General features: G+C 34.9%; 3 protein-coding genes and 1 long non-coding RNA gene across 5 annotated transcripts; 1 reads left to right on the top strand and 3 right to left on the bottom strand.

Annotated features, from left to right (window-relative positions):
* Window positions 1–2,510: 2,510 nt before the first annotated feature.
* On the bottom strand, window positions 2,511–15,156 carry GNRHR (gonadotropin releasing hormone receptor). 2 transcript variants are annotated; one of them, XM_006217847.3, is made up of 3 exons: window positions 14,635–15,156; window positions 4,355–4,574; window positions 2,511–3,024 (listed from the first exon to the last, which is right to left on the bottom strand). In XM_006217847.3, exons 1-3 carry the CDS (start codon window positions 15,154–15,156, stop codon window positions 2,780–2,782), a joined length of 987 nt encoding a protein of 328 aa, XP_006217909.2. In that variant the 3' UTR covers window positions 2,511–2,779. The 2 variants fall into 2 exon arrangements, with proteins under 2 accessions (XP_006217909.2, XP_006217910.2); XM_006217848.3 differs by having other exon boundaries at window positions 2,889–3,024; window positions 4,355–4,446.
* Window positions 15,157–19,229: 4,073 nt separating this feature from the next.
* On the bottom strand, window positions 19,230–78,089 carry LOC102536958 (transmembrane protease serine 11C-like). The gene is made up of 10 exons (XM_072940873.1): window positions 78,012–78,089; window positions 67,880–67,995; window positions 60,186–60,304; window positions 42,416–42,483; window positions 40,216–40,379; window positions 30,925–30,963; window positions 27,427–27,598; window positions 25,945–26,204; window positions 24,775–24,917; window positions 19,230–19,427 (listed from the first exon to the last, which is right to left on the bottom strand). Exons 2-10 carry the CDS (start codon window positions 67,974–67,976, stop codon window positions 19,266–19,268), a joined length of 1,224 nt encoding a protein of 407 aa, XP_072796974.1. The 5' UTR covers window positions 67,977–67,995; window positions 78,012–78,089; the 3' UTR covers window positions 19,230–19,265.
* Window positions 39,910–51,556, top strand: LOC140686673 (uncharacterized). Its single transcript, XR_012060476.1, has 3 exons — window positions 39,910–40,006; window positions 42,765–42,935; window positions 51,358–51,556. It is a non-coding gene; the product is annotated as an uncharacterized lncRNA (long non-coding RNA).
* Window positions 78,090–86,502: 8,413 nt separating the features above from the next.
* LOC102537700 (transmembrane serine protease 11D) lies at window positions 86,503–134,044 on the bottom strand. The gene is made up of 10 exons (XM_031689761.2): window positions 133,955–134,044; window positions 114,758–114,879; window positions 112,748–112,866; window positions 106,356–106,423; window positions 102,278–102,435; window positions 98,886–98,924; window positions 96,081–96,258; window positions 91,811–92,070; window positions 90,571–90,713; window positions 86,503–87,415 (listed from the first exon to the last, which is right to left on the bottom strand). Exons 1-10 carry the CDS (start codon window positions 133,960–133,962, stop codon window positions 87,254–87,256), a joined length of 1,257 nt encoding a protein of 418 aa, XP_031545621.1. The 5' UTR covers window positions 133,963–134,044; the 3' UTR covers window positions 86,503–87,253.
* Between the last annotated feature and the right edge of the window lie 238 nt (window positions 134,045–134,282).

Raw genomic sequence — 134,282 nt, forward strand, 5'->3', positions numbered from 1 at the left:
TTTATGACTACCAAGTAAGTTCTGAGACCAGGACAGTTAAAAAAATTCCTAATATATTTACAGATTTCAGCTCCTTGGAAAATAATGTTTGTGGTACCCCAGTAGTTTGTTTGTTTATTTGTTTTAAGCTAACGATATCTGTGTTTTGTAGGCTGAAGTTGAATTTGTGCAATCTTTGTTTAATTCATTGTTGCTTGTCTATTTCATTTATTACTAAGTTGAATTGTAAGAGGAAATCCATTTTTTGACCACTTTTATATGCTAAATAGAGGAGGCAGCCACAATAGAATATTAATTATCTGATATATCCTTTTTTACAAGGAATCCTCATCTTTTATTATGATGGGAAATAGAGCAAATGACTATAATATCAAATATTAAGTACCCTCTTTTGAGTTGCATTCACACATACGTTTTGGATTATGAATTTTGGTTTAAATTCATTTCCATGTTATAATTTATGGATCACAATATTTATATAATATTATACTTATTTCTGCAAAGATTTTTATTACATGTTGAACCTTGAGAGAGTTTCTAAGTTTGAAAATGGTGAGTAATCCAGTTTCAATATTAATATTTTAATGTATATATAAATAAATGAATACACTGATACTTTTTAATTTTCAAAAACTTCTTTGTAAATATAAAAATCAATTGGGAATTCTTAACCTGTTTTGTGACATGGGCTCCTTTGGCAGTCTGTTTTGGCCTAAAAACCTCTCTCAGGTTAATGTTTTTAAGCATATAAATAATATAAATAGGAATAAAAGAAAAGCACTTGCATTGAAATACTGTTTTCTGTATGGATCATGGGTGAAAATCCCCTGCATCAAGATTTTGAATAGCCCTTTAGTTAATGTATTTAAAAATGCCTGAGAACATGTCTAAGTAAAACGTATCTTGAACATATAAAATCCAAGCTGACATGTATTCATTAAACATATATTTACTAAAGCCCTTGGATTGTATCTTGTATATTTTTGCCTCTAAATCCATATATAAGAATTGTTACTAGTTAGGAGTAAGTATATGTATGATAAAGATATGTGGAGAAGGTTGGTTTTCTTATTTATATTCCTGTGTCATCCAGCAGAACTAGCATACACACATTTAAATTTAACTTTAAGCATTTTAGCATGTTACAGATTTTGAGTCTTGCTCAACTCAACTGTAGATTGGGGCATAGATTGGTTAATTAAATGTATGAGTTTAGTGAAAAAGAAGATATGAATGAAAGAGTAGAAGGAAGGAGTTCAATGGTGATAGAAACAGGACCAATGGAGACAGAATTGGAAACTAATCTAGGATGTGGAAAAAAAACCAAACACAACACTAGAAAACTGGAAGTATGAGAAAAGAAAAGCAAAGAAAGGAAAGACCTACTATTAGTCTAATTAGTAACTTACTTTCCACAGTTCCACATGGCCTGGAATATGTGGAAATTACATTTCATATTTTGTGTGGTACTTGATATCTCATGTGAATATAATAATATTTTACCTATTTTTTTAAAAAAGAAGTTAAACAGTGGTTGAATTTCTTGTAAGTCCCTTGTGAGACTTTCTCATTTAATGGATATTTTAGAACTCTTTCACCCTAACCCCCTTTCCATGCGATGGCTTGAAACAGAAGCCTGAATTAAGAGATACTGTGTCGATGTTTTGTGGAAACCATGTCACTAAATGTAAATATCAACAGGTGTTAGTTACACACTTATAGAGAACTTGTCTTTTCCTCTTTCTAATATTCTTCTGTTTCTTTTGACTCCTATATATTAAAACTGTGGTTTTCAGAGTTCATTTTACATATCAAATACATTTTTGCTTGTGCATTTGCTTGATTTCTTATTTACCTTTTTAGACATTTGTAGATTATGGATTTAGGAAGATCAGAAGATAGAAGAAAAATCCCTCATATTAAAAAAAAGAGTATATTATGTATAAAACATAATCAGTATAGGTCTTTTCTTGATTGTATTTTAAAACAATGTCTTTATTACTACACTTAATTACCACAGATTCCATAGACTCCACAGCCAAGAGGTGTGTTCTGACCCCCTGTCCAAATGCAGATCCCTCTAAGGCTTCCTTTTACATGGCAGCCCTTCACAGCCTGTACCATGTAAACAAGGGGATGAAGGAGAACTATTTGTGAGTCTTGCCAGGTTGGAGTAGTGGATGGTGGGTTGGTTGCTGAATACTCCAAACATCAGAATGCTTTTGAAGCCAAAGGAAAAATTAGATTCATTGCATTTTTTTTTTTAATCACAGGACGGAAAACTGATCATATGGGCAGGGGAAATACTATCCCTGTGGTCTACATATTATCTCAGCGTAAGATTGTAATTGCTGCTAAACCCCTTTGGAGAAAAACTCCCCTGTCGTGCTGAGGTTAGGACTGTGTTGTGTTTTCTCAGCCTTACTTTTTGGTCTCTCTTTGAAAACAGCTATGGCTGTTTTAAACACTGATACATTATTATAAAAGAAGAAAGTGATAAAAAAAAAAACCCCACATAATGGGTTATGGGAGCTCAGAAAGCAGAGGTTAATTCAGAATCTTATGATTAAGGGGAAATATTTCATTATTTTTCCTGAAAATTTTTCCCTTGTTAAATCTCTAACAATGTGATTTCTAAAAGAATGTGGATAGTAATATAACCTGAAACTCTGCTTCTTTTATATGTAAATGTACCGCAATATGCTTTGTGTTGATCATTCCCCAAAGGTGAAATTCATTATCTTGCTCTCTTTACATGATTTCCTATGTAGTCTGACAGTTACAGAGAGAAATAGCCATATATAAGTGGGTCAAAGCATGGATTTAAAAAAGCCAGGAGAAAGAAGAAGTGATTTACTGGGTCTGACACCCTGTTTACCATTTCAGGATCAAACCAATACCAGATTCCTAGGACATAGTAGGGAGTCCAGCAAACGGTAAATGAAGTGGCAAATGCAACCGTCATCTTTAGGGTCTTCAGCCGAGCTCGTGGTACATTGTTCTTGGATTGATTCAGTTGTAGTCCTTTTAGATAGAGAAAAGAGGAGGTGTTAAGTGACTGGTTTTATTACAAAGCCAAAATAGACAAAATAGGAAGACAAAATCACTAATTCAACCTAATGAATACAATGGAAGCAAATTTCTAGTATTTTTAATAATGATAATTTGAAAAGCATGTTTGTTTATATTTCAAGATTTCTACTATGTTACATAATAAGTGGAAACTACTAAAGGTAGTAATGCTCTTAAAATTAAATTTCCACTAAACTAATACAGATTTGAAATATGAGGTTACTCAAATTCTTAAATAAATTATATAAATTTGAGAGAGCAGACTGAGGTTGAGCTGGGTTGAATTCCCTATCTTTTGGTTGTCAAGCCAACAGAACCATGTACACTTTATAAATTTTCCTTTTTGAGAATGTACCAGATTCTTGAAACAAAGAAGGCACAATCACGTCTGTGAAGTTAAAAATGAAATAGTCAATGACATTCAATAATATTTCCCACACCCAACACACATACACACACAGCACACACAAGTGTGCAGTGTGTGGATACTATGTGCATCAAGTGCTCTAAGGCCTGTATTCACAAATGTATGTGGGCAAAAATTGACTTCCTCAAGGTGCTGAACTGTGCACGCCCAGATGCCAAGAAAAAAAAAAACAATCAAGGGGAAGACATTTATATCCTGCTAACTCTTGGGAACAGGAAGAAGCAGCAGCTGGCAGCTGAAGGCTGGAACACTTGCTACTGTATAATCGTAGCTTCTAATGTTGCACCCCTTCAGATTCTTAAGGGATTCTCAGTTTTGGTTCCATTTTGTACATGTTTGGAAAATAATCTGCAAAAACAGGCTGTGCTTGTGAGGACTTCATGGTTCTCAAGAATTTTTTAAAAGAGGAAAAAAGAAGAATTAAAAATAATCCACATTGTGTAGATACAGGGGATTTGAATGTGAAACAGAACAGCTTAACTTTAACAAGTCTGTTGACTACCATTTAACGAGTTGTACTTTGCTATATTCTAGATATCAGGTGTTTGCTGTAGTGTTGCAATGGCCCAGTGGGAACAATTTGCCAATGCTTACACTGCCTAAATGGAATAAATGTCGTTTCATCTTTAATTCCATGATATAAATTTTAGAATATTAGAAGATACTAAATTTTCTCCTCTGTAAATTGGGGATAATAAAAGTATTGCCTTATGGGGGTGACTGTGAATATTAAATGGGTTAATATAGGTAAACTGCTTAGAACAATGTCTAGCACATAGTTAAGTACTACTCTGCTTTGGGTTGCTTTAGAAAGCTGTTTTCCCACAGTTAACAGCTAGTCCAAGGAATACATACTGTGGGGATCCTGATGAAGGACGCTTGTCAGGGTGAAGATGATTTTTGCATTGCAGACCAACATGATGAGAAGAGGGATGATGAAGAGGCAGCTGAAGGTGAAAAAGTTATAAAAGGCTTCATGCCACCATTGTGGAAAACTGCAGTGTGTTACACATTGAGAGAAACCGTCTGTCTGTCCAGAGCTGTCTGCTAAATGGATCATCCTGAAGATATATAACTGTATGAGAAAATTAAAAAAAAAAAATTTAAAAGGGAGATTGCTTATTTTCAAACAGCATTTGAAAGTTTTCTTGAAAGTTTTCTCCTCTGTGTTCTGCTAGCCTTCTAACATTACCCAAAGCAACTTCTAAGCTTCTTGAAAATATCCTTTTGGCATCTCTACAAAAAGTTTTAAGTGGATCTTTACTTAAAATGTGTTTGGGTAATGTGAATGGATCTGTAGGATTTTGAATTTCTTTGGAAATTATTTCAACCTTGCAGAACAGTCATCAAAGATTTAAACCTTGTTTGTATTTCCATATCTTGATGGAATTATGCTGAGGAAACTTTTCGCAAATGATTTTGTGATTTCATTGTTTTATCTATGGCACATAAATCTGTGTCTGGCATTTAGGATGTGCCCTCAAAGTACATATTTTTTTAAACTTTATTTTTGAGACATAAAACCCCATTAAAAAGGTCAAAAGACATGAACAGACAGTTCACAAAGAAAAGATGTAACAGTGGCCCTTAAGCATATGAAAAGATGTTCAACCTCACTCATTATAAGAGTGATGCCAAGCAATTAAGGCTACACTGATATGCTATTTTTTACTATCAAAATTAGCAAATTAAAAAACAAAATAGCACACTCTCATGGCAAGGTTGTGGGGAAACATGGACTCTCATACACTGCTAATGGGAATGCAAATTGGTAAACCATTAAGAGGGGTAATTTAGCAATAACTTGACAATAACAAACTAACGAATGCATTTATCTTTGACCTAGCAATCTGACAGTCAGGGATTTACCCTGAAGATACACCCCTGCCTCTATTATATGAAAACAGGTATGCACAGGATTATTCATTGATGCATTATTTGTAATTGAAAAACATTGAAAATAATCTACATATAAATTAATGAGACAGTAGCTGAAAAAACTGGTAGACCATACCATAAACTGCTATACAGCTGTAAAAAAAGAGTAAGGAAAATCTCTATGTGTGAGTGTGAGAGTGTGTGTGTGTGTGTACATGTACATATATTTATTTTCCAGCTCTGTCTGCAGAGACAGCCTAGGAACAATGACAACCCAGTAGCAATGAGCACACCCAGCACTCTAGTACACAGGTTTTGTTTTCCAAACGTCATTCTCTACCAAAAGGAACTCATTGGAATAGTAGGTGGTCCTACAGCAAGGGCAAGCAAAGTACAACACGTGCCTGGAACAGTTTGTTATGCCAAAGAGTCAGGAAATGCCCAAAGAGTAATGGAGCATGTGAAAAGAGTTCAGGAGCCAGTTTGAAAGAGCTCCCATTGGCCAAATCTGGGACAGTTTAAGCATGAAAAACAAAACCAAACTCTGATAGAAGAGAGTGATAAGCTACTGAATAAAGAAAGAATTCGTGACTCCATGCTGATATAAATTACAAAACATCAAGAAATGGGGAGAGGAAAAAGCTCTTTGTTGCTATTGAAAGTCAACTAACCAATCTAAAAGGTATAATGGAAGTAGTGATTACCATTTCTTAATCACGATAAAAATAATTGATTCAGGCAAGAGCCATCAATAGATAGTAAAAATATGGGTATAAATTTGAGAATAGTTTATTTACATCACCTCAAAGTATCTACCTGCAGGATATTTATGACTCCAAAGAATAAAATAATAACTTTACAGTAGAGAAATAACCTAATAATTAAATTAACATTGCCAGTAATGGAACCAATCGGCAGTTTTTGCTTCTTTATATAAGGCATTGAGAATTCAGCATCACCTCTTTAGTGTTTCTGCCGAAACTAGCCATGAAAAAACATCAGACAAACTCAAATTTAGAGGCATTCTACAGAATAACTGACCTGAACTCTTCAAAAATGTCAATGTCATGAAATACAAAGATGGACCAAGGAACAATTGCAGTTTAAAGCAGACTGAATCGACAGCATAATGCTGGATTTTCTTTTGTTAAAAGGGACATTATTGATATGACTGGTGAGATATGAATAAGGTACATAGATTAAATAATAGTACTGCATTAGCGCTAATTTCCTGATTTTGGTACTTAACTGTGGTTATGTGCTAGAAAGAACACACTGAGGTATTGAAAGGGGAATCATGTCTGAACTTATTTTTCAACAATCCAGAAAAAATACACATAAAACATAATAAAGTGAATAAGCAAATGTGATAAAATGTTAATATTCAGGGAAACTGAGAGAAAGGTATCCTAGAAATCTTTGTCAGATTCTTGTAGACTTTCTCTAAGGGTGAAATCATGTTAAAAAAAAGAGAACAAATTGGGTCAACTGCTATGGAAACATTGCAAGTAGTTTTCAAAAACAAGGTCTAGTTGACATTTATTTATTCCTTCCCCATTGGTCAAGCATTCTTCTTTCCTTGTCCTTTCCAAGATTTTCTACTGAAAAACCTCATTTACCATGAAATATTATTAAAATGAAAAGATAAGAGTGCCCAAGCACCAATTAACCCATAGCAAGTTAATTCAAAGACAAGTGTTACAGGATTTTAAAATTTTTAAGCAAATGCAGGAAGTAGTTTTTTAAGTTTTCGATTGTATTAGTAAATTTAAATGGCATTTAATTAATTTAATAAGCCCAGAATTTCTTTCCTTTTTGGGGTGATGGAGTAAGACTAGACTGTGCCTTTAAAAAAGTAGTTTTTCCTTTCTTTGCTTGTAGAGTAGAAAAAATTTAATGAAGTATAATATATAACTATAATAAAGTAAACACAAATGTAATAGAATATAAGTAAATATAGTATAAAGTGTAATTATATTTCTTTTTGGGGAGTGTTTGGGGAGGGAGGGAGGTAGATTTATTTATTTTTAAAATTTATTTATTTATTTCTAGTGGAGGTACTGGGGATTGAACCCAGGACCTTGTGCATACTAAGCATGCACTCTACCAGTGAGCTATACCCTCCCCCTTATTTCTTTTATTTGTAATTAAAATGTTGATTTTCAGTTTCAGATCTTTTTTCAGCTTCAAGGGCAAAAAAAAGAATTTGTAAATCATTCCACTAGAGGGCGCCCAATGATCATATTATCAATCTTAAAATCAAGAAACTCAGACATGCGTTCAGCAAATTCTATTTTATGATCCAGACCAACTTTTTTCACATTACAAAGTGACCTTTTCAGTTTTCCATCCTTCTCTGAAACGTGACTTTATTTAAAGTTCAGTTGTGAATTTCACCCAACAGATGATGTGATTTGAAGTCTCTGGAAGGGTTCCTTCACATAGAACCTGAGAATCTTACATTTCTAAATATCTTTCCTTTTCTCCCCACCACCTGACACAGGCTTGGAACCAGATGACCTGAGTTTGACTTTATGCTTTGCACTGGGTCACATTTTCACTTCAATATTTCATGTTTTTAAGTTATAAATGATGAAACTTTTAATAAAAGTGACTGAAATATAGTACTATGATTCGATTTTGGTTATCATCTTTATTTAACAAATGCTTATTTTTAAAGCAACTACTTGGTTAAAAAATATACTAGGTGCTTTTTGTTATAAAAGATGAACCAGATATACCTTCTATCAGGGAATTAAATATTTGGTAGGGGAGATGTAGAATATATGTAACACCTATATTAGATTGGTAACTTCTAAAAGAGAGGTATAGAATAGTGTTAGGAAATTCAGAATCTTACTTGCCCATAAACTAATTTATTTTAGCCTTAATTCAGTTTATTTTTCACCTCCAAGGCCATGTTTGTCTGAATGATTACTACAGGGATCCACTTTACTTCCAGTGGCTTTTTTGTCCTTGGATTATATTTCTTTAATTTCTTTATGTTTCTCTTCTCTCGTGCCTGACCCCAGTTCTCATCACCATTTGCTTTATTTTGCCATAAACAATAGCAATTCATTTTCCATCTTTACAGTCAATTGCAGATGCTATTCCTTCTTCTCATATTATTTTTAACCCCCGCAGTAATGACACCATGACCTAATATTTTCCAACGGTGATTATCTTTAGATGATGTGCTTCAGGTTTCTCTCATCTGTGAAATGGAGATATTAATAGTATCTTCCTGTAGGGGCTGTCGTGACAATTAAACACAAGTAAATACTTGCAAAGCACTGAGAGTGGTACCTGACACACAGTTAGCACTATATAAATCATAACCATTATTATAATAAAAATTTTGAGGCACATAACTTATAAATATGTATCATATATACTTATTTCTATATTCATACATGTATACCATATATTTTTCCTGATATCCCTTAACTACCTATTTTCACCTTAAGATATTCTTGCCTCTTCCTTCTCCAGCTTCCTACAGGAAAAAAGGAAATAGACACTCTTGCATAGTGGGATGCGGTGTAGTGGTTACAAGCTTTTGCATAACTGGATGTACTGACACCTTCACTTACTAGATGGTAATCTTGAGCGTTATATAGTATTCTTAACCTTAGTTTCTTCATGAATAAAATAAAGACAATAATTGTATCTAAATTATTGTTGGGAGCCTTGCATGAAATAATGAACACAAAAGCATTTAGCACAGTTCCTGGCACGTATTTATGTACTCAATAGCTATTATTTATCATCATCTTATTATTATTGCTGTATCTGCTACTGGTATGCCATTATTATGTTCCAGTCCCATTCTTGGCATATTGTACACTTGTGATTTTACTGAACTTAGGCTACTTATCAAGTTCAGAAGTACATTCTAGCTCTGTAAGTTCTGTAACAGGCAAGCCTCCTCATTTCTTCAAACCACACATCTTTACATCAAAGACTAACGGATTTGCTCAGATACAACAAGCCCTCCATATCGGCAGCTTCCACACCTGCAGATTCAATCAAATGCGGATGGGAAAATACTCAGACAAAAAATTTTTGGAAGTTCCAAAAAGCAAAACATGAATTTGCCAAGATCCAGTAACTATTTATATAACATCTACATTGTATTTACAATTATTTACATACCATTTACATTGTATTAGGTATTAAAAGTAATCTAGAGATGATTTAAAGTATACAGGAGGATGTGCATGGATTATATGCAAATACACCAGCATTTTATGTAAGGAACTTGAGCATCTGGGAATTTTGTTACGTGCGGCAGGGGTAGGGGTGGGGGCTGGGATCTTGTTGGGTGTGCTCTGGAACCAATCCCCCAGGATATTGAGAGATAACTCTATTTCCCTGCAGGCCTGGGTTACATATAGAATTTAAAAGCTGTCAACTTGTAAGTCTCCATAGTAACACAGATGAACTAGTGATATGAACTCTATCTGCAAATAATCTGCTACACTGGAATTCTTGTGGTCTTAGATGACTATCATTAGAAACCTTGTAACTTCTTAATTAGCTATGGACACACTTAATTCAGAAAATGTTTTCTCCTTAACATGCACTAACTAGCCTAACCATAGCTGGCCTTAAACCAGATTTCCTTGGTTGTTACCTTGCCTTGCCTTTCTTTTCTCTTTTCTTTGCCCCCCTCTGTATCTCCCTTCCATCCTTTTTTTTTATCCTTCTTTTAGAAACAATACTTTCAAGATTTGAATTATTATGCTCTGGCATATATAGCTTTCAGAGTGAGTGGATGGTATTGTGACTAGGGAGCACATTGGCCAGATTTGCTTACCAGTCAGAATGAATGTTATAATTTTGAGAACTTTGAAGTAATCTTTATTTAAGAAATTTTCTTTGCTGTTTCTTAAAGAATCATTTTATTTTCATACTCATATTTCCCTATTAGTTTTTCTCCTGACTTCAAAAACTCTATAATGAAGGAAGGAATGAATAGCAGTGAGTGTTTAAATCTAATGCCCACACCATTTCTACCATCCCTTTGCCTTTCAGACTTGCAGGGAGATCTGAGGTCTTCAGAGACTGACTGGGGTGAGTGAAAAACCAAGCGAAGGACTGGGGCTCCCTTTTCCCTATTTAGCCGGAGCTCTTATATCAGTTTCTCCTCTTATATCAGTTTCATTTTTTGAAGCTCCACATATACTTTTGTATACTTTTGTTTTAAAAGAAAATTCCATTATTGGCAAAAAGTAGGACATTTTGGCCATACTACGCAGAAACTTCTGAAAATGTATCTCCAAACCATCACAGAACTCTGACATTATCAGGAAGGTGGAAAACCAAGGTGGGCAATTTGAAATCTGGTTATTCTGACCTCTAGCAAAATGTCAGAAATTCCCAGATTCCCAGGAATGTGACAACTAGCTTGTCAGTTTTTTTCTTTTTTTCAACCTAGGCATGACTTACTCGAGTGACAGACTATCAACATATGCACCAAAGGATGAGGATTAACGTCATCCTTTCAATGTAATTAGCCACAGCAGGATGGGCCTTTGTCAGTGGGCTTTCCAGTAGAATGGGTGAAGTACGCAGTACACTCCCTGTGTGTCACACCGTCTGGAAGTAAAAAGCCCTCTCTTCCAAATATTCTCCATCAAATACATTAGTCATGGGTTGAAACCTCTTCCATTCAGAGAGAGAGCAGACAGCTATAATGAAAAGATAAACTGGACTTAATAAAAAGACATGAGTCCAACAGGTCAAGTGGCACTGGACAAACAATAAATCCTTTAAATTGGTGGTTTTCAAACTGAAGGTTGTGCCCTTCAGTTGTTGGTTGCAACAACATTAAAAAATGAAATGGAACAGAGTAGAATATTTATTTTATGAAAACTTTTCTCAGTTACAGGTGTGTGAGAAAAAGGGACACAAGGTCTTCACGTAGTATGTAGTTCTTTCTCTGGGTCACTGTCAGAAAGTTCTGAGTGCCGTGGTTTTCAAAGGTTCCCTTTGTAGGTTCTCTTACATGTGAAGTGGGGATAGTAACACAGCTTTTATGGACCTCACAGAGTCAGCGTGAATAAGATGATGAATGTGGGGTTTGTCAGGAAATTTCAGCAAAGTGCTTTATAAATTTAAAGTGCTGCTAAAAGTAAGGAGGAGTCCTTTGCTTTATAAAATGAAACAGTACTACCGTTTGCTGTAGCCCATACTCACACAAATCTCTCAGGTAAAGTAATGCACTTGAGTTTAGGCTATTATAGTAAATTCCTAAGCAATTCAAATTTAATTTTCTTTTTATCATTAAGATAGGTATTTGGTGTTTTCTTGCTATTAGTGCTGTGATATACTCAGGTGAAAATAATTAAATAAGTAAGTCTATTTTATTTATAGTCTCTGGGAGAGTCCTTTAAAAGAAAGTGAAATTGTTGGTTTGTATTTCAGTTATGATCAGAAATTGACTTATCTGTACCTTTGTTTAGACTTTCATCTACATCAGTACCCCAAATTACCAACTACTTTCCAAATAGCTGTATTATATAAAGACCTTATGTTGTCAAGATCATGTCCTAAAGCAAATATTTTTTTTAGTTCTATTAACAGCCTGCCTTCCCTCCCCTTCAAATAACTTGGCAGGCAGACAAACACATGCTTTTCTTCCCAACCTACCTGTCCATTTCAAGACAGGTTTTAAAACTCCTTGGTTAAAAATACTGGAGCTTTATTTTACTTCGTTCTGTTATTAACCCCCTAAATCCAGGGTGTTGCCAATCTTCGTTTTTTGTTTGAAATGTCCCTTATAAATACTATCCACCTCTTCTGACACCATCCTAGCCCCCAGCCTGATCACCTCATCGCCAGGTGATCTGAAAAGGCTTGTTTCTCTCTCCACGCCATTAGACTCTGTGTAAATTTTCTTAAAAATATTTTGTTAAAAAATCATTTTAATAATGTACAACACAGTTAACTCTGCTGTGTGCTGTATAGAAAAGTTGCTGAGTGTAAATCCTAAGTGTTCTCATCACAAGGAGAAAAGGATTTTTTCTTTTTTCTTTTCTTTTTATTGTATCTGGATGAGATGATGAATATTAGCTAAATCTACTGTGACAATAATTTTGCAATATATGCAGATCAAGCCATCATGCTGTACATTTTAAACTTATACAGTGATGTGTGTCAATTATTTCTCAATAAAACCGGAAAAAAAAATTTACTCCTTGCACAGGACTCACCTAGGTTATATGGCTTCCATATTACTTTTAGAATTTCCCCTGGCTAGCAATGTCTTCTGTTACATCCATCCATCCCACCAGCATTTACTGATTCATTTCTTCAAAAAAAAATTTTTTTTTTTTAGTAAGCAGTGACAGACTTATTTCATCTGAAGAGAAACCAAAGTATCCAAACATTTTAAATTTCTATTTTTGTTAGGTATCTTATTAAGTACTGTGAATATTAATTAAGTTGAACACAACACTCTTCACTATTGTAAGAACATATACCATAATAGCAGAGACAAGCAAATACATAATCCCAATGTTTTCTGACAAAGAAATAGTGTGCTCCGAGGTCAAAGGAACGGCAGCAGCCACTGAATCTAATTTCCTGCTACTCTCGACTCTCGGTCTTTTACTACAGCCAAACAAGACTCCTATGAAAATTATTCCCTTAACTTTTGCTGAAAACTACATGTTATCCTTGGATTATTTTTTCCATTCAAATACGACTCATCCTTAAAAACACAGTTTATCCTATCTTTACTGTAAAACTTTCACCATTTCAACTCTTATTCATTTCTCTCTCTTCTGACACTTGTAATAGGTTTAAAGACTTTTTAGTACGTAGTTGTATTTGTTTTGCATAATTTTTACCTCTACAACTGAATGACATTTTCTTTCTTTGACAGTGTTTCATTGCTTCATGATTACCAGGCTCAGTGTTAGTCACTTAACTTGTGTTTATCTTCTCTAAGAAAACTAGACAATAAGCAGCACTCATACTTTAAAGAGATAAAATGGAAAATTTCAGAGCATAAGCCTTTGCTAAGTAAACTCATTTTAAGTGACATATTTGCTAAACTAATTCTTGTATATGCAATCCTTGTAAGAATAATTGTAATATACTTTTATCCACAGAAATAAAAACATTTTGGTTTTTCCCATTTCTCCTGCCATAAAACACATACTGCTGTTCAAAAAATGTTAAGGGAGGAGTTGGTAGGAGAATTTAGTTGTCTAGCTTTCTAGTACATTGCACTATTTTGTGAGTCCTATGTGGCAATTTTTGTTTGTTTGTTTCTAAGTCACCTGGCCAGTTTAGAACATCTAGATACATTTCCATTTGTAGTGGCAAGTTTTTGAGGATCTTGGGAAATTCTGTCTTTAATTCTTGACACATTCTTGTACCCTGGATTCATCATACAGTACATTTACAAGCATAGAGACAACCTGTTCATCTGTTATTAAACGATCTTTGCCATTTTCAAGAATGTGTCCTTTTCTTTGGAGATCTGACTATTGCTAAGGCAGATTCTGCAGGTCAATTAACCAGGTTACCTGTAATGAAAACAGTCCGGAGAGAAGTCTGCCTCCTCTAGGAGAGGGCCTGTGCCTGCACGGACAGTCTCATACTTTTGTTAACAGTCTAACCCACCTCCAGAAAAGCTCAAGTCAACCTCAGAGAAATATTCAAATTTCCAAAAGTCTAAGATTTCCTACATTTTCTCTCTATTCAGTCCCACACAGCTGCAAACTGCAGAACAAAGTACTAATCAGGACTATTTCTCTCTGATCTGCAATGACAGAAGACTCAAGAAGACCCAAATAAAACAAGTAATGCGTACATTCTACCTATGCAAATTTCATCATTCCTAAAGATTCTCTCAATTTACCATGTCAATCAGAATAAAAGGAAAAATAGGTGGAAGAATAGAATGGGGATGCGGTCAAACTGGAGAATAGCTACACTTTAGAGGAGCATTTACTATGTGCCAGAGATTATGATAGACACTTTAACACACAGCTCGTTGAATCATCACAAAAGGTGCATAAAGTAGGCATTACCTCCATTTTATAAAGGAAGAAATTGAAACTCAGAGAGATTAAGATATCTGCTCAAGGTAAAAGAGCAAAGCCAGGATTAAATTCTACTCTGACTTCCAGAGCCCAAGCTCTTAAGAGATAATACAAAACTGCCTTTGACAAGGCCTTCATTCAAGTTTAGATAGGAACTCTGGATCTCCATACCCTAACAAGTTGATGATACTGATTTACCTGTGGTCCAGCAAAGATGCTACTGAGGAGCCAGGGCAAGCCAGTCATGAACTGTCCGAGCTTGCTGTTGCTTTTCATAGTGAGAGGCCTTGTGATGGCCAGGGAGCGGTCCAGGCTGATCACTACCATCATGAAGGCTGGGGCATACATGGAGAAAAGCTTCAGGTAGCTGAGGACTTTGCAGAGGAGCTCTCCAGCATACCACTGCACGGTAATGTTCCACATTCCATCCAGTGGCATGACAATCAGGGTCTCCAACAGGTTGGCTAAGGTCAAATGTTTTAAAAGCACTTTCATCCTTGAGAGTTTTTTCCCTTTTTCTTTTCGCTGAGTCCACTTCTGAAGTTTCCACAAGAAAGAAGCATTGAAAGTTGTGGAGAGCAGAAAAAGGAAGAAAGTAACTGTCACACGGATTTTTCCCGATAAGGTCAGGGTGGGGAGGTTGTCCTGTGTCAGTGGGATGCTGCTGTTGATGGCTGAGCAGTGGTTTTGATTCTGTTCGGGAGAGGCACTGTTTGCCATCCTTCCTGACGGAGAGCGTCAAGACTTGTTTCTGGTGCTTCTGTTGTTTTATTGTAGTTGAACCAAAAGGTTCTGTTTTATTTCAGCTTTCTTTAGATGGAAACATCACAGGTTTACGTATTTATGTCAAAGTTTGTCCCTGAGATGTTTTATATTTTAAGTGAAAGATCAAGGTGAACTTGTTTTGTGGGCTTGTAATCCAATAGAGCGCTAATGCAGAGCTGGCCAAGCACTTTCTGAGGGCCGAATGTAACTGTAGTACCTCAGCAGATGGTCTGGTTTTCACAACATTTTTCTAAGTGAAGAAGGATGTCTGAAGCTTAGTTTTTGAATTTAAAATTCACTTGATAAGATTCAAGTAACTTTAATGAAGAGGTTTTCTCAAAACTATTAAATGTTCATCTTGTGTTCAGCAGATGCAAAATAAAAAATAAAAATACTAAAAAAAGAACTTGATCCAGTTAAAATTTGTTGTTTGAAGAATTTGTACATTTCTCAAAAACATTTCTTTTTTTTTTAATCACACACTGCAGAGCATTCAAACACTAGATAAATATGTTTATTTCAAACCATCCTTCGTGAAACATCAATTCAATACCTTAACAGAATCAATTGGATCTAATACAAATTGGGCTGCATTCAAATTTCTCAATCAATTTTAAAGGTCAGATCATCCATGCTTAAATTAGAGTAAAATCATTAACTGTTTTTTCTGTAATCGCCTTGATTTTATAAATGTCTAAATACCGTGCTGCCATTGTTGCATATTATTGCATAGGGTAACTGGATATTGGAGAGAATATTGTATAAATGCTGTAACCACAACCATGTATGTTTATATATAAATGAATATTTGTTTATATTCCTTTATATGCAATATGATCGTTTTACACTAGGGCCACTTAGAAACTTTCTCTGCGTTGTTGCTTTAACCTTCATGGTGATTGCTTGATGATGTTGTTTACTAATACTAGTATGGCTTAGATTGGAATTTATTAAATCACCAGCTTGACTTGTCTTACGTCAACTAGCTTGCTTCTGTTATAGCCAAACAAGGGAATAAATTTGAAAGTAAAAGTGGCTATTTTGATTTAGATGGCCCATTCTTATTGGTTCATTTATTTATTTATTCTGTCTTATACTCATTTATTTAATAAATAGTTACTAAATACCTGCTATGTAAACTCGCGTGGCCTTGGCAGGTATTAAAATGTGCATATGGCATCATCCAGGCCCAAAGGAGCTTACTGGGTACTACAGAAGATTAGATAAGCATACTGGATGTACCCTCAGTGCCTCCTTAGCTCCTTCTGTGCTGGCTCCTAGGTCTTGAGCCACTTAGGTCAGTAGCTTACCTGGGTTCCCCTTTGGTTGTCACCACATGATCAGAAATATTGGCTTTTCTCACTACTTTCAGATTTGGATTCAATATTATACTGCAGGACATGGACTCTGGCTTTGTAAGTGGCTTTCTGAAGGGTTTGGAAATATTTTTTAATGGACTATTCCGGTCCTGAAATGGACTGTTTTAGAAAAATTAGTGGGAGGAATAGATGAGGCAGAAATCAAGAGGACTATGTTTTTTAGAAAAATGTAGCACATGGATTTTAAAGCAAAGATATAGCATCAATATACAATGCAGTCAACTCTCATTATTTGTGGAAGTCATGTTCTGTAAAGTTGCCATGAGTGCTGAATTAGTGAATACAGATTGTTGTTCCTAATGAAAATACAGGGTTTGTGTTTCTGCAAGCCAGTAACACCATTTGCATCATTTAGTTTTATATGCCAGCATTCTTGTCAAACAAGCCAAAACTCATCGGTGCTGAACACCTGCTCTTCCACATAACCCCATAACACATAGGAGATACTTAAAAAATTCTTTAATATAATATTGTAAATTGACTATATTTCATTAAAAAAATTCTAAGATCCCTGATATACAGAAACTGCCTCACCTGCAATTTGACATTTTCACACTATGTCGCCTTTTGAAATGTGCAAGCCAGTTACCATAAATTTCTTTGGCTTTCAGCCTCAAACAATGCTGTCTACAACATTAAAAAAAAAATCAGCCCTCATCTCATGAATCCATAAGTTTCATAACTTTGCCGGCTTTTCCATGGCTTCTTCACATATTATACATTTCACTTTGGCACACTCTGGAGAAGCCTTAGTTACAGATCAGCAAAGTTCCTCCTCCTTTTTATGGATGCTTGCTTGTAATATAATTGCTGAAACTAGAAGGCAGAACATTGCCTTGTTGACACTTAGCTGGGAAATTCCCTGGGCAAAGTGAAAACTCTGTGAATGCACATGTCTGGGAATAATTATAAAATCTCTGCAAATATGATTTTGGGGTAACAAATAAATTTTAGCAAATAGATAAATTTGCACATAATAAGGGTCACTGTAAGTAAGAATCAATAAGCAAAATCAGATCGTTAAAGAAAAATCAAAATTCCCACTAGAACACCCAAATAAGTTAAACTATATTACACACTAAAATATTTATAACATTAGAAACTAGCACTTTAATCCACAAGTTCACAATAGATTGAAAGAAATGTATTTGTTGAGCCCTCAGCTATTTAGATGTTAGGGGAGTGAAGTTATATTTATGTGGAATATTAAACAAAGGCATTTTTTCACATCTGATTCTGTGACAATAAATTTTATACCTACTGTACTAGCTATAATTGGTTCCTTAGAATCACACAGTCCTGATTATAACAGATAATTATTCTGAAGAACTCAAAAAGTTTTGCATATACATCATGTCAGTTAATCTGATCGGGGCCATATGCTTGAGACAAAACAAGGTACCACTGGATAGTCCTTATAAACCTGAAAAGCTATTATATGTGGGCCAGCAACCAAAAGAAGAAAGGAAAAAATGTTCATGGTAAGATCTGATTATACCGAAGTATATTTTGTCTTTTGCCTTCTACATTTAGGGAAAGGAAAAAAAAAAAAACACTGGCGTGTAAATGCTTCATTATTTGTTTCTTTTTTCTCACAATAATTTTTAAATTTTGTATTATTTATTTTTTCATTGATGTTCAGTTGATTTACAATGTTGTATTAGTCAGATATGTATAACTGAGTCACTCTGCTATAAGGAAGTAAGGGAGTCATAAACCTAGGAGGATGTAGATAAAAACTTGAATTTAAGATTCCAGATGTGTGAAGCTGTTCTGAGTAAGATGAAAGTACAGGATATGGCTGTGGAAGTGGGTAGGTGAAGCAGAAGGTGAGTGACATTTGAAGTATTTAAGAAGTTCAAAGAACCATGAATCTAGTTCTGCTCATTGATTTTGGCAATAATGACACTATTAATAATATTTAACATTTACTGGGTACTTACTGTGTCAGGCACTTTTCTAAGCATGTTACACATATGAGTACATTTATCCTTACAACAGCCCTAGAGGTCAGGACCATTGTTGTCTTCACCTTACCGGTGATGACAGTGAATGGCCTCATTTTTATATGAAAGAGAAATAGGGACAAATCAACAAGCATCGGGATCTGTCAAAGCACTCCATGGGATTATCACCCTGTTTTGCCTCACTTAAGGTGAGGAAGACATAAAAAGAGAAGGGATAGCATTGGTACAAAGACTAGAAAGAAAACAGGTAAAGTTTCCTGAAAAAATTTTATAGGCAGTATTATTGCAACTTCCTAGGCTACAACCTACAGATATGTGGATCTTGTGGAGTCCATGTGATTCAGCAGGGGATTATTTATACACTCGGAGGGAAGTTTATTGCTAACATCTAGTCTATGATTTCCCAAGGGACCTGGATCTGCAAAGAATTAGAGAAGACTTCCTTGGTAACCCATAATCCGTATTTACTCATAATTCCCATCAGTCTGGAAAAGGGTAAAAGGGGAAATGATGTGTCGTGGCCCATTACTGTCATTAAACCCTTGTCAAAGTCTAATATACAAAAAAATTTTCACAGTTCTAAAATTATATATGTTTAAATTTGCAACATTAAATGTGCATAAAGAGAGGTGATTCTAATAAATATGGTTTGGGAATTACAGCTATATTTACAACAAGGGTATAAAATTTGAATTTTAATCTATAAAGCACTTCTGCACTAGAGACCAGTTTTGGACATGATCCAGTCTCGATAGTATGTCACTCGAGTGTAGACACCAGGCTTGTTTGGAAGAGCACATTCATCTCCCCAGCTTACAATACCAGCAAGGAACCAAGTCCCTTTATAATCTGCACCAACCAGAGGTCCACCAGAGTCACCCTAGAAAGAGAAAAAGTATATGCAATTACTGTAATTTAAAGGTGAACACTGCTTATTTTTCTCTTCTACAGTAAAGACAAGGAGATACAGAAGAAGGAAAAAAATGTATTTCAATATTAAAAATTTTCAATACTAAAAATTTTAATATTTCAATGTTAAGATGTTATTTTAATTATTTTAAAAATATTTCCATTTTGATTTTCAATTTTAAAATTTTAATAATTCAACATTTCAATGTTAAAATTTCAATATTAAAATGATTCTAGTCAAGAATATTTTTGAATTCTATAATCATTTATTTAAATCAAACATAAAAGTTTATATCTTGGATATAACAGTACAAAAATTTTAAAAAAGTATGAAAAACTTAAACTGAATAATTACCCAAAAGAGATATTTAAGATATTGTTGCTAATGCCATAACAGTATGCTGAGGAACTCTCTCTGATAACCTCCCCAAACTCTCCTATTTTCAGGCATATATTGAGGAAAAAAGTTTATATATATCCACCACCAGCACTGGACTACTGCTCTTTCAATCTTGTGGAAACATCCCTCCAGTTTTCAGAACTGTATAATTTGACTAAATTACCCTCTACACTCCATATGGTTTTCACTTACTGATGTTTAGGCCATTTTTCCAGAATGATGGAACACCATGGCATCTGGATTTTCCTGTGCTCTAATCTTTCCCATCATCCTGGATAATTTCAACACACATTTGATGAAACCATAGTCTTTTGGTTTCTTCGATTTTGATTATTTACATATTTATTAAACATTTCCATGTCACTCCTTGTCATCACCTGGAATAGCTCTACCTCTGAAACACTATTATTAGCATTATGACTGCAGTATTTTTACTCTACTTCTTTTCACTCTACATGTGGCTTCAGCTTCATTAAGAATGCCAACTTTTTGACTCCTCTCTTTTCTCTTACTTCCTATTTTCCATCTTTCTTTATGTGACTATATTGCATAATTTATCCACTAGTCTTTCAGCAAGATTCTTAGCTCCTTACCTTCTTCTTCACTATAATCTGGGCCAACTATATACTGAAAGAAAACCATGTTATAAATTTACATCCTCAAACCAACACCTCTCCCCAACAGTTGTGTGTCCTTAGCCATATTCCTTTCTCATTTTTAAGAGCAGCCAATCCAAATTTTTCTCATTTCATAATTTAAAAAATCATTATTTTTAATTGTCTAAAATACACATAACATAAAAATTACCATTTTAAGTATATAATTCAATGACATTAAGTACATTCATATTGTGTGATCATCACCACTATTCACTTCCAGAACTTTTTTCATCTTGCAAAACTAAAATTCTATACCCATTAAACAATTACTTCCCATCATCTCTTTCCTTCAGCTCACCTCCACCACTTCACATCTGTTTCTACTCTCCTTTTCAGACAAATGGCTGTATTTGGTTCTTTCCAAGGTTAATCCTCCCATCTGTTCTTTGGATCAAGGACCTTATTCTATGAATAATTGTTTTGTTTATTTTTTTTCCCTAATATGTCTTCATTTCCTCCACTGTCTTTTCCCTCCAGACATACATTTTTTTTTTTTGGTCTTGCCTACCTGAAAAATGACAACTTTTCTGGATTTTAAGACTTCCTCTATTGCCCTAATTATCTTCTTTTCATAGCTCTGCGACTTGAAGTAGTAATCTATATTGATGTTTCTAATTTCTCATTCCATTCTCAACTTACTTCTTTTTTAATTTGAGTCATAATTAACATAATATTATGTTAGTTTCAGGTGTATAACATAGTAATTTGATATTTTTATACATTATGAAATGATCACCACACGAAGTCCAGTTACCATCTGTCACCAAAGTTATTACAATGTTATTGACTATATTCCCTATGTGTATATTATGTCCTTATTTATTTTATAGCTGGAAGTGTGTACCTCTTAATCCCCTTCATCTATTTCATCTGTCCCCTGCCCTCCCCCACCTCGGTTACCATCATATTGTTGTCTGTACCTATGAGTCCGTTTCTGTTTTGTTTTGTTTTTTAGTTCCACATATGAGTGAAATCATATGGTATTTGTTTTTCTGTCTGACATATTTCAGTTAGTATAATACCATCCAGGTCCATCCATGTTGCTGCATTTGATTTCATTTCATCCTTTTTTATAGCTGAGTAGTATTCCATTGTATACATATCTTTTTAATCCATTCACCTATTGATGGACATTTAGGTTTCTTCCACATCTTGACTGTTATAAATAATGCTGCAATGAACATAGGGGTAACTTATCTTTTCAAATTAGTGGGGTTTTTTTGTTTCCTTCAGATAAATCCCTAGGAGTGGAATTGCTGGATCATATGGTAGTTCTATTTTTAAATGTTTTCCAGTAGTGGAATGTAGTGGTTTCACCAATTTACAGTCCCACCAACAGTGCACAAAGGTTCCTTTTTCTCAACATTCTTGCCAAAATTTGCTTCTTGTCTTTTTGATAATAGCCATTCTGACAGGTGTGAGGTAATATTTCATTGTGGTTTTGATTTGCATTTCTCTGATGATTAGCAATGTTGAGCACCTTTTCATGTGGCAAGGACAGTATACAATGCGGGAAAGACAGTCACTTCAAATAAATGGTATTGGGAAAGCTGGACAGCTACATGCAAAAGAATAAAATAACCATTTTCTTACACCATATATAAAAGTAAACTCAAAATGGGTTAAAGACTTAAAGGTAAGACCTGAAACCATAAAAATCCTAGAAGATAACATAGACAGTAACCTCTTTGACATTGATCTTAGGAATATTTTTTGGATACGTCTCCTCAGGCAAGGGCAACAAAAGCAAAATTAAACGAGATCTCATCAAACTAAAAATCTTTTACTCAGCTTCCTTCTAAATGGTTTTTCCACCAATGTACCATTCCAAACTTTATCAATAAATAATTGTTGAATTTAATAGACTTCTTGATGGCATGTGTCACTATTAACTACCCTCTTTTTTTCTGATCCGTGGACTCCTATGAGACCAATTTCTTATGCTTTTTGTTTTCTCATCTTTTGTATCTTGTAATGTTGGCCCCTTAAAAGTGTGTGTACCTGAGTTCTGTATGTCGTGCCTTCTTATTGTGCACACTTTATCTAAGCTGTTGTATCCATGCTCAAGAATTTAACTACCACCCAGGTGACAATGACTTTCAGGTATATATCTCTAGCCAGAACTTTATCCTGAGCTAAAGGTTTTCATTTACAATGCCATTTTGGACAGATGTACCTGGATATTCCACAGGCACCTAAAATTTAGCACACTTCAAATTGAACTTTTATTCTCTTTAAATCTACTCTTTCTCCTGTACACCTTCTCTCCAGTTGCTCAGGGAAAACTGTGGAGCTAGCGTGTATTCCTCCTTTTCTTCTTCCTCACATTTGATTAGTCCCATAGTCTTGTTAACTCAGCTGTCTTATTCTCTTTATTCTTACTTAGTTGAAGCCCTTATATCCTTTCTCAGGCAAAATATTTTAGTAGATCCCTCTATCTCTAGCTCACTTGCTTCCAGTCCATTTACTATTCTGCATGTATTGAATTTGACAATTAGAAAATCATTAGTAATCCTAGCTAGAGTACTTTCAGTGGACTAGTAAGGCAAAAGTCTGCAAGTAGTGGGTCAGAGAGTAATAAGTTTGAGAATGTGGAACAATGGTGGTAAACTATCCTTAAAGATTTGACCAAGAAGGGAAAAAGAAACACAGAACAGGGTATTTTCAAGGGAGAGAACTAATAATGTTTGCAGACTATGTTGAAGAGTCCATTACAGTGGAAGTTTGGAAAATATGGAAGAAAGTTCAAAATTAATGAAAAGTTCAAATACCTGTGTAGATGAAAACAGTGGATAAGGAATATGCAAAAGATTAGCTTTGAATTGTTGAAGAAACTTGTTCATCCTGAGCTAATATGGTTAAGGATAAGCAAAATACAAATCTCTCAGGATGAAAAGAAATTAAAGGAGCAGTTGCTTTCATTTTTTTTCTAGTTAGTAGGAGGAAATGTCATTTGTTAGGGTATATAAGGGCATGGTGGGTTATATTCAATGAATATACTAAAAGTTTGATATGGCACCATAAAAAGATGCATTAAAGAATTCTATAGTGTGTTAAGGACCCAGCTGTAACTATGTGAGATAAAGCTTTATATTTATAAGGTTGCAAGATTGCTTCTAGTTGTGCTCAGGAAATTGCATATAAAAGCAAATAAAGTAGATAGTTGCCCTGTGTTTGGAGATTAGAATGGGTGTAGGGAAAGCAGAAGATGGTGAAATCACTGAGGGTGCTGTCAGTAATGGCTGAAATAATAAAGCATGGGTTCTAGGCTGCACAAGGCTACAAGAGAGTCATAGGATTGTGGATGACAGAGAAAATTGAGAGGGACAAAAATTGAAATTTGTCATGACTTTGAACAATAGGTTTAGTGGGACAGTTGGGAAGATGGGAATCTGTAATGAGAGATGATGATTATGTATTGTAAGTACTTGTTTGCACATCTTCTAGCTCCCAGAGTGCAAGAATAACGAATAAATTAAATTGAATGAATAACATAAGCCTCCTCCTGGATTTATCACTAATTCTGTGTGCCTAGATAAGCACAGTAGTATTTTTGTTAGTTCTAAGACTATTGCTTATGAATGGGATCAGAGGTATTTGAAGCATATTAGCATATGGAGAGGCAACTCAGTGTAGCATTGAGAATACAGGCTGTGGAGTCTAGTTTCCTGAATTTAAATCTCAGTTCTGCCACTTAACGTCTGTGTTAGTTTAGACAAACCACTTGATCTCTTTGTCTCGATCTCTTCACATGAGAAATAGGGTTTATAATAGTATAAACATACATCACAAGGTTATCATAACTTGAATAAATTATTATTCATAAGGAGCTTAAAACTGCCTGGCACATGAAGATATAAGTGTTTTCAAATAAGTAAAATACTTGGGATATTGGAATCAGTCTAAATTAAGAAAGCTCCACGATCATTAGGTTTGGTGTTAGACTCAGTTGAGAGTTTTCCTGTGAAAGAGGGTGAATCAAATTAAATTCACCAATATTTTATTTCATCTCTTTATTGCTTATTCCAAATTGAGTCTTATTCTCACCCTCACTCACAGCTTCTTGTAACAGTAAGGGTGGTTTAGCCCTTTCATACTACAATGAGACCTATCAGATAGCAATATAATTGTAGCCAGCTACTCTGGCTATAAAACATAATTAAGCCTTTAAAAATTGTCAGTGAAACAACTGAACAGGTTAATTGGAAATTAAAAACCACATAAAAAGCTCTGTCTGAAAATGGAATAGGCAGATTTACCTGGCAGGCATCCACACTCCCCTCCAGGAACCCAGCACACAACATTCCAGGTGTGATTGCACCACCATATACTGCTTTACTGTTGCAGGTCTTATTATCTATAATCTTCACTAGTCCTTTCTGGAGTATATTAGGACTTGCTCCTAAAAGAAGAAAATTATGTAATTTTTCTAATATCAATAGTAATCTCTCTAACTAGGTTATTAGTATCCGATACTATGTACAATTTCCAAACCAATATAAAAAATACGTTTTAATTAAGCTTGCTTTTGTCTCCTTTCTGAGTAATAAAGGTGTTATGAACACATCCAGCTATTGTTAAAAATGACCTTATTTAGAAACAGTATGTTCATCCAGATAAGATGGGATTTTTTTTCTTTTGAATTGTTTTGGAAGTTTATATTTATTACATGTATGCCTTAGGAAAAAAAGAAAAATTCATATTCCAGAAATATACATTTTATGATCATTTTTAGATTTTCTGCTGTTTGTTACTGTTCTGAATTGTGGAATTAATTTTAGGTTTTTTTTTCTGCTTTCAAATGTACTGATGAACCTAAATAGCCACTAAATCTTACATTATTAGGGTCATGGGGATGTATATGTTTAAATGGTCTTTGCTCAAGCATTGCTCTGTCACAGAGGGCTACTTATTTCACCCCATCCAAAATGTCCAATTCCCTGCAGTCCTTATTATTCTTATGGTATTGATCTGAATAAAATATGTGGTGTAATCTTCTTAGTTATTATATTTCATGAATATTGTCTGTCTTTCTTTGCTAAGAATGTCAGCTTTACAAGGGGAGGAAAATTTGCCTATTTTATTCATTAATATATTTAAATGACCTAGGACAGTACATGGAACAAAGGTGGTAATCAAAATAAATGTTTATTGAATGAGTAAATGAATGAATGAAATGGAGGAAAAGGAATTACTTATTCAAATAATGCATTTATGTAAAAATTGCCATTGTTAAGGGAAATTAAGGTAAATAGCTCAATCAAATTATAGTTTCTGTATGAATGCTGTTGAAGATGCTTTTCAATCCACTGCACATTATTTCTTTTAAAATGACCCAGAAAGAGTATTTCTCAAACTTAGCTGTGATTCTTTTTTTTTTTTAACTCCTAAAACTCAAACTATATAATAGAGGAAGTTTAGGAACTCACCATCAGATTGTAATGTTCCCCATCCAGTGACGACCACATCTGAATTGGGTGGGAATGAATAAGTAGTTTCTGGAAGACATGCTCTTCGGATGTTGCTTGTATATAATACTGGTGAAGACAGATGCACAAGAGCAATGTCATTATCATGTGTTGGGTAGTGGTAGTCTTCATGAATTATAATATCCTTGACACTTTGCTGGGTTTGTGGATGACTTAGAAGAAGCCCAAAACTAACATTCCATTCTTTGGGATCCCTGGCCCTAAAGAAAATAGGTTTATTTATTAAAAGGCTTGTATGTTGGAGTTGTAGGAATTAGTATCTTATACTTTTTTTAAAGAAATAGATATGTTTTGAATTCCCATAGTGAATATAAGCATACAACAGTATGGCTATATGTAAGAAAAAATAAAAATGAGGAATACATGAATAGACTCTGAAAACTCTATTTTAAAAGATAACCCATGGAGACCACATTTTATTCCTTTTTGTAAAGAAAAGAAAAGGGTTTAGAAAGATAAATATAACAACACAAAATAATTAGGTTAAATAAAAAGTGGGCAAGGGCTTGGGACAGAGTAAAATTATGGAAATTAAGGGAACAGTCTAAATCCTCTTTTATAATCATTAAAAACTATAAATAGAAAGACATTTCTGACTTTTACTATTACTTGTTAATCAAGGGATGTACATTAGGCACTGAAAAATAAGTGCTGCAGGAGCATTTTCAAATTCTCAAGGGTGAGAGGGATTTTTGTCTTCATGTAAAACCACTAAGTGGTACATAAAACCAAGAGAAATGAGTGAAATGAACAATCAAACAAAAGGGTAAAAACCATTTGGGTACAAAAAAAGCAAACTTTGGTGTAATAATATATCCTTTAAAGAAAAAATCGTTTCAAATGGAGCTATAACATATATGGGAGAAGGCAAGATGAATTGAAATACTTAATGATTAAAGAAATAAGGCCAAATGTAATAATGATGAGAAAGAAACAGAAGACCCATGTTCAGGTTGGGATTTACAGTTTCCTTATAAAGTTGAATTAAGTAGATTTAGCTTAGTGATTCTCAGCTGAGGGCTATTTTGTCCTCCAGGAGACATTTGCTAATGACTGGAGATATTTTTGATTGTCAGTCTTGAGGGGATGCTAGTGACATCTGCTGGATAAAGGCCAGGGATGCTCCTAAATATACTATAATACACAGGATAGAATTACTTGATCCAACAAATAATTGGATAATAATAATCCCCACAACAAAGAATTATTTGATCCAAAATGTCAGTGGTGACACTGTTGACAACCTAGCTCTAGCCTGAATATATCTTTTTTTTTTTTTAATAATACTTCATTGAGTAATTTCGAGCTATACCTCACAATATTGAGCAGTTGGAAGTGTAGCTGTGTGGCCATATTCTTGAAAGATATGTATCAGATTTTTAGGTAATTGAATTTGAGGTCTTTATGTGGTCCAGAGCTTACTTTATGAAACAGTGAGCAGCAGTGACAAGCCAGCTGTTACTAATCAGAGTGGCTCCACATCGGTGGACATTGTTCTGTTGAAGGCTAGCTTGCCAGGGCCATTCCCCTTCCTCAGCATCCATGCCCCCTGCTATCTTGTTCCCAGAAGAAGTTATTGTGCGACGTCCACAACCTGCTCAAAATGGAATTCATTAGCATATAATGAGATTGATATTGCTTATGCATGCATTGTTATAGTAAACAACCTTCTTATAATACATGTCACTATTAACTGAGGAAAAACTCATAGTCTTGGAGAAGTTAGGACTAACTGACTGATGACATGAGATTTCCTGAGAATTCATTCAAAACTGATTGACATCTTTCTCCCCCATCCTCATCACTCACATAAAACCTTTGTGTGTGTGTATGGCCTCACTATGACCTACTGAAAGAGGTAGGTGGAACTAAGTGTTTGAATATTAAAGATAATAATTGTGTAACAAATTATTAAATTGCATGGGGAAATACGTGCTTTTTAATTTCATGAACACTTGTTTAAAGCAATGATCGTTATGAAACACTCATAAGAAAGTGTGAGTGAATGTACATGTGAATGAGATATTGATGAGAGACAGAGTAGACAGAAACGTGTTTGTTTTCAAGTTACAATACACAATACCTGGATAAAAGGAATAACACACATGAAGATAGCCAACCCTCCCCCAAAGCTGGATGCTTCTCTGAATCAGGACTGTGCTTTAGTGTCAATTTAGATCCAGAGAAACTGCTAGATTCTTTAAGTCTTTGAAGCAAATCTGCAGTAACAGTATAACTTCACTATTACTCTATCTGACCCTCTCTCTGATTCTCTTGACTATCTCATCTTACTCCAATTAAAGAACTTATTTAGCAGTTTATGATACCTTTTGCTAAAGATTACAAGCCTCATTAATAAATACTTTTAGAGGGCAAGAATCACACCTTTTTTTTTTTTAATGTATCTCTAGAACCTACTGGAGAGAACCCACCACATAAAAGGAGCTCATACAATTTCTCAACTGTAGAAATGAAGTCTATAGTGTAATCCATGAGATATCTTAAAGTCAAAATGATATTTGACTGCAAAACTCTCTTCTGTAAGAAGTTTGTTCTTAAGAATTTAGAGAGTGAGTAAAACTTGCAAAAATCAATGCAGTGGCTGTAGATTAAAGTAATGGTTCTCAATCAGTGACAACTTTGGATACCATCTCCTATTCCCAGGAGAAATTTGGCAGTATCTGGAGACATTTTTGGTTGTTATAACTGGGAGGGGCAGTGTTGGGCTACTGGTATCTAATGGGTGAAGGCCAGGAATATTGCTAAAAATCCTGCAATGCATGGGACTGTCCCTGAAACAACGAATTATGTGGCCCAAAATGTCAGTAGTTAAGGCTGAGAAACTCTGAGTTAGAGAAAGGTATTTGTACCAAGAATGAGAACATTTAACTTAATTGTAAAGATTAGTCAATCGTTTCAGAGATGTTAATTATATGCAACAAGATGTATCTTGAGATACTCTTTCCTGAGGGTGGAAAAGATTAGAAGCACAGGGGAGGTATGTGTAGACTTTTAAAAAGGCCCCCTGAGGTCCTTAGGTTTGTATATTGCTTCCGATTCTGGATTGTTCTCTTTGATGAAACCTAAACTTCAGGTTGCTAAGGCATCCTCTTCATAAACATCATTTAGTTGAAGCAAAGCCTTTGTGGTGCTATTTTTGAATGAAAGAGCCCTGACATTGACTCACTGACTGTGACTCCCTTTTCCTTCCCTCTTTCATTCCACTCCCTTATCATGGAAGCTACAGAGGATAAAGCAAACAATGCAGAACCTAAAGGTATAAGGGTTCCTCCCAATCCTCCCTTCAGTTTGGACAACTCCTAAAGGAAGTTGGCTTTTGCTCAACTTCCTTCAGAGGAAGATGAAAACAAAGATGTTTCTCTTTGGTCTAGGAGAACCTCCCCTGGGTGACTCTATTTCCCTGTTTCTGCTCTTACACAGGATTTTAATCTAATTTGTATCTATTCACCAATTTTCATTCTGAGTTTTCATTTACTCATGACTGTTGTGTCTGTTAAGCTCTCAGTACCTCTGCAGTACTACCTTGTTATTACCTCTGCTGAAATCTTACCTGGCACCTTATAGCTTTTGTTACTCCAAAAGAGGTCATCAGGTAAATTTCAAGGACTTAAGGTACGTAATGAAGACATGCTGGGTGATACTTTCAGAATCATCAGACAATTTACCAAGCTCTTCACCCTCCCTACCCTTCTAACATCTATTCCATCACCTATTACTGCACTTAAATACACTTTATGTCACATGCCAAACTCTATTCTCTCTTCAACCCTGTTTGTTTTTTCTTGGTTACCTATCCCTTCTCCCTTTTTATTTAAGGTACAATTAAAATCTCAGCTAAACCAAGTCAAATTCAAGATACTGGTCTGGATGGTTGTTTAGTGTTTAAGCTGGGGGATGGACAAATTGGCCGATCTCTTTCTTACCACTGCTTTTATTCCTGTGTTGACTACCTCTCTTCTACCAACCTGACAAATCCTTAGCTGTGGATTTTGAGTGTATCAGTACTAAAGTTTTTGATTGATTAAAGTCAGAATAACTGACTTTAAAATCTCTTAGTAAGTTGCTTGAGGTTTGTTCAGTCAAAATATATCACAGAGAAAGACAATCTAAAACAGATTTGTGTTTAAGTTTTGCCCAGTTTGCTCAGAAATAATTATGATGAGACTGAAGGATGGTAAAAGCCATCAGGGTCAGTGTCACCCGGCTCAGGAGGGCGAGTCCTCTAATCCAGTTGCTCCAATCAACCTCAGTCCCCAGATACGAGTGCTTCTCCTGACAGTGTGCTCTAGGTTCTAGCAACCTTGGGGATCACATTTCCCAGAGCAGCTAGTGTGAAAAGAGAAGCAGAATGCCTTGGCCAGCAGGGAGCTGCTTGCATGTAAGACAACTGATTTCTCAGCACATAAAACTTGGCTTCTAGGATCAGAATTCCACAGTGAGTTCCTAGACCTAAAGTTTTCATAAGCAGAGTAGAAAATGCAAACAGCTGACAACCTTTGAGGGCTTCTTATGAGCCGTATACTCTTTAAAGTATTTCACTTGTACCTTCTTTTATCATCACAACCTGGAACTGAAGGTTTGAGAAGTTAAATAAGCTGTGTAAATTCACCCAGTTAGTAAGCGGCAGATCTGGGGCTCAAAACTGATGTGTAGCTAGTATTAGATTTTAAGTTCTTAATTATCACTGCTTGTCCTTGGAGCCCCTCTGCTATTATGGCCTGTGATAATACGTTCCTCATTTTAAATTCATGAGATCAGCCAATTTAAGACCATTTACAGTCATCTTAATACAAGTTTCTATTACAGCTTTACAGATACACACATTGACTCTCAAGTGAAGGTTTTTTTTTGCCATCCAAGGAAATAAGTTTTACCAGAAAATAACTGTTATGAACTTACAGGTATGGAGAAGATTTTCTGCTGTCGGCATTGCAATGTCTAAGAGTTAAGGGAGAAGAAAATGGAAATATTTACATTTATGAACACATTTTGTTTTAATATTAATTATTTTGTTTTGGGAAACACATTGTTCTGTAGGCATAATTATTTTATCAATCTTGACTGTAATTTCTATGTTCAGAGATTAGTATAGAGGGTAATATAATCTTAGTATTCATTATTCTGTTTCTAAAAAGACTCTCAAGTTCCCCATTACAGGTTATTTGAAAAAGAGGTCTTGGGTCCTAGAAAGTACTGAAATATTCGAAAAATGGGGATCTTTCACAGTATCTTAAATCCAAATCACCAGATACCAAATGTGTTTGACATCTTTTATGTGTCACTATAAATACTCTTAGTCCCTCTTATTCCAGCCACAGTGTGGTGACCAATGGCCCTCAGATTTGGATCTGCTGTACTCAGGAGAAACTTGACAAATGCCCTTCTCATGTCATCACCTAAGACTTCTCACCTTTTGCCAGAAGGAACCCACTGGACTTCTGAGATGGACAATAGGAAATGTGGGAGTTAACTCTATTGGAGCCAATGCAGGATAGGAGGCGATAGACTGACCCTTCCCTGTTTAGTCACAGGGGAATATGGTTCCAAACTATAATTCATAAGGTCCTGTGGGAAGGAGCTAGAGTTGCAGCTAGTGACGGCCAACTTCCTCTCCCTGTTTCACTCTTTCTGTCCTTAACTCTTTCTCAAATCAGCTACTGCATGCAAGCCTCTGGCTCTGGCTCTGCTTTTTGAGGAAACAGGCTAAGACACTCAAACAGTCATATACCAGAACAAATAATTAGTAATTAGGAAAGAGTATGTACACTATTATACTTAGTGCATTTTTTTGGTGTTGTGTGCATTTTGCTGTATTTTGATCATTTAAAAATCAGTACATTTTGTGTAGTAAGTTTCAATTATTCAGAACATTCAATTAAACATGACATTCCATTTCCCATTCATTTTAGATAAAAAAAATTTTAGTAACAAGGCAGACTTTAACACTGTCTACCCATTCCTAGACATCTAGAGAATATTATAGAGATTTACTCCAGATAATTTTGCTATGGGCTCCACATCCCTGCAGAATTGTAAGCCTGTTTAATGCATGTGCAAAGTGTGTGAGGAGAGAGTGAATAAGTGATTACAATTATGTTCCAAGTTTCAGATGCAGAGAACTGTAAATCCACTAACCATTTCTACTTAAGTTTCTCTTCAAAAAGAAATCACCACTTGCTCTACAAATTAAATACTATAAATGCCAATGTAGGTTTGTTTTTATCATGCTCTTGGATTTCTGTAAGTCCAGGAGGGAGTATCCAGTTATATATGTCATTTTCAATTAAACATTCTTATATTAAGTTGCACAACAAATCAGGGAGACAAAAGAATTCTTTACTGGGAAGTCAACCTGTCTGAACAAAAAGCAGGAGCAATTCAGCAGTCAGATGGACTATGAGTAAATATGAGGCACACCTACTTAAACAGATAGTGTATGTCCATCTAATCCTTTTATGGCTGGTTTGCAGAGGGTAATTTTTATTTGACTTAATACCAGTGGAGTTTGATTTTGAGCTTCGTGTGGTTGGTAAATTATATAAAACCATATTAAGATTTTGGGAAATAATTCAACTCCTGTAACTCAATTGGAAAAATGTTAATTCCTATATCTTAAGAACTAATTATTTAGAAACCCTACTTTGTTCACAAAACTTTCTTCTTTGAGATTCTCTTTATTGATGCATGACTTGCTAGAAAGAAATGTTTCTGACTGTAAAGTAAGTTAAAACTTTTAATAGTTTTATTATTTCAGAGCTTAATATAATAACTATCCATAGATAGGTGGAAGACAGGTACAATGAATGGAGAAATGACAAGCTGATACTTTTTTTCTACTGAGTCACTGCTCTGGCTGTTTGTTTCTTTCCTTTTAAATCTCTTGGCTCACACTCAAAGGCTGGAACTCCTATGGATTTACCTCTGAATCAGGGAGTCAACAATGTAACCTGAGATACTCTGTTTACAATGTACCCCATAAAGGAAGTGACACACACACACACACACACACACAAAGTCACTGCCCCTGCCAAGAAGGAGATTACCATCAAAGAATAATATGATAAAGCAGTTTTAAAAAACAGCTCAGCAAATGTTAGCATTGGTTTTTCTCCTTTGGGCTGGGAATCAAAGAAGAAAAGACATGGACCCTGCCCTTGATGAACCTGAAGTGTGGTGGAAGAGATGTACAATTAAGTAGATAACTCAATATTAAGTGATAAGTGCTATGGCAGATGTATGCATAAAAAATTGGATGCACCAAGGAAAGCCACCTAGAAAAGAGTAGGGAGGAATAGGAATAGTTGATGACAAACATCTTTTGGGAAAGAGTCAACAAATTAATTTTACTGGAGCAAAATAAGCTTAATTCACTCACTACTGAATATCAGATTAGAAAAGATGCATAGATGCTCTCCATATGGACTTTTGGATCTGTAGTATTGCAAATCCATGACCATTGTTTCCTATTTGGTGTCTTTCTGAGGTTAGGAATTAAGAATTTAAGTTTGGGAGTGCTGGTAAGAATGAGGGCTCCCTAAAAGTCTACTGTCCAGTGAACATTTCATTTCCTAAAAAAAGAAGCCTGAAACATAGTAATAATGAAAACTAAGCTGTATGATTGTAAAGTATAAGGAAGAATTTTACAGTAGCAGTAGGTACATTTATAACTTAAATTTTACATAGACCATGGATTATAACTCCACTTACGTGAATTTATTACTTTACCTAAATCCAACTGATAAATTAGTTAATTAATCCTATTTTTCAGATAGTTTTCCTAGGATTCTAGCACTACACACTTAGAAGAGATCAGCTGAATTCTCTTGTGAAATGCGTTTTATGGGATATTTAAAAATGTTTATGTGGTAGATTTCTGTAAACCTTAAAACTAAACATACATGAATTTACTGAGCAACACAACCACTATAAAATTGTTTTACGTCACAGAAATGATCATCTTTCACCATGGAAGCTCATTTATACTATTTTCATCAAAAAAAGGTACCATGGAGCATTAATATGACTGATCTACATTAAAAGGAAAAGAAACAGAGAATGGACCTGAACAAAATCTGAATCCTTCACTCATTGAGGTTTTGATTAGTCACTTGGTTGCATATTTAACCTTAATAAATCCTTTTCTTTATATTTCTGATAGGCTGAAAATTGTCTCTGTGATTAAGTATTACATATCATTTGTCATTCCTCAGAGTGATGTAGATTAGTTTTTCACAGTACAGATCTTCAATATGTTTTCCATTTTCACTCTGAAGATAAATTTTAAAAATATTTTATTAAGATTTAAATAGTTAAATATTTACAAATTAATTAAACAATTAATTAATAAGCAGGCATATATGCAAGGTGTAGTTTTAAAGGTAGAACTATGTTTCTTTTAGGATGTATGTAAAATCAGAAATTTCTATTTTTATTTGGATATTATATATGCTTCTCCAATGACTTAGCCATTGTTGATTTTAATCTTTGGAAGCAGTATAAAATATTATTATAATGAATAGAGGACATGTACAGAGGAGTATCTTTAGACAGTTATGTTGATGTAGTGAGCAGTGGATAATGTAAGTGATAACGTGTCGTAATGCCTTTGAAATGCCATCCTTGTGTTTCTAAGGGGCCCTTTTGAGGACACATGTTGAATAGGAAGTTACTATTTAGGATTAGCACTTTCAGTTTGGAAAGCTTCTAGTTTGACTCTCTCAGGTACCTAGACACCTTGTGAAGTCTGCCTTTTTATGGTACAGCTCTGAGGTTGCAACCAGAAGAGAATTTCTTTGTGGATTTCTTTTAGTTCATGCCCATTGCTGTCTTTACGACTCATCTTAAGAGGCAGCTTCTCCAAGAAGCTTTCGTTCATATCTCTCTCTTCTCAAGTAATTCCTTAGCGTCAGAGTCCCTTGCCAATTTGCATACAGTAGTTTTTGATGCAAAATAACCAACACCTGGTAATATTCATGTGTTCATTCTGAACAAATTATTTTTTTCTCTGGAACTTATTTCAAGTTGCTTGTTTTAAATGTATCTTTTTTTTACAGTAAAAAATTCTTCTGGGAACTATATATTTTTGAAAAAAATATAGAAAAATAAAAATATTCAGGAAGTGGTAAATAGATCCAGTTACAACCATGACAATTTATAGACTTATTTTATGCATTACTTATGAGTAAATCCATGACAATTACATGGTTTTGAGATTGAACATGTAAGTTGTCATTAAAGACAAACCACAACTATTTTTTTCTTACTCAGTACAACCTAGGACTCCTGTGTGTTTCTCTGGAAATTCTACTTAGGAGACAAAGGATGTAAAGGATACAAAGAATAGAAAAACTGTTTTGGGAGAAATTCCTGAAATCTTTAATTTTCTTTGTAGCCTGAGTTGACAGACTTGGGAAAGATATTTTTTTTTCTTCTTAAAAAAAGAGCTATTAATATGTTTAATGCCTTATCTAATCCCTTATTGATTTTTCTCACATTATGAGCTTTAATAAAAGCTTTTTAAAGCATATTTTATCATTGAAACAAAAATAATTTTAAGGGGAAGAATACATTAAAATTGGCATTTAGTATATTGTACTTTAAGCAATTTTATGCAGGAAAGAAAGAGTTATATGCAACTCATCAGTAATAGAAAAGAAAAATTTGAGTATGCTGTGAGGGAGTGCTCTAACTTCACTGATTTATGTGAGGCTGTCCAGACTTTTTCTCTTCGAATTCCCCATAGTGCCTAGCAAAGTGCTTGTACAAATACTTCATAATTGTTTATTAAAATTGGTATTTCATAATATTTGATTTTAACTCCTCTCAATGATTCTTTAAATTAGATATGGATTTAAATCCTTTCTTCATTAATGTTAAAACTGAGGACACAGTTTAAAAGATTCAGATTTGAAATAACTGACTACAAGTTTGGAAAAAGAAAGCAGATTTTTTTTTTTCACTAGGAACTTTAATCTGCAGCTTAAGCAGATTTTTAGTGCAGCTCTCAGTTCTAAACTGATTCATAAAATAATGGAGAGAATGCACAGTACACTTAGATTCAAAAGACATGGGTTCAAGTCTTGGGTATGCCCATTATTTATTTTACGGGTTAGGACAAATCACTTTACTTCACTGAATCTTCTTTACCTGTGAGGCAACCAGACCAGAGATTTTGAAGGTCTTTTCCAACTCTAAAGCCTTCCAAATATCCACTGTCCAATGAATAATGAATTTTCATTCATTTGATCTAGACCAGACACTAGTAAACCATTTACTATTGCTAATTTTGCTACTGATTTGGGGTAAGTAACTTAACATGCATGGCAGTTACAGTGAACACAAATTCTAAGTGGAAACCTGTGAGGTTTTGCTTTATTAGTTGTGATGATCCATGGCAAACTTTCTAAAAATCATCAAACAACCCTTTTTAGATACTCACTCCAGTATCAATTGATATGTGCACAGAAAAAGAAAATGAATTTAATATTAGAATATACAATAATAACTAATAAGCTAAAATTTTATTAAAATTTTCTGGCCATAGCATTGTTGTTCATATTTCTTCAATAAATAAATAAAGCCAATAATAGGTGATTTAAAAATTTTCCTGGTAATGATTTAGTATTATAACTAAGAATTATATAAAACAACTTCCTGAAATAGGTGTAATTATTACATGCTGAAATGTTAATGGACGCTCTGGTTGATTAACTTGTATTGCTACAAAAGTAATAATTTTTATCTCTTTGTTCAACTGGCATTGATTTATTTCATCCTTGAAGCTTATAAAAAAAAACTCTTCAAAATGAGCTATTTCCCTGTTCTGAATCCAAACATGAAAAGCACACAGAAATGTTCCCTAAGGTTCAGTTGGTTGTACAGTGAACAAAGCATACAATTATCAGAAGAATTATCATGATGGCTGAAAAAATATTCTTTTGCAAAGTGTATATATAGAAGAAACTCTGTCTTGGTTACTATCTATTGAGTGCTTGCCCTATGCCAGGCACTGTGCTAAGAGCTTTATTTATGTATGTGTTCATTTTTTCCCAGAAGAAAACACTATGAATATATGAACTATAACCCCTTTTTTAAAGTCGAAGAAACTAAGGCTCTGTGAGATCAAGTGATTTGTTTTTGGTGAGGCGATGGGGATGGGGATGGGGATGTGGAGCTGGCTCTACTGCACTAGTGCTTTGAAAGGCCGTTCTCACAGTTCCTTCCCCCTCACCCATGGTGCAGCCTGAAATTTAGGGGGAGGGTATGGGCAGGACTATGAAAACAAATAATAGCAAATAGTTGACTTGCAAACCTGCAATCCATAGGATACAGATTTTGAGTATTTTTTTTCTTCTGATAAAAACCCAACAATTAATAATGCTCTGTATCAGTCCTGTGTATTAAGTCACTGAAATACGCACAACAACCGTATGAACTGTTTTTTATTTTTATCATCATCTCCATTATAAGGTGGTTAAGCTGAGAAATAGAAATGTCAAGTAATTTCTCCAAAGTCACATAGCTAATATGTAAAGGACATGGGATTCAAATCTCATAAGCAGGACCTGTGACCTTAACCATTATTCTATATCCCCTCTTTCTAGGCATAGTATAGGAACACTGGTGCTGTATTCTGCCATTCACTGTAACTAACAACTCTGGCCAGTGATGTCTTTTTCCTCTTCGTTAGCAGCTTCTATGAAAATGAAATATACAACCTTGACATACTTAGGAGTAGGTGCTAAGCAACTGAACTAACCAGACAGCATAAGAAGGTCAGGCTATTCAAAAGATGCTGTGACAGCAACCTTGGCTATCTAAATAGCTTTCATAAATCCCTAAGCCAGAGATCTATTTAAGTGGTGACCAATGAAGATTCATAATCTCTTTAAGTAAGAGCTGTCATGAATGTGAGCTTTTGTCTTAATGCACTTCACTGTACTTTTGGAGGCCTGGCCTCGTTGGCTTCTGGGTTTGTTCCTGCACCTGTGAACCCCTGCCAGTGTCACAAGGCATCTTAGCTTCTGTGAGGGGTGAAGAAGGAGAGACAGGGAGTTTCTAGGCAACGGGTAGAAATTAAGGTCATAACAAAGAACCATCCATACTTAGGTGTATTACACTTAATAATTGTCATTGCTTTTCATAAACTTGTAGGATGGTGCTGTAATAAATAAAACTATTGAGAAAAATCATAAATCTGGAAAAGACCCCCAGAAAGTCTATTTTCCTAGGATCCTACATAATGTTCTTAACGTTTGGAGGAATACTAGGAATATAATGCCATTTCTTTACTATGTGAGTTCACGTTTTTAGCAGGTAAGTTTCCAAAAATATATCTTTGGTGGCAAATTCTCCATAAATTGAACAGCTGCTTTATTTCTATGTTCTTCTGAGGTCATCACATGTAGGATAAGCCACGTGAGAAGGAAGGTTCTAAGACAAAGTGACGGATGTAACCCGAGGAGAGTCACATTTCAACAACATGAGGGCTTTTTATCCAGAAGAAGCATGTTTATGTTTTGCTTTTTGATTTTTTTTTAAACTTAAACTTTAATTTGTGAATTTGTGATAATTTATGACTGCAAAACATTTTTCTTAAAGTGACATAAGGGCACATTTCATTTGATGCATAGTGTAACATTCTAAAACATCTTAATTTCCTTACAAAGTGTTTGAGCACTCACTCACACATACAGTAATAGCAAAATATATTTACATTCCATAGAGTTTAAAAAACTTTAATCTGACTAAAAAATATATATATATTATAGAATACAGAAAAATTTAGTGCTTTCTTCAGCTTAATTGTGTGAATATACCCTGCCTTCTAATTGTTTTTAGTGATTGACTTCAATTAAAAAAAATTCCATACATGGTGTAGTTACAAAATACTATGTCAGTTTTTAATGCTAAAGTCTATTTTAGACATTGCTTTCTATGCGTATTTGAGAACCAGAATATGTGAGCAGACTGTATCTCAAAAGTATTTAGTGTTTTTTTAATGTGTAACACTGTTTAATGTTTAATGTTTTTTAATGTTTAACACTGTTTAAATTAAAACCAGACATTTAAGCTAAGATCCTCTAATGTCCTATACCAAGGAAATTAATCGGCATTTTGAAATCATTTTAAACAACATAGTGCTCCTCTTTCTATAAGATTTTCCTCCGAAGGATCATGGGTAATAATCAATTTGTAAGGAAATAGGAATTATCTGTGAACAATTTTAATTGTTCTCAACAAAAACATGCCAACACACCCTGGCAAGGCTGAAATATTTATAAATGTTTTAAGCTGAACTGTCTATAAATCAATGTGTTTCCATTATTCTCATAGGATTTAAATGTGAACAATTTTTAAGACATAAGATCATGGTGATTAAATGGTTAACTCAGTATGTTTAGTTAACAATTTACTATTCCTGAGGAATGATGAGTTTTTTTTATTCTTTTGATGCTCCAGACAATTGAACACTTGGCCTAGATTTTTTTTTTTTCACAGTCCTTTTAGTCCTTCCTATAGGGTAGGAATACTTTTCTGCCCTTGGTCAAATTTGTTGTAACAGAGAACTGATAGCCAGGTAGAACTGCTTAGCTGTGCCCAGCATTGGCTATGCTTTTATCAAGACCAGGCAGACACTCATTATCCTGGGAACCGAGGATGTTTGTCCCTACCTTTCAGAAGCCAACTTTCACAGTATTATTAGGTGACCAAGAATAAGAAATAGATTGTACATAGGAAGAGAGAGATGAAGTCCATGAAAGGCCTATCAAGAAGTAGGTCTGATGTTAAAGCGATTCAGACTCAATTCTGGAATTTAGAAGCCTAGATTCTTGAGACATTTGAAAGAACTTGGGGAAAAATCAAGAACCCACAGAACAAGCCAGAAGAGTCTGAGCTTAAGACTGCCTTGTTTTGCAAAGAAGTGTTATTTGGGACCCTGATTATTAAAAAAAAAAACAAAAACAAACTCTATCATCAAGTAAGATTTAGTTCTAAGACTGTAAGGATGATATTACATCAAAAAATTGATTAATGTAGACCTTGATTACTTCAATAGTGGTTAAAAGCAGTATTATTGTATATGAAATGATATTCAAAGAGAAAAGTATTGTCTTCACTTGCACAACAAAACACCATATTCAAATTAAAAGATGAAAATCATTCCATATCGTACATAAAAAGCCTTACCTGAAAATTTAAATGAAGAAGATTCTATACACAAAGACCCAGTTTTGCCCTTTAACTTCTGATGTAAAATGGTTTCAACACTATCCCAAAATTTTGCCACACCATTTATATAACAGGATTTAAACTTCAGCACAGCATGTATTATCACTTTTCCTTTGGCTCGGCTGCAGAACAGAAACAGACAAAGAAATTACGCTTTTATCATTCTTGGTGGAGTCATTCTCTCCTTTGTTAACCAGAGATCCTGGCAGATATTCCAGTTCCTCCCAAGGGAGTGAAAACGGCACTTTATGGACATGGTGAACAGTAAAGACAGTGTGATCTAGACTTAATGGGAACTGAATTTGTATTCCAGATTCACTATTTGCCAGCTCCTTGACTACAGCATGGAGTATCGTACTCTGTATATTATAGAGATGGCTTTTCATTTCTATAATGGAGATGATAATATTATAATATTGTTGACTGAGTTATTGTAAACACCATATAAGATAATGCATGTGGAGGTATTGTGAAAAATCTCAGAGTGCTGTGCAAAAATTATTAATATAAATGTATCTATGTATTATAACTGCACTATGGACTTTGTAGGAAGGGCCAAGAGCAAATAACAAAATGAGATGTAAAAGGTAAGATGAGAGAATCGTTTATTATTTATTAATTTTTAGTGGAGGGACAATTTGCAAGAGTGGGCTAGTTCTCCTGTAATGAAGAGTTATGGAAAGTTTACTTTTCTTTGGGCAAAGCCAGTTAGCAAACCGAGATGGCCTAAGATCTCCCTTTCACCCCAGCCTTTAAAAACCCTATGGTGCTCTGCTTCAAGGAAGTTAGGATTTAATTCTGGCTTTTCTACCCTGTTGTAAAAGCCTTAAACAATATCTTCCTTGTTTGTTCAACTCTGGTGCAATTTGTGGTTTGACAGCCCTGTGGTGGGAACAATTCTGGCATGTTTATTGGAGGAAAAATATCAGGTCTGTGTGGATTTCAAATGCTGAATGAGGACAAGGCTATGAGATGAAGTCAGAGAGAAGCAGGGCCGGGTCAAATGCCTTATATAAGGAGCGTGGCATTTGTGGGAAACTGCCAGAGGATGCTAAGTAGGGGGATGATGTCCTCTTCCAATTCACTTTGGTTGCTGTGTAGAGAATGCATAATAGAAGGAGTAAAAGCTGAAGATTAGACTAGTTGATGCAGTAATCTACATATGACTGCTTGGGTTCAACTACAGCTTTATTACATATTAACTGTGTGACCTTGGCAAGTCATTTAACCTGCGTTTGCTTCCATTTCCTCCTCTGCAAAATGAGAAACTAATATATACATATCACACAGGGTTGCTATCAGGTTAAATGGGTTAAATAAAGTTTTCTGGGGGTTCCGGTTAAGAGCATGGATTATTTAAAAATCAATCAAGAAAATTAAATAGTACAAGTTCTAGTTTTAGGAAGGGGTTTATTCCAAAGCATAGTAACTTTTCTATTTGTGCTTGTGGTTATTATTTTTTCATATCTGTTACGGGTTGCCTGTTCTTTACTAGCGTTTGGATAAACATGTTTGCTGCCAGAAAATAGCTGTGGAATTGGATTTCTAGAAGGGCAGAAAGGTAAGGTAAAGGAGTGAAGTTGGTTGGGTGTAAATACATATGCATACATTGTGGGCATGTTAGGGCCTGCTGCAAACAGTGCAACTTCAGAATATTGTTACCACGTGGGAATGTGGGTCCTATGTTGTTAGATCTTTTGATTTTTTTTTAACACATTCTGATAATTCTGCTTTTTATGTGAAATTTCCAACTTTTTACATTTAACCCACGATTGTAAGCAAGGTTTTCCACATTGTCTGCCACTAGTCTGCTACTCTTGGGTCAGGGATTCTGTACACAGCTCTCTTATCTTACCCATTCTCACACTGACACCTTCTCTTGATTTTAGATTTGCTTTTAGACTTTGTGCCTTCAAACAAAAAGTAAACCCATTTAACCTTTACCCAATACTCACCATCAGCAAGAATTCTTGGTTCTGGCTTAATAATTTTACAACAGACCTTGAATTCCTTTTTTTCACATTTGAAAATGCTAGTCATTTTGAAGCCCTAAATTTAACCTTTCAGTTATATACTAAGCAAAGATAGTCTGTTGAATATGAGATATGAAGGCAAAGGAAAAGTTTCTTCTCTGTGCCTCTCAGGCTGTTTTACATACCTTACTTGGACAACATGAGATTTGACATACTGTCTTCTTAGTTCGGATTCATGAAATGTTTCATTTATCTGTTAAAAAATAGAATAAATAATAACTTATGTTTTCTTTTTTAATTTTTAAGTTTTCATTGTGGAGAACTTCAAATATACAAAAACTGTCTAGTATATGGTGAACCCCATGTATCCACCATTCAGCCTCACCAGTTATCAATAAACGGCCAAACCAGTTTCATCTTACTACCACCACATCCTAGGAATTAAATAATTCCTAAATATCTTCAAATACGTAGTGTTAAAAATTCTGCAGATCATGACCCGCTTAAGAAAGATATACAATGTGTGTTAAACAGGTGGTTATTGGGAGAAGAGGCAAGATGGCGGAGTAGAAGGACGCTTGTAAGCCGCCCTCTCCCATAAATACACCAAGACCCACATCTACAGACCCACTCAGCCAACCAGAGCACCTGCGGAACTCCAACAGATCATCGCCCTCTTCAAAAGATAAAGACGCCAAAAATCTGGTAGGAGAAAAGGAAAAAAGAAAGAACAAAAGGCAAAGCAGCGCAGGACAGGTCCCGCGGGGAGGGAGCGGCAAAGGAGGACTGGCGCTCGCTCGCTGGGTCTCCCCTCTCCAACTGAGAGGCCAGCGGGACGGAAGGGGAGCCCACGAGGCTCGGATCTGTACAGAGCAGCCCTTGTCTGACAGAACTAAGTTAAACGGGCACAGAGCGTCCCCCCGACACCCAGCCTGAGACGCGGGCCGGCAGCGGCGGGCAGGGACAGGCTGCACAAGCCGGGCGGAGGACGGGGGCGGCTGCACGGAGGCAGCTCCGGGGGACTGCAAGGGGCTGGGCGCCGTGGCTGTGGGTGTACAGGATAGAACAACCTGGGCCCTCCATAAAACAGCAAGGTGGATGTGCTCTCGGGGGAAGGGTGCATACCCCCATCTCTGAAAACCCGCGGAAACTTTTCAGGGGAAGAGGGGCGGGGCCCAGGCACAGCCGCCATATTCTCCCGCGCTTAGCACCCAGGCGGGGGCAGAGGAGAAACCTGCGTCCGCACCGAAGGGCTTAGCAGCCTCAAGGGCCAGACTGAGATGGGCATACAGCCCGGGGCAGGTGGGAGCCTTCCATCCTGGTCCCTCAGAGAACTTGCTCCACAAAGACAAACAAGCAGCTGGGTCTTGGCTCGGAGCAGGAACGAGGCTGCCCCTCGGTCTTCCCCGAGCCCACCCGCGGAGCGGGTCCAGGGCGGAGTGTGACCAGGGCAGAGCGCCGGCCAGGGCGGAGCGCGCAGCCGCACACAGCAGCGGAGCTACCGGCGGCGCAGGCAGGGGGAGAGCAGCCCCCCGCCTGTCGGGCAGGAACACAACCCCGGACCGAGGTGCTGGGAGGGGGCACGACCCGTCCTCCTGCCTGGCCAGTCTGCAACATCTGACTGCGGCATCCGGAGGGGCAGTGACCTGCCCGCCCGCAGCAGAGGAGAGCTGCATCTGACCCCGTGTTAGGAGGAGGCGCAATCGGCTTGCCGACAGGTGCTGGGAGCAGCACAGAAGAGGGCGCCAACGGAGGGCCTATGAAAACAAGCTGAGCTTCCAAAACAGGACGAAGACAGAAGGACTTCACATTAAAAGCACACAGACTCCAGGAGAACACCGACAACCCCCCTTTTTTTTTGTTTTTTTTTTTTTGTTGTTTTTTGTTTTGTTTTTTTTTAATCTGTTTTTACCTGTTCTATTTTCAATTACTCTCTTAATTTTTACTTCTTAATTCATTTCTATTTCTCTTGGGTTTTGATGTCCTGTTATTGATTAGACACAGGCTTGAAACACATATATTCATCTCCCCACCCCTTTTTTTCTTTTTAAAGGTTTTAAAAGGACGTCTCCACCCGATTAATACTCTGCTTCAACGCGCTCTTCTATTATTCATTATACACTGTTTTCAAACCCTCTTTCTCCCTTCTTTTAAAAATCTTTCTCTCTCTATTTTTTTCTCTTTTTTTTCTTTTTTCTTTTTTTCTCTTTTTTTTCTAAGTTCTACTCCTAAATAGGCATTAGATAGATAAAATCCTTAAGATCCAAAATAGACAACTGATACTTCATAAACCACAGTACCAGAGAGGTATGAGCAAGATGAAGCAGAGAAACCTTTCCCAATTAAAAGAACAAGAGGAATCCCCTGAAAGAAAGCTCAATGAAATAGACATCGATAGCCTACTAGATCAAGATTTCAAAAAAGGAGTGATCAAATTGCTGAAGGAATTAAAAGAGATAGTTCTTAGAGAAATAAAATATGTCAAACATGAAATTGAAGCTATAAAGAAGAGCCAAGCAGAATAGGTAAACTCATTGACAGAGATGAGGAATGATCTAACAGCTGTGCAAAGCCGACTAGTTAATGCAGAGGAATGAATTAGTGATCTAGAAGACAGGGCAACAGAAAGCACCCATTCAGAAGAACTACAAGATAAGCAAATAAAAAATAATGATAATAGCATAAGGGACCTATGGGATAATATAAAGCATCCCAATCTTCGCATAATAGGGGTCCCAGAAGGGGAAGAAGGATCAAAGGGGATTGAGAAGGTTTTTGAAGAAATCATGACTGAAAACTTCCCAAACTTAAAGAAGGAATCAGATATCCAAGTACAGGAAGCTCAGAGGGTCCCAAACAGGAAGAACCCAAAGAGACCCACACCAAGACATATCATAATCAAGATGGCCAGAGTCAAGGATAAAGAAATGATTCTAAAGGCAGCAAGAGAAAAGCAAAGAGTGAATTACAAGGGAACCCCCATAAGGCTCTCAGCTGATTTCTCTACACAAACACTACAGGCCAGAAGGGAGTGGCAAGATATATTCAAAGTCCTCAATGAAAAAAAGATGCAGCCTAGGATACTTTATCCAGCAAGGCTATCCTTTAGGATAGAAGGAGAAATAAAGAGTTTCACAGACAAAAAAAAGCTGCAGGAGTTTAGCAACACTAAACCCATGCTAAAAGAAATATTGAAGGAGCTATTCTAAATAGAAAAGCAGCAGGATGCTACAGAAATGAGAAATGTACAACTGGAAAGGTGATAACTCATGAATTACAAATAAAGAAAACACGAAATTATAAAAGAAGACATACAAATCACTGAGAGTGGGAGAGGGAGGCAGGGAAATATAGAATTTTTTTTTCTTTCTTTTTTAAATTTTTTTAACAGTAGGATGGGTTTGAGATCATGTTATTATCAGTTTAATAAAAATGGGTATAGGTTAATAGATTTACAGAAAAGGGTAACCACAAGTCAAAAATTTACAAGGGAGTTACAAAAATTAAATAAAATCCATGATAATACAAAGGAAAGTTACCAAACCACAAAAGGAAGAAGAAAGGAACAAAGAGGATATACCAATTCAACTGCAAAGATAAGTTCAAAATGGCAATAAACACACATCTATCATTAATTACTGTAAATGTTAATGGACTAAATGCTCCAGTCAAAAGACATAGAGTGGCAGAGTGGATAATAAAGCAAGAACCATCAATATGCTGCATACAAGAGACCCACTTTAGGGAGAAGGACACATATAGATTGAGAGTGAAAGGATGGAAAAGGATATTCCATGCAAATGGAAAAGCCAGAAAAGCAGGTGTTGCAGTACTGATTTCGGACAAAATAGACTTTAAAACAAAGGCCATAAAAAAAGATAAAGAGGGACATTTTATAATGATTAAAGGAGTGATACAAGATGAAGACATTACACTCGTTAATATATATGCACCCAATATAGGAGCACCTAAGTACATACAAGAATTACTAACAGAGATAAAGGGCGATATTGATGGGAATACAATCATAGTTGGAGATTTTAACACTGCATTAACATCACTAGACAGATCTTCCAGACAGAAAATAAACAAGGCAACAGAGAAATTAAATACTACAATAGAAAAACTAGATTTGGTGGATATTTTCAGAGCATTACACCCCCAAAAAATAGAATATACATTCTTTTCAAGTGCACATGGAACATCTTCCAGGATCGATCATGTACTTGGACACAAAAGAAACCTCAACAAATTTAAGAAGATAGAAATCATCTCAAGCATCTTTACTGACCACAATGCCATGAAACTGGAAATCAACAACAGAGAAACAAAGGAGAAAAAAAGAAAAGCATGGAGATTAAACAATATGTTATTGAAAAAACAATGGATCAATGACGAAATCAAAGCTGAAATTAAAAAATACCTTGAGACAAATGATAATGAAAGCACAACCACTCAAAACCTATGGGACACTGCAAAGGCAGTGCTAAGAGGGAAGTTTATAGCAATACAGGCCTTCCTCAAAAAAGAAGAACAATCTCAAATAAACAAGTTAACCCACCACCTGAATCAATTAGAAAAAGAAGAACAAAAAGCCCCAAAAAGCAGCAGAAGGAAGGAAATAATAAAGATCAGAGAGGAATTAAATACAATAGAGATTAACAAGACCATAGAAAAAATCAACCAAACCAAAAGCTGGTTTTTTGAAAAAGTAAATAAAATCGACAAACCTCTGGCCAAACTCACAAAGAAGAAAAAAGAGAGAGCACAAATTAGCAAAATAAGAAAGGAAAATGGAGAAATTACAGCAAACAAAATAGAAATACAGAATATCATACGAGAATATTATGAAAAACTATATGGAACCAAACTGGATAACCTAGAGGAGATGGACAAGTTTCTGGAAACATACTGTCCACCAAAACTGAATCAAGAAGAAACTGAACACTTGAACAATCCGATCACTAGAAAGGAAATAGAAATAGCAATTAAAAACCTCCCTACAAATAAAAGTCCAGGACCGGACGGCTTCACCAGGGAATTCTACCAAACATACGAAGAAGAACTCATACCAGTCCTTCTCAAACTCTTCCAGACGATTGAAAGGGAGGGAACACTCCCAAACTCATTCTATGAAGCCACCATCACCCTGATACCAAAACCAGGCAAAGACACTACAAAAAAAGAGAATTATAGGCCAATATCACTGATGAACATAGACGCCAAAATCCTCACCAAAATTTTAGCAAATAGAATCCAACAACACATAAAAAAGATTATACATCATGACCAAGTGGGGTTCATCCCAGGGACACAAGGCTGGTTCAACATACGCAAATCAATCAATGTAATACATCACATCAACAAGAGAAAGGACAAAAACCACATGATCATCTCAATCGATGCAGAAAAAGCATTTGATAAAATTCAACACCCATTTATGATAAAAACTCTCGCCAAAGTGGGTATAGAGGGAACATATCTCAACATAATAAAAGCTATATATGACAAACCTACAGCCAGCATAGTTCTCAACGGTGAAAAACTCAAAAGCTTCCCACTAAAATCTGGGACAAGACAAGGATGCCCACTATCACCACTCCTATTCAATATAGTCCTGGAAGTCCTAGCCACAGCAATCAGGCAAGAGAAAAAATAAAAGGGATCCAAATTGGAAAAGAAGAGGTAAAAGTGTCATTATATGCTGACGACATGTTACTATATATAGAAAACCCTAAAAGGTCCACACAAAAGCTACTAGAGCTGATCGAAGAATTCAGCAAGGTAGCAGGTTACAAAATTAATGTTCAAAAATCAGTTGCCTTTCTTTACACTAACGATAAATCAACAGAAAAAGAAAGTAAAGAAACAATCCCCTTTAAAATAGCACCCAAAGTAATAAAATATCTGGGAATAAATCTAACCAAGGAGGCGAAAGAATTATACACAGAAAACTATAAACCATTGATGAAGGAAATTAAAGAAGACTTTAAAAAATGGAAAGATATTCCATGCTCTTGGATTGGAAGAATCAATATTGTTAAAATGGTCACACTGCCCAAGGCAATCTACAGATTTAATGCAATCCCTATCCAATTACCCAGGACATATTTCACAGAACTAGAACAAATCATAATAAAATTTATATGGAACCATCAAAGACCTAGAATTGCTAAAGCATTACTGAAGAGAAAGAAAGAGGCTGGAGGAATAACTCTCCCAGACTTCAGACAATACTATAGAGCTACAGTCATCAAGACAGCATGGTATTGGTACCAAAACAGACATATAGACCAATGGAACAGAATAGAGAGCCCAGAAATGAATCCACAAACTTTTGGTCAACTAATCTTCGACAAAGGAGGCAAGAATATACAATGGAATAAAGACAGTCTCTTCAGCAAATGGTGTTGGGAAAACTGGACAGCAGCATGTAAAACAATGAAGCTACTAGAACACACCCTTACACCACATACAAAAATCAACTCAAAATGGATTAAAGACTGAAACATAAGACAAGATACAATAAACCTCCTAGAGGAAAACATAGGCAAAACATTATCTGACATACACTTCAAAAATTTTCTCCTAGAAGAAATAAAAGCAAGAATAAACAAATGGGACCTAATGAAACTTACAAGCTTCTGCAGAGCAAAGGAAACCAGAAATAAAACAAGAAGAAAACCTACGGAATGGGAGAAAATTTTTGCAAGTGAAACCGTCAAAGGCTTGATCTCCAAAATATATAAGCAGCTCATACGACTCAATAAGAAAAAAATAAACAACCCAATCCAAAAATGGGCAGAAGACCTAAACAAGCAATTCTCCAAGGAAGGCATACAAATGATCAAAAAGCACATGAAAAAATGTTCAATATCACTAATTATCAGAGAAATGCAAATCAAAACTACAATGAGGTAACACCTCACACCAGTCAGAATGGCCGTCATTCAAAAATCCAAAAATGACAAATGCTGGAGAGGCCGTGGAGAAAGGGGAACCCTCCTACACTGCTGGTGGGAATGCAGTTTGGTGCAGCCACTATGGAAAACAGTGTGGAGATTCCTCAAAAGACTAGGAATAGACTTACCATATGACCCAGGAATCCCACTCCTGGGCTTGTACCCAGAAGGAAATCTACTTCAGGATGACACCTGCACCCCAATGTTCATAGCAGCACTATTTACAATAGCCAAAACATGGAAACAGCCTAAATGTCCATCAACAGGTGACTGGATAAACAAGAAGTGGTATATTTATACAATGGAATACTACTCAGCCATAAAAACCGACAACATAATGCCATTTGCAGCAACATGGATGCTCCTAGAGAATGTCATTCTAAGTGAAGTAAGCCAGAAAGAGAAAGAAAAATACCATATGAGATCGCTCATAGGTGGAATCTAAATCACAAAAACAAACAAACAAACAAAAACAAAGCATAAATACAGGACAGAAATAGACTCATGGACAGAGAATACAGACTTGTGGTTACCGGGGGGGGGGGGTAGAGGGTGGGAAGGGATAGACTGGGATTTCAAAATTGTAGAACAGATAAACAAGATTACACTGTATAGCACAGGGAAATATACACAAAATGTTATGATAAATCACAGAGAAAAAAATGTGACAATGAGTGTGTATATGTCCATGAATGACTGAAAAATTGTGAACACTGGAATTTGACACAACACTGTAAAATGATTATGAATCAATAAAAAATGTAAAAAAAAACAGGTGGTTATTTTGGGGGGAAATTACCTTTATATTAGCTCAATTAACTCATAGATGTCCACAAATCCATAAATTACATGGCAAGGTGAGGCAAAAATATTTGCTTCCTAATAGTAACATGATAGGGCAGAATAGTCCTTTTGAAGAGGTGTCAATTCAAAGGTCCAACTGATAGAATTTGTCTTCCATGTTCAGCCTTCTATTGAACGTCAATGGCATGAGACTGAACAGAAGTGTCCCCATAAGGAGATGTTCCTAAAACTGTTCTGTACTATGGCAGTCCCTCTTCATGTCTGGACTGCAAACCATTTCCCCTGCTCCTTCAGTTAGGGGTTACTGATGGGCTCAAAGCAGGATATGTAGATATCTTAGAGAAATTTTATGTAAGAATCATTTTCTCAGCTGTTCTAATGGATGATTTCTCACAGCAGGACCTTCACAGAGCACCAGACAAAAAGTTGCACTGTCCATGACTTTCACTTTGTCAAAGATAGTCTTTCAAAAGCAATAATTCATTATTGGAATTATGAAGATTTAATTTATATATTTCCTCTTGCTCCAAAGCAACTGGAATGTGTTAATTTATTCAGTAAGTATCTATTGAAATAAAACTCTGAACAAATTAGATACAACCATACTTTCCTGGAGATTAAATGAAGGAGACAGATAATAAGCAGAACAAGAAATAAATATATAAATATGATAATTTGACACAGGGCTAGGTGATATAAAAATGTTAAAGTAATACAATGGAGTGATTCAGGGAACAGTATTTGAATGGTCAAATGAGGCCACTTTGAAGAGGTGACATTTGAATGAGCCCTGAAAGATGTAAAGCTGACAATCAAGGGGAGAAGAATATTCTAGATGGAGTGAACAGCAGGTGATGTGATCCTAAGTAAGAATGAGATTGGTGTATTTGAGGTATAGAAGCAAAGTTGCCGTAACTCAAGTAAAGTGAGCAAGGGAGTCAGTGTATAAATTGAGGTTGCCCAAGTAGGTGGATGAGATTACAGAGACCTTATTTGGCCACAGTAATAAGTTTAGATTTTATTCCTAATTACAGTGAATGAGGGAATCCTGACAAGATGGTAACTAAACTACTGTATTTTTCTTCTATTTCCAGTTGAATACTCTGGCTCTTCTGGGGCCAGGTGGAATTGGGTTTTATAGGAAACGTGGAAACAGGACAGTAATGAGAAACCTTCTTTTCCATGGGTCAGGGAAGAACCTAGAGGGCTGTCTGAGAGTCCTGTGTATGGATAGAATCATAACAGGCCCTGGGGAGATCTTGGCCAACAGAGGTTTGTGGATGCCCCAGGCTAAAGTTGGCACTGGACTGTGGATTTAAGAACAGCAGGATTTAAGAACATCTCACCTTTACATCCTATAGGATTGCCTCCAACAACAAGACGGTGACCCAAATAAGCCATCAAGGAAAAATGATAAAGCAAGTAAAGAAACCCAACAGCCAGAGAAAGGAAGTAACAGATTAGGTGCTCATCAAAACAAAACTTCTGGAGGAAACTGCAACCTTAACAACAACGGCTAAAAAAAGCACACATAAGGACATTCAGGCACATCAGAAAAAGACCATGTGGTACTGAAAACCACAATTTATAAGTTAGAAAATTTAGAGGGTCAATTAAAAAAGGTAAGTGTTCCTCTTGAGATCCAAATAGAATGAATATTTTAAAACAGTAAAATTTAAAAAGAAGAAAACAATGAGTGAAAATAAGCAAAACACTTAGATCATGGTTCCAGAAGAAGTGCTTACAAATAATAGGACCTTGAAAAGAGAAAATGAAAACGATGAAGGAAATGTAATAATAATAATAATAATAATAATAATAATAATAATAATAATAATAATAACAACAGTAGTGGGAGAAAATTTTTGAGTTAAATAAATATCAAAATCTGAAGATTCAAAGGGATAGACATTTTTAGGCAGATTTGATGTATCAGGAGAATTTTTGAATTTAGATACAAAGAAACATCTCTACAAACTTCCATATCAAAGGAAAAACATATCGATAGAAGAAATAGAATCATATCTCATCTGTCACATTGAAGGCGGAAGCTGGTGGAATAATATCCTCATACTCAGAGAGAAAAAGCTGACAATTCAACAATCCTATTCCCACTCAAGATATAATCGCTAGTTAGAGTAAAAGAAAGATATTTATGGATATTCAAGAATTTAGTAATATATCATTCACATATCACAACTGAGAAAAATACATGACTAAATATTCTAGAAAAGCAAGATATAAATCAGAATTGAACTCTCAATAGAGGAGAAGAGAAGGAGAAGAGGGAAGAAATACTGAGCAATGAAACATGAGGGGGGCGTGTGTGTGTGTGTATGTTCAATACAACAAATGTGTAATTTAAATGCTTGCAGTAGAAGCAACATACTTTAAGAAACATCCTAACAACAGTTAAGAACTTGAGGTACTATCTCAGCAAAACCTACTTATAAGAATAGGAAAGGAAGGCAGGGGAGGGAGGGGAAATAAGTTTTAAAAAGCCTTATTAGGAGTGGGGAAGGAAATGGGGTTAGGTAAGGAAAATAGTGTTTTGATGGTGCTAATAACTTTTTTAATAATAGAAGAATATTTATCTAACTTTGAGTTCCAGGACAGTTAACTATTAACTAAGAATATTGAAACTCTCAAGAGGGAAAAAATAGAATGAAAAACAATGTAAATCAGCAAAAATAAGGACAAGAAAATGGAAAAAAAAAAACCCAACAGTTACCATTATTTACTTAAAGCAAACTGGAGAAATAAAATCAGATAAATTACCTATTCCAAATAAAGAGAATAGATAAATTTTTGTCATTTAAGAATCTATTAAATGGTATTCAAAAGTAGAATCTAGTTAGGAGAATAAGGAAGGATACACACTATTTTGTTAATATGGATTACTCTAAGTGGAGTTTGCGGATATGTGTAGAGGGATAGGGAGGAATGGGTAAAAATAAGCAGAAAAGAAAAAAGAAGTCTGTACTTAAAAAAAATCCATTTTATGTGTTTTGATCCTATTCTTCCATTTATGTAAGTTTTAATTTTTGATTTCCTTTCTTTTTATGTTTATATCTTTACATAAATATGAATGAGCTTGAAAGTCTTTGGAAGGTTTTTAAGCTGGTAACTGATGTGATTTGATTTTTATTTTTTAAAGACAACTTTAGCTACTGTGTGGAAAATAGATTACAGGGAGGTTAGGCAAACACAAAAGAAACCAGTTAGGAGGCAGCTGTAGCTCAGGCAAGAAAAATGAAAGGGGCTGCAATTCAGGAGACAAGCAGATAGATTAAAGTTATATTTTGGTGGTGAAGTTAATAGAATGTACTGATTTGTTGGTCTAGAGGAGTATTCCTTTGTTGAGTTTTTAGATTGAGCAACTGGGCTGATTTTGGTGTTATTTACTAAGATGGGTAAGACTCTGGGAGAAACAGGTCTTGGGGTACAGATCAGTAGTTCCCTTTTTGGAGTTATCAGTGAGGATGGCTTTTAAACAGTTTGGATGAGTAAGTTAGAGAGAGTACAGACTGAGGAGAGAGAAGGAAAAAGGAAGGGGAAAGATGGAGAAGGGAGAAGAGGGGAGGACTCTAGACAAGGCAGAGGGGGCCACCTATAATTACAGATCTACAGATGACAAGGAACCAGCAAAGGCAGCTGGAAAAAGCAGCTAATGAAGAAGAAAATATGGCAAAGAAAGTATTTTAAAATCCAAAAAGAGAAAAGTTTCAGAGAGGAAGATAAGTAATGATGAGAAGTTCAAGTAGGAAGTGAAACATTATGCTGTATACCAGGAATTGACACACTGTAACTGATTATACTTTTAATTGGAAAAAAAAAGTGACCATCAGATTTGGTAACAGTGAGGTCTTTAGTGACCTCTATAGGAGTAGTTTAATGGGGTGGAGAGAAAGGAATTCCAGGTGGACTGGGTTAAAGTGAGAGCAGGTGACAAGGAGGTAGAAACGGCAATCATATCTAACTTTTTCAACAAAATTTTACTGAGAAAGGAAGCAGGAAAATGATGCTAGAAGAGAACAGAGTCAAGAGCAATGTCTTTAGAAGATGACAGTGTGTGAGCAAGATACTGATATCTCTGAAGAAAAGACCCTGAAATACTGCACTGCACTGTAGAAGAGTAATAGTATTACACTGTCTTGTTTCCTGTGCAAAAGAACATCCTAAGAAAAGAGAATAATATAGCTATTATATGCTCAGAATAGTTCAACTGTTGTCAGTTCTCTTAGGCTGAGAAACATTTCTCCTGATTTGTAAATCTACCTTTTCTCTTCAGGTTGTACATTATTTTCTCTCACTTCTCATGAATCCCCTGTTCCCTGACTTTTGTTCCCCCAAATATTTGAATATGAGATGATTAGGGCAATAGATCCAGGGAGCATCCATAGCTACAAGGAAAAGACATACTAAGTGAAAAAATTAGTACCACAGACTGTGGTTTCTGTAGGTATTCAGAGACAGGAGGCAACATTTTGAGTTGCAGTGGTTAGATAATTGGATCCTAGAATTTGTAGGAATAAATCCACAGATTCATAGAATTTAAATCTATAAGTGACCTTATAAATAATCTTAACCGGTCCTATTCTTCAAAAAAGTGAACAGAATCTTGCACAAGCTGTTTATATAATCAAGTGATTATGCCAGAAACACAAATAATATTACTTCCTATATTTTCCAGATGGCTAGCTGATTGTCCCAACACTATCTATTGAATTTGAAATAACATCTTTACCATAAACTAAAGTATTGTATTGAACATATAATTTATTTGGACAGGATCAATATAATTAAAATAATGAGTCTTCCTTACAGGAACATTTTTTTTCTATTTATTCTTCTACGTTGTTAAGATTTTATCTTTTTATTCATATAGGTTTTACACAATTGTGTTAGTTTTATTCATGTATAGCTTATAGTTTTAGTTGCTATTAAATGGAATTTAAAAATAATAACTTTTATATTTTGTTATTTTTAGTGATTAAGGAAACTGTTACTTGTTATGTGTTGGTAAAAACTCTATTATTGCTACCAGTAATTTTTCGATTAGGTATCTTGAATATTTTAAGTACATGGTAATATTGTCAGTAAATAATGATCCTTTTTCTTCATTCTTTTCAAAGAACACATATTACTTCCTTTCCTTTTTCTAATTGCATTAGTATGAACATCTAGTAGAATGTTTGATTCAGCCCTTTAATTAATTTACATTATATTATTTCCTGTGGAAATAACTGATTTCTTAAATTAATTAATTAATTAGTTACTCACTCTGGCTTTCTCTCATAACCTTTGCTGTCTCTGATCTTGAGTTCATTCCAAGCTCCTGCTGGGAATACTCACTTTCTTAGAGGCTAGTGTTTTATGTCTAGAGTGTTGTGAATTTGCCGGCAACTGTGCTGCTGTGATTTTACTCTTATGCAGAGCTCTAGGTTTTATCTTCCAGAAACTCTTCACTCTTTCAGTCCATTGGTAGCAACATTTCTATCATTGAAAGACATTTGGGGGTTTTGTTTGTTTGTTTGTTTTCCATCATTTCAGTGAGATTTGAAGAGAGTGAGGGATAAACGCTTGTTTTAATTAGCAATCTTGTTTTGGAAGTCAGGCTAGAACTACTTTAAAGGAAGAATTAATAAGATTTGGTGAATGGTTAGATAATGGAGAAGGAAGAGTCAAAATTGGCTTTAACGTATAGTGACTAGTGAGTTGGGAGAGTGGGAATACCATAAACTGAAACCAGGGAAAGAGACTAGACTGAAGATCAAAAATGATGCCTGCTGAATGATACTCTTGCTTTTTAAAAATAGGCTTCAGTATGAACTCAGACACCTAGCCCTAGAATATATTATTTGTTTAATGAGGTATTTGTTTAATAAGATGGATGCTGTAGAACCAGTTTTTGATATGGCATTGTTTCCAAATCAAAATATGTATAGCTAAACTTGTAATGCTTTTAGTTAATGTTCTCTCTCTCTCTTTTTAAGATAAGTTATTCATATTTCGTTTTAGTGCCCTTAATTTCTCCATTCCCCACCTCCTTTTTTAGATGGAGGTACTGGGTATTGAACCCAGGACCTCATGCATGCTAAGCATGTGCTCTACCACTGAGCTATACCCACCCTCCTCCATCACTTTTTTTTTGTTGTATTCATCTTCCCACGCCTCACAATAGATCATAAGATCAACACACACCTTAAATAATACCAAAGCTTGCCATCCTTAGCGTGACTAGTAACTGCAGGCTTAGGGTGTTCCAGGAAGCTATAAGGAGGATTTATAGGATTTTTTCCAGTAATACTCATGCAATTCCTATTTTTAATAAGGTCAGTTTCTTGGCAAACCTTGGAGGAAAAGAGTTGTCAGATATTTGACCTGAAACCAAATGCCAAGTTTCAGAAAATGACTTAGGATTATTGGGCAGGGCCTTGAGCAGGGGTTTCAGAACTAATCATTTCCCCAGAAATAAGGAAGAACAAGATTAGAAATTCAAATGGAAGTCAAAAGACACACATATCACAAACTCCAAATCTTTCATACCACATGGACTTAATTTTTTACTTTTCCCAGCTTCTTCACCTTATTCCATTCTGTTCCCTCCTTTTTCCCTGAAGAAAAATACACAAATGTTTTCCAAGTCACCATTTAGGCAAGTGAGGGGAAGGAGGTTCTAGACTATACTGATGGAAAGATCTTCAGAATGATGAACACAAGGATGAGTCTATTAACTGAAAAACCATGATCATTTAAGTTATGGTATGAAAACCACCTCTTTGGGTGAGAAATTGGTCATTACAATACTTATCAAATATAGGAGGCTTAACATACCAATCAATACATGTTTTTAATAAAGAGGAACCTGACCAAAGCCCAAAGACATGGTTATACATAAGGGATTGTCTTTCGAAAAATCTCACACTAAAGTGGACGTTCTGAAGATCAATAAAAATAATTATATCATATGAGGGAGAAGAAAAAATTCCAGAAAGTAACTGGATTCCCTAAACCAATTATTTAGTGTAGTTAACTATATAGTATTCTTTAACATATTCTTTTATAATTAATTTTTATATAAGAATCCAGGTATTTCAAATTCTCTCTTTCAAGTAAACTTAAAAACATATAAGATAACTTTTTTTTGGTGGTGTTGTTATGTTGTTAAATTATACTTTAAAGTGTGTAACAAAGGATTATAATATGATATGTTATAGAGGCAGAAGAATACTACTCCCACGTGACAAATATCCTAAAAGTGGACACAAAAGATATAGCACATGTTTGCTAGTTTGATAGTCCCAGATGTGGAGTGAAAGTTGGGTCTATGGTCCCTTCTGCTACTTTATAGTAACCACCCCCCAACCATGTCTGCAGACATCCTGTCCTGAGCATCTAGTATTTATTTCTTCTATCCTTATTTTCAAATTATAGAAAAGAAAACTAGTGCATCAGTAATTTTTGTAAGCTTTCTTCATATCAATTAAAATATGAATAATATCTCTGTAACGTTGGTTTAATTTTTTAAATTAAACCTTGGATCTTTTCAGTTCCTTCATGGTTAGAAACTTATGCACAATGATTTTCATTTACTATGTCAGAGAAATATTTTGTTTTTAAAATAGTCTGGGTTAGAAGGTACAGTAATCTTGAATTTAGGACCACTGCTGGAATTTTAGTTTTCTGATAAATTTTGAGGGGCATGAAACTGAATGAACACTAACATAATTTTTACTGAACCTAAAACATTGCTAACCTATATTAGATGAAATAGAAACCATGCATATTATCCTTCACGTTATTAACCTTTTAAAAATTACATAATTCTAATTCTAATGAACTCCATATATAATGTCATTTGGTAAGCTGCAAGGAGAGGCATATACATAAGTGTGCATATGCTCATACCAGGTTTAGGCTAGCTCAGCAGAAAATCTGTTATTTGATGAATGTCCTGGTTATATAATGACCAAAGATGCCCCCTCCTCTTGGATACTCTGGTAAGTAGTTTGATGTATGAACTTGGCTGACATATTTTATCTGGGTAATTTTAGATACCTTACACATATCAGGTATCATTTTGGTCATCCATAATCTACCGCATTTGTATGCGAAAATCACACAGAATTTAGTTAAACATTTTGAAATATTTGCCTGGTCTTGTGAAAACTGATGTAATCTGAAATGTGCTTCAGATTTTATAATATTTACATGCTTATTAATTTTAGGGCAATACATTATAAAGAAGATGAATGCAGTATGACTGGGTAAATTAACCACTTTGTGCCTCAGTTTCTTCACATGGAAAATGGGAATGTTGGGAGAACCAAATAAGTTAATCTATAAAGTGCTTAGACCAGTACTGGTCAGTAAAGCTAATTTTTATTGTTAAGGTACTGCCTCACTCCTAAAGTTTAGAATTTCTGTTCACTGTAATTGAGCATCGTATTGATGGAGAGGTACCAAAAAAAAAAAAAAAAAGAAAAAACCCAACATCTCTCTTTATTCAATTTCTTTTCTCCTTTTTGAGTGAATCATCACAAGAATTATTTAATGGAAATCTTCAGAAGAAGAAACATAGGCTGTAGGCATTATAATAATGACTAATAGATAAGTTTGATGAATGATTCACAACTCCATTTGGTACATGCTATTATTTACTTATGAATATTGTGTATTTGGTAATAGTTATAATACAAGGAGTATTATATTAAATGAAAATAGAAAGGCATATAAAAGCAGGTGCTCTGACGCATGTCAATGAAAAAGTAGGAGAAATAGTTGGTGGCTGTTTTAATACAGGTTGAGTTAGGGACTGGGAATGAAGGCTGCTAAGGGAACCTGAAGCAAGATGTCAGGATTGGTGGTTGATCAACCAAGATGATATGATAATTGATCAGACTGGTAGTTTTAGAATATTTATTTCTAAATATTTCTGTGAAGTAAACATAGGTTAGTTGATTTGAACATGTTGATTTGAATTTATAGCAGAAACGGTGAATTTCTTAGTGTAGGCATATTTGGAGTTATTTAAAAATTGTATTTAATTTTGTTATATACTTAAAATGTATTAAGCCTATTAATCATACTCAGGTAATTGTTTTAGATTTTTTAAGGACTTATAGAATAACAGGACTTCTGCTAAGACTATGGCATATTTAACCTTACGTAAATGTCAAGAGCATTCCCATGATATAGGTATTTATCATCTCATTTTTAGTTGAGGAAAATGAGGTGTGGGAAGATAAAATGACTTGTCCAAGGAGCTTATCTATGCGGCTAGTAAATGGCTAAACTTAGACTTGAACAAGGACTCTGAGTCCAAAGCCTGTTTCTTAATCATTGGGTTATACTGCTTCCTTGCCATTTTCTTTGGGGATTTTCTTTCTTCATTTTCTATATACTAACTCTTATTATAATGACAAAAGCACACCAAGACTTTAAAGGTCTTCAGATTTATTAGAAACTCAAAGGTAGTAGAATGCTATGGAAAAACTATAAGCTTTAGTCAGAGAGAGCTAGGTCTGAAAATGTCCAGTCAGGGATCTTCTCTGGGAAATGGAAGATGAATGATGCCACCACGGCTCTTGGCAGAATTTGGTTTGGTTGACAGAATTATATGAGTTAGTTAGAGTGGTATCTTTGATAAAGGAAGCTTATTTCCAAGCAGCAGTCAAGATTCTTCATTAGGTCTTTAGTTAAGTAAAGGTTGACTTGTAACAAAGCATATTCTTAAGAAGACATTTAACAATTTTCACATACACTGCGGATCAACAAGATGCTCTTTATATTAGGCTGTATTTTAGGCTCTTCTACACTGACCATTTCTCCTACTTGAAGGGCTGCTTAAGTTAAGAGCAGAAACAGGTTGGCCTTGGTCAGGTATCTTGGAGGTAGAATAAGTTTCATTCATTTAACTTATCAATACATTATAAATATTCTTTGACTATCTATCATATCAGACATTTTTTAGGTGTTCTCAAAGTGTGTCCCTCTTAAACTTTTTTTCTCCCTGTATGTTTTCTAACTGACTTTCTGACAGGGCTGACCACCCTAATTTAGAACTGAGGTACTGGTAAGAAATTGTATGAAATCATCAGTCATCAACTTGGAAGGTGATTGCTAGGATTATGTCGTTTGAAGAAACAGCATTTAAAAAAAAGCTAAGAAAAGAATTTCAACTTACCAAAGACACTATCTTTTTATTTAGGTCCATATATTCTTGTGAATATGGTTTTTCAAACTTGCTGTCATAGTCAATGTTATTGACTTTAAAGCTGATGTGGTAGTAGAAAGGTGTCTTTCCTGAGAAGGAAAAAAAAAGAAAAAATAGCTCTCACTTTGGTCATCATGTAACTGTTTTCATTCTTAACAAAATTATGTGAAATAGAATACTCTGATGAAATTTCAGGTAACTCAACATTTAAATAGTCTTAATTCTTAAGTGATTGTTGAAATAACTTTGATATGTTTATTAAATTATAACCTTGCCCAAGAATGTATTCATAATTTTTAATGCAAAATTTCAATGTGCCAACTTTCAAGTTTGGGCAATCTGAAGACAGATATGTTATTCTGAGATGAAATTATATTAAAGCATAGGTAATTATTTTAGTCTTTTTGGTCATTGCAGATGACATTTAGGAAAATCAGTGGTTTTTTTATTTATGAAGTACCTAGGAATTAAAATTAATAAAAGAGAAGGGACAATGAGGCATGACTTGTAAGTATTGCAATTTAAGTAAACAGAACAAAGAAATCAAATGTACAACTTTAGAAAAGTGAAGTGAAGGAAAAAGTTGAGGGCGAGGCTGGACAGTATTATTTTAATATGTCAAATATAGTAGAATTAAATTTTTTCTTGTAGCTTTCCTCAGGTCCCATTGCACCCCTGCAGTCCATAGACTGGGAAGGCACGTTGAGAGAGAGAGAAAAAAAGAGAAAGAAAGGGTTGGTCAGAGAGAGAGCAAGAGAAACTGAAAGGGGAAGAAAGAGGTGAGAAAGAGAAAGAAGGGAGAAGAAAGGGAAGGGGGGGTAAAATCATTTTGTAACATTCTGATGAAATTCTTCATGTGAGTAGTTACAGTTAGTTAGTTATTTAGAAAAATCCTTCCTATACATTCACAAATAATAAAAAAAAGCAAAGTAAAATGAGATAGCATTTTGTTTGGATTACACTGGCAAAGATGACAAAAATAATAATACTCAGGCTGAAGTAGCTTCACTTAGACAAAATAGACTTTTAGCTAAAAATAGTAATAAGAAGCAAAGAAGGTCATTATATAATATTACATATATACATTATATGATATAATATAATCTATATATAATATTATATAATATAAAGGGATCAATTCATCAAGAAGACATAGCAATCAGAAGTATAGATGCATCTAACACCAGAGCACCTAAATATATTAAGCAAACACTAACAGACCTAAAGAAAGAAAGAGATACAATACAATAATAGTAGGAAACTTCAGTAGCCCATTTTCAATAATGGATGGACCATCCAGAGAGAAAATCAACAAAGAAATGTTGGTTTGAACCACACTTTAGACTAAATGGACCTAACAAACAAATATAGAACATTCCATCCAACAGCAGTAGAATACACATTTTCTCACAGAACATTTTCCAGGATAAATCATATGACACGTCACAAAACAAATCTTAGAAAATTTAAGAAGGTTGAAATCATACCAACTATCTTCTCTTACCATAATTGAATGAAAGTAGAAATCAGTAACAGGAGTAAAGCTGGGAAATTCACAAATATATGGAATTTAAATAACGTACTCCTGAAGAACCAATGGTCCAAGAAGAAATTGAAAAAAAAATTTAAAAATATCTTGAAACAAATTAAAATGGAAACACAACATACTAAAATCTATGGGATGACCCCAAACAGTTCTAGGAGGTTATTTTATAGTGACAAACAGCTACATTAAGACAAAAGCGAGATCTCAAATGAAAAGCCTAAATTTACACCTATAGGAGCTAGGTAAAGAAGAACAAACTAAGCCCAAAGTCACCAGAAAGAAGGAAATAACAAAATCAGAGGAGAAACAAATGAAATAGAGACCAGAAAAATAATACAAAAAATCAAGTTTTTTTTTTTGAAAAGATAGACAAGATTAACACAGTGCTGGCTGGACTAACAGAAAAAAAGGGAGAAGACTCAACTGAAGTCAGAAATGAAAGAGGAGACTTTTCTACTGATAGCACAGAAAAATAAAGATCACGTGATCATTTCAAGAGATGTAGAAAAAGCATCTGACAAAATACAACATCCTTTCATGTTATAAAAACCCATTGGGTCTGAAAGGAACAAACCTTAACATAATAAAGGCCATATATGACAAACTTACAGCCAGTATCATGATCAAGGGTGAAAGGTTGAAAAATTTTTCTCCAAGGTCAGGATTAAGATAAGGATGCCCACTCTCAAAACTCTTATTCAACATAGTACTGGAAGTCCTAGCCAGAGCAGTCAGAGGAGAGAAAGAAATAAAAGGCATCCAAATCAAAAAGGAAGAAGGAAATTGTCATTATTTGCATCTGAATGCACTCATATATAGATAAATCATATAGATTCCACCAAAAAAAATTCTTAAAACTAATTGAGTCACTAAAGTTGCCAGATACAAAGTCAGCTGTGCTTCTATACAACAACAATGAAACATCTGAAATAATATATAAGTATCTTGTGGTAATCATTTTGTAATATATAAGTGTATGGTGGTAACAATTTTTCAGTATGTAATTGTATCAAATCAACTCATTGTACACCTTCAACTTACACAATGTTACATGTCAATTATATCTCAATAAAGCTGCAAAAAGAAAATTCCAAAGGAACATATAATGTTTTTATTATTATATATTTTTATTCATAAATACTGTACAGCTTTTAATTTTTCTATTAGGAAATTGGGGTTGAAAATCTAGGGCATTAAGACAGTATTAGGTTTTATTAACTTCTTGGACTACTGTATAGCATAGGGAACTATAGTCAACAGCTTCTCATAACCTATAGTGAAAAAGAATATGAAGGATATATAAATATATTTGTACAAATGAATCACATGCTGTACACCAGAAATTAACACAATGTTGTAAATCAACTATACTTCAATTAAAAAAAATCCCATGTGGATTTTTAAGAACTATCATTATTTATGCCCTTTCCTATAGATTCTGTCAATCGGTCTCAGGGGGAACATCGATGTTGTTTTAAGTGCTCCAGGTGATTCCAAGGTGAGGTCAGAGTTAGGTATGAGGGCTCTCAAGCATATTTATGAGAGTTGAGTCCAGGCTTTGTTTCAAGGGAAGATAACAGGGTCTGCTGGATGTGGGTCTGGTAGAGGCAGGTCAGTGCAGCCTACATTAGCTATTGTGGAGCAGAATATTGGGGTATCTGTGGGAAGGGAGGGTCCCTGAAAGACAGGGAAGGAGAAACTCAAAGCTTGTTCTCCATACAGGAACTCATTGTTCCTGAATCTCTTCTGAGACAGGGAAGAGTGGAGTTTCCTGAATTTCAAGGCCCTTCTGTCTGTGGCCATGGTGAAGCAGGTAAAGCATCTGTGCCAGTGCCTTTAAGGCAAATTCTTAAGATGCAGGTGTTATTTACCCACATAATCTTACCTCAGGAATGAACCTAGAGTAGAAAGAGGAAGAGGAAGAAATAGCAGATTCTAAGGTAAATGTTGTGCCCTTGGTCAGGGACTATGTCCTCCTTACCTCTTGAAATGCCATGGTTTTAGAAGATGTAAAATTTTACTTCTGTACCTCTGGCGTTTCTGCCTACTAAGTTTGTTTTCAACTTCTTTTTTTAATTCCTGTGACAGTCAAGTTTAGCTCTTTAGAACACTTCTCCCCTATATTCCAGAGCCTTCTCTTTGTTTTCTCCATTGAGACTTCTGATGTGTCTTGAGCAATTCCCTCCATGGCTGCACCTTAGAATCACCTGGAAAGCTGTTTCAAAAATACTCGTACACAAGCTCCACTCAAAGATGCTGTCTGGAATGGAAATTGTAACTATAAAAACTCCCCAGGTGGTACTGATGTCCAGCCAAGGTTGAGAACCAGTGATCTAAAGGGAGACAGGTACACATACGAGACTCAGAGACAAATAAGTTCAGAGGTCAGTAACCCAGGTTCAGTATGTCACTTTAAGGTGTCAGGGACCCAGGCTCCTTCAATCCTACTGTGCTACGATGCAGTCAGGGTTAAAATGTATTACTTTAGATCAGGGATCAGCAAACTATTAAATGTAGCCTGCTGCCTAGTTTTGTATGGCCTGTGAGCTAATAAGGTTTTCTACATTTCTTAAAAGTTGAAAACAGTCAAAAGAGTATTTTGTGACATGTGAAAATTATTGAAATTCAAATTTCAGTGACCATAAATAAAGTTTTATTGGAAAAGAGCTACTACATTCACTTGTTTACATATTGGCTACTTCAGCATCACAACAGTAGTCTCAAGTCGTTCTAATAAAGACTATGGTGGCCCAGAGAGAGGAAAATATATACTGTCTGGCCTTTACAGGAAAAGTGTGTTGACCCTGCTCTAGACGCTGAGCACTTTAGGACAAGGACTAGAGAGACACTCCAGAAACTCTCCTCCATTACTGCTATACTCCCATTATAACGCCCAGCCACTACCTGCCATTATGTACATGGTATTCACCCAGTAAATGGCTTGTTAAGTTGAATCTGTGTCCAGTTTCGGAGAGGATGGGAGAAAGAATAAGGCTATCTATCTATCTATCTGTCTATCTACCTATCTGTTTATCATCTTTTAAAAAGTTAACCAAATAGACAACACAACATTTTCATCACATAGGGTTATGTAAAGTAGAAAAAGGTAGGTGTTATGGAGTGAATACTTGTGCTTTGCTTTGGTTTGTCTAACTGCCCTTTTTTAACTAGTTACTGGCCCAAATGAAATAGTTATTGTGAGGAGATGGCTAGTCGCTTGCACGTTTTGTGTCCAGGATAGTGAACTAGAAAATTTTAAAACAGTGCTGGAGGCCTCATTCAAAAGAAGAGCATCATGGGGCTGCCTCTAAATGATGCCAAAGCATCTGGATAAAAAGAATTAAATTTGCTTATTGTTTATTTAGTGACAAACATATAGATACTTAAAAAGATCTTTCTGATTTAATTTTTTAGTTGTTACAAGATATTGTAGCAGCAGGTAGGTGGCCTTAAGGTGAAAACCAATAACTTTTAAAAAGTCAAGGAAAAATCTAGGACTTTGGAAGCCCCACTGAAGTATCCAGTCCAGGAGATTCTATTCCTGTTTCTACAGGTTTACTATGACTTGAGAAAACCTACTTATTAACAAAAATTACTTATTTTTCTGATGCAGAAGTATTTAATTTTGGATTTTTCCCTTTTTAGAAATTTTTATAAGCCATTAAAGCTTATAATTTGTCAGTAATAGATATTACCATGACTAACTCTAAGAGTGAGTCTTAAATATATTAGAACTCATATTCATTTCTCACATAAGTAATTTGTCCTAGGCCCACTGAAAATATCTGTATCTAATTGTTTTAGAATAAACTGCAGGTGGTGATTATGTATATTATATATTATATATAAAATATATGCAATAATATGCATATAATATATAAGGTATATATTTGTATTACATACTAATATGTATAAACTGGTATTTCAAACACATATACTTCATAGGATATAACCATAAAACAATTTTATTTTAATTCTTTAGTATTAAAAAGTCTTATGGTCACACATATATATCACAAAACATGATCTCCATTTAGAAATTAAAACACCCAGGTCTACTCTAATAATCAAAATTGGAACTTGATTTAAAGTTGAGATATTTCCCTTTTCAAGCTCTTTACTCACTTAGTCCTGCTAGTCCTCCTTTTCTACTTAATTAGCTGGATTTGGACCCCTCTAGGTGGTTACTTCAATGGTTGAGAACTGGGCATCTAGCTTTTGTGCTCTAGTAATTTAGTACCTATTTAAAACTTACTCATTTCTAGTTTTTTTTTCCTCCTGAACTTTGACGTTCCTTTTCCACTCACTGCTGGAGACTTATCAACTATAGTTCCCTTAGTTGTAACAGTTCCAGATTGAGTTTACTCATTCCTCAGCATTTAGGCAGCTGGAGATATTTCCCACTCCTTAACTTAAGATCTGATCACCCTTCAAGGTGGCCTCTTATGAAGGACCTAAGGTGATGGGGTTTTGTTCTGGGTGGTCTATATGTGTTTCATAGCAAACATTTTATGCATTATTTGTCTCGGAGACTTCGGTTGTTCAAACTGCCCAAGGATACCACCTCCTCTTCACTTTGCTAAACAAGCAACAAGCTTCTTGCCCTTTGAATATTCCATGTGTGAGTCAGATTCCAGTGCACTGTTTTTTAGGATCTGCAAGTCTTCTTAGGGTCATAATGGTCTCTCTTCCAAGGGCCATCTCTCAGTTTGAAGTAAAGGGGAAAACATCACCCATTCTTCACATATCAGGGTGGCTGTGTTGTATGAGAAATCACAGCACACCTATCTTCAAAGATAACTGCTTCAAATATCCTTTTCTTAACTCCAGTTTCTGGCACTTTTACACCTTTGATGAAAGGCAGCAAATTCTGTGTCTTGAGTGAGCACCTCTTACTCAGAGGTTTATAGGCATATGCTACAACTATGACTCTTGGTTTGGCCAGGGAACAGCTGGCATTATAATCTACCTAAAGACTGTTCACACAAACAGCCTCTGTCTATGGAAGATGAAACAGATAGTATTAAGACACTTAGTCTTACTCCCAAGGGGAGATGGCCTCTTTACTCCACTGTGTACAATTCTATTTCACTCTATGTAAATCCTTTTCCTTTTATAAAAACTGAAATGGATGTTTATTTAGCCAGAAAGCCTCCTTTCTAAATGTATTTTTCCAGAAAATACTGCCATGGTTTAAAAAGCAGTAGTTCCCATTTTGTAGGCCATGAATTATACAGGATAAAAGTAGGGTGGCAGAAGATGATTCTAGGGAAAATTATATCTATACCAGGAATTGAACTTAGACTTAATAAAGGATTTTTGTACATATATGTATTACTGATTTTCAAACATATGTAGCTGTGATTTATTATAGGTTAACTTAAAAGAATTACTAAATTTATATTCCTTATTTGTCATTATTTTGTAATCAACAAAGTATTTTCTTGTGTGAACATAGGAAAAAAATTTTTTTCCTATAAAAAGGCCCTCATCCTTAAAAAGGATAGGAAAGGGTGGATTAAAGAAAGTAATAAAAAATAGGACAGAGAACTTGGACAAAGAGCTATTTTTAAGAAAAATCGATCTTGAGGATACCGTAATTTTTTTTATTGTATACAAAATATATAGAAAAACTTGTACAGATCTTTTAAATTTCATCCCTCAGTAATAGGGAATACTCTTCTGTCTAGAAAGAATTTTATGAGAAGAGAATTCTGTATAGAGAAAAAATTACAGGCTTTGGAATAAGAAATCTTAGTTTAGAATCTCATATTCAAGGCTTCTTGATAACTCACTGATTATCTCTTCAGAAAGTTGTAAGTTCAGCAAAGGTAGGGACTGTGACTACTTGATTTAGTAATGTATTCCCAGAACCTAAATCTTTACCAGGAGTTAAAAAAAAAAAAGAAGAATACACCAAATCTTTGGGTTTAGTATGCCCTGAACCAAAGGTCTCTAAATAACAGTCTCTTTAAATGTCTTAAACATAAGAAATTCTCTCTGTCTAATAATCTTGTCTGATTCCTTTCTTTCTCTCATTTTTCAAAATTCCGAATTTTTCCAATGATAGAACCAATAATTCTGTGGGATTAAAGAGTCAGACATACTGAGTACTCACCGTAAGTGACAAAATAAACAATCAGTCCAATGATTACTGCAGCAATAACCATCATTAATATACCCAAGGTAATCTTTCCACACCTTGTGAGTTTCATTTTTGTGTTTGATTCTGGTCTTCTGGGCAGAAAGGACAGGGAAGCAAGTGTTAATATGAGCAAAATACAGGATACTCTCAGAAGTAAATAGGGACTTAATATTAAGTCTAAAAATGTATTGTTTTACATTAATTATGGATTCAATGGATTGCTGAGCCTGGAAATCAATATGTAAAACTAGTGAATTAATATTTGTCCTGCTTATTTTTCAGTACATATAAATAATATAATACTAAATATTCACTCATTCAGCAAATATTTATAGATGACCTACTAGACACAGTTGTAGGAACAAAGATCTCTTTCTTTATGGAGATTACATTTTATTGAGGGAGAGACAGACAGCAAACAAAGTATAATTAATACATAAAATACATAACTGGTAAAAAGATATTAAGTGCTGTAGGAAAAGTAGAAATAGGTGAAGAAGATCAGGAATGTGGGTCTGTGAGATACAAAATCAAACAGAGTGGTCAGATAAGGCCTACTGAGAAGGAAAAATCCGAATAGACTGGAAACAGATGATGGTGTTAGCTGTACAGATAACTGGAATGTTCCAGGCAGAGGGAACAACTCTATAAAGGCCCTGAAGGAAGGGGCATGTTGGGAGGGCAGTGTGGCTAGAGCAGTGAATGAGGGGAAAAGTAGTAAGGGAGTAATTCTTAGTGGTAACAGGGCCCAGACCATCTAGGGACTTGTAGGTTATTGTAATAATTTTGGCTTTTCTTTTCCTCTGAGTTAAATGTGAGCTTTGGAGGGTTTTAGGCAGAAGACTGTGATAATTTGGCTTAATTTCTTAATGAGATCCCTCTGACTGGTTTGTGGAAAGTTAATTATAGAGAATAAGGGTGGTAAAAAGAGAAACAAGAGTAAAAATGATTATAATAATTGAAGCACAAGATGAAGTTGGCTTGGCACAGAGTTGTGGAGGGGGAGGAAATGAGAAGGGGTTGAAGTTTGAATATATTTTGAATATAGAGTTGATAGGAGTTTCTGATTAATTGGTGGAATGCGAGTGGAAAAAAGGTGTCAAGGATGATTTCCAGTTCTTCAGCTTGAGGATGTGAAGGAGGAAGTTATCATCAAAGATGGGAAGGCTGTTGATACAGCAGGTTTTGAGGGAATGATTATGTGTTCAGTTTTATGCTTTAGATGTTCACTAGTCATTCAAGTGGAGATGCAAGTTGGATATGCAAGTCTGGGGTTTGGGATAGAGGTCTGGGCTGGTGATATACATTTGACATTCCTCAACATATAGATTAGGCTCTGGGACTAGATGAGATTATCAAGGAAGTAAGTGTAGCTAGAGAAGGAGACCAAGAGATGGCTGCTGAAACACTCCCATGTTAAGAGATCAAGGAGAAGAGAAAGACTAAGGAAAGGAGACTGAGAGGACGCAACAGTGAGTAGCAGGAAAATCAAGAGAAAGTGATGTCCTGGGAGCCAACAGAAGTGCATGAAGGATTAGATAAGGGATCAAATGTGTCAGATGTTGCTGATGGCTCATAAATAAGAAGAGCAAGTGAGTACTGAAAATCGACCATTGGATTAGCATTATAGAGGTAATTGGTGACTTTGTGCAAGAAGTTTTAGGAGTGGAAGGGGCATGAGAATGGTTAGAGATGGTTTGAAAGAGAATGGAAGCAGAGGAGTTAGAGACAGTGACCACTGATCACTTTCAAAGATTTTGCTGAAAAGGTGAGTAAAGAAGTGGGAGTATATACATGGTGAAGGAAATGGGATCAAGAGAGGTTTTATTTTAATATGGATGATTTAAAATGTATTTAAAAGTAGAGAGAATAGTTTAATAAACCTCAATTTATCCATCACATAGATTTAAAAACTGTGGACATTTTGCAAGAGTTCCTCTGTTTTTCTGAAGCAATTTAAAATAGTCATAGAAAAATAATTATATAATGACGTTCACAAAGGAAAAATCACTTTAGATTTTTTCCATCCAAAAAATAAGGGCATTGAAAAAATGACCATTATCATCTCTAATGAAATTAGCAATAATTCCTTAATATACTCTAATACCAAGTTCATATTCAAGTGTTTCTTTTTCTCAGAATGTCCTCAAAATGCCTTTTACAATTTGCTGTTGTTGTTGTTGAACACAAATCAAATCAAAAGCTTCACATTACATTTGGTTATTATTTCTCTTATGTCTCTGTTAATCTAGAATAACTTGCATACTCTGCTTCCTTTCTAAGATTTTTTGTATACTGACTTATTGAAGGTACTGGGTCTGTTGTCCTATTGGATGTTCTACCTAAGAGAAGTGTGTGTATTTTTCAAATATTTTAAACATTTTAGTTCATGATAATTAGACTCTCATGCAGTTGTAAGAAATAATACAGAGAAATCCCTCATACATTTCATCCAGTTTTCCCCAATGGTAAAAATTGCAAAACAGTATTATAACCAGGATGTTAACATTGATACAGCCAAGATACTAAGATAGCAAGATTTTCATACAAAGGTCCCTCGTGTTGCCCTTTTTTAAGTCACATCCATTTGCCTCCAGTCCCACTGCCCTCCTTAATCCTGGCAACCACTAATGTGTTCTTCTTTTGTACAGTTTTATTTCAAGAATGTTATATAAATGGAATAATAAAATGTGAAACCTTTTGAATTTTGTTCTTACTCAGCAAAATTCTCTGGCAATTCATTCAGATTGTTATATATTATCAATAGTCCTTTTTTTAAAAAAATTAAATTGAGAAGTAATTCATAGTATAGATGCACTACAGTTTGTTTAATCATTTACTCACTGAATGACATCTGGATCGTTTGCATGTTTTGGCTGTTAGGAATAAAGGTGCTATATACATAGGAGTTTTTGCATGAATATGTCTTCATTTGTTTGGGATAAATGTCCAGAGGTGCAACTGCTAAGTCATATGGTAGTTGTATGTTTAACTTTTTAAGAAACTGCCAAACTGTTTTCCAGAGTCACTGCAACATTTTGTATTTCTACCAGCAATGCGTAAGTGATCCAGCTTCTTTGCATCCTTGTCAACATTTCTTATCACTAATTTTAACCATTCTGATAGGGATGCAGAGATATCTCTCTTGGTTTTAATTTGCATTGACTAATGATGAACATTTTTACATGTGTGCTTGTTATCCTCTATTCTCTGAAATGTCTGTTTATATCTTCTGTCTATTTAATAATTGGATTGTCCTTTTTTTAATCATTGAGTTTTGAGAATTGCTTATATACTCTATATACTAGTCCTTTGTAGAATTTGTGTTTTACAAATAATTTCCCCCCAGTTTCTAAGCTTGTCTTTTCACCTTCTTAATAGCTTTCCACAGAGAAAAATTTTTAAATTTTGATGAAGTCCAATTTCTCAAATTTTTCTCCTATGGATCGTATTTTTGGTGTCAAATCTAAGAACTCTGCCTAGACCTAGATGCCAAATTTTCTCTGACTTTTTTGCTCTAAAAACTGTATGTATTTTATGCCATAATTCACGGACAATTAACTTTGATATGAGGTAAGAATCTTAGGTTGAAGTTAATTTCTGTTCCTTTGGACGGCTAATAGCTCCAACACCATTTGCTGAAAAGGGTATCTTTCCTCCATTGACTTGCTTTTGTTCCCTTGTCAAAAATCAGTTGGGCATATTTACATGGGTCTATTTCTGAGTTCTCTTCTGTTCTGATCTGTGTCTTTTTTTCCTTCAATACTACCCAATCTCCATTACTGTGGCTATATAATGTCTTAAAATCAGGTAGACTGATTCCTGCCACTCCATCTTTTTTGTGAAAATGTGTTTTTAGCTTTCTAGTTTCTTTGCTTGCCTACATAAACTTTAAATAATCTTGTGTATATCTAAACAAAAACCTTGATTGGATTTTGATAGGCACTGCAGTAAAACTGTATATCAACTTGGAGATAATTAACATCTTTGTTATGCTGAGTCTTCTAATCGATGAACATAGTCTTTCCATTTGATTAGATCTTTGATTTCTTCCTTCAGTGTTGTGTAGTTTTCAGGATACGAATCCTATAAATATTTTGTTAGATTTACATTTAAAGTCCTTTCTCTTTTTTTTAGCAACTGTAAATGGTATTATGTTTTAATTTCAAAGTCCATTATTCATTGCTAGTATATAGAGACACAATCTATTTTTTCAGTTTATCCTGCATCCTATGACTTGTTGAACTCACTTTTTAGTTCTAGGAAGTTCTGTTTTTTATTTTTTCTTCAAGATTCCTTGGGATTTTCTATGTAGACAATCTGCCATTGACAAATAGTGTCAGTTTTATTTATCACTATCTAATCTGTATGCTTTTTATTTCCTTTTTTTATCTGATTGCTCTGGCCAAAACTTCTATCAGTATATTAAATAAGGGTCGTGAGAGTGGACATTTTTGTCTTATGCCTGATATTAGTGGGAAAGCATTTAGTCTTTCACCATTAATTATGCTATCTGTAAGTTTTTTACAGATGTTGTTTTCAAGTTGAGAAAGTTTCTCTCTATTCCTATTTTTCCTAGAGTTTTTGTCATGAAATAGTGTTGAATCTTGTCAAATGCTTTTTGACATACAGTGATATGTGACTTTTCTTCTTTAGTTTGTTAATACGGTGGATATATTACTTTTTAAAAAATATTGAAACAGCCTTGCACCCCTGGCATAAACCACACTAGATTTTTTAATGGGTGTATGTTTAAATTCCAGTTTCAATCTCCTTAATAGTTATGAGTCTGTTCAAGTGATCTGTTTCATATTGTTTGAGTTGGGATAGTTTGTGATTTTCAAAAAATTGGTCAATTTTGTCTAAATTGTCAAATTTATCTGTGTACAGTTTTTGGTAGTATTCCCTTATCCTTTTGATGTTTACATGTATGTAGCTATATATAGCCCCTGTTTAATTCCTGAGATTGGTAGTTTTTGTTTTCTCTTTTTTGTCAGTTTTCCAGAGGCTTGCCAATTTTATTGATATTTTCTAAGAACCATTATTTTGTTTTATTTTTTCTTATTTTTCTGTTTTCATTTCATTAATTTTGTGCTTATCTTTGTTATTTCCATCCTTCTGCTGCTCTTTTACTCTAAGTTCTTGCAGTGAGAGCTTATTGATTTGAGATTTTACTCCTTTCTAATGCATGCGTTTAATGCTATAAGTTTCCATTTCACCACTGTTACAGCTATTTCTTACAAATTCAATGTGTTCGTTTACATTTTCATTCTATGTATTTTTTTTTAAACTTCCACTGAGAATTTCTCTTTGATCTATGGATTACTTAGAAATGTGCTGTTGAGTTTCCAAGTGTTTTGAGATATTCCTTTTTTAAAAACTGACTTCTAGTTTGGTTCCACTGTGGTTGTAAAACATACTATATATGATTCTTCAATTCTTTTAAATTTGTTCAATTTTGTTTCATGGCACTGAATATGATATATATTGCCACATGGTCCATGGGCCCTTAAAAAGAACATGTCTTGCTGTTGTTGGAATTTTCTGTAAACACTAAGGGCCTGTTGATGATGGCACTGTTGAGTTATTCTATATCTTGTTTTCCTGTATAGATGTTCAACAATTTAGAAAGCAATGTTGAAGCCTATAATTTTGAATTTTTTATTTATTTTGTTTTTTTCTTCACATATTTTGCTGCTCTGTTTGGTACATACAGTTTTAGGATTGGTATGTTGTCATGGTGGATTGACTCTTTTATTATTGTAAATTACCCACTCTGGTAATTTTCTTTGCTCTGAAGTCTACTTCTTTATCCAGTGTTAATATAGCCACCTTCTGCTTTCCTTTGAGTAATGCTTTAAATAATGTTACATGATAGGCTGTTTTGTAAACTTTTTACTATAAATCTACCTATATTGTTTAATTTAAAGTCAGATTCTTGTAGACAACATATGATTGGGATATATTTTTTAATCCATGCTATTAATATTTGTCTTTTAATGGTATACTTAGACTATTTACATCTAAAGTAACTACGACTATTTTAGGGCTCAGGTCTGCCTTTTAATACTTTAATCAAAAGACCCTTCAGAAGGCTTCTGGAGGCTAGAAATCTGAGATCAATGTTTCAGTATGTTTGGTTTCCTCTGAGGCATCTGTCCTTGGCTTATAGATGACTTTTTCTCCTTATGGCAACACATTGTCTTCTCTCTGCACATATCTATGTTTTAATTTCCTCTTATAAAACAGCAGTCATATTAGATTGGGGTTTACCCTAATGACATATCTTATAACCTAATTACCTCTTTAGCGATCCTATCTCGAAATACAGTAACATTTTGAGGTATCAGCTGTTAGGACTTCAATATATGAAGTTTGAGGGGACACAATTCAGTACATAATATATTTTGATGTTTTATGTTTGGTGTATATATATATACACACATATATATTAGGTTACAGTAATATAAATACTTCACATTTATATTTTCATATATTTTATTTATATCACATATCATATTTTATATACTATATATCCATACATATAATATTGTAGGTATGTTTGTACGTTTGTGTGTGTGAAAGATGTTTCTAATATGTATTTCAAGATACATCAAAATGACTATACTAAATGTTGATTAGTTTAAAACATTCACATTAATTTTATTTGCAAAATCAAATATCTATCAGAAAATTTATTTTTTTAGTCATTCCCTGAATAGATGATAGTCCCTGAAGACATATTTACTAGATCCCCAATGCAGGTAATATTCGAAATCTTAATCTTTTTAGAAATTTCATTTTACTTAAAAAAAAACTTTGACTATTTATTTTGTCAAAATTATATGTGCATCTTGCACATAAAATTAATCTCTCAATATTTCCATGGAATTGTGATGCTCATGAACTCTTTTGGTAGATAATAAAATAAAAAACACTAAATACATCTTACTATGTAAAAGTTTAGAAGAAAACACTTTTCAATATGACCAACTCGCTTACTGAGTCTAGAACAGCGTACAAAAGTTTTGGAAAAAGAAAAGACTAAATGATGAGGTAAAACCCTGGTAACTCAAATTCCTGTAAATGAGCATTATCCTAAAGCATCCCCTTCCATACCCATGGGTATGTCTGCCTATTTTACTTAACACAGCTTGCCATGGAATAAGTCTCAAAAAAAAATGTGGAAAGTGGAGAATGAAATTTGATGTGGCAAATAACTTGGAGTATAATTTTTGTGTGTGTGTGTGTGTAATTCCTAGATTCAAAAGGAAAATTAAACTTTGTCAGCATCCAGATTCTTTAAAATATTTTCTAAAAATACAATGTGAGACATTTAAATTCAATTTTTTCATAGTGTTATTATATGAGATGTTGGTTGAAAAATAGACCCCTTATTCAACAGAATTGGGGTCTTAGGTGGGAGTTGACATGAGGAATAGAAAAACTTCATTTGATTTTAGCAATATGCCTTAATTTTCCAGTGTTATCTATCAACGAAGTGTATCTTGAAGCCATTCAGGTGTAATAATGGTAAGGTGGTAATGATACTGAGGATCATTTAGCAATTTCAGAAAGTATTGCTTGCCAGAGAGTTTTACTTAAAAAATTATTATTTCCTTGAAAGGATGAAACCACAGTCTATCTACACATTTCTCACATACTGTTTATGGAGCATAAGGAGCTGAGCAAGTTAACATGGACAAAAAACACCTTAATTAGAGCCAATAGCAAACATTTTTACTGGTTTTTGTTAATTAAATCTTATGGATTAACATCACAGTTTAAGAGACAAGATTTCAGGGGTTCTCTTACAGCTAATTAATCTAAATATTAATGTGAATGTGTAAAATGACAAAGTTGTTCATCGAGAAGTTACATTCTGCCCAATTTTGTACTGTTCACCTAGAATCTAAATATTGGCAAGATATCAAAACCAGAAAAGTTGTCTAAAGATTTTGTTAAAAAATGAGTCAGGCTCAATAGGTTTATCAAGGCATGCATTTTGAAGTGACAGGAAGGACTGCAATGTGCATGTGAACATTTTCCTGTGTGCTAATTTGATTAGCTTAAAGAATAAAAAATTATTTATCCATCTGTGTGTCCCACAGAAACAGTCAGAACATTTCTTTAATTTTTGAGCCAACTGCTATCTATAAGTATATGGCACTGCTATTGGACAGAAAGAAAATCCTCTCTTGTTTTTGTTTCCAACTGAAATGTTAAATCACACTACTAAAAATGTGTGGCAGTGAAGCAATGTGCTGTTTCAATAATTAGATATTAAGACCTAAAATTCTGTCTACCAGTTAGGTAAAATAGCAAGCATATTGTGAACGCAAGCATTAATGTCTCTATATTGACACACACTATTGAAACTGATACATATAACTATCCTGTGTTCTTTCAATTTTCAAAGTGAAATTATCTTTTTAAAAGTAAATCCCCCAATTTTACTTCAGGAATTTCAGCAATTATACAAATACTTTTGATGAATGCTATAATTGTGATGGAAAGATTTCTCACAAAAACTACCAAGCAAAACAGACTCTAAAATTTATCCATCCTAATTATTCTTGATTTTCTTTTATTTCCACAAAGGGTCATTTTGAGACTTTAAAATACAAATAAAGCAACTTTCACTAATTTGGTCCCTTCAGAAAATTTCCCTGAGGAGTAATGGCAAGCCGTCCTGCTGCCCAGCCCCCTTGAGCCCACCTGTACTGCAGCACGGTCCATGCCTGCTCTCTCCGCAGAGGCTGTCCCTTTGCCATCTTCTCCCCAAGTGCCGTGTGGCACAGTCATTCTCCACCTATGTAGCTTACAAGATCCTGTAACTTTTATGTGCTTTATGATAATGGTCTAATGAAAATACTTAGCACTCACAAATTTTCATCTTCAAAGCACTTTGAGGATTTCCTAATTAATTGTGCGTTAGCAAAACACTAGCTATATATATGCTGCTTCATAAGTAATAAATAATCAGATGACCCAAGTAGAGGCAAAATTTAAAACTCTCAGTTGTTATGACTGAGGAAGGAATTAGGTCACCTGGTTTGAGGATAGTCAGTCTTCACTCAGTTCTGCATTTAGTGAATCTGGAGAGGGCAGCTGCACTTCTTACTGTCCAGACTGCGGCAGTTTCTTTATTGCCTTTTGATGGAAGGCCAATGACTCTCCCAGCTCTAACCCTCCATTAGGATCTGAATACTCTCCAACTTGTAACTTGCCTCCTTCGACATATCTCATCCCTTATGAATTCCTCCCTGAAATTTTTACTGCTACCAGAATACTAGCACTCACTAAGAGTTTTTATTCCCTGAAACCCAAAGGGTGTTGATTTTTTTGTTAAAAGCATATATATATGGGTTTAACTAGTCATTTTTCAAAGTTTTGGATAGCATTCTGGTTCTTAGCAGATACTGGCATGGAGAACAGATAAAACACATTCTAATGTTTAGCCACCAGCCAGAGGCCAGCGACCAGCAGTATAAACTTGGAGAAAGGCTTCCCTGGGTAACAGTCTTTGTTAAAGAGATACGAACTTATTATACGATCAAGGAGAATCATTGTTTTACCTATGCTACTTCCTTTTCCCCAAAAAACATGCGAAGGGAAAGGTAATCAGACTAATTATCTTTGTATTAGAATGAAAAATAACCATAATGGCAGTTCTCATATCAATTATTAATGAGACCTTGGATCAGATACATTTGAATTCTCTAACAATTTCTACTTTGATTGTGTTTATTTGAGCATTCCAGACTACGTTTTTACAACTTTCTTCAAAATATCTATTAAGTTCTTTTATTTAGCTATTGTAAATCCTACTCATCCTTTAAGATAGGTCAATCCTTACATTCTCCCTGTGATCTTCTCAAAATGTACTGCTTTATCATCATGAAGTCATGGGATCTTGCACCTTGCTGAGTTCTTTGTGCCATCACGGTGCTTGGCCCTTGAATAGGGAGATTTCACATTGTATCAAGGCTGTGACACCCTGAGGTAGGGTCCTTGTTGAGTTTGATGACTGTGGGGGCTAGTAGCCTATTTATTCCATGGCTCTAAGCAGTGTGCAGAAATGAACGTGAGAAAGCTGACTGACCTGTTGGAGGCTGCCAACAGTTAGCAGCATGATCTGCTGAGTCTGAGACAAGACTGGAACCAAGGCTTCTGAGAGGACAGGTGTAGAGGGTTGATAATGCCTGCAGATGGGCAATGTGCATCTCAGGAGTTGATAACCTGGACAGATGATGACTGTAGATCAGTCCCTTAGCCCCAGTGCTTGACATTATATAAGCTAGGTCACCTGGAACGTAGAGAACAGGGAGGAATATAGTAACTTGACTGAGTTTTAAAACCCCAAACTGCCTAATAAAGCTAGATTGACTAAACCTACCAAGAATAGTGTGTACAGCTGCTATAATTAGGCAGGATGGGGGCTTGAAAGAGACATAATTAAGAAAATTACTTTTTTGGGGGATATACTCGAGTTCATGGCAAAAAAAAAATCATACCAGCTAGAGAAGTGTGAATATGAGCTTTATAAAGGCAGACTTTAAGTTATACAAAAAAGGGGTTTTCATAAAAGTTTCAGTTTTTAAGCAATGAGATGTTTAGAAGTATCAAGGAAAGACATAGAGTAGTAGCTTTAAAAAACTATGTAGAAGAAAGATGCCATAGAAAGGGGCTATATGGAAGTTACAACTCTAAGTTTCTTTTTAAATTCCATAATTTCATGTGTTTGACAGTGTCTGCCATGTATATCTAACATTTGTGATGACGGATACAAAAACACTTTAAAAAACTGAAAGTACCTTCTTTTTTTCTTATTATAAATCTAAGTGTTCACTTTAAAAGCTATCATTTAAAAAATCAACTAACCATTGGAGTGAAATGAGAAATATTTAAAAACTCATTTTAAGTAAATATTAATGGATGCATTGACATATAAACTAAATGAAAAGTTAAAACCTTTTAATAATTATCATAAGCAGCATAAAATGTTAAAAGTTAAAATATAAGGTGAATAAGGCAGAATCCAAATTTGTATTATATTGTTGGAGGAGGTCATGGAAAGGACATGACTGCCAGTTGACCTGCAAGCTGGACCTGGGCAGTGGAGGTCCCTTGTTGGTTCCTCTGTCTTTGGAGTGTGTGTTCTGCCCACCGTTCCCACAGTGGGAGCTGTTTTCAAAGCCATGGCCTTGAGAGAGCAATGTATTGCTGGGATCAACTGGACAGTATATGTGATTGAACCCAGTTAAGGCCTTAAATAAACTTTTAAGATTCTGGCGGAGATCTGTTCTTGCAGCCACCCAACACAAGTCCCGCGTGCAAGTTCTCGTTTATGAAAACTGCCACCAACCAGTTTGGAGTGGTCTGCCTCTTTCTTCAGTCTCTCCTTGTTCTCTGTGTACAGGGGCCAGTTTGGGAACCAACAGTTATGGTTACAAACTAAGTAAAATTATGTATTTAGATGAGGACTGAAAGAGAATGAGAAAGTGAAAGTTGATAACTGATTATTAGCAGTTACTAGTTTTTTAAGCTTTTAATTATTTTCCATTATTATAATAAAAAATATTAAAACAAACATTTAAAAAAGTTTTGGCTTAGTCATTCATAGTCACTTTGAACATTTCAGGTGAAATTTTAAAATGGATCTCAGTTAAAAGTAAGTATAAAATACATGTTATGCCCTTTTCTATCCAGTTTTCAAATAGAAAACATTAAGGAAGAGAATGTTTGGAAAACCACAAAGGATAAGACATAAAGATATTTCAATGTTTAAAAGGCACTTGGGAAAGAAGAAATTTTATTGGTTTTTTAAATATAACAAATAAGCCACTTAGAAGACATTGTTCTATGCAAAAATTTTTATTTGGAATACCAAGAGAGCCAGTCTAAACGGTAATCCTGGAATACATGCAATTCATAATTTGAGAAACAATATTATGAATAATGAATGAATTTAAAAAGTTATTGAGTATATATGTGTATACTCATTGCTGATAATTCATATTTTAACTATTATTATAAAACTGTTCAATTCATAAGAACTAATTAGTCAAATTCTCTATCCTTACCTGAGAATACTCTTTGATTTTTTTGTTAATGTGGATATGATTGTATTGATATGAATATATTATTCCATTGAGTTCCATAATTTTATGTGTTTGAAAGTGTTTATGTCTCTGCATCTGTGTCCCTGTATGTGCCCTTCTCATCCTTTAGCTCTGTAACCTTTAATAAATCAGGCTGTATACTTGGAAAATTTTTTGACAGAATTATTTACTGAAGTTTAGATTTTCCATGTGTATTTTGATTTTGGAGACCACAATAAAATAAATGGCTGAATATACGATAAAATTTCTTCTGGCTATAATCTCCATTAACTCTGAGAAAATAATTTTTTTTCCTTAATGCTACTGAATTTTAACTTTTTCTCCTTAATTTATTCAAACATTCATTGAATGTCTATTATCTCTTATGCATTATGATGGGGATTCTGAAATGAAAAATAAGCACATTTTAACTTATTGAAAAGTTAAATCCCATTAGGATTACGTGGAAAATTTGTGTGCATATGTTGCGTGATTGTGTAAATCTCATGAGAAACCTGTGACATAAACTGGTCATAAGGTTAATTGCTATATATTTTTGTCTCCTCAGTCTCCGTGATTATATCATTCAATGTTATTGAGTTCCATAAGAAACCTAACCTGAAAATACATGATATGAACATACATCTTGCTTTCTTAAATGTTAAAAACTTACCTGAAGATTTAGAATCCAATATGTTAAAATGTAGGAGCCTTTTAAACTTTTTCATTTGTGTGTAATTTTAATATATATTCATGTATCAGTAAATATTTTAAGTGATGGATGATTTCAAATCTCCTTAAAGCAAACATTATCACTGAGAATATTTACATGGGTTGTAAGCCCTCCCATTCTTACTCCTCCTTTTTCTTTGTCTCATTTACAAGCCTTTTTAATTGGTCCACTTTTAAATCATCATCAAAAAAATTTCAATTTCACTTTTAAAATTTAAGAACATATTTTAGAGGATTATCATTAAAAAATCTTATTTTGGAGTCAGGGTAAAAGAATCCCTCTAATTAGAGAACTCTTTCTAATGAGAGAGTTATTCTGATTTTCTTAATGTTTGCCATGAGGAGAGTGTTACAATTACGTCTCCTCGCTTGCATTTTACCCTCCAGATTATGTGAAACTACAAAGAAAGGAAAGTCACACTTACATCTCGGTACGCAGAACTGGTGAAGAAGGGAAGTCTTCATTTCAATCTCCTGCCATTGTTACGGACCCTTTGGACTTGGGCTCCAGCAAGGGTCCTCCTGACCGGTGTCTCCTTCAGCAAGAGAACACGACTGAGTTCATCTCAGAGACAAGGAAAAGTTTTATTCTTTAGTCAGAGAATGAAGAGGTGCAAGCTCGGGATCTCGAGTGTAGGTTCCCGCTCACAGGCTGTGGGCGGGGCTGCTTTAGAGGGTCTCGTCAGCGAGGCGGGGGCGGGTTCTCGCCTGGCGGTCGCAGCGGCGCTGCGGGCGGCTCCAGATCGCAGTGCCCGGCGCAGCGTCTCTGCACACGGCCCCCGCCGCCATCTTGAGTTGTGTTGTGGCGCGGGGTGCTTCTGCGTGCGGTGGGCGCCGGGCGGCCCTGCCCTGGGAGCTCTAATCCTGCGAGTTAGGTGCAAGGCTTCCGCACATGGGCCCCTGTAGGCGAGTGCCACTAGACTAAGTACAAAGGAAGAGGTTAGACGGTATCGTGTAGATTCCGTCTTATTTTTCCCAGGGACCCTGGTGGCTTCGCCAGCGACACCATGGGTAAGTGTTACCTCCAAATTAAGGGCATTTTATTTTGCGATTGTTGTTTCCTGAGCTAGGTTTGAGAAAAAAATGAAGTTAGTCAATTTATATGACATGCTGGACAAATTTATAGAGAAGAGTTTTAGTGAAGAGATTGGAAAAAGCTTCAGAATTTTAGAAGAAAAAGGTTTCCATTTTACTGCAGACTAAATGGAAATTTCTTTTTTTTTTTAAACTAGAATAATATAATTAGATAGACCTTGATATCTGTAGGATAATTTTAAAGTTTTTTGTTTTTTAATTTGTCTAGGTAGTACAAACATATCTTTGGAGCCAGTGTTGATGTGTATTGTATAATTTTATTTTTTATAGCTTATAATTTTGATACTTTATTCAAATTTGTATTCTTCTCATTAAGTCGCTCTGACTGTCAGAAGTAGAGAGAAAGTGATATATTTAAGGCTGAAAAGAAACAGGATTGTATCCTAAGACTGTTCAGGACAAACAAAAGTTCAGTGAAATTACCCTTTGAGCGTGCATAAATCATCACAAAAGGAACAAAAGGCAGCATTTTTTTTTCTGCTGACCCACGATGAATGAGTATGAGAGGCATTCAGTTAGGACAGCATTAGAACCTTCTAGCTCTGAAGTTTAAAAATTGCAGATAATGTTTGATTCAGTTAACTGAAAGCTACTGTAGTTCTGTTGTTTAAAAACTAGAGTACAACACTACTTCTGACTGACTTTCTTAAAATCCAGAAGTTTTCACCAATGCTTTTTCATGCTTTCATCCTAGGTTCCCTTTCATTGCATTGATATGTATGAAAGCTTTTTTTTTCTTTCCTTCAGAGGAGGAAGTTTCATTGGAGGCAGTGACTAGAGGGAGTTCAGGGGATGCATCAAGTCCTTGGGGCTGTCCATTCTTACAGGAATTAAGGCCCAAATCAGAACACTTTTATTATAATGAAGAGTTTGAGATTTTAAGAAAGGAATGATTAGGACAAGCTGAATAAAATGTTTGAGAGTTGTATTTACAAATAAACAAAACACACAACCTTTTATTAAAGCATGTTTACTTTTATTATTGCAAGTACAATTATTTAGTCTGAATCATTTAACATGAATTATTTAACTCTGAATCACTTGAGCTGGTTTCTTGTTACTAAATTGGATTATATGTATCTTTTTATTTTACCCTCAAAAATTTATATCTTAGGAAAATTACTTATTATGGAAGAAATAGAACCAGATATTTGAATTAGTACTATGCACACTAGAAATATTAAGTATAACAACGTTAGCATTGATAGGCAATCCTGCTAAAAACTAATATATATATATAGTTATTAAAAGATTAATGCAGATCATGAACAGAAATAAAATGCTTTTTCTGCTATTCATTGTGATACATATTTAAAAGGAAGAAAAAAGTTTCACATATTTCCTATTGTGGGACATGGGCGTCTTGTTGGTGACACTGTGACTCTCAGGTTGGTAAAAGGGTTTACCAGACATAATGTATGAGAATAGAAAAGGAGTCTTAGGGGTATGCTGCCATAGACAACAGCGTGCCACACAGCTGAGAGGGGCCTGTGTGAGCACCGGGGGCCGGTTGTTGGGGTGTTTTATAAGGTGGGTCACAAGGTGCCTGATCGGCTTGTGCACAAGTCTCTGGTTGCAGGTGAGGTAAGAAGTTTAGGGTCCGTGATGGGCAGTGGGGTTTATGAACTCTGATAAGGTGGGCTGAAACGAGCCAGCCTGAGCTGTTGTGAGATTATGCATTACCGAGGGCTGTTAGTTTGTTAGGGGAAACACACCCAGTAAAGAATGTACTTTGTCTGTTGAGGGATCACAGGCAGACATCTGAGAGCCCAGAGATGGAGGCCGTTGGACTTTGAAGGATGTCAGTTGGCCCCACATTTCCTTCAAGGGTACTTTCCTGAATGACCTGAGAATTATAGATTGCTTCCTCAGCATGTTTGGGCTGCCCATCAATGCTCTGCATCGGAGATGTGAAAAACAGTACACATACAGGAATGCACATAAAACGTAAATGTACAACTCAGTGACTTACTATAAAGCAAATAGATATCCGTAGACGTTTGCTAACAAACCAGCAGCTCTTTGCCTTTCCCTTCCCAATTACTGTTCTACCCTGCTCCTCTAAAGGTAAACATTGTCTTACATATTTTTGGTAATAAATTACTTGCTTTTTAAAAATAGCTTTTCATGACTAGGAATGAATTTCTAAACAATATAGTTTTAAACAAATACAATAGTATAGTATGTAGTCTTTTGTGACTGACTTCTTTTAACTTTGTGTTTTTGTTCATATTGTTAGGTGTGGCTGTAGTCTCTTCATTTTTGTTGTTATATGGTATTCCATTGTACGGATATAACATTTATTTATCCATTTTACTGTTAATGGACATTTGGTTGTTTCCACTGTTTGTCTATGAAGAATAATGCTGCTTTGAATATTCCTACACATGTAGGAATTTCTAGAGTGTTCACTTCAGAGTAGAATTGCTACGGCATAGGTTATGCATATAGCCTTTACTACATAATTCCAAAATTTTTCCAAGTTAACACAATTTATCCTCCCCCATCCTTGCCAGTGCTTAATATCTTCAGACTTTCCATTTTTAATCCTTTACTAAGTGTGCGTTTGTGATATATTACAGTGGCTTTATTTTTAATTTTCCTTTTTTCTTTACTGTCTTATATATTTCTTTAGGTAATTTGTTTCATGGTCGTGCATCAGATTAAACAAACAAATGTCCCAATACTCTGAAATTCTTATTTCTCTCAGATTTTATGCTCTCTCAAAACTATTTGCTTATCATGGGTAGAATCTTAGACTAGAAAGCACCATAGCAATGATCTGCTTTGAAACTTGACCTACTGCAGAAATCTTGTAAAACATTTCTGCTGGTGATCATCCAGCTTCTGCTTAAATATCTCCCATGATAAGGAAACTGTTTCTTCAAAAGAAAACTGATTCTTATAGAAACGAATCTCTAGAAATATGGGAGGGAGGTGATAATCTGTTTTCCCCATAGGAAATTAATTAAACTGATTGACTAGAAATGGAATGGACTAGGATTTGAGATTTGGATTATGTAGACATATGAAAAATAAAAAAACTTTATTTTGGATCTGTTTGAAGCATTTAAGATTTAGTAAACTGGAAAACAGGAATTGAATTATATAAATTAGAGACTATGACATGTTTAAGTAAATAACCTGAGAAGTTCTTGACTCCCTTATCTCTAACCACAGAGTAATTAGTATGGTTCATGATAAATGATGCTCTGGAAGACTCATTTTTGATATTATAAAATACTTTCCCCAAGGATTCTAGAAACTTCCTGATTCTTTTGTTATCTTGTAATAAATATCTTATTCCTTATCGTTGAATCCATTATGTTATGTTGTATGTTTGTCATATTGAGTGTCTAAAGGCCAGGACTATGTCTGTTTATCTTAGTTTCACTAGCATATAGTAGAGAATAGTATAGTATAGTAGAGAGTCTGGAACATACAGGGCTCAATAAATTTGTTAAATGAATAAATGATCTACACTCTGTAATTAAAACTTCCAAGTAATGTTATAGTCAATTGCTTGCTCTAAACTTTCTTGAATAATTCTCATTTCATTAGTTCTATTCACTAAACTCAGGAGGTTTCAATTTGAACATCAAATATACACTTTGTTTGCCATTAAAAAAAATTACTTAGTCTGTGTTTTCTATATGCTGGAAAGGATTCTCCTTGGTATTAATAACTTTTCTGGGGACTTAATTAGGATGCTAGAATGTTTCTTCCAGAGTTTCCAGAATGATTTTTTAAGAACTGAAAAGATTTATGAATCATCACCCTTCCCATAAATATTCAAAACTGCTTTCATGAAGTTACTTAGCTGTCAGGAAGACAGAACTCATCAGTACATTAAAAAAAAATCTCTTAAAATAGATGTTTTTCTGGTGTTCAAATATCTTTTCATAAAAACATGACTATTTGCTAAATATTTTATTATCAATAAACAATTGAATTTGCTATTTTCTGCTAAATAAGTATAATTTCTGCTTTCAATATATAGAAATAAACAAGCATGTTTATGATTATGTGATGGTATGTGCACACACACATACGAACACACCAACACACCCACCTAGAAACACACTCCCCTTGATGCTTACTGTAAATTACTAGTTTAATATTGTCCTCAGAGGGTGCAGCCAGGGAGTGGCAAGCTGGACGCTTGCCTTGGTTATAGAGCTTGATTATAAGGCAGCAGAAAGTGTCAAGTCTTTAGAGTCTAGTTGGCAATCCTCTTGTTGGAAAACCAATTAAATAAATTGTTTTGGATTGTCTTTCATAAATTGTAACTTCCATAAATACTTAGGCAGAGAAATTATTTTAGAAGAGTTTATTTGAAAGAGAGTGTACCAATGATTTGTCTGTACATTTCACTGAAAGTTGGTTTAATTTTCAAATTCTTCAAAGTGAATGACTTCAATGTAGTTCTCTTCACAATTTTACATGAAGAAATACAAGTTGTTTTCATCACAATGCAAGTATTTGTTCTGATACCCCGGTGTCATGAGTTAACTTTTAGCAGCAGAAGCCCTGACACATAGATGATTGTGCATAACCAAGCTTTAGCTGTGCTAGAATCCCATAAAAATTCAGTAACATTCATAATTCAGACTACATAAATTGCTGTGCCATTAAATTTTATTCAGTTTTATTAGGTAGGTAGAATTTTTACAATTTGACTGCACATATACAATATATTGCATAAATACATAAATACAATATACTGCACATATTTTAAAAATTTACATATATGTACTGTTCATTGTTTCTAAGAGCGTTTAGAACTTTAGCTTTTTAAACTTGCATAGTTACCAAAGAAATAAAGCCAACCACAAAATAAGAATTAATTCAAAAAGATACATTCACCCCACTGTTAACAGCAACTTTATTTATAATAGCCAAGACATGGAAGCATCCCAAATGCACATCAACAGCTGAATGGATAAAGAAGATGCAGCATGTATGTGTAATGGACTACAACTCACCCACAAAAAAGAAGGATATTTTGACTTTTGTGGCCCTCTTTCACTTTTTTTTTCACTTCAAAAACCACCCATCAGCTTCAGTGAGATGTCCTCGGAGGAAACTCCTCTGACCCTGCAGAAACTTGTCCAGGTCCCTCTAGTTGCCACTCTCAGGGTACGTGTTTTTCTCACTAATAGCACTTACATTATCACAATAGTTTACTATGCCTCCCCTGGCACACAGCCACAGTACTATGCAGCATTCATATAGTTTTCTTAAGAAAATATAAAATCCATAGTAATAGAGAAAGACTAGTGTTTGTGAAACATTTTTGTAACATAATGTTGAAATAGGACATTTTCAGTTCCTTTTGCAGCTGAAAAGTGAAGTTTTGGAACTTTAGACAGGCACACCTGCATATGGACTTTGCAGCAGAGACATATTTACTGCACTAGATCCCAGTTTGTTGGCTTATCCAGTCACGGTAGGCTGGCACTCGAGTGTACACTCCAGGCTTATCTGGCAGACCACACTGATACCCCCAGCTTACTATCCCCACCAGGAACCAAATCTGCCGTGAGTCTTCTTGTACTAGTGGGCCACCAGAGTCACCCTGAAGGAAACAGAATGATAGATTATTGAAGTATGAAGATAACTCAGAAGTATTAAAGAGTTTATTTCTATAATAGTAGAAGTCATATCCATTGTAACAGTGAAGTTAAGCCTGACATTTCCTGTTGAAATACTATACCAAGTTATGTGAAAATTACCAAAATCCTCCAAGTACATACATTGTTCCTTCAGCATGTGTGAGAAGATGAGGAGCACACGCCCCAGACTCCACCAGTCTGCTTCCCATCGCAGGCTCACCTCCTTCAGGGGGCCATCCTTGACCTGTGACTTTCTTCCCCAACTGTCATCCCTTCCAGCTTTGGGCTAAATTAGTTTTTCACTGCCCGTGTTCTCACTTCCTGTGTGTACCTCTTTCACCGATAGTTCATTATTTTATACAAGTACATTTGTGTGCCTGTTTGAACTTACTCCCACTGCATCAGCTCCCCTCAGTGTAGCAGCTGCATATCTCTGCAACACTCATTGCATTTGTGATACTTGTTCAGTGTCTGTTTTTCAGGCAGTACTGTCAGTTCCATCAGGGAATGGAGCATACTTATTTAGGACACTGCTGTCTCCTAAACTTCTAGCCCAAAGGAGCTGCTAAGAAAATACTTGTCGAATGAATACGTTTTTAGAAATCTCACTTATCTTCTTATTCATAGCACAATGCACAGTGTTTGATGCATAGTATATAATAATGTATTCTTTTTGGTGAATAATAGAAAAGAAATTTATGTGGCAATGACTAAAGCACTCCTCATGAAAATAATTACCAGCCAATTATAATAATAAACCAACGAACCGAATATTTGTGCATGTAATAATCTAGCTGAGGAGAAAAATTTAATATATCTTACATGCTGCTTGATGGGTGAAGTCTGTGGGTTCTGGAGTTAGGTAGCCTAGGTTTGAATCCTTTACTTACTAACTATATGACTTTTCAGTAACTACTTAATAGCTCTCTGTGCCTCAGTTTCCTTATCTGTAAGTAACATTTTTATATGCCTAAATAACTTTAACATGCATAGCATTCTGAGTACAGCCTGGTACATAGTTGGTACTAATAAGTCAGCTGTTATTACCAAGTGTGCTTCTAAGATAGTTTGCTATTCATTTGACTGCTTTTAGTAGCTAGTTCTTCCATACCTACTTAATTACTGGTTTAGATGAGAAGAAGGATTAGTGTGTGAATCACCAGCTCGCATGGTAAGTGCTGCATGGAGCTCATTGGCACCTGCCTCGCTTAGATTATGCATATGTGCTCCAGTTAACCAGTCCTCAGCACTTGCCCGTCATTGTGCTTTTCTGCTATTTCTTCTATAGTAAGAAATTTCTCTGCATAATGTATTACCAAGAGTGGGCAAGCAAATACTAAACTAAGAGGTACGTCTAATTTTTCCTGTATCTGGCCAGCTTCGCTGCCTGCTTGGGCAAATATTTGAGCCTGTATTCTCTGTTCTGGATCACAGCCTTGGTCAGTTCAGGTGATACATTGTTGTATAAGCACTGAGTCTAGGACATCTGAAGTAATTAATGCAATTAAAAAAATGAATGAATAAATGAACAAAAACAAACAGGATCTCATAAGCTCTTGTGTGAAGTGACTTTTTTTGAGGCACAAACTCTATGCATTATAGTATTTCAGCTGAAAATCAGTGAGGCTCAGAGTGGAACACAAAGGGAAATTTTCATGATGAGTTATGGCGTGAACTGGGCTTGGAGGTAGAGCAGAATTTGTATATGGAGAGGTAAGGGGCATCATGAGTAAAGTATGAATAATCACTCATTTATATCTCATGTATATCCTTAAGTCAGTTCTAATTAATGCTCTTAGTAGATCTGAAATGATCAGTGTAGAGGTGTGTTGCTTATTTGGTGACTTCTTCGAAAAACTACTGTGAAATTGAGAATTTGTTGAAGAAGTTGAAAATTACAGGGCTAGCAATAGAAGAGAAACAGGAAGGGGAGCAAGAAGCATTCCCTACCATAATGATGTCTCCACGTAAAGGGAATAAAAACCAGTGGGTAATTAACACTATCTTGAAAATTGATAAACGATTCCCCTCCACTCCCACACAACTTGCAGTCAATAAAAATGTTTCATTTCGGGGAAAGTGCTCATGAATTGGAGTCTTTGCCAGAATTATGTAAGATCTACTTATCCACTTTTTCAAGAATGTGAGCACTAAGTATAAAAGTCAGTAATGTTTGAGGAAACAATAAACCTAATTTTTCTGCTCACAATTCACTCAGGAAAGCAGTAGCAGATTCCTTAGGAAAACAGATTGATTTTTCTTAATTCCAAAAATGTAATTTTGGATATGAATTATTTATTTCTATTATTATATGGATTGGGTTTCAGACACAGTAATAAGTTTTGTTTAAAAGACATAACCACATCAATTATTTAGATAATTTAATTTAAAAATTTAGTATTAAAATCTTATTCTAATTACTTTAGAGTAAGAATTTTGTGTTTATTTTTAGTATTTTTAGATTTGGTTGAAAATTACAAAGTAGATCTAAATTTTTTTTTCCCCTTCATTAATGCTGTTTTACAATTGTGGAAGCTGTTGCGACTCAAGCAACTAAGCTCTTTGTATATACTTTCTATCTTAAAGATGCTGATATTCAGGTGTTATATTTTAAAACCAATTATATGACTCTTAGGTGAGTGATTTACTTAAGACTTCATAGTGGTCAGATGGTTGAGATTAAAATTATTAATGTCAGTGATCATGATATAGGTTAACGTCAAAATAGCTGAGATAGCTGAAATTCTTTTCTTGCTTAGTATGTGCCTGACGTATTTAATCTCTATCTAATCTTTAGTAGTGCCTAAAAAGTTAGATACTATTATTATCCTCATTTTACAGGTAGAAGAATTGGTTATAGAGGTTATGGATTTCAAACCCAGGTCTGCCTGGTTCTTGAGCTTGGATGGTTAACCACTCTAATACTTGGCTTCTCAGAATCAGTGTTTCATGGTGGATCAACTTCAATAATATTATATCTAAAATCTAGATCATACATTTTTAGAGGCTGAGGGCTGTATATTATAATTATGTTACTCCTATGCCTATCAGAGTAGCACATGCTAGTAAGTGCTTATAAACTTGGATGATGACATTTATAACATTGTCTTGAACTTACCTGGCACGCATCCACTCCACCTTGAGATACTCCAGCACATAGCATTCCAGACAAGACGGCTCCATTATAACTAGTTGGTGCATTACATACATCATTACTTATTATATTGACCCGTGCTTGCTCTAGATGTGCAACTGTAGGGCCTGTTAAGTATAAAACCAAAAAGAAAATGGACTTTAGGATATATAAATTAATGACTGTATAGTGAATGTGGGGAGGAAGAATTGTACTCCAAACATTCTCTCTTTCCAGCAAAGAAGGCTATTGAAGATGTACTAGGAGTTTCTTCTCAACATAGATTTCCATAGTAGAGAAGGATAACCCCTTTGCACAGATTGGTGTGTTTTGTTTTGCTTTAGCTTTATGATGCAGTGTCAAGTTGACTAGTAGGAATTGAAATATCCACTGATTTTAAATTAGAAAATTATATATTAAGTGATCTTTAATCTACTAATAAAAGAGAAACCAGTCTGATTTCAAGGCTAAAGAATTGAATTTACTTTATACTGATGTTCCTTCAAAATGGCATTGCCATTTTTGTGATTGGCACATATTTTATCTACTACACCTAATTACTTTGGGCCATAAATACATGATGAAATATTTTCTAGGACATTTAAGCCTTTGTTTTTTTCCTTGGGGAGACAATCTACAACATAGATAGAAGCCTGTGAAAATTCTTAATACTATCCTTCTACTCCTTAGCTGATACTCTTATTCTCCCCTTGGCCATATTTGCTCTTTCATATCACTCTCACTTTTATTTTTATTTTACTCACTTAATAAATAATTGTGAACAATAGTTATGTACATACAGAGTTTCTTGCTCTAAAGGCAGGATTTATTTCGTCTCAGAATACCTTAAATGGCTGTTAATACCTTAAAGGATGTTAAAACCCTTAGAGAATACCTATCCAAATCCCCTTTTAAAAACTTAAATTTTTCTTTATAGGGGAGCCATTTGGGTCCTATAGAGTCTCTGGATCATTGGAGAACTCATGTTTCTTTAAAACTTTTTTCTACATTTCCCTATTACTATATTTGAGAATTCCTGTAGTTTCTAGGGACATTGCTTTGCTTTGTTGAGGGAGCTCTAGTTAGAGCACAGGATGACCAGACTATAAGATGGTTCTTTCCATAGAACCTGCCCTTTAGGTGTTCCTTAATTAAAACAAATACATAATAGCAAGTACGAGGAGATATTGCTATTTTTTTGTTTTATTTTTCCTGTGATACTTACCACTATAATTTCGAGATCCCCATCCTGTTACATAAGCAGTAGAACCAGGTGGAATATTCTGGTTAGCCACTGGGAGACACACTGTATGGATATTTTTGTCAAAGGTGACTTCTCTATCAAGTTGTACAAGTGCAATATCATTTTCATGAGTGTCAGGTTCATAATTGTTATGGGTTAAAATAGTTCTTACTCCTATTCTCTGTTTAGGAGATGTTGTGGAGATACCAAAGGTGGCAGTCCACCGTCGAGGATCAGAGTAGCTAAAAAAATAGGAAAACATGCTATTTGAATAAAGAACTTGTGCAAATTTCAAGTATTTGAATTTTGTGTTTGTCACTGCCCCCCTCCCGTCCCCTCCCCCCAACCATCTAGGAACTATTTGATCAACATTTCTTTGTGTTCTATTTCTGCTACTCTTTACTGGCAAATTAAGTGATAATTTGTCTAAAGAGACAGAAATATTTCATAAAACGTATCTTGGGGTGATGAACATCCTGGTATTTTTCTATTCCAATGAGGATATGCTGATAGTTTGATGATAACTTGTATAACACGAACTTTTTCTTTGAGTTCTCTCTTTTTTGCCTCCTTCTGTTCAAGGAACTAATGAAAAGTCTGAAAGAATGTTCTCTTTAGTTTTAACTTATTCCTTCTAACTTAATTTTTTCCTTTCCTTTAGCCAGAAGCTCCATTTAAATGGTAGTGATGATAAGAAGCTCCTAGTCCCTTTTTAATGGATGAATGTTTTTTCTGTACTAGATGTGATGCTTGTTGAAGATTTTGGTGTGTGTATGTGTGTGTGTGTGTGTGTGTGTGTGTGTGTATGAATACACAGATAGAGTGAGTGCACCAGTATATATAAAAAAAAATGTGGGGCATTATCTTCGTGACTTAGGAATTGAGATTTTTTTTAGCCAAACTCCCAAAACACCAATCATATGGTTAAGAATGGGTGAATTTCATGAAATCAAGATGAAGTGTACCATATATAGAGAACAAACTAGGGGTTATCAGTAGAGAGAGGGAAGGAGGGAAGGGGAACTGAGGGACAGGAGGTTAGGAGCAACAAACTATTATGTATTATGTATAAAATAAATAAGCTACACAGATATATATAACAGGGAATAAAGCCAATATTTTATAATAACTAGAAATGGAATATAACCTTTAAAAATTGTGAATTACTATACTGTACACCTGTGACTTATATAATATTGTACATCAACTATACTTCAGTGAAAAAGTATGTAACATAAAAAAGAAAATAAATTAAAATACATAAAAAACAAAAACAAAATTCTTTCACAGACACATTTACCAGATGAATGAGAAACCATGAGAAAATACTTGCAATGTTTAATATCTAAAATTTTTGTAGAATATACAGAAGTCTGTAAACTGGCAATAAATGGAGAGAAAAACCATTATAAAATGGGAAAAAATATTAATAGGCATTTCATGGAAGGAGAAGCCCAAATAGCTAGTAGTACATGAAAAGATACTCAAACTCACTAGTAAGTGGAGAAATGGAAATTATAACAATAATGAGCATCTAACATATTCATAAGAATGACAGAAATTTTAAAAGAAGATAATATTGTTGGTAGAGAAGAGAAGTTCAAATTCTTTTGCATTACATGTGAAGTTGTAAGCTTCTGGAAAGCATTCTAGTGTATTTAGCAGACTACATGTGTATTTCTGGGTACGTATATCAGAGAATTCTTAGAAGTTTATAGACAGGCACATATGAAGGAGTGTGTATGTGAGAGACATTGTATGTGTGCTGCTCTTTGTGGCAGTGGGAAGTTGGAGCAACCTAGTTGGTGAGAGGATATGGTGGATGCAGTGGTGGACCATATCAAAATTCCTAGAGTTGAGCAAAAACAATAAGGAACAATATGAGATTTATACACTGTGCTACTTATATAAATTAAAGGCATACAGACACACAAACTATAGGTTTACAGGTAATTGAATGTTTAAAGACGTATGTCAAATATTAATGTGAGGCTTTTAGGGGCAGGGAAGGCAGTGGAAGTGGAATAACGGTATGGCAGGAGAAAATAAAATGAGAAAGGTCTTTCACAGACTAATGTATAGACTGTATTCAGGAGACAATTTTATGAGGTACAGTAGCTTGCAAAAGAGTGAATACTAGTTAAAGATTCTAAAGAAAAAATATTTGACAACAAGCAAATAGATGAGTTTTTTTACATTAAACTTCTTTTTATGCTTCTTTTGCTCAGAAGTGCAGGTGAAGATTCTAAAAGACACTCCTCTACCTTCCCTGCCTGCCTCCCTCCCTTCCTTTCCTTTCTTTCAACAAATGAGTAAGAGCTTAGTTTTGAAACTAGTTGATATTGGCAGTGTTATTTAGGGCAAGTTACTTAATATCTCTGATTCTCAGTTTATTTATGCATGAAATGTGACTGATTGATACCCTCTCACATGAGGGTAAGTATTAATTGAGACAAGTAAGGTATGCCAAGCACAGTTTTTGGCACAGGGGTAAGTACTCAATGAAGGTAACTATTGTTGTCATTAATTATAGTTCAACAAGTTCAACTAAGTGCTTTGTATAAGGAATAGTATGAGTGTCTGGGAGTAAAAATATAAATATGGTCTCTGCCCTTGAGCAGTTCTACACACTAGTGGAGAAGACTGGCAGAGGGGCAAAAAATCCCAGGGACTACTGTTAAAGATAGAAAAGCAAATTTCTGTAGGAATAACATAGCGGAGGGAAGAGAACATCAGGGAATACTTCATAGAGGAAGTGACAATTCAAGAATCCTCTCTGAGGGCCTCGTCACTTCTGTGTACCTTGACGTAAGTCTGGCCATGCCCCAGACAGTCGCATTAGTGGGTTCTCTGACGATCAGGTCTGTAGGGAGGGTGCCAATACAGGAGTCATGTAGTTTGTCAGCTGTCATGGATCAGTCATGGTAATGAACAGAAGAATTGGAGGAAGCAAAATTTAAAGATATTCTAAGTCTTTAAAATTATGGATTCCTTTGGTTACCATTGAGGATATTTATAGCTGCATGTTTCATTATAGCTTTGGTGGTTGGATCTGAATAGGGTTTCAAATGCTGTTTCTATTACATCCTTGATTATGCTAAGCTCCTGCTAAGACCAGGTATTTGAATTTGTGGTTTCCACATTCAGCGGTGATTGAAATCAATTGGTGCCATTCCTGTTCTTTGGCCTTTCAGGTGGCAATGAAGATTGATATGTTCTTATTAGTTTCATTTCTTGTGTTATCTGGGACACAGCAATAAGTATGACCATCTAAATCAGAATTTGATAGCTCTGATAGCAGAAGTTTCCAATATCAGAAGTTTCAGGTTTATTCACTGTGTAAAAAATACGAAGTTATAAGATAACCATAAGAAAAATTCAGAATAATTTGGGGTTTCCTAAAACTTTTGTTCAGAAATTGTGCACTAGTCAACCTTTGCTTCCTTTTAATTTAACAATTTTGTACCAGGCATGCTATTATGAGGCAGTACTTTCAATTCTGCAAAGGACTTCTTAGAAATAGTAAAGATTTTACAGAATTCCCATAAAAGATTTGGTAGAGATATTTTAGAGAGAAGGAGCAGATTGAGCAAATGCTCTTCAGTGCAGAAATGTAAGCAGAGTCCAGGAGAAGAAAATAACGCAATCTGAGCAGAGCTCAGGGTTCAAGCTTTGAGGAATAAGTTTTGATTGACTTGATTGTTCAGATCTTGCTCATAGTAGATACTCAATTTTTTTAGAAATTGAAAGAATAAATTGATGCCATAGGGCAATCTGAGATCAGCCATCAGCCTGCTGATTAGTTTACATGACAAAATGAGCAAATTTTCTGCAACAATATAGTTGGCTTATATTTAACATTTTTATATTAATGTATTTAATTGTATCAGTAACAGTAAGACATAGATAATAATATGTCCCTAATTTGCCCCTAATTTGAAGAACAAAAAAGGGTTATAGAGATTCAATAGATTTCCTAAGCTAGGCTTTGGATTAAACATTCTGACATACAAATCTTTGTTCTTTACCATGATGATATACCATTACCTAAAACCGGAGTAGGAATACAAATTAGCAAGCTGAAGGAGAAAAAAATTTCTATCATGAATAGGGAGGTAAGATTTATTATTTTTCTTGTATTATATTATTTCTGAATCAATTTGAACATTCTCAGTTCTGGGGTGTGGGTAGAGTCCTCATGTATGTGTCTCACCTGGTTGTTCCCAGATGGGTAGGTTAACTGTGGCCTTACCTTCTGAAGCAGTGAGCTGCTGTCAGTATCCACGTGCTACTGATCAAGACACCTCCGCAGTGGTGAAGATTATTCCACTGTAGACTGACTTGCCATGGCCAGTCTCCTTCCTCAGCCTGAGTGCCTCCTATGATTCTCTCCTCAGACAATGTTATTAGGTCTGGACGGGCCCCACATTCTAATGGGAAAAGGGAATTAATGTGCTGGGAAGATGTGATTCTTATATTTGGGAGATGTTGTAAGAGTTTCTCCATCATTTATGCCTTTTACGTATTTTTTCCCATGACATGCTAGGCTTTCCAAATGCATGATCAATGTGTTATATTTTTAGAGTACTTATGTGACTGTTGCCTGTGGACTTACACTTTAGAGAACATTTCTGAACTTAATTGGCATGGAGGTTTCAAATTCTGGAGTAGCTTCAGAATTCTCTGAAATTCCTCAGGAGTAGGGGTTAAGATAGTTCAGTGCTGGAGGTACCAGCTCAGGCCATAGGTACTCTGGGAAATTTCCATCTCTTAGTATCCTTGCTACTCAAGTAGGATACTAAGTATCCTTGAGTGGTCTGTGGCCCTGCAGCATGGGCATCCCCTATGAGCTTGTTAGAAATGTTGGTTCTTTCTGGAAGCAACCTGTCTGTCAGTAGATGAATGAATCAAGAAAATGTGGTATATGTACATACACAGAGAGACACACATACACACAGGAATGTTATTCAGCCTTAAAATAGAAGGAACTCCTCTCACTTGCAACAACATGGATGAACCTGTAGGGTATTATGCTAAGGGAATTAGCCAGACAAAGACAAATACTGCATGGTATCATTTATATGTGGAATTTTTTTTAAAAGAGTCGAATGTCTAGAAACAGTAGAAAGTAGTTGCCAGGGAGCAGAATAAGTAGAGAGTTTGGTAAAATGGTGTAAACTCTCAGCTATGAGATGAATAAGGTCTGCGAATCTGATGTATAACATGTTGACTATGGTTGATAGCACTGTATTATATAATTGAAATATATAATTGAAATTTGCCAAGAGAGTAGAACTTAAATGTTCTCACACAAAAAAAAGGGAGGGCAGTGATAAATATGGGAGGTCACCGATATGCTAATTAGCTGGATGAGGTGAATCTTTTCCTAATGTATACATGTATCAAGTCATGACATTGTACACTTTAAATATCTTACAATTTTATTTGTCAGTTATACCACAGAAACAAAAGAAATGTTGACTCAGACCCACATCAGGGAACAAATCAAAAGTTGTACTTTTTTCTCCAACTTTTATGGAATAATTGACAAATACAATTGTACATATTTAAAGTATACAATATGGTGATTTGACATACATATACATTGTAGAATGATTACCAAGATCAAGATAATTGACAGTTGTCACTTCATATAGTTAACTCTTCTGTGTGTGTGAGTATGTGGTGAGAATGCTTGAGATCTGCTCTCAGCAACTTTCATGTATACAACACCATATTACTAACTATAGTCACCAAGCTGTACATTAGATTCTCAGAACTTGTTAGAACCTGCATTTTAACAAGTGATTCATGTGCACAATGAAGTTGGAGGAAAAATGCTGTCATCAAGAATACTCTGTAGTGGTAATGCAGTTCATTATGGAGGGTCCAGTCCATCTCCATAACTGATTCTGTATCACTAAATGTGCCCTGGAAAAGGAGTTTCTTTAGGTCCACAGAATATTCTCTAGGGTGGCAGGGGTTCTAAGGATCTAGATGAGGTTTATTTAAACATCTTAAGAGAGCCCATGACACTCCAACGGCTAGAGCTGAAATGGGCCGGAGCGGGCTGATCACTCAACTCCTCTCAACTCCCATTTGCATGATTTATGTCCTCTTGTTTAGTCCATTACTAAGAAATTAGAGGTAAATTACCACCAACAGTTTCTATTGCTGGACTAGCTCTAAAGTAGTGACATTGCTTCAGAAAGACAACCATCCAAAGGCATTTTTTTCTAACAGATCTCATAGATAGAGGGCTAGACTTCATTAAGAATATACTTGTACTTCCAATAAGAATATAGTTTCCTTTGCTAAATCCTTCAACCAAATTCTCAATTAAATTACTTAAGCACATTTGAATTAAAAAGAAGCATTAATTCAATATATAATGAAGTTGGGAAACACCCATAGAGGAAGCATTAACTTCTAAAATCACTTAAGTATCTGAGATAGGCCAGCTATCAATATATATTGAACTAATTTATAACTACATTTTATCGGCCAGAGAGGTAAACTGCTGTTTTCTAAGGATTATATTTCTGCTATCCCAGCCTGAGAGTATGCAGAATGACACTGGAAAATAGTGACTTTTCCTTTATGTAATAAATATAAAACTGATAATGCTTTTTTGTTATTTTTTATTATACTTTATGCTTAACCCAATCCACAATAAAGCAAGCTATTCTGGTTAGGAGAAACCATATATATGGTGCCACTAAACATAACTTACAAGTCTACTGAAATGCTACCATAGAACCAGGGCAGGAAAAGTTTCCCAAAGCTGCCAAGAAAACTTTAATGAGATCAAACTTGATACAGTGTGGGTGGACTAGCACTTCTACTTCCTTCTTCTAAAAGGAGGCGAAAAGCTAAACATCACTCCATAGGCCAACAGAATCAACAAAGTCTTAATCTCAACAAGAACCCACATGAGTGAACTAAGAATAAAGATACCACTGTAATAGACACTGCCTTGGCAAAGAGTACAAATCATCTGAACATTTTGTCTTTTTATCTTCGTAAACCATATCTACAAAGTAATTTAAAAGCTTACCTTGAGTGAGAATGTTTACTGCATCCTGGTCAGTTATTGCTGTTGTTTTAAAAAAAAAAGGGAGTAAGATTAAAACAAAAAGGACTGTATATCATTTTATCTTAATTTCTTAAAGAGTAGTCCTCAGACAACCATACTTAATCCCTTAGAGGGCTGCTGAAATATAGACTCCTAGGCCCCATCCCAGACCTGCTGAAAGAATCTCTAAGTCATAAGCCCTAGAAATCTGTGTTTATAATCTTCCTCCAATTTATTGTTATGGAGGTTGAAGTTTATGCTTTCATTTCTCATCAAACTCTTAAAAGATACTTTAAAGTTACTGAAAAGCTCTCCACTGGAATTTGACACAATATTGTAAAATGACTATAACTCAATAAAAAAAAGTTTAAAAAACTTTCAAGTCTCTCAGTTTACTTGAAAAAACAGAAATATAAGCAAAGTCATTGAGATACGATGTAATAAATGCTATAAGATAACTTTTCACTTATTTTACTATGTATGTATGTCCACATAGCTGTATCTGTATTATTCTGCTGATATTATTCATAGTACTGTAGGTACAACAGTGAGCAAAATACGAGGGGTCTGCCCTTACATACTGTACAGATAGAAATTAATATAGGAATCATTCAAATAAATTTAAGTGCAAAGTAGAGAGGAGAAGAGAGAGGGTCACTAATGCTATCTTATTCACAGAAGTTATCACAGTGAAAATAACATTTAAGCTGTATTTTGAAGACCTAAGAGGAATTTTTCAGGCAGTCAAGAAGCGAAAAGGCATTCCATGTGGAAGGCATAGTGGGCACAAATGCATGAAAGTGTAAGATGTTTGTGGAGCAGTAAAGTCAGGAGAGCGAATACAGTTGTGTGTAGGGAAGTGGTGGGAGAACACAGAAAGGAAAATATGTTGGTACTGGATAGTAAAGGTCCATCTATTGAAGTTTAAGATCAGCTTATGGAAGAATGATTTTCTTTGCATGTCCAACAGCCACCTGAAACTCAATGTCACCAAATTTTATCCCAGATTTGCTACTTTTATTTCCTCCTTTAGTAAATGACATCACTTCCACCAATAGCTAGAAGTCTGAAATGGCGTCTTAACTCCTCCTTTCTCATCATTTCCACATCTAACTGGTTTCTAGATTTTGTACCTTCTAGCTTCTAACTATCCATTGAATTAGCCCCATCTTCCCCATCCCTTTGGCTACCACTTTTGTTCATGCTTTCATCATTTGCCATCTATACTATTATAATGACCTTCAAACTGGGTTTCCTGCCTCCATTTTTTACTTTTCAATGCATCCACCTCTGCTACATTTCCAAAAATGTAGATACCAGATTATATCCTTCTCTGCTTGAAATCTTTTAATGAGAAATCAGCTTCTTATTTCCTATAAGGTAAATCTAAACCTCTCAGAAAGGTTTTCATGCCCTCTAATATCAATTTATGCAAACTTACTTGCTGCCAGAAGTTTCACAGTGTTTGAGTATCACATCTGCTTTGTAAGTCTTAAAGGAACCAAAACATCCTTTTAGAGACATGGAATAAAAAGAGCTGACCATTCCTTCTCATTCTTTGAACAAAGGAGACTTTAGTTCAGTACTGACTCCCCTCCATGCTGACTGTATGACACTGGGCAATTATCTGTCTTTTTTGAATGGGGACAATGAGAGGATCTATAATAAGTGGTTGTTTTAAGAATTAAACAAACTGTAATTCATGAGCATCATCCAGTCAGGAAGGACCCATGGAGCTGGAAAGGTGTCTTGGAAGTCCTTGCTGTGCTAAGCATTAACTCTGTAGTTGTAGGGGGAGGAGCTGGGAGTACAGGGTAGGGATGGGAGAATTTGGAGGAGCTGGGGATGCAACTTTGTGGGCCTGGTGCAGTGATTGTTTACCAACAGGTAGGAAAGCATTTCAATATTTTAACAACTTGTAAAGCTGTAATAGATATATGCTAATTGAATACCAGCCCAGTGTGGGAGCCACAAAATCCCTTAATCTTGTGCTTATTGTGAAGCAATCATAGTTTGTTAAGCAACCAGTACATGACACAGTTGGAGGAGTGTCCTTAAATTCTATTAAGTAATTCCTTTTTAAAAGTTATATAATAAATATTAGTGGAGTACCTATCATGTGGTAATACTGGGAAGGAGAAGGACAAAAGGATGAACAAGGCAGACTGGTTCTTGCCTTTAGAAAACTTAGAGTAGAATGAAAATGATAAAAATCTGAAGTAATTTTGTAGTTTCAATTGTGGTAAGTGCTGTGAAGGAAAATGGAGGAGCCTATGACAGAGGTATACAAATTAGTAATGGAAGTTAGAAAAGGCTTACATTAGAAAGAAATGATTCAGATGAGACTTGACAGATGCAAAGGGGTGATCTAGGGAGTGTTATATGAAACTGGAACAATGTATGTAAAAGCCCTGAGGCAGGAAAGAATCTTGGCAGGTGGAGAAAGTGAAGGTGTCGCCAGAGAATTGTGAAAGAGGAAGAGAATGATATAATAAATGGCTGGAGGGGTAAATATGAGCCAGATTATACAGTGCTTTAGATGAGATGACCATGTGATTTATTGTCCAAACCAGGACAGGTAAAGGGCAATATTAATCATGGTTCTTGGACAATTGACGTGAACCAGAACTGCCCTAGGCAAACCAAGAAACATGGTATTCTGCTTATAGGTGGCATTTTTGCTTTGTTTTTATTTTTGTTTTGTTTTGTGGGAAGCATGGGAGGCTTTTAAGCCAGATTGTATTTAAATTTTAAAATATTTCCTTAATCAATATGTGGACAATACATTGGAAAAGGCCAACAAAGCATAGGCAAGTAGCATGGAGGCTAGTGCGGTAGTTCATGCAAGAAATGAATGTTGGCTTGGGCCAATTTTGACAGCAATAGGCATGCAAAACAATGGAAATAGATTCCATTCCAGGCAAAAGTAGAGAGGATTTTCAGAGAGGAGATCGGGATATTTTAAAATCTTCTGATTTCTTTCTTTATTTCGTAAGTATTTGCTAGACACCTTCCAATTGCATGCTCTGTTCTGAGTGAGGTGGATCCTTAAATTGTCCTCTGACCTTGAGCAGCTATTTAACACTCTTACAACATACCTACATATTGAACATCTGACAGCATCCCCGTGATCAGAGGAAAACTAATAAAGAATTTTTAGCAAATTAAACTTCCTATTTGAATGCTAAATGATTCTTTAAACTTTAGAATGTTTTATATTAGAGAGCTGTATATTATATCTAGATTTATAATAAGTTGCTTTCATAAAGTTTAATTCAAAGGAAAAAGTCATTTTCTCATTCAATTAAAACATGAATTAGAACTGGTAAAGGGATATACTGAAATGAAATAGTATGTTAAAAAATTATACTTACATGTTATCTCAGTTGAAGGGTTTATTGCCAGGCTTCCAGAGTTATTCAGTATTTGCTGTAAAACAGACTCAATTCTACTTTTCATTGATGCTCCATTGTTTTTTCTGGTGAATTTAAATTTCATGACAATGTCTGCTATCACATCACTACCACTTTGCCTGAAAAACCATATTTTTAGAAATGTCAATTATGATAATTTTCTGCTATTCTCTTTATGTATTTTTATTGATAAGCATTAAAAATTTACTTGAGGTATTTAACTTTAGGACAGATTCACATAACAATGTTTGCATATGTAATGACATATCACAGTGCTATCCCACAAATACTTGATTTCAATGCATAGTACACTGTACCACCATTCAGAACAGTTTTCTTTGAAGTCTGAATGTCAGACTTTGAATGCCAGCTCCAGCTCTGCCATTCTGTTGGACTTTGAGTAAGGGTTTTTTTTTTTCTTCAATCTTTCCATATCTGTCTCTTTACATTAAAATGGGTTGTTATGAAGATTATTTGAGAGAAAATATCTATCAATTTAGAATTTTATATCCACACTAAAGCATTATTCAAGAATAAGGCTAAAATAAGGACATTTATCACATCAAAGCAAAATTAGAAAATATAGTTTATTATTCATGTACTCTTGTGAAAGAATTTATAAAGGATGTACTTCAGTAAGAAGGAAATTGAACCCAGAAGGAGGGTATTAGGTACAAGGAGAAATAGGAAACAAAGAAAATGGTAAACTGGTAATCCAAAAAGACATTGACAGTATAATTATAATGACTTATTTGCAGGCATTACAAATAAGGTGGAATTAAAATATCAATAATACACGAATGTATTCATGTATTATTGAATGAATAAGAGTCCCGAGTTCCCTGTATTATTTGGAAGAGGGTAGTGGATTAAACAAACTTTCCTTGTTTAAATTTTCAAGAGTAATCACTAAAATAAGATAAATGGAATGTCGAACTTCTAAATTAGTAAAAGGAAAAAAGAAAATGAAGAAAATGCAATCACATGAGAGAAGGCAAGACAGTAGAAGAAAGCAATAGAAAAAGCAGGGTAGAGAACACAAGAGAATATAAAAAAATAAAACCAAATGTAACAGTCATCAAAATAAGTGGAAACTGTCTAAACTCTCTAGTTAAAGGCAAAGATCATCAGAATGCATTGGAAAATATAATCTATCTGTCTTCCTGTTTTAGGAGAAATAGCTAACCTGTAAGGATATATGAATGTTAAAAATGATGGAAAGATATATTGAAAAAAAAACACAAGAAAGTCAATGTAGCATAATAATATCAGACATTAGAGATTATAAGATTGAAAAACATTAATTAGGAATGAAAAGGATTAATACCTTGATAAAAGAAATAATTCATGAGGCAGATATAACAATTCTAAACATATAGGCACTTGATAATATGTGCTCAAAGTGTACTGAACAAGGAGAAATAGACAAATCCATAATAGTAGGTTTTATTTGAATGACATAGGAATTAAGCTTAATGGGAACGAACAAAATTCCTATTATTGTCTAATAGGAACCCAGAAACAGACTCACAAGACATATGTAAACAGTGTATCATAGAAGCGTCATCATTAATCTAAAGGAAAATAACTCATATGTAAAGTATTAAATCTCTGCCTGTTACCACACACAAACAAAGTACTTGAATATGAACCAGCAACAATTTAAAACTTACAGATTTATGGAAGAATGTCTTTATATACACAAGGAGAAAGGATTTCTTAAATAAGACATTTTGCAACTGATTTTCTACAGCAAAAGATGCCATAAACAAAGTGTAAAGATATACTGTAGTCAGGGAGAATATATTTGCAACTCAAAGCAACAAATATTTGGTACCTACTATTAACACAGAACTCCAAATCAATAAGAAAAAGACAAATAATGAAAAGAAAAACCAGAAAAGATATGAATATGCAGTTCAAAGAAGAGGGATGTTTAGTGAATGATAAACACATAAATAGATGCTCAGACAGGACTGTTTTACTCCTAATTTATTTGCTTTTCATAACAACTCTATCAAAGAGTCATGTCCGGTCCTCTTGGAAACTGTGAATAACAAAATGTCTTTTCAGAAGTCATCATCTCCTGATTTGTTGCCTTTACTGTACCTCAAATTTTCTATTAACGCAGTATATTTTAAAACAGAAGGGGAAGGGGGAAAAAGTAGTGTGTGTGTATGTGTATTTCAGGCAGAGAAAATAGTTCATATATGATCTTGAGGTTAGAGAGAGTGTTGAGAGTGAAGAACTGAAAGCAGTCTAGTGGGACTGGTGAGTAAAGAACAAAGTGGAAAGTGGTAAAAGACTAGCTCAGAAATAGAGATGGTAGGAGAAAACGCCATATAGGGAGGTTTAGTAAAGTTTTGTTTTATATATATTCTCAAGGAAACATATATATATATATATATATATATATATATATATGTATGAAGAATACATGTATCTTTGATGCATATATATTATACATATACACATAATTCTTATTTATATATGACATTTGATATATCGTAAAGGTAAGGAGTGACCATTAGAAGAATTTTAACTAAGCAAATAATATGTTTAGCTTCTTGTTTCAAAAACTCTTTCTTTCTGCTGTAGAATGTGGAGTGGAGCAAGACTGGAGGAAAGGAAACTCATCAGGAGGCTGTGGGTAGTCCAGGAGAAAGATGGTTGAGGTTATTGTGTTAGAAGTTATAGATCTTAGACATATGTAAGAAATAGAATTGTGGAGATTAGATGATTGGATGTGTGGGTTGAAAGGGAGGCAGGAATTAAAGATAACTTTTATATTTCTTGCTTGAGTAACTATTTGAAGGTGACACCAATAACAGAGGCAGGCAACCCTAGAAGAGTAACATATTTGGTCGGAGAGAGATGCTAGGTTCAGGTCTGGACATATGAAAGTTGAGTTGTCTGCAAGATATCCATATAATGATATCAAGTACATAGCTGTGTATATTCGTGTCTAGAGATGAGAAAAGTGGACTGGCTTGAAGATGCAACTTTGAGAATAATTAGCATATAGGCAGCAGTGAAGCCCCTGAAAGCAGTAAGTGGGAAGTAAACAAAAGGAGAAAAATGCAGATGGCGCATTCAGTTCTACCACTATTGTGAACTGGTGGCTGGAACAGAGACTTGGCCATGAAAGCACTAAGATGAATGTGCACGGAACTGACTGAAATACATTTTGGAAAATACTCTTCTCATGTATTCTTCTTACTCCTTAAACTCCTCAGCATGTCTTATCTGACCAGAGCTCTATACTTCTGGGTACTTAAGTAGTGACTCCACTGAGAAAAAGAAAAACTAATTTTCTTGTGTAGTTAGTGTTTGAGAAAGAATTAGTATAACTTACCTCTCTTGTGAAGAACTTTTATATGTTACTTGATGGATTGAGCAATGTGGACATTTGGGGCATTAGTGGTAGGGTCAATAAGAGTAGCTATTTTAGTTGGGAGAGCTATCATATCACATCACAAGGATAGGTCCATATTCAGCTAAAGTAGGAACAGCAAATAACTAGCATGTATGTTGCAACTTCCCCTATTATTAATTCATGACAGACATGTCTGGATTTGGCCACAGCACTCTTTATATTAATAGTATTCCAGGCAGACAAAAACCAAAAAGCTGCTTTTGATGTTGGCTTAGTGGTCTGATCTTGGATGAGCATGCCCAGGACATTGCACTGCACATCTCTTGGGGCATTGTTTACATGGACTGCATTGTGAACAGTATCTCCAGTATTTATATAATAGAATAGCCCTGTTACTGTACCTTCACCCAACCATCTCTCTACCCTTTCCTCCCTTTCCTGCCAAGAACTGAAGTGATGTGTTTATTTACATTAGTAGGTATATAGACCATATGTGGCATGTTTTGTTTTTGTTTTGGCATTGTTTAAAGCTGCCCATGATACGATTTTCATGATACTGCAACACATTGTGTGAACATCTCATTCACTCTCCATGCTGTGAACAAAGTCAAACGCACCAAATTGTATGTATGCTTATATATGTTTGGGTATAATTCTACTCACCTCAGTTTGGCAACATGAGCTCTGACGAACTGATTTCTTAAATTTGACTCTCTGAATGTTTTAGAAATCTGTAGAAAGAAAGGAAAAAAACTTCTCTAATTAAAAGTCTTTCTTTCCTTCCTCTTTCTACCCAAACTTGCAACATAGAACTGTATTAATGAGGAACAGAGACTAAAGTTTTGAGTTCAGTTCTGTTTAGTTCAGTTCCATCTCAGGACACATGGGATCAATTAAGTCAGGTTATGTAGCCTTCTGATGCAGTGCCTGTTTCTTCATTTATTACACAAAGATGGTAATGGACAGGATACTCTTCACTAGAAGCCATTCTAAACACAGCAGATGTTTTACTCAATGAGAGCCCATGTTATGTGATTTGTTGGCTGTTCCCAAGGTGGGTTGGGCCAACACTAGGGGAGTCCACTGATGCAGTGTGTGATCCTGCAACAAGTGTTCTTAAATGGATAAAACCAGATTAAAATGAGCAGCAATGGAGAGCTTGAAAAAAGAAAAGTAATCTTGATCTTTTTCTTGTTTCTGATTGATGCCTAAGCAAGCATCATAGGTTATTTTTAGCATCAATTGGTATTTTTTGAATTAACCTTAACTTTCCCATTTTATTATTGCTCAGTGCCAGCAAGGAGGGTCTTCTTGAGGTATAACATTTAGCTTCACAGTGAACTAGCAGTTGTTCTGTGACTGGAATAGTTACCCCCAAGATGTGGGTGAGATGTACTGAGCTTTCATAATGGGGAGTAGATTCCATTGGCTTGTACTGTGAGGTTGTACCAGGTGGAGGTGAACATGAAAAGGTGAAGATGGGGAAATTAAGTTGCATGCTGAATATTATATTAAGCCAGGATTTGAAGCCAACTGGTCTTGAGATTGTAAAGTTTATGCAATCTCTATTGCATCATGTTATATCTTATTTTTTCAATATCTGTTCCGTTAAGCTGATATCACACCAACCAGTTGTTAGACGAAATGATAAAATTTTTTTCTTTCTAGAGGCTTTAAACATTTTTAAGAATTATGAGGCTATTAGTTTTAGCACAATAATTTACATTTCTTTTTTAAAAATTCAAGAAATATTAGTATTAAGAAAACAAAAAGTCACTCAAAATTTTATGATCTAAATCTATAGAATTATAGAATCAGTCATTTGGTGAGCTATATTCTAGTTAACTATGTAGAAGGGTGGATTTTAATGTTTACTACTGTGGTATATTGTAGGAGGTATTTTGATAAACTGATTTAACTTTAATTTTACTTGACTGTAACAGAAGTAAAAGGAACTGAACCTAAAACTTAAGGAATTGCTAAAATTTGGGTGAACATTTCTTGTAATTATATTTTAATTCATGATCTGGTATTGCACTGACACAAGCTAGACTGGACCAAAGTGCTAAAAATCCACTTTAATTGTTACATTTTTGTTATGTGGAAAATATTGTGAGGACTAAGATAATAAGCCTAAGAAAAACAAGTTAATTAATTGATTGATATCCATATATAGGGATAAAAGAAGAAGGCTATGGATAAGATCCCATATTTCACAGAGTGGGTGAAGATTCTAAACTCTTTCAGAGGAACTTAACAAACACTTGATAGAAAATCAGTGAACAGTTGCTTGAAGAGGAAGCCAGTAGTATAGAGGAAAGGGCAGTAGACAGGACACAGAGGTAAGTTAGTTATGAGAATTTGAATAAATTTGTAACCTTTCTTCCTCTCGATTTCTTCAGAAATGATCTGTACATAGTTGGCTACTGCAACTCTCAGAGGCTACACATCTGCTTTCTTTACCTGCAACCTTTTGGCCTTTTCCCTCCCTTCAAAATTATTTCTTGTTTAATGGGTCAGATGAGTTTACTTTCACACTTCTTTGATTTTGTAACCTGGACTGTTGACCCTTTTATTACAAGGGACAAAAATCAAAAAAACAACGAAAAGAATTATTTTATATTTCTCTCCTGATTGAGGGTGGTAATTGTATCTTTGAATTTTATAGTAGTCTAGAATCCTCAAACCTCAGTAATATTCATGGAAAAAAAAAAAGCTTCAGTGGTGGAGTGAATAACACATGCAAAGTCCTGAGGTGGGAATAAATAGATTGTGTTTAAGAAATGAAAAGCCAGTGCAGTTGTTTTACAGAAAGCAAGGAGGCTAGAATGATAGAAAGGCCAGACCATGAAAGTCTTGCATTTGGTCTTTAGCATAAATAATGGGAAGTCACTGAAATGTTTTAAACAAGAGGACAATAAAATCAGATACTGCATATGGCTAATCAATTTTAGATACAAAATAATCCAAATTACTTATGGTGCTATTTTAGTACTTAACTGTAGAAGTGATGGCTTAGATGGATGTGGTGGTAGCAGATATGGAGAGAAACGAATGGATTTGAGGGAAATGCAGGAGATAAAACCTATAGTGGCTGGTAATGGATGGGATATTTGGAATGACAGAGTAGTTTGTCAAGGATGAATTCCAGGTTTCTGGTTTGGAAAACTGAAAACAGTATTGTCATTATGGGGATAGGATTATTGGAAGAATGCTAGTATGGCATGGGGAGATCATGAATTTGATTTGGGGGCGTAATATACTTGAGATGCTTTTAAAGCAGCCAAGTTGAGATATTAAGCTGGCATTTAAGTGAAAAGGTCTGAAGTACAGAGAAAGAGTTTGGGCTGGAGACAGAATGAGTCATTAGAATGTAAGTGTTGGCAGAAGTAATGGTTATGGGTGAGATCATCTAGAGATAGAAAACAGTGTGAGATAATAGGAGGCTGTAGGTCAAAGCGTTGAGGAATTTCAACATTTAATGTCAGTATAGTGGAGGGTGAGCCTATAAAGGACACAGAGAAAAAGGAGTGGCCAGAGAAGTAGGTTAAGAAAAGCAGGTGAATGGGTGGCCTGGATACCTTGCATGAAACTCATATAACCATGGAATTTTTGAGTTAGAATGTACTATAAAATCATCTATCCCAGTGATTTTATTTTACTAATGAATAAACTGAAAACCAGAAAAGAGAAGTGAAGTGCTCAATATGATAGATGTTTCTGGGACTATTCCACCACTCATTAAGTGTAACAGTGTTGACTACGGGACAAGGATCATGATGGTACTCATGTTACCACTGGTAAATGGTATGATTCTTGGATTTGAAGTCAGGAGACCTTGGTTTGAATTTTTGATTGACTGCTTTCCAGTTGAATAGCCTTCGACGTGTTTCTTAATCTCACAATCTTTACCCATCTATAAAAATAATATGCCCATTATGAATTGAAGTTTAGATAATATACGTAAAAGTCCTTTGTAAACTATAAAGCACTATATTAGAGTATTATTCATACAATGATTTAGATGTTCAAAGTGTTCTGCAGAAGGATGAATAAATGAGATTAACTATGGAAATCATACATCAGAAAAATTTCAAGGGGAATCTTTGTCTACCATATATTTAAATATAAATCTACAGTCCTCTAAATAGCTTGATACTGGTACAGGCAAAGATGAATCAGTAGAAGAGAGGAGAGTACAGAAAAAAGAAAAGGAGGAATTTAGTGGATTTAGGCACAACACAGAAATCCATTCCCCTATTTAATGTATTGTTTTGGTACCACTGCCTAGCTATTTTAGGGGAAAAAGCTGAATCTGTACTTTATTACAAAATAAATTACAGATGAATCAAGATAAAATTATAAAAACTGAAATAATAAAATTACAAAAAAGAAAATGTGAGTGAATATTTTAAAAAGTATTTGGAGTGGAGAAAGCCATTTTTAACCTGGCACAAAAGTGAGAAATCATACAAAGGTTGATAATTTGGGCTACATAAAATGTTAAATCTATTTGGCATTTAAAAAATCCCTAGATTATAAACAAGTTGGAAAGTCAAATCGCATATTAGAGAAATATATGCAACAAGGATGACAGGAAAATTTTAACAAGAAGAGATAAATCATCGTATGTACCCATTTCATATGATGTAACAAAAATGACACTTTTCCTCTATGGTCTTCCTCCCTAAAACCCAGAACTCTAGTCCAGAACTGTAAGAAAAACCGTCAGAAAACCCACAGCTGTGGAACATGGTACAAAAACACCTTAGCAGTACTCCTCAAAATTGTCAGGGTTATCAAAAATGAGAAAAATCTGAGGAACTATCATAGTCTCCAAAAGCCTAAGGAGACGTAACAAGTAAATGTAATTTGATATTCTGGATGGGATCAGGAAACAGAAAAGAATATAAAGTAAAAACAAAAGAAATCTGAATAAAATATGGAATTGGTTAATAACAATATATTAACATTGGTTCATTAATTGCAATACATATACTATTATTATGTAAGATTTTAATAATAGAGGAAACTATGAGTGTAATATATATGAGAACTCTATATTACCTTTGCAACTTTTCTATAATTCTAAAATGCTTCTAAAGTAACATCTTTATTAAAATCAAAGAAAAAAATTAAAAATCTCTAGAGGGAAACAAAAAATGCATAAGCCCTATATTCTGATAATTCTACTTCTGGGGATACATCCCAAGAATGTAATCACTCAGGTGTACAGACATATATCAACAAGACTGGTTATCAGAATATTGGATACAATAGTGAAAAACTAGAAACAACTTAAATGTCGATCAACAGAGGACTAGTTAAATAAAATGTTATACAACTGCACACTATAATACTGTTTAGTTATTTTAAATGATATATTTCTTAATTCATTGTTATTTATATACCTCTGTGCCACATTTTTGAGAGAAAAGTAATAATAAACAAGAATGTATAGTCTGATTCCATTGACAGAAAATTATGTCTTTGTGCATGTATGATTATGTAGTTTGCATAGAAAGGCACTTGGAACATCAAAATATTAATAGTGGATATAGCTGAGTATTGAGATTTCGTGCATATTTATTTATTTATATTTCTTGAATGCCCTGAATTTTCTACATTCTTGCATTATCTTTATAAGAGAGACAATACTAAAATTATTTTCATTTTGATAACAGGGTTTACATATACATTATGATTTACTTTATAGACCATTTTTGAGATTAATTCAATAATAACAAATTGTATAAAATTTTGTCTTTGGGGATTGTATTCTAAAGACTTACCATCTTCCAAAGGTGCTGGTAGTGCTTTTCAAAATAAATTTATTTATTTCAAGTTTTTTGCATTGCTGAATATATGTTATATGTTATGCTTTAAGCTGTTTCTCTCCAAATTTGGCAATTTTACATGCGCTCTATGAAGGATGAGCTGACCTGTCTGATCTGTCTGGCAGGAACTGAGTGACCTCTTTAGGGCCAAGGACGTCTCTGGCATCTTGCTATAATGACAAATAGCTGGATTCTAATTCCCTATAACAAAGCTGGGATTCTCAATATGAACACTTTCAGTTTGCTCCCTTTATTAAACTGGGTACAGAGTCGAAACTTTACAAGATGTTTTTGTATGGTTATGAGAACTTCATTATGAATAACTGTCCTCAGACTGGCCTCCGGAGATATATATCTCCAGTGGCTTCTTCAAGAAATTGAAGAAAGTCCATTGGTTTGAAGTCTGAGCAGTGGGATCTCATGACACAAATGATGTAACTAAATATTCCTTTTGATTTTTTAAAGAACAGATTGGGAAGAGAAGGTAGGAAGTTGGGGAGGTGGATTGCTTTTGTAAGCCTAAAACAGAAGCTTTATCTGCATTTCCCCATTTTCTGGAATACTTCCTATTCAAGCTTTTAACCAGTTGGCTTTCTTCTGGACCACTGTAATGAGCTTCTAACTAGTCTTACTGTGTGCAGGCTCTTCTCTTTATAATCTAATTTTTACATTTCTGAACACAAATCTGTCAGAGCCTGTTACCATCATGTTGCTTCTAGTGCAAGACTTTTTGTCTGCAAAATAAAGCTCAATCTTGTTAGCTAAGCACATTCTCCTCTCTTTGCCTTGGCTCATGGTTTAGCTATAGTGTGCCCTACTCATCCCTATAGCCAGCCAGAAAAGTTGTCTTTTGTAAGAAGCCGTCAGTGGTCTCCATGGTTGGATATAATTTATCCTTTCACCACAAACTCACATCTGTGTTGCTATCTTGCCACATACTCACTAAATATCTTGGGTTATAAATATCTGTAGGTGTGTTTCATCTCCCGTGTTAGACTAAGCTCCACAAGGGCAGGATCCAGCATCTACTCCACTTTTTGTATGTCTACGGCATTTGGCAGGATTGATGCTTGATAAATGTTTATTGAAGAAACAGGAGGAATATATGTATGTATATGGATGGCTGAAACATTATGTTGTACACCAGAAATGGACACATTGTAAGCTGACCATATACTTCAATCAAAAAATAATAAAGAGTAAAAATTAAAAACTTACCATAGATTCAATTCTTCCACAGAAATTTCTATATTTCTGTGTAACTGGTGAACTTAACTGATCACTGTATTCAACATTTAGGATTTTAAAACTGCTATGGTAAAAATAAGATTTTTGATCTATAAAACAAAGAAAAGGCAGAATCATTCTCACATTGCTATGTAATCTTTATACAGGATTACAAGTGGTTATATTATGCAATTAAAAATTTTTCTTTCCTTGAAAGAAAGAAAACTAAACAATATAAATGTAACTATAAAAAATTATTTTTCAGTTTTTAAAAAGATTAGCAAAGCTGAAACTTAAAAGTATATGAAAATCAGAACAGTATTATTTGAGAAATTAAATTGTTCAGAAGTATAATTTTCATTCTTACTGTATTTTAGGGAGATTTGTGATTGCAGATTTGTTCATCTAAGAAATATTAATGTCTATAATATGCTATTATTTGTTTATTATTAAGGAATAACCCAAAGTATTTCTGAATAGTTCAAAAATTATTTCAAATGCTATCCTTTTCAAAGGAGTTAGTATCTTGTTAGTAGTTTTTTGGGCTAATCTACAAAATAACTCTTCTGACAAGATATCTAATCTGGTTGTCCAGTGTGAATTATTTTCATCAAAACAGGGTCTTCCGAAAGATATATTAAGCTGTGGAAGTAAATAAAAATCTCTGAACATACTTATACACCTCTTTGAAACATTATGAACATGAATATAACGTAATCTCTTAGGCAAAAATCCCTGCTTCCTTTTGACCATTCATATACGTAATTTATGCAGAGAAATACCTCAGAGAAAGAGTTGAGGATCCTGGGGAAAGAATAGTGTGGTCCTTTGTGGCAGAAGGATAAGTCTTTCTAATACCATAAGTGGTCACTGGGATACACTTTGAAGACGACTTACTTAGGCTCCTTACTTTGTGTTTGTGTGACAACACAGTGTCATTAAAAGTGAAAATTCATTAGTTTAATCTGAAACTTGATATTTGTTTTTCCTGCCTCTGTAATTCACCTTAGACATAGTTGACTCCAGGTGATTTGATAGCAAAATGTAGTCAAAAACAAAATTTAGCCACAACTTCCAAAGTGGATTGACTGAAAAGATTATTCCTAGTTACTGCAATAAATAAATTTTTTCTTGTTCAGTCTCTATACTCGCACATACCCTTATGCCCTCACAGCCCCTACCCCAGTGATTTAAATGATTTAACAGGATTATAGCTGAAATAAAAAAAAAACTCAAAAGTATATTTTCAGGTTAAAAAAACAGGTTATAACATAGATTATCTAGTGAAATTTGACACATATCTACATTAAAACATCTGGAAGAATATTTACTGAGATACTAGGTTAAGTTGTTTGTGAATGAGCAGGGCATATGCATTCTTTGTACTGTTTCTTGTCTATGTTTCCTAGTTATTATGACATAATAAATTAAAATAAGACAAAAAAGAACAGAACCCTTTTTAAAGTTTGTTTTTTACCCCTTGCTACTTCTAAACTGCAAATTCATCTCCTGTCATAACTGTCCTGTTCCTAAGATTGTTTTCAGGAGACGGGGCATGAATTAATGAATACTTAGGTACATCCAACTTCTAGATGTTGAAATTTCAGTTTCTTTGTAATATTTTATTTTTACAACTTTATCAGGTTATTAAATGAAGAAGGAAATCATATTAATGAAAAACAATATGAGCTGACTCTAGCATCATGAAAGTATTGAGAGTTTTTTTCCCTTGGCTAGAATAATTCTTGCCTGGGTAATAATGTTGTTTAGTATACTAAAAAAAAAAAAAGCACCCCCCCCAAAAAAAAAGAGAAGAGAAAAAATGCCGAATTAGAGAAAATATAGACATGAGCATGTATTTTTAGAGGTATATAAGAAACATAATTATCTTATATTAAGAGATAAAAGTGGCAATAAAAGAGAGAATGCCAGACTTTTAATCTGAAGGTATATTTAGTTAATTCATTTGAAAAGTGGTACTTCCAATCTTCTGGTACTTACCAAAAGCAAAAAAGTAGACAAGTAGACCTATGATCAATGCCAGGATCACCACCACTGCGACGACAACCAAACACACTATGAATGGGTTCAGGGATCTTGAGGCCGATGGCACCCGTGCTGGCCTTAGAAAGGGGAAGAAAATCGGAGGCCACTCATTTCACTTAGAGAATCCATCATTTCAGTGCTCATGATCATTTTCTGCCTTCCTAAGCCTGTTAGCTTGCATGTGGCTCTATTTATAGAAAAATGACTGGTTTTTGATAGGAATATTGTTTTGGAAATGAAACCGAACTGAATATCACTCTCCTTAATGTTTTTTCTTTCCAATTTTTTTCAGCACTAAAATGTTGACATTTAGGTAGTTTGGTAGAAGGATAAGTGAATCTGACCTGTGGTTTGCAATTGCTTTTCCTTCTTCTGCCAGTTGATGAAGTTCTCAAGAATAATAATAACTCTTTTCTATTTTACTACAACTTCTTCCAAGACCCTATGTTGGACACTGCTATAGTAAGCTCCCTTATCTGGGCACCATCCCCAGGGATGTGCTGAAGACGGATCATTTTGAGTAGAGAGAGGGGTGAATGGAGTCAGAACAGTAGCATTTCCCACTGTACTATTCTCCATATTATTAAAATAGGGATATGGCCAGAGGCTGAGAGCTGAGATTCAGGAGAGTAGCAGGCACCTGAAATGAATTAGAACTACACCAGCAGCAGAGGATTTGCGTAATTTATCATTTTTTTTCACCCATGGATTCATCAATTTCAGTGTAAGCCAATAGATTTATACTAACACAGTGTCTGGTATTACATTTGGTGTATAACCCAGGTACTGTTTTCTTCACTGCCTCCCTCCCCACCACCACACACACTCACACTGGAGAGGTCACCAGAAGAGCTGAGTCTGAATTCCTATTTTATCCCTTGTTTGCTTGGAGATCTTATTGTCATTTATCTAAGACTTTCTTCATCTGAAAATGGGAATAATACCTGCCTCACAAGGCTGTTTTGAAAATCAGTGAGGTTATGTTAGGTGTATAAAGTGTATATTTCTATTAAATAGGTTATCCACTAAGCTGTGAGAGCCTTGAGGATAAAGATTCTATTCATGTGTATGTTTCTGACACTTATGTGCCTGGCATATATAGGGGGTTCATAGATTTATGATATTTATAAATATTTATTGCATGTGTTAATTCCTGGGTGTGTTTTAGTTTTAAAAGCCTTAACAGAGCTAAAAAGCAGTTACATTTGGCCAGAATATAGTCTGGTTTTCATTTCTCTTATTTGTTTTGTTAACATTCTCGTGTAAGTGTGAAGGGAATGCTCTGAGAGTCAGATTCCGAGACTTTAGGTTTCACAGCAGGATCACCTGGTGGTGTTTGGGCTGTAACTGACTCATACACTGATGAAAAGGCAATTCCTGGTATTTTACATAGTACTACCTGCACGTTGTAAGTTATGTCTCTGAAACCAGTATCATTGCAGAAGTTATTAGAGGTAGATATAGACTTGCCAACTTTCAATTTTGTTGAATAAACATATTAAAAATTACAAAAATTGACCATGCTCAAACATTATTGTTTAATAAAAGGGCTTTTAAATATATAAAAGTAGGAAGGACTTAATCTCAGAATAACAAAAAAGATGTTCTTTAGCTTTAGCTTAGTGATGTCTTCTTATTACATTGCTCTTAAAATTCATTTTGCTAATGACTGGTAAAAACTGACTTTTACTGGTCCAGAGTACACCATTTGGGAATGACTACTGTAGTGATTTTCTTATAGGAGAAAATTGGCACATTGACATTTGATGACTTTTTGATCCTCAGTTTACGCTTGTGTTTCCTTATGGGTTTGTTATACCAATGACATGTGGTTACAATTGCTGTGTTTGGCATTGTGAGTTTAGTAAATGTCAGTGGTGCTAAGCAGTGGGAAAGCCAGAAAAAGGCAGAATTGGAGGAAAGCCAACCCAAATAAGTTGCATATTGATTGATCCTCCATCTCAATAACCAGGAAACTGACTATATTTCCAGAAATGAGCAGAAGTGTCAAGATTTATGAGTGATAGATTGAGAAGTTCCTAAAAACCAAAGATTAAGTTGGAAGTCAACCACCTTCTGTCCCCCCAAAAAACAACAAAGGCTAGAGTCAGCATATGCTTTAGCTTGGATAAGCCTCCCATGGGAATGACTTTAGCGCCAATTTTGCTTTAGTTCACGGAAAGCATCTTAAACTCAATGCCTGAAAAGCACCATGAGACATATGACTCAATGAACAAAGGGTGTGGACCTCAAATTACCTTAATCTCACAAGCTGTAATTAATTACAAAAGAATGGGTTGCTCCACCCTATAGAAACAGCTGAAGAAATAGCTGCTCTCTTGTTAGTAGTGCAACTTGTCATTGAACCTCTGTATGTGGCTGATTATAAAGCTTATACCAACATGCACTAAATTGTGTGTAGTATTTACTTTGCAGTCTACTAGAGAAAATATGTTTGCTAATGCTGTCCGAATTTTGACTCATATGCAATGGAAATCTGCAAGCAAATACTTTGCTTTTAAAGCAGGACTCTGATCAATGAAATTCTTAGTGCTTGCATTTAAATAGCAAAACAGATACGCAATTGTGATATTTTTAACCAGCTTCCCCCTCTTTCTTACTCTCTTTCATTGACTTGGAAAATTACATGAATGTTGGAAAACTTATTCTATACTTTCATTATGAGAGCCTAAGTGTCAGACACTGTGCAGGTATATTGCCAGTCTTCATATTAGCCATAATGTAGGTGTTATGATACCTGTTTGGAAGTTAGGAAAACTGAAGCTCAGAGAGTAAATAACTCATAATTTATCAGGAGTGACAGATTTGGAAATGGAAATCAGGGTGATTAGAATCAAGGAATGTGGACTTCCTCTGACATACACTTCCTCCCTCACACTACAAGAGATGGAAAAGCTTTGGGACTCCTATCTCTCCTGATATCACTTGGAGGAGGCTAAGAAAGCCAACATCTGTTGAGAGCTTTATTAAATTAAGTGCTCAGATTTTGTCCTTACACATATTAAATGTGCAGTAAAATAATTGTTGATTTAATTTTGATTTGAAAGTACACCTTACATTAATATATCATATTTATGTAGGAATACATGTTAATTTCTGCCATTGGCACATAGTTACAAATATATGGTTGTGGATTAATAGAACCACTTGCCAATAACTTTCCATTATTTGCAAGAATAGAGGAAAACAGTGACAGGGTAATTGCAAATTCAATTGTACGTAATATGTATGTATATAGAGGACTTCTAAACAATTTTGTGTCCACTTAAATAAGATTTCAGGTATGATAATAAAGATTTGGCCCATGGTTGTTTTCCCTTGATATGCATTCTTCCTTGATGATCTCATACTATGCCATAGTTTCAGCAAGCATTTAATAAGGTAATATTTCCTAAGATAGATCTTCAGCTCAGACCTTGTCTTTGAGCTCCACACCATCATTTCCAATTAGGCATTGGACATCTTATGGATGTCCTAAAACCTCCTTAAATACAATAGTTCAGTTCAAAACTGGACTTGCTGTTTTTTTCTCCACCCTGTACTCATGCTTCCCTATTTCTACTATTGATAAATGTCACCACCATCTACCTGGTACCTTAAGTTAAAGACCCAGGAATTAGCTGTACCTGCTCCCTCTTGGTAACTTCCCACATTTAAGAGGTCATCAAATGATTCTTATCCTACTGTCTGAATCTCTCTGTCCATTCTGTCTATCTCTTTCTTAATTCTGGCTGCTATCATCTTGCTTGTATTTCAAGAAAGGCCTCTTAACTGATCTGTCTTCTTCCATTAACTAGTCAGTTCATTCAAGAGCTATTTGGTGAGTGACTGCAGTGTTCTAGGCAAAATTTAATTGCTGGGAATACAATGAAAAGAAACAGTCATAGCAATCCTCATAGTGTCGGGAGAGAAATGTGTAAGATAAATAAGTAAAATAAAGGGAACAAAAAAGCAGAGAGGTGGGGAAGGGGGTGTGTATGGGGTGCTAAAAATTTAGATTGAGTGACCAGCCTTCTTGAGGAGGTGACATTTGAGTAAAGACTAGAAGGAGTTGAGTGAGCAAGCCATGAAAATATCGGGGAGAATTATCTAGGCAGATGAACAGAGTTTGAAGGCCCTGAGCCAGGAGCTCATGCAGTAAGTTTGAGGACCAGAAAGAGAGGCAGCCAAACTGGAGTGGAGTGAGAAAGTCAGGGGTGGCGGGCACTGAAGGAAAATGAGGGCAGAAAGATAAGAAACTAGGAGTTAGCAGCTCGGGAAAGATCACTTAGGGCTTTGCATGTAAGGACTTCGGTCTTTATTTTGAGTGAGACAAGTCTTAGAGGGTATTGAACAAAAGATTAACATCAGATCTATTTCTTTAGTAGTATCACTCTGGGCACTTTGCAGGGAGTAGTGGCCCTGGGATGCAGTGGGAGACCACTTAGGAGATTATTAAATAATTTAAGTGAGAGATGATGGTAGTTTAGACAAGGGTGGTAGCAATGGAGGTGGTGAGAAGTGGTCAGAGTCTGGGTATATTTTGCATTTAGACCTTAGAGGATTTGCTGGTGATTCACTTATGAGATATGGGGAAAAAAGGAATCTAGACTGAATTAAAGGTTTTTGCTTCTTTCCAATCAATTCTTTACGATTCTCCTAGGGATTTTAAAAATGTAAATCTTAGAATCTGGCATCCTCCCCTTCTGATACTTCATTTGAAATTTATCTATTGCTCATCAGAGTTCTCAGATGGCATCCAAACTTTCCAGGGCACTTAAGGCTAATCAAATCACATCTGCAATTTCAACTTCTGCCACATTCTCACTTGCCACCTAACCCCAGCCAGATCAAATGTCACAGCCGCTTCTGTGTGTGCTGTCTTTTGCCTGGAAACTTTCATATCTCAGCTGCCTGGATACTTCTCATTTTATCCTTGAAATAATTCAAACATCTTTAATTTCCCTCTAGGTAGTTAACTTTTTCTCCCCTTGCTGCCCCTCATCTGATTTCATAATGCTCAGTGATTTTCTATTATAATCCTTATCCCTTCATGTGCCTACATCCACATCTGGACTGTGGCTCCTGAAAGATGGAAATGCATCTTGTCTGCCAGGATATGCCCCATTCCTAGCACAGTACCCATTACAGAGTCCACATCAGGCATTGCTATGGAAAAGTTGATGAATGGCTCTGCAAAAATGGGTTTAAAATAATTTTACTATTGTTTGGAGGGACTTTATATAGGATTGTGTGCCGTGCATTCTTATTTTAAACACTGAAAAAAATACAGATCAGAGAATAATCTTTGCCATCTATCGGGTGGTTACCATGTACCTGGCTGAACTTTTTTACATCATTTAATTTAATCCCTGTTTAAAAACCCTGGTTTACAGATAATGAATGAGAAGCCTAGTTACTTAGCTAGTAAGAGAGTTGGAATGCGAATCCAGGTCTGTCATGCTCAAACTGCAAGTGGCCACTTCAGATAGCAGGAAGTTTTCTGTTAATTATCATGTTGTTATTATTGATTTCTATCACATTTACTACCTTATTGTTGATACTAAGAAATGGAAAGTTCAAAAATATTTCTACAGACCTTGTATTGCAGGATACACAAACACACATACTTGAGTATGTATGTGTTTACATTATAAATTGGAGTTACGAAGAGTACGAGAAATGTTTCCAAAGTAGAGGGACTTACTCTGTTTAAGTACCTTTCATTAACTCTAGGTGGTTGTCATGAGGCAGGCAATAGAGACTATCCATTTCAATGATTTTATTTTTTAAGTTGTTCAAGTTCTCGAAAAGCTTGGAAGCTCAGTGATATAAAATAGGTGAAAATAGAGTAGCTTCTCTCTTTGAATTTGAGTTGTGGGAAAAGGATCCTTTCCTATTTCCAGCAAATCACTCATCTACTCCAATACTTTATTTATCTATTTCTTAAGGTTTTTGTTGTTGTTGTTGTTCTTGATAACCTTAAGTATATTCTAAAAGAAAAGAGAGACAGAATTATTCAGGAATGCACAGCTGGATGATTGCAGAGTCAGTGCCATAGTTTTAAGGATTCTTGAATATATTTGTTTTATTAAACCATAATGCATTTTGAAAACTCCGGGTTTATATGGAAGATAAAATTCTTATCCTTGAATCACAAACCCACAATATTTTGTATGCGTGTACCTTTGGAATGCACTGCATGACTTTCTTTTAACTCAATGATTTATTTTTCAATTTAATTTTGTCTTGGGTAGCATTTAAATAAGTTTCCATTCCTTGAGGATATAAATCACTTTATACCAGTTGAGGATACAGAGACTGGGCAAGTGGTAGGGGACCTGAACAAGACTATGCTATACTTTTTTGATTATTAGGAAAAGGTAACTTCTCTGGGAGACAGAGACAATTATAAAAGGGTGTTCTTTGGGCTGCATGCAGCTCTACTCTGGGGCACACAGCTTGGCAGGCAGCAGAGGTGCCATCTTGGCTTTCAGTCTCCCTCTGAGCCAAGCATTTTTGTACACTGCACAAACTGCACAACTGTCTACAGCAGGCCTGAAATGATGTGTCAGAGTTCTGGAATCTGCTACTTGTGGGGAAAGCCAATCTAGGATTCAAATTCTTCTCATAAAGTTTGCAAATTGATATGGACAAATGACTAGTACGTACGTATGTAAGCATGTGCGTATGTATATATGCATGTAGTTGTTGAGTTGGGGGTTCATGATGGTTCAGGAGAACCTGCTGCCAGGGAAGCCAAGAGTGTGAGCTCAGTTACTTCACAGGCTAGTTAAGTTCTTCTTTTCCTAGGACTCAGGCTGTACCTGGAACTCAGGTTCTTTCTAACAGATCTAGGCCACAGAAACAACCCCATGAGAGGGTGAGGCCACAATAAGACAAATCCATCCTTACTGCTAGGAGAAAAATAAATTCCTTTCTTATGATGCTCTGTTCATACTTTGTCTAATTTGTTCTAAACCCTAAGGGATCATTTTCATATACTGGAAGTTTATGGGCATTCTTTCTCCAATTTATTGTTAAATCTTTGAAATATATATTAAGATGCTTTGCAGCAATTACTTGATTAATTTTTTTTTACTGGGTTGTAGTGTTTGAGGATGTATCTTAGGCAGTATTAAACAATTATTAGAGAAGAGAAAAATGATAGGTTATGCTTCATCACAGTATATCAAAGTTTAATTTATTTGGACCTAGTGACATTGAAAAATTGTTCCAGTTTTGTAATATGTTCTTTGTTAATAATGTTCACTTTATATTTCTGCAATAAGTGAGGAAGTTAAAAATGATCATTTTTTTCTTTTTGAGATATCCTTCATTCTAATATCAGTCATGTTTCTGAAAAGAAGGATCTGATATATAAAAGATTCTTTTAATTGACTTTAAACTTCTGAGCATAGTGTTTAATTCTTGCATTGTAAAAGACTTTTCTAAGGGGATGTGGAAACAGAAGTGGAGTTAGGAGGTGTGGATTCAGATACTCTCTCTGTCAAATCTAAGCTGTGAGATCTCACGTAAATCATAACTTTTCCAAACTCTAGTTGTCTTGTTTTAAAAATGGACAAAACAATACCTTCCTTATCCAAAAAGAACCAAATAAAATGTATATGACAGTTGTTTGTAAATTCTGAAAAAGTTTTCCAGAATTTAAGAAATTATTGTAGGGACAACTAGGAAATATATACTAGAAAGAACTCAAGAACTAAAGATTGTTATACCAGTAGCTGTTCAGTAATCTTAAATGAGTCCTTCAAACAGCATGGAGTCTCAGTTCCCTAGCTATATAATGGTGATAACAATACTCACCACACAGAATTTTGTGAGAATTAAAACATAGTATTTATGCTATATAAATTATAAAGTGCTAAAGAAGCACTTTAGAGTAAGATGAAATTCTTTTCGTTAATCAATTTAATCTTATATATTACCCTGTTTATATTTAATCTATCATCAAGAGAACAAAGTGCACTTCATTCAAAATACTCAATTTTTCCTATTTACTTATTCTAGTCCTTTTTTTTAACCTAGTCCACACTTTTTCAGCTTACTTTATACACTTTTTTTTTTCAAAGATGACTTCTAATTTATATCTTTAGTTGTAACATTTATTGTGCACTCCAGTTTCTTCCAACTTAACACCTGGGTGTTATCACACAGATACTTTACACCAAAGGGCACATGCCACAGTTGCCTCCATTGAGGTACTTTTTGCAGTAGAGAAAAATTAATATTAGTTTTCTACTCTTCTCCTGTAATCATTAATTTCTTTACTTAGAAATATTAGTTTTACATGCCTATTATTTTGCTAGACATGCAAAAATAAATAAGATAAAATTCCTTAAGTAACTTTAGAGTGATAGGTAAAAAGTGCCACGTAAGCACTCCAAATGTTACAGAAATTGAGAGGTCAGATAAGTAACTTTTGGTTAAAGGATGGAGGGACTGTTAGGAATCTTCATGGAACATGTAGCATGTGAGCTATACTTTGCAGGACGGGTAGAACTTCTGAATAGATAAAAAAACAGAAACAAAAGAGATGAAAAGTGCAAAGTGTTCTTGGAGAACGATAATTGGCCTTGTAGGCAAGTAAGTGGAAAATAATCTGGAAAAATAAAATCAATTGAGATTATAGAAGACATTAAATATGTTGGATTTAGAGTCTTTGCTTTAGAGCAAAGGACATGACTGAGGGTTTGGATTTATAGATTTGAAGATTTATAGATTTCATAAAGGATTTTATAGATTTCATAAAGAACTTCCCATTATTATAGCCTTAGGTATTCAGTAATAAGTAAAAGCACTTGGCATTATGAAAATCAGTGTGTGTATATATAATTTAGGCAGTTATCAATTAATATTTACTAAATACATATAATTACCCATTGTTCTAAGTGAAATAATTTTGTATATGAGACTAAAAATGCATTGAACCATGACCCAGGGAAAATGAACTTTTATTGTGGCTTACAAGTAGAAAAGAAAGAAATACAAACTTTCATTTATACTTCTTCTACTAGCCTACACTTAAAAGAGGCATGAATAGTCTAATGAATGAAACAATATAGAAACTACTCATGCTGGGTGCTTAATTATTTAAACAGTTGAATGTTTAATAGAGTAGAAGTGGTCTTTCAGTAGCTGATTGTTTTGGGTACTTATGGCATCCTATAATGAGACCAAGGTCAAAGGTTTCATTTTAGATAGATTTTCCCAAGTAGTTCATGGCTATAGGCTAAGCCTTTGTTCTTATTTGCTATTCTGCAAATTTACTTATTTGCTATTTTGCAAATGTTTCTTTCTTCCTTATGCAGCCTGAACTAAGCAGTTTTTCTCAAATTTATACGAGCAAAGAAACATTTATTTGTGAAATACCTAACATTTTGAGGAACACAGTGTTCCTGAAACTCAGTGAAGAAAATGCTCCTCTGTGAGTTCTAACTTACCCAAGGCACTGTTTCTGCAGGAGAGAAATGGAAAATCTATTGCACACCCAGTTTAGATGGCATGCTCATTCCTTTTTAAATACGCAAAGATACCTCTTGCTGTTCCTCTCTCTCCATTTTGGCTACTTGGAAAGTATCCAAACTTGTAGCTGTTTAGAGCAGTTGCAGTTGTTCATTTCAGTACTTCTTAAATTTTAATACATACATGAATTTAAAAATGCAAATTTAAATTGAGTGAATCTGGGGTTAGGCTCAAGATTCTGCATTTCCAGCAAGCTCCCAGGTGATGCTGATGCTCTTGGTCCAAGGACCACACTTTGTGTAACAAAGATTTTTGGATACAGTTAGATCAGAGTAGCTCTGAGACAGAACAGGGTGATATTATTGAAGGCATACTAGTTTCTTCTGTTTCCTAGACTCCAGGTACATAGACAGCCCTCTTCTGGCATAAGATCATCATGAAATGTTCAAAACCTTAACTAACTGCTTTGTTAAAATATACTGACCCTAGAACTATAAATCAATTTAAAAATGTTAAAAAAATAAGACACAATCCAAGTAATATTTTGAGTGTCTTAAAGTATTCTCAAATCTATGAAAAGATGTTGTGAACTCAGGATAAAAAAAAACAGATTAATGGTATAGATATTAAAAAAAATTTTTTTATTGAAGTGTGAAAAAAAATATACTGACCCTAATACATATTTGCTTTCTATAGGAAATAAATGTGTGAAGGATTTAGGGGCCCTTACTCCTAGCTCAGTGTGACTTAATGTAAATTGAAAGTATCAGGGTATTTCCTGTTTCATTGTTTCTACAAAATGTATCCCAGTGAGGTGAGGAATTTGGTATATCACACCCTGGAGAAGCACAAGGCAGCACTTTTTGCCCCAGATGTGTTCATCCTCCAATATTTGATTTTATTATTATACATAGACTCAGGTACTTAAAAATTCTAACAATTACCAAGGAGATGATCCTATTTAATTTGTATAGAAAGATATATACCAGGTTTTAAAACATTGTTTACTTAGGGAGGGGTGCAGAGAAGGAGGAAAGGAGGTGCTGTGAATAATGGGGTAGGAGAACAAAAAGACATACATTATTAAATGCACAAGTTAAATAAAAATCTGTTAGTAAAGAGTCTCAGCAAGAAAGACATTTCAGCACAAATTGGGTGGAATAAGTTAGTGGGCATGGTAGAGTAGAGAATCCAAAAATTTCTTGGGATTATTCTCCCAATGCTACTAGTTAAGAGTTATTACTAGTAACTTGGAAGGAGTGGAGACCGAAATCAGAACCCCATATGTATTTATCTTGGATAATTCTGTTTAACTATATCCAGCAAATGATAATTGTTCTCACAGAAAAAGAGTAGCTTCTAATGAATCATGGACCAAACCCAAGATTAGTTGTTTCAGATGCTATTGAGTAATACTTAGTTTCATCAGTTTATTTTTAAAAATAGCATCTTGTACTCAGTCCCTTCTGAACTGAATCCTAGTGGCTTCTTGCCCAGATTTTCTAGAGAAGCAGAAGAAAGAATTGAAATTCTCAGTATCATTTTCCTATAATGACTTTGTGTCATAATGGAATGAGCAGAGTTCCAAGGTCAATAGCATTAATATTTTTGAAGCCTACACAATAGAATGTATTCCTCAGAGCTCAGGAAAAATATTGTAGATACCTTTTATCTTGGGAAGAAATATGCACAATGGTGGGGTGGGTGGTGGGGAAACAGTGTTGAAGGGATCAGAAAAGCTACTTGACATTAGACAAATCACTTCTCTGGATTTGAGTTTTCCCCTTTGTCACTTAATGAAGAATGAGTGAATTTCCTTATCACCTTCACACTGCTCTTTTCTTTCCTTGCTTCACATGGAGGATTCCTTCTTATTTCCACGACCACTCTATGAGGTAGATTCTGTTACCTCTACTACACACTTTCAACTTTTGTAAACACTTTATTCCCTTAAGAATGTCTGTCTTACATGTTCCTTATGCATCTCCCTATCCTGACATCACCCTCCTCCCCTCTGCAGCAAACTAAGCTCCATGAGAGAGGCAGCAGTTGAGAGCACAGACTTTGAAGCTGGACTAAGGATTCAAATTCTGCTTTTGCCTTCTACTTGCTGTGTGAATCTGGGAAGTTACCTTACTTCTCCTCATTTCCTTATCTGAAAAATGGAGGTAACAGTAGTATCTACCTTCAGGCTGTAGTGAAGATAAATGACTTAAAAACTTATTAATACAACTGGAATATTGTCTGACACCTGACTGTGTGTCAGTGTGTGGTCAGTCAAGCAAATGAGGGCAGGACTGGTTGTGATTGGTTCTCCACTGCATCTCCTGAAGTTTTTGATGGTCTGTTTTAAGTGTATCTGTACAGTGAGAGGATGGATTAGATGATGGAAGTGAGGCCCTGTCTACTCTGTGAATATTTCCATGGTTCTAACATGGGAATGAAGAGCTGAACACATAAGGCATTCCTTTCTGTCTGCTGAACAAATGTATCTATAATCACTGTTTTTTCTGTTTTTATATACTATTCCTATGAAATACTAGTCCTGTTGGGAGCATTGAATTTCTAATTGCTGTACAAGTAATACAGAAAGAGTACACTACTATAGTGATAATCATAGATTTTGTAATCAGACAGACACAGTGTGACTCTGGGCAAGTGACAAAACCTCTCTGAACCTTAGTTTCCTCATTCTTAAAATGGGGATAATAACATGCATCAGAATGGGGTGAAAATTAAATGAGATGCTGTTTGTAAAGTACTTAGAACTCTGGCTTATATTCAATAAATGGTAAATTCTACATTCCTCTTTTAGGTAGAAACCAGCTCTAGCTGCTAATACTGTTCTTTTGTAATGGCCTTTTGTAAGAGCAATAACAATTCTGCAGAATCACAGAATGTTACCCGTGGAAGGGAACTTCAGGAATATCCACTCCATCTTACCCATTATGCAGATAAATAAACTGATCTAAAGAGAGATTAAGTAGTGCTACAGAGGTATCTCTTGATTTTTCATCTGTGATCTTTTTTTGAGGTCTTATTTATTTATTTTTTTTGCAACTCGGGACGTGATGGACACTCTATTAACACTTTATTAAATGAATGGTGGAAAAATCAATAGATACTTGAGTTCTCTTTACACTATTTTGCTGGGCACTGAGGACATTTTAAAAAAATGGCCAAAGAATTATCCTGCTTTAAGGCATTCATGACTTTCTGAAGGAGGATAAGGTGAAACCTATTAGCAGCATTTCACACCCTTGACTATTCCTCTTTATTGAAATAGTCTCTTTCTGTTGTTTTTCATGATTTGACACATCTTTTTATCCTTCTGATGCCCTTTGCTGGTTGCTTCTCTTCTATTCAGTCTTAAGAGTCTGCTGCTCCATGCTCTGTCTTGGGTGTTCACTTTTCTCTCTAGTTGATTTCATTTAATCAACTTTAATTACCATCTAAGCTAACAGTTCTCAAGCTTTTCTGTGTGTAAAAATCAATTGAAAAGTTTATAAAAGTGAAAATTCCTGCATCCAACACTCAGACTGTTCAGTAGATCTGGTCTTGCTGCTCAAAAATTTGCATTTTTAACAAGTGCCCTAGGGGATCCAGATAGAAATAAACCAGATATTACACTGTGAGAAATGCTGATCTATATATGATTTTGAGACTGAAATGTTCAACTGCATCCTTCACATATCCCCACTTGGTGTTTAGAACGCAACATTTCCAAAGCAGAATTGTCTTCTCCCTTCTAACACTGACAACCTCTCTCTGCCCCATCAAATGGACTTTTTTTTTTTGACATTTTCTTTTTTAGTAAATGATACCTACATACACCAAGTTATTCATGTGGAAACCCTGAAAATCATGATTGATTTCTCTCTCATCCCTCACATCCAATTGAGTGTCAAGTTGCATCCTTTTTACTTCTTAGATATGTCAAGTTTTATCACAACTCCCAGCACTTTTGTTGGAGCCATATTCATTCCATTTCTGAAATACGGAACTAGCCTCAAGCTAGTCTCCCTTCATCAATGGGTATCTCCCCCTCTCCACAGTGATCATTCTCTAGAGAGAGTCAGAATGATCTTTTTAAAATTCTAATATAATAATGTCTCTGCCTTTGTCAAATCTTTGTTTTTCATTTCTCTTGGAATATAATCCCAGCTCTTTAATGTGGCTTTCAGAGACTGGTATGATCAGTTTCCTGCCTGCATTTAATTTTTGCTTAAATAATACTTCCTCAGAGAAGCCTTCCATAAACTCCTAGATAGTTTACTATAATACTTATTTTTGTATCATCTTATTAAACAAATCAAAGTGAAATCACATATTTTCATTTTAATCACTGATCTGGTTGCTCCTGGCAAGGAAGATTGTGATTTTCAGTAAAAACTACCTTTTGCTCTGCTAAGATTTCCATAGAATAAATGTGTTCAATGACAGTTGCTTCCATTCATCTTAATTAATCAGAGTCCCTAAACTTCTTTTCATAGTGCTTGTCACAAGTAGAATTAAATAGATACTTACTTGTTTAATTTTTTTAGTGCCTGCCTTCCCAATAAATGACATGAAAACAGAGTCTAGGCCTTTCTGTTCCATTTCTGTATGTCTAGCACCAAAAACAACTACTCACAAAAAGTAGGCACTCAAAAAGTGGATGTTTTTTCATTGGATGAATAACATATAGTTGAATTAAATAAAGCATAAGAAATAATACAATAATTATCACAAAAGAGGTATAAATAAAGTGTTTGGGTTTTAAGATTCAAAATGGCTTATTTGCCGTATTGATTTATAAGTTATTTTCAAGCATGAGCATTTTGGGTTTCCCAGTGAATGACTGTGGACTTGAGGGATCACTACCTGCCTTTGGGAATCATCAGCTGAAACAGTATTGGAAAACATGTAACTGGATAAGTAGAGCTAAAAGAAAAGAAATTGTGTTTCATAATTTGGGCAATAGGAAAATGAGAAAGATATAGCATATAAACTCAGAAAGTCTGACCAGTAGGATAAGAGAAAAATCAAGGGAGAATAATGTTTTGGAAGCTTTAAGACTGTATTTCAAGGAGGAAATGATCTGCTGTGAAGCTGTTAAGTAAAATGAGCTCTGAGATCTGACCATTGGATTTTACGTTTGGATGATCACTGGAGAGCTAGACAAGAGCTATTTGAGAGCTGTGAAGATGAGAATCTGCTTGTAATGGGATTAAGAGGAAAAGTTAAAGATAAACATGCATACAGCCTATGGTCCAGAAGATTCATTTGCAGGAACACACCTAAGAGAAACTCTTGGTTGTTTGTACCATTTGACCCATTTAAGAATGTTCAAAGCTGTGTCATTTTTAATGGTAAAATCCCCAAAGAGTGGTTATGTAAGTTATATTAGACTCTTAGAATGGAATATCACATAGCTGTGAACATGAATAAGTTATTACTATACACTTATAAAGCATAATTTTGATCCCATGTAATGAATTTAAAATATATGTAGAACTAAACAATATGTTCTTTAGGGAATATATATGTGTGTGTGTATGTGTGTGTGTGTGTGTGTGTGTGTGTATGTGTGTGTGTATGTGTATGTGTGTGTGTGTGTATATATATATATATATATATATATATATATATATATATATATATAGTGAAACCATAAAAAAATTTAGATACATGCCAGATAACAGTTACAGGGCCAAAGTGAGGGGAGGGCAGTTAGTGGATAGGATGTAATTGAGGAAGAGTCCACAGAGCTTTCTAAAGTACTGATGATACTATTTTTCTTAATAATGTTGAGTACCTAGAGGTCCATTTTTACAATTAGTCTTTATGTGTGATATATTTAACAATAAAAATTTTAAAAAGTAAAAAAGTGAATGGAAGAAGAAAATAAGAATAGAGGCAGTGGGTCTAAACAAACCTTTACAAGAGTTTTGCTGTTAAGGGGAGGAAATGAGAAATGAGGCAATAGCTAGAGAAGGGATATGGGTCAAGGGAGGAATTTTTTTAAACTGGAGATAGCTTGGTATCTCTTTATACTAATGGGAATATTCCAGCAGAGAAGGAAACTGTATGTTTTAATGTATTTAACTCAGAATAAAAAATTATCAGTGTTAGAAAAATGTTCAATAGATCTTTTTATCCACTAACTTGAAACTTGAACTCACATATCCTTTTATTAACCATTGATACACTTGTTCATACTCCTGACACATGGATATCATAAATATTCTAAAGAATCTGCCATTTTTTTCTGCTGAGTTATTCATTAGTGTAAACTTTCCCAAAGTCAGTTTTATTTTTCAATGATCTTAGTCACCCAGTGAGTGATTTCAGGCTTAGGATGGTGCTTTACTTTTACATATCATGCACATATGCCAGATTTGGACTTAATACTCTGAAAAACTGACATTATGGCAAGTTTTCTTTGCTCAAGGGAATGCTATCCTTCAAGTTGGAGCAACAGCTTTTAAGGAAATGGATTAGGTATCTTTAGGTTCCCTTAAAAATAGACATTAATTCTTGTTCTTATGACTTATTTTAGGGGTATCAACCAAAGCCATCTTGGGGGCTGGACTGACATGAGCCAGATGAGTAACAAGTTTCTGAGGAAGTAGCTTGAGTGTCTTTTGGAGGGCAAATTGGCAGTGGATATAGGAGATTTGTTAGAAAATATATGATTCTAGGTGACTGATAGCAATCACCAGTATTATAATGCCATCACCACTCCCCAGCCTTTACCAACATTAGAAAAACATTCTGACCAAATGGGCAGCTGTTTTAGCACGTGGCCTAAGGTTTTTATGGATAATACCTTATACCTTAAATGTGCCATTTTGGACTGTAACTGTAAAGCTGGTGTCCACTGGACTAATTTCCATTAAGAAATATATCCTTTGCCTGATGATTTATAATTTTAAGCATGGTTTCTGAAAGTTAAAATCACAATTCATTAGACAGAATAGAAATAACAGGTAGAATTTGGAATGTATTTCTGACAGTTTTGGCTTTTTATTTCATGGCATTTGACTGGCTTTCACGTGTCTCTGCAGTCAGTTAATCATACCATGAGCATGGACAAAAAGGAAGAAAATGGAAATGAGATTTGTTACAATGGAAAGAGTCCTGCTAAGACATGTCCGTTCCTGAGCTGAGATATGCTCATTTACAGTAAATCTTTCCTTAGACTACATTCTGAATTCTAGCTTTTAATCTTCATCCTATTTTCCAAATCTTACCTCATACTTTTTATGTAATCCAGTTGACAAGACACTCTCCTAGAGGGCCTGAGAAAATTTGCAATACTTAAAGATTTGGAATGAATTATATCATGATTATATCATAATGCCAGGTTCCTGGGTCCCTTGGTGGTAGGATTTCCTTCTTCATGTAGGGATGAACAGGTGGGTAAAGGAACATACCAACTTTGCAAGCTTCAGGAGAGGACAAACTAAAAGAGTTCTGAGAGTTTAATTTATATATAAAAGTGATCAAACAATCCAAAAGAACCCAGTCTCAACCAAAGGTATCACAGAATTACCTGGAGATTTACCTAAAATTACCTAAAAATGACCTAGAACTACCTAAAAACATATTACTTTAATTTTCCTTCCCCTCCACAATTTGGATAACCTGCTTCCTCAGAGCGTATGGAAGAATTAGAAAATAGTGAAGTGTGAGTTTTTTTTTTTTGATTGGAGATATTATGGTATGTCTTTATGCTGATGGGAATATTCCAGTAGAGAAGAAATCTATGTTTTAATTCATCCTGTGCAATATTAAACTCAGGCAGATGTCCTGCTTTAGAAATAAGATTGTCAAAATAAAAATTTGTCTATTTTTTAACTCCCCAAGCCATTTAAATATGCTCTTCCCTTCCCACACAAATTCTGCTCTTTATTCAGATTGAAAGAAGGCATTGTTTCCTAGTCATGGGCCCTCAAATTGATGAATGAAAGTCCATAAGTTATTTTCAAAATTTCACCAATTTGGCATGGTAACTCTGATTATCTCATTTCAGTAAAAACCAACCAACTAACCAATGAACAAAACCAATTGTGAATTATATGTTTTCAGGTTAATAAAAAAGGAAACACTTATTATTTATAGATGCAGCTTATTTTTAAGAGCTAAAATATTTCAAAGTGTGATCCATAGAAACCAAAGTTCCAAAGAAGAGTTCTTTGTAATTGGAAAGTTTGGTTCTGATTGAGCGTCATATTTCCTATAAGGATGGGTCAGTTTAGAAATTAGATTGATTCAAGGCATTCTGAAATTGTACTTCTCTTTCATTATGTGCATGTTTCCATGTTTTCCTCTATTTTCCTTTGAATGACATCTAGCTGTTTATAAGGATCAATTTTTTTTAAAAAATCAGAAATTTCTTTGTGAGATTAAAAATATTTCTGCAAAATACATTTCTAACTGTATTGTGACTACCAAAACAATACTACATTGTTACAGAAGGTTTAGGAATGATGGAAAAATATAATTCATAAGCTTACCACTTTAATACAGCAAACATGATTACTGTTTTGTATTTCTCATTAGACTTTTCACATGTGTAACTGTACAAAGTGCTAGTCAGTGACTAAATACAATTTTGTGATTCACTTTCACATAAAATGAGAAGATACAATATATAAATTACTTTATAGACTTTAACCTATTTTAATAGGTTATTAAACCTATCCCTTGTTTAAATGTGAAATAATTTTTATTATTTTTATATTATTAATTGTTAATTATTTATTTTTGGAAACTTAGACTGCTACCCATTTTTTACTCATATATATTCAAACACACATAATTGTACATATATTTTATTAAAACGATTTTAATTTTGATCAAGTTTTCTGAAGTTCAGGAGATTTAAAATAAACTCAACTACACAACATGGCCAACAGATTGTCCATATTTTCTTTATTTCCCTTTTAAAATGACTTAATTAGTGTCATATTTTTCTGTGTTCATAAGAAGACAAAATGAACAATATACTCAGAGATGCAGATACAAACAAATCAAATTATATAATTTTGAGATTGTACCATCTGACTCTAGATTGTGCTACAATTTGTTGCTTTTTTATCTGAAAGTGTATGAAAATAAACCATTATTAACTAGAAAGGAAACTAAGTAGATACTATTTTTTTCTTAAGTATCAACAAAAACTTACTTGAAAATAACAATACCATAGTGTATAAAAGATAGACAAATACTGTCTTTACTTTCTTAAAGAGGACTTTACATCACTGCACATGTAGTAATGATACTGTGACAGGAGTAAAAATACATAATCCTCAAAAAATTTTCAAACAACAGAGGAATTATTTTTACTGCCTACATTTTAAAATCCACACATCACTTTTTTGAAAATTAAACACAAGAAAACAAAAACAATTCCTTATTTAAAGACATGTTTTCATAACACTAAGCTGTCTCTTCAGGTTTATTAATTTCATAAAAAATTCAGTCAAGCAGCCAAGCACCATATTTAAACAATATCAAACATATTATCTAAACAATATTTAAGAGTTTTAATGAAGTTTTGGGAAAAGTAACTAGAAGATTGTGAGACATATATAAAATTTCTTATGTTTCCGTACATTTTTCACATGCTTTATGATATAGTAAAACTTTCAACATTGTGGAGAAAAAAACAAGTCTTACCTATACATTTTAATCCTGAGTAATGAAGAAGTCCTTTTTTCTGCCTATCCAATTGCTCTGAGATTTCCATTCAAGTGAATGACTCTTGTGTGTGATCTATGAAGGAACTGAAGACAAAGGAGGAAATCCCACATAATTAAAATCTAACTTGTTAAACAAGTCTGAAGGAATCAACTTGAACCAATTGTATGACTTGTGGAGTGGAATCAGAAATAGACAGGGAACTTCACAAATCAGTAAGAATTTTATTTATACTAGTAAATTGTGATTAAACGTGATAACAGGTGATAGGTATTTTATGAAAGTTTGTGACTTCGCAGGCTGTATC

The sequence above is a fragment of the Vicugna pacos genome, chromosome 2 (genome assembly GCF_048564905.1).
Source record: "Vicugna pacos chromosome 2, VicPac4, whole genome shotgun sequence".
Taxonomy (NCBI): Eukaryota; Metazoa; Chordata; class Mammalia; order Artiodactyla; family Camelidae; genus Vicugna; species Vicugna pacos.

Bases quoted from the DNA above. Each gene is read 5' to 3' on its own strand.
- LOC102536958 (XM_072940873.1), bottom strand. From the start codon at position 67,976: ATGAAACTCACAAGGTGTGGAAAGATTACCTTGGGTATATTAATGATG. The intron at 40,380-42,415 runs GTATGTAAAACA...TCTGTTCTGCAG, and splicing joins TCTCATGTTGTCCAAGTAAG to CCGAGCCAAAGGAAAAGTGA. The intron at 19,428-24,774 runs GTAAATCTGCCT...TTCTCTTTCTAG, and splicing joins GGAGTGTGGATGCCTGCCAG to GGTGACTCTGGTGGACCTCT.
- GNRHR (XM_006217847.3), bottom strand. From the start codon at position 15,156: ATGGCAAACAGTGCCTCTCCCGAACAGAATCAAAACCACTGCTCAGCC. The intron at 4,575-14,634 runs GTAAATCAGTAT...TTTCTCATACAG, and splicing joins GCATCTTTGCTGGACCACAG to TTATATATCTTCAGGATGAT. The intron at 3,025-4,354 runs GTATGTATTCCT...TCTATCTAAAAG, and splicing joins CCTTCATCAGGATCCCCACA to GACTACAACTGAATCAATCC.
- LOC102537700 (XM_031689761.2), bottom strand. The intron at 112,867-114,757 runs GTAAGTACCAGA...TTTGTTTTATAG, and splicing joins TGTCTACTTTTTTGCTTTTG to ATCAAAAATCTTATTTTTAC. The intron at 106,424-112,747 runs GTAAGTTTTTAA...TTCTTTCTACAG, and splicing joins GTGGAAGAATTGAATCTATG to ATTTCTAAAACATTCAGAGA.